The sequence below is a fragment of the Mangifera indica genome, chromosome 8, assembly GCF_011075055.1.
Source record: "Mangifera indica cultivar Alphonso chromosome 8, CATAS_Mindica_2.1, whole genome shotgun sequence".
Taxonomy (NCBI): Eukaryota; Viridiplantae; Streptophyta; class Magnoliopsida; order Sapindales; family Anacardiaceae; genus Mangifera; species Mangifera indica.
The window spans coordinates 10724067-10829556 of NC_058144.1; the positions used below are offsets into that span (position 1 = coordinate 10724067).

General features: G+C 32.5%; 9 protein-coding genes and 1 pseudogene across 19 annotated transcripts; 5 read left to right on the forward strand and 5 right to left on the reverse strand.

The window, feature by feature from the left end:
* Positions 1–15610: 15610 nt before the first annotated feature.
* On the reverse strand, positions 15611–21829 carry LOC123223915 (pentatricopeptide repeat-containing protein At4g19440, chloroplastic). Of its 8 annotated transcripts, none has more exons than XM_044647391.1 (7): positions 19129–21829; positions 18904–19000; positions 18689–18745; positions 17699–17795; positions 17333–17421; positions 16826–16989; positions 15611–16318 (listed from the first exon to the last, which is right to left on the reverse strand). In XM_044647391.1, the coding sequence occupies exon 1, from the start codon at positions 21658–21660 to the stop codon at positions 19147–19149; it is 2514 nt and encodes an 837-aa protein (XP_044503326.1). In that variant the 5' UTR covers positions 21661–21829; the 3' UTR covers positions 15611–16318; positions 16826–16989; positions 17333–17421; positions 17699–17795; positions 18689–18745; positions 18904–19000; positions 19129–19146. The 8 variants fall into 8 exon arrangements, with proteins under 8 accessions (XP_044503326.1, XP_044503327.1, XP_044503324.1 ...); XM_044647392.1 differs by having other exon boundaries at positions 17154–17421; XM_044647389.1 differs by having other exon boundaries at positions 17333–17583.
* Positions 21830–27298: 5469 nt separating this feature from the next.
* Positions 27299–32871, forward strand: LOC123224159 (protein NUCLEAR FUSION DEFECTIVE 4-like). Its single transcript, XM_044647726.1, has 3 exons — positions 27299–27768; positions 31235–32154; positions 32241–32871. Exons 1-3 carry the CDS (start codon positions 27460–27462, stop codon positions 32707–32709), a joined length of 1698 nt encoding a protein of 565 aa, XP_044503661.1. The 5' UTR covers positions 27299–27459; the 3' UTR covers positions 32710–32871.
* Positions 32688–34504, reverse strand: LOC123224161 (D-inositol 3-phosphate glycosyltransferase). Its single transcript, XM_044647727.1, has one exon. It carries the CDS (start codon positions 34292–34294, stop codon positions 32834–32836), a length of 1461 nt encoding a protein of 486 aa, XP_044503662.1. The 5' UTR covers positions 34295–34504; the 3' UTR covers positions 32688–32833.
* A 2282-nt stretch (positions 34505–36786) lies between these two features.
* Positions 36787–39277, reverse strand: LOC123224340 (probable serine/threonine-protein kinase PBL15). Its single transcript, XM_044647976.1, has 5 exons — positions 38822–39277; positions 38611–38746; positions 38391–38527; positions 38177–38300; positions 36787–37373 (listed from the first exon to the last, which is right to left on the reverse strand). Exons 1-5 carry the CDS (start codon positions 39236–39238, stop codon positions 36922–36924), a joined length of 1266 nt encoding a protein of 421 aa, XP_044503911.1. The 5' UTR covers positions 39239–39277; the 3' UTR covers positions 36787–36921.
* Positions 39278–42694: 3417 nt separating this feature from the next.
* LOC123222980 lies at positions 42695–43757 on the forward strand. Its single transcript, XM_044646013.1, has one exon. The coding sequence runs from the start codon at positions 42772–42774 to the stop codon at positions 43561–43563; it is 792 nt and encodes a 263-aa protein (XP_044501948.1). The 5' UTR covers positions 42695–42771; the 3' UTR covers positions 43564–43757.
* An 11365-nt stretch (positions 43758–55122) lies between these two features.
* Positions 55123–60206, forward strand: LOC123224095 (SH3 domain-containing protein 1-like). 2 transcript variants are annotated; one of them, XM_044647622.1, is made up of 10 exons: positions 55126–55377; positions 55498–55611; positions 55698–55767; positions 55875–56023; positions 56710–56811; positions 56889–57089; positions 58320–58382; positions 58492–58644; positions 59104–59178; positions 59976–60206. In XM_044647622.1, exons 1-10 carry the CDS (start codon positions 55318–55320, stop codon positions 60099–60101), a joined length of 1113 nt encoding a protein of 370 aa, XP_044503557.1. In that variant the 5' UTR covers positions 55126–55317; the 3' UTR covers positions 60102–60206. The 2 variants fall into 2 exon arrangements, with proteins under 2 accessions (XP_044503558.1, XP_044503557.1); XM_044647623.1 differs by lacking the exon at positions 58492–58644 and having other exon boundaries at positions 55123–55377.
* A 664-nt stretch (positions 60207–60870) lies between these two features.
* Positions 60871–64212, forward strand: LOC123222460. The gene is made up of 6 exons (XM_044645240.1): positions 60871–61294; positions 61405–61790; positions 62026–62160; positions 62383–62565; positions 63047–63208; positions 63318–64212. The coding sequence occupies exons 1-6, from the start codon at positions 60958–60960 to the stop codon at positions 63744–63746; spliced, it is 1632 nt and encodes a 543-aa protein (XP_044501175.1). The 5' UTR covers positions 60871–60957; the 3' UTR covers positions 63747–64212.
* Positions 64213–64732: 520 nt separating this feature from the next.
* LOC123224277 (LRR receptor-like serine/threonine-protein kinase FEI 1) lies at positions 64733–73437 on the reverse strand. 3 transcript variants are annotated; one of them, XM_044647893.1, is made up of 14 exons: positions 73159–73437; positions 71596–71758; positions 70865–71000; positions 70226–70297; positions 70054–70125; positions 69362–69433; positions 67983–68054; positions 67806–67877; positions 67501–67598; positions 67033–67197; positions 66581–66913; positions 66232–66477; positions 65619–65752; positions 64733–65393 (listed from the first exon to the last, which is right to left on the reverse strand). In XM_044647893.1, exons 2-14 carry the CDS (start codon positions 71690–71692, stop codon positions 65181–65183), a joined length of 1782 nt encoding a protein of 593 aa, XP_044503828.1. In that variant the 5' UTR covers positions 71693–71758; positions 73159–73437; the 3' UTR covers positions 64733–65180. The 3 variants fall into 3 exon arrangements, with proteins under 3 accessions (XP_044503828.1, XP_044503827.1, XP_044503829.1); XM_044647892.1 differs by having other exon boundaries at positions 71596–71825; XM_044647894.1 differs by lacking the exon at positions 71596–71758 and having other exon boundaries at positions 73159–73433.
* An 11667-nt stretch (positions 73438–85104) lies between these two features.
* On the forward strand, positions 85105–88893 carry LOC123222304 (zinc finger protein 706-like). Its single transcript, XM_044644988.1, has 3 exons — positions 85105–85210; positions 86095–86282; positions 88637–88893. Exons 1-3 carry the CDS (start codon positions 85120–85122, stop codon positions 88718–88720), a joined length of 363 nt encoding a protein of 120 aa, XP_044500923.1. The 5' UTR covers positions 85105–85119; the 3' UTR covers positions 88721–88893.
* A 120-nt stretch (positions 88894–89013) lies between these two features.
* On the reverse strand, positions 89014–89568 carry LOC123223970 (annotated as a pseudogene).
* Between the last annotated feature and the right edge of the window lie 15922 nt (positions 89569–105490).

The following is a 105490-nucleotide window of genomic DNA, read 5'->3' on the forward strand; positions in this document are numbered from 1 at the left end:
ATATGAAAAAATATTTAAACCTGAAGTTTCAATATTAACTCATATATATTGTTTACAAAATCAGAAGTTTTGTAAATATGACAATATTTGAATCTGAAGTTCATAAAATTTGATGGATAATATCAAATGGTTTTTTACACAACTCTCCACCTTGAATATATAAGCCTTGAAAACTTGATTAAATAAAATGTCTCAGAAGGACAAATATAAAACAATTATTTTTCTGTCATCACATCCTTAAAGGATTGTAAGCCGAATATATGGGTATAATAATAGATCCATTAAATTTGTGAAGAAATTTGAAAGATAAATTTGAACATCAGATTCAATAATACTTCTAATGGCTCTGTAATTTAGTATAACTTTACAATGTTCAAAATTTTTCCCTGATTGAGATAATGTGGAAGAGAAAATATTCTCCACCTTTTATTTATTTATTTTTTATAATAATATGCTCATATAGTAGCAATATCGAGAAAAGAAATTTTGAATTAATATTTTCTTATTAATGAAAAACCATCAAACTCTCCCTACAAGTATTGCATTGTTCTCTGAAGTGAACGCAACTACCAGAAGTAGTTATCATAGGTGTGAGTAAGATCATAGATGAAATAATTTTTGATCCAAAGATGGTTATAATAGAAAATCTCGATCATACCATCAAAAGTGGATTAAAACTGAAACAAAATAAAAAATAATGTAGAGTAAATCACAAAACAATAGAGATAATCATAAATGTCACTGGTTGTGTTCTTATAGTACACACAATATTGGGTGAATCTATATTAAGTATCCATAAGAATTAAATTTTTGATGATTTAAATCTAGTCGATCTAATGAAACTTGATGTTTCAAAACTTCTTTCAAGAATAAAATATGGGTCACTTGAATAATAACATGAATGCTCAAGATTTTTATAATTAAATTTCATCATATATAATTATTTTGGAGTTATGAATATTATTTTATGTTTTATTATTATCTTCTCCTTCATTTCAATATTTTGTGTACATTATAACAAACGTAATTTTTAAATGAAAGGAAATAGATTTCAAAATTGAAGCCTTAACTTCAAAAACTAATAATGGAGACATGTTTGGTGGATAGTGCAACAACACACACAATTTTCAAGGAAAAAAAATTTCTTAACTTTAACATCAATTGAAAGTAAAGTAAATACTATATCAAAATCAATAAATCTGATTGAAGGCTCTAAAAGAGCCACAACTTTGTTAAAAAATAAGACCAAATTAAATATCAATGATGCATTATATTCATGTAGTTTTAAAGATATAAGAAATAATGGTTATCGTATTGAAACCGTGAGTGAAAATGGTACAAAATTTATCTGTATAACTGGTGATGCCTCTGAAAGAAGGTTTATACTAGAAAAATTATCCACTTTATCATCTGAATTGTATTATACAATCATAAAGACAATTGAAACCTACACAGTATTGAACCAGAAGTTCTTTGATCTAGAAGTCTTTATGTTTTGACATGACCATCTAGGTTACCCAAAATCTACAATGATGTATAAAATTATTGAAAATTCACATGGACATACATTAAAGAATCACAACATTTTATTATCTAGTAAAAAATTCGGCACTACCTATTCTAAAAACAAATTAATAATAAAACCATTTCCCTCCAAAATTACAGTTGAATCTCTATCATTCCTACTTAAAATGTTATTTTCGCTAAACTGTTAATACAAATTATCAAATAGTCATTTCGTTATTTTATGGTCTTAAATTTACATACAAAATATTTGATGATTAATGCATGTCTATGGGGATTGATGTTGAACATCCAGTCCTGCATATCTACACTCAAAATGTATTCGAACTATGATTGATCAATCTATTGCACACCAGAAGCATGGTAGACCTTTTGGATCAAAGGACACTGTTCCTAAAAAAAAAAAAAAGGCAAATAATTAAACATATATAAATCATAATAATCCTAAAATAAATGAAAAATATACACTCTCTAATATTCCTCCAAAAGAGGTTATGATCCTTGAAGAGATTCAAACCCCTAAGGTGGCACAAACTCTTGAAGAATATGAAAATGAAAATAATGAAATATCTTTAAATTATACTTATATACGAAAGATGTGGAACCGTGAAATGATTAACATTAATGAGATATTCTCATTTGCAATAGCTACTGAAATTATGAATGATGATGATTTTGATTCATTTACTGTAGACAAGTGTAGATAAATATATGATTGGGCTAAATATGAAGAAGTCATTCAAACAAAATTAACTGTTTTAGCAAAACGTTAAGTTTTTGGGTATGCAGTTCCAACATCTCAGGACATACACCCCGTTGGATACAAATGAGTATTTGTGAGAAAAAAATGAGAAAAATAAGACTACTAGATATAAAGTCAGACTTGTAGCCCAAGACTTTCCCAAAGGCCAGGTACAGACTTTAATGAAACAAATGCACTTGTAATGGATATAATTGTATTCAAATATTTAGTCAGTTTAATAGTCTCTGAAGGATTGGATATACGTCTAATGGACGTAGCTATTGCTTATTTATATAGAAACTTAGATATTGAAATTTATTTGAAACTTCCCAAAGGATAGAAATTGTCTGAAGTAAAAAGGGTTAATTTAAGCGGCATGTACTCAATTAAATTATAAAGATTATTATACGGATTAAAACAATCCAAATGAATGTGGTACAATCACCTTAATGAATATTTAAAAAAAGAGGACTATGCAAATGCCCTATATGCCCATATGTTTTTATCAAAATGTTAGAATCAAGATTTGTTATTATAACAATTTATGTTAATAATATGAATTTAATTAGGACTCCTTAAAAGCTTTAAAAAACTACTAAATATCTGAAAAAAGAATTTGAAATGAAAGATTTGGAAAAAATAAAATATTGTCTCGACTTACAGATCGAGCACAATTCAAATGGAATACTTATCCATCAATTAGCATATATTGAAAAATTATTAAAATATTTTAATATGGATAAAGCTCATCTTTTGAGCACCCCAATAGTTGTTCTATTTCTCAATCCGAAAAATGACTCATTTCATCCTAAAGGAGAAGATGAAAAGATACTTGGCCTAAAGTACCGTATTTTAATATCATTGGAGTTTTATTATATTTGGTTCAATGTACTAGACTGGATATATCCTTCAGAGTCAATTTATTAGTCTGGTTAGCTCTGCACCAAACCGTCATCACTGGAATTGAATCAAATATATACTTCGTTATCTATGTGAGACTAGAGATTTAAGATTATTCTATTTCATTAACTCCCCTAAAAATCCTAATTTGGTTGGATATACAAATGTTGGTTATCTTTCTAACCCTCATAAAACTCGCTCACAGATGGATTATATTTTTACTTATAATGACACAGTAATATCCTAGAGCTCCACTAAACAAACTTTGGTTGTTATGTCTTCAAATCATTCAAAGATTCTAGCTCTCCATGAAGTTAACCAAAAATTCATATGGTTACGATTTGTCATCCATCATATCTAGAATACATGCAGTTTTTTTTCTATAATAGACATTCTTTTCATATTATATGAAGACAATATAACATGTTTTGCCCAAATTAGAGATGGATATATTAAAAAAAATAGAACCAAACATATCTCATCAAAGTTATTTTACACTCATGAGCTCCCACAGAGTAGAAAGTTTGATGTTAAACAAATATGATGTAACATCATTCTTGAGAAGTACTATCCTCAAGAGGAAAAATGTTACTAATTAATATCTAGGAGCGTAAGAAAAAAACTTTAAAATAAACTCGTCACTAAAAGAGTTCAGAAATTGTTCTGTGAAAACTGAAAATTCGAAAGTAAACAAAAAATGTATATATCACATATAAAAACTCATTTGAAAACATATGAACACATGGAGTAATCATGTACATACCCTAAGATGCAATTGTACAACTATCTAAAAATTATACTTGAAGAAGGCCAAAAATTAACAATATCATACGACCATATGAATGTAATATAAAACATAGATAGACTATTCCAGCCTAGATCTATCCTTACTGATTTGACTCTGCCTTATAGTTATCTCGATCACCTGTACCTGCAATCATGAAAGGAAAGGAAGTGGGGGATAAGAACACTTAGTAAAGAGAAAGAAATAAGTAAATTATCTTCTTTCCTGTTCTTGATCACATACGGGACTTAATCTCACGTAATAACCTCCTCAGGGAATCGAGAGAATAGTTTGGGTCATCTTTTATTATTTGGGTCACACTTTGTCTCATCTGGTGTCTATCTGATACTTTTTAGAAGTTGATTACAAGGATTTGATACTTGTCTAGGCTCGGGGTCTTTTTTTTTCTCACTATACTATCTCAGAATTTGAACTATGTTCTACTACAAGCATGCTCTACTGCGAATGGACCCTATTGCAGGTCTATGTCTTACTATAGATGTGTCTTTGTCTTACTATAGATGTGTCCTACTACGGATGTGTCTTACTGTAGACGGTGTAGCATAAAGTACCTCTTTATAATTTGTAGCATGCATGCATTATCTCTTATTAATCTTGCTTCTATCTAAAACTGAAACTCATGCTCGGGCCTTTTCTTTCTCTTTAGGCACGTGGGATACTATTGAGTATCTATAATCCATCAGACCATATTCTTAGGACGACCCTTGAATCATGAGCCTTAAATTTCCTTTCTTTCATTTTTTTTCTCTCCTTTCTTTAATTTCCTTTCCTTTCTTTATGTTCTTCCATTCCAAAAATTGTAATTATTGTTCATTTGACAAAATAGTCTTTTTGTTCAAGCAATTTAATGGTCCAAATGGTCTCCAAATCATACAAACTATATATCATTGAAAAGAAGATTTAAAGAGTTTTCCAATAAGTTATAACAACGCTCATGATTCATCAGATAAGACAATCAAAATGTAGGACAAAATCAATGGTAAAACTATAAATATTTTTTAACTCTCTGTTATGAACAAAATCACATACATAGATGCCCCAAATGGCAAAACAATATTTCTCAACTTCATAACTGCTTAACCACATCATTTAACTCAACTCAATCAAACATATATGCCTATTTATATATATATATATATCCTTACGTTCCTTGTCATGGCAACATATATATATATGTGTGTGTGTGTGTGTGTGTGTGTATGTATATTTATATCTTTCTTTTTTGCTTCCAGCCATGACCAATGCATCCATATAACACAATATCATCATTTATAACATAGAGTAAAGGAACTAAAAACATAAAACATGAAACATAGAGTCTATTTAACAACTTAGGGGAAACAAAAAATGATTCCACTTACCTTGCTTAAAGCCAACACTTGCCAAACTTGCGCCCTCCTATTTGCCTTACTTATTTTCTCACTAAGAACCACCTTAAATCACAACAAAACACACTAACATATTCATATAACATACTCTAATATATAAACATAGGTAAAGGAAAAAGAATGAGATCTTTTGGTTACTACGACCTCCAAAGTGTTTTCTCTCCTTTTCTTTCCTTAATTTTTCTTCCAAAACCCTTTCAAATCATCTACTTTTCTTCAAAAATAAAAAAGAAGCATGAAGAAGACTGCCTTCTCGCCAAGTTTCTAGAAGGGACAGGAGAAGGAGATGCAAAATGCATAAAAATCCTTTTTTTTATCTTTTATCCATTTATATATACGCATACACTTGAACATATATATTTAAGATTGGAAATGTATTGAAGTAGGGCCAAAAAACATAAATCCCTCTGTAACATATCTAGGAGTATTATATACGATCCACTGAGAATCTTGTAGATTTGTTCACCAAGATATTATCGATATCAACGTTTGAAAAATTAGTGTATAACATCGGTATGCGACAGCTTAACAAGCAACCGAATTAATCTCACTATAAAGAGGGGAAGCAAATTTTTTAAATTGATTATATTTTGGATAAAATATACACTGTACTTTTTTTTTTCACTAAAGTTTGTCTCATTGGGTTTTCCTAGTAAGGTTTTTAATGAGATAGTTTTAGCATATCTATTTTACAGGACATTAAATAATTATATTTCTTTACTTTAGTTTTTATCTCATTGGGTTTTTCTTTAATAAAATTAATGTAATTATCTGTAAGTAATAAAAATATAAGAAAAGGTGTTATGTAAGGTGGATTTTTCTACCACATGAAAGACAAATTGGAAACTTGTGTGGGAATACATTCAATAATTTGGTGGCTTCCCACATATGAATGTAATTTTCTCACCCAACAATGACTTGAGCCCTTTGGGTAGGCAATATTGACTTTGGGTCTTGGAAAATTGCTTTATCTCATGGACAAGAGGCGGCAAAACTGGCATAACTATCCCCTCCTATCTATATATTGTTTGTTAATTCGTCTTTAGCCTTTGATCTTTCCTTCGTTTTTCTTTCAATTCTCCTTTTAGTTATATAAATTTTATATTAGATACAAATTTTAATATATTTTTAAGTGAAGTTTGATAAAATATTAGAGATAAAATAATTATTTATTAAAAAAATTAAAATCTCCGTCAATTTAATTTTTCAAATTATCAACAATAATATATATATATACATATGTTATTGTTTTTATAATACTATCAGCTCAAATCATGATTATAATAGCAACAAACTTTTGAAGTATTACACATGGTGTATTTTTTCACCACGTGAGAACGACTCTGGCCAAAAAGATAATGTGATTAGATTAAATGCTTTTGGAAATTAGCTTTGGAAAATGGCCATCTCATTGACCAAAGGGACAAATTTTAATTCATGCCTCTCAAGTTCTATTTTCATTATTCTGCTTTCACTTTTATTCAACTTACATCTACTTCATTCATATTTTTCTTCTCCTTAAATTTTACTTTAATTATAAAATCTTTTATAATTACAAATCGAATATATAGATATAATGATAAATCTATTAAATTTATGAAAAAATTTAAAAGATAAAATTTAAACATCAGATTTATAATACTCCCAATGGGTTTATGATTTAATATAACTTTACAATATTCAGAATTTTTCCCTAATTAAAGTAATGTGGAATAGAAAATGTTTTTCACCTTTCATTTTTATAATATGCTTCTACAGTAGCAATATCAGAAAAAAATTTCTGAATTAATGTTATATTTTCTCATTAATAAAAAAACCATTAAACTCATCCCACAAACATTGCATCATTCCCTGAAAAGAACACAACTACTAGTAATAATTATCATAAGTCTGAGTAAAGTCATAGATGAAAAAATTTCGACCCAAAGATAGTTATAATAAAATAAAAAATAATGCAGAGTAAACCACAAAACAATAAGTGTGATTGTAAATGTCATCGGTTGCAACCTATACTACACACAAAAACATTTGGGGGATCTATATTAAACATTCATATAATATAATTAAATTTATTAATGATTTAGACCCTGTCGATCTAATGAATTTTGATATTTCAAAACTTCTTTCAAAAATAAAATTATAGATGACTTGACTAATGACATGAATGCGCAAGATTTGTATAATTAAAATCTATCATACATAATTATTTTGAAGTCATGAGTATTATTTTGTGTTTTGTTCTCATGTTTTCCTTCCTTTCACTATTTTGTTTATATTATGACTAACATAATTTTTAAAATGAAAAAAAATGGACTCCAAAAATTAAAATATTGACTTCAAAAGCTGACGATGGAGACATGTGTTTGGTAGATAATGCAACAAAAAACACAATTTTTGAGAAAAAAATTTTCTTAACTTTAGTACCGATTGAAACTAAAGTAAACATTATATCATGATTAATAAATTTGAATGAAGACTTCAGAAAAGCCATAATGTTGTTGAAAAATGAGACTAAATTAAGTATCAATGGTACATTATATTCAAGTAGATTCTGAAAAAATCTACTTATTTTTAAAGATATAAGAAATAATAGTTTTCACATTGAAACAATGAGTGAAAATGATGCAAAATTCATACGTATAACTGATATTGCCTCTAGAAAAAGCCTTATACGAGAAAAGTCATCTACTTTATCATCTAGAGTATATTATATAATCATAAATGCAATTAAAATCTATGAAGTATCGAGTAAAAACTTCTCTAATCCAAATGTATTTATGTTTTGGCATAACCGTTTAGGTCACCTAAGATCTACAGTGATGCATAGGATTATTAAAAATTCATATGGACATACATTAAAGAATCATAAGATTTTATTGTCTAATGAAAAATTCTGCATCACTTGTTCACAAGGCAAATTAGTAATCAAACCATCTCCCTCCAAAGTTAGAGTTGAATCTCTATCATTCCTACAAATAATTCAAACGGATATATTTGCACCCATTCATCCATCAAATGTGCATTTCGTTATTTTATGGTTTTAATTGATGCATCTGCATAATGGTCTCATGTGTATTTATTGCCAATTCGAAATGTTGGTTTTGCTAAACTGTTAATACAAATGATTAAATTAAAGACACATTTCTTATATTATTCGATCAAGTTAATATGGCTAAATAATGCAATTTACATTCAATATATTTGATAATTATTACATGTCTATGGGGATTGATGTTGAATATCCAATCTCATATGTCCACACTCAGAATAGATTAGTTGAGTCTCTTATCAAACGACTCTAGGTAATTATATTTATTTTATTACTAAGAACTCAATTATCAATTTCTATGTGGGAACATGTTATATTACATACTGCAGCGTTAATTCGCTTGTGACCTTCTTTTTATCATCAATATTCTCTTTTAAAATTGGTTCTTGGTCACCAACCTAATATATTTCATTTGATGATATTTGATTACGTTGTATATGTCTCTATTATGTCTTCTCAATACATAAGAATGAGATCCCAATGTCGTTTAAAAATTTATATTGGATATAATTCACTATTTAATATCAAGTATCTAGAACCATTAACATGTAATCTTTTTACTGCACGATTTATAGATTGTCACTTTGATAAGACAATATTCCCACTTTTGGAAAAAAAGAAAATGTTTCTTAAAGTTAGACATGAAGAGGCTATAATCCCTAAGGAAACTCAAGTCTTTAAAGTGGCACAAACCCTTGAAGAACAAGAAAATGAGAACGTTGAAATATCTTTAAACTATGCTTATACACACAAGATGTGAAATCGTGAAACAGTTAACATTGATGATGTATTATCATTTGCAATAGCTATTGAAATTATGAATGATGATGACTTTGGACCACATATTGTAGACAAGTACAAACAAAGACATGATTGACTTAAATAAGAAGAAGTAATTCAAACAAAATTAGTTTATTTAGCAAAACGCTAAGTGTTTGGGTATGTAATTGCAACACCTAAGGACGTACAACCTGTTAGATATAAATAGGTATTTATAAGAAAAAAAAAAAAGGAGAACAATGAGATCACTAAATATAAAGCAAGACTTGTAGCCAAAGGCCTTTCCCAAAGGTTAGGTATAGACTTTGATGAAACATATGCACCTGTGATGGATATAATCACATTTAAATATTTAATCAGCTTAACTGTCTTTGAAAGACTGGATATACATCTAATAGACATAGTTACTACTGATTTGTATAGAAATTTGAATACTGAAATTAATATGAAACTCCTTAAAGAATTTAAATTACCTAAAGCAAAATGGGCAATCCAAGAGACATGTACTCAATTAAATTACAAAGATCATTATACAGATTAAAACAATTTTGGTACAATCGTTTTAGTGAATATTTGAAAAAAAGGGTTATGTAAATGACTATATATGTCCATGTGTCTTTATCAAAAGGTCAAAATTAGGATTTACTATTATAACAGTTTATATTGATGACATAAATTTAATTGGGACTCTTAAATAACTCTAAAAAATTATTGAATATCTAAAAAAAGAATTTAAGATGAAGGATTTGGAAAAAACAAAACATTGTCTTGGCCTACAGATTGAGTACAATTCAAATGAAATACTTATTCATCAATCAATGTATATTGAAAAATTGTTAAAACGCTTTAATATGGATAAGTTTTATCCTTTGAGCACCCCAATGGTTGTTCAATCTTTTGATTTAAAAAAAGATTTATTTTGTCATAAAGAAAAAAATAAAAAGATACTCGTCTCGAAATATTGTATTTTAATACCATTAGAGCCCTATTATATTTGGCTCAACGCACTAGATCGAATATATCATTTGTAATCAATTTATTGGCCTAATTTAGCTCTGCACCAACCCATCACCACTAAAATGGAATCAAACATATACTCCGTTACCTATGTGAAACTAGAGATTTAATATTACTCTATTCTCTCAAATCCCTTAAAAATCCTAGTTTGGTTGAATATATAGATATTTGTTATCTTTCTAACCCACATAAAGCCTGTTTATAGACATGATATGTTTTTACTTATAATGACACAATAATATCATGATACTCCACCAAACAGATTTTAGTTGTAACATCTTCAAATCATTCAGAGATAATAGCTCAAGTTAGCTGAGAATGCATATGGTTACGATTTGTCATCTATCACATTTGAAATACATATAGTCTTCCTTTCACAATAGACAGTTCTTTCATATTATATGAAGATAATGCCAAATGTATTGCCCAAATTAGGGGAGAATATATTAAAGAGACAAAATCAAACATATCTCATCGAAGTTCTTTTAGACTCATGAGCTCCAACAGAGCCAAAAGATTTATATCAAACAAATACGATCCAGTAAGACTCTTGCAGATTTGTTTACCAAGACATTACCGATATCAATATTTGAAAAGTTAGTGTATAACATGGGTATGCAACAACTCAATAGGCAACCAAATTAATGTTACTACAAAGAGGGAGAACATTTATCAGGTGGAGCATTTATCAGGGGGAGAAAATTTTTGAAATTTATCACATATTGAACAAAATGTGTACTATACTCTTTTCTCTTAACTAGGTTTTATTCTACTGAATTTTCCTAATAAGATTTTTAATAAGGGAGTTTAAGTACGTCTAATCTCATTTTATAGGGCATTAAATAATTACGTCCCTCTGTTTTAGTTTTTATCCCATCGGGTTTTTTTAACAGAGTTAATATAATTATTTGTAAGTAGTGAAAATTTAAGAGAGAGTATTATGTATAGTGGATCCACGACATGAGAAAGACTTTGGCCAAAAAGATAAAGTGAAATACATTAAATACCCTTGGAAATTAGCTTTAGAAAATGACCTCTGATTGACTGGAAGGGCAACAAGAACTTCTATAAATATCCCCCCTCTCTTCCTTTGTAAGATGCACTTAATGAATAATTTTAATTCATGCCTCCCAAGTCCTCTTTTCATAAGTTTTACTTCAATTATAAAATCTATTACTTATAATTCTTTATCACATCTATTATATGAAGTTGCTGATTTGTGCAGAGTAAGAGAGTTTTTGAATCATCAAGGTAAGAAATTAAGCATGACAGTTTTCAGAGTGTAGTCCAACTTTTCTTTTCTTTTTATGATACGTGTTTGAAAATATTTTTTAAAAGAAAATTTTCATTTGATATATTTAGAAATCTTAAAACACATTTTGTCTCACATTCTTACCCAACTTCACAGTGGCACTTGCATAGAAGGATTTTTAGAAATGAGCATTTATTTTTGTATTTTAATTTTAATGCACGTAACCAAAAGTGTGAAAGAGAATAAGAAAGAGTGGCTTTCTGGAAAGACTCCTCTTTCATTTATTCTTGTTTAACTAATATTATATGTATTTATTTTTAATATATAATTTATATATAAAATAATAAATTATTATATAATTAAATAATTTTAAATTATATATTATTATATGATAAAATAATTCTCAATTATATACCTATATATTATATACTAAAAATAAATACATATAATTTTATTGCTTCGGATTCTCAAAAGTTGAACCTCAATTCTTAACAGTGGGCTCCCATACTGCACGAATATGCAAATCTATCTATATGGTATCTCATAATCTTATCCTCAGAAAAATATCTGTTTTTTATTAAATCAACTTCTCTTTATGCCATAAAAGGTAAAATAGCCCAAATCATTATTTCCCACCCAAGGTTTGTTGCAAAAAATTATCACTTCTAAGTTTAAACAGCTAATTTTTTGAGCTAATTTAAACAACTAATAGCCTAATAACATGATTATCATCGTCACCTACACTAATGTCGTCTTATGACATTCAACAGAAGTATTCAATATATCTACTATGTGATATAATTGTTCAAGTTATATTACGTCCGTAAAGAAAAATTTGATGGTTCAGTTTGTATTAAGTGAGTTATCTAGATAATTCATATACATACTTTATATTATTGTAAATATATTTTAAATATTTTTTGAATTATTGTTTCTTAGTTTGTATTAAGATGATCTTTTAAATAGGTGGGAAATTGTACCTTTCAAATATAACGGTAAGAAATAGCCAGTTTAGCGGCAAAACCTTAAACAAAGAAGAAGCATTATAGCAAAGAGTTGGTACGCAACAAGTTTCTACACCCTCTATGTTCATAGCCGCAGTGACAAGTCAAATAGGTGTATCATACTAAAGACTTCCCTCTTGCTTCCTTGACTGTCTGCTACCTGCTTCAAGAGGTTTCTCCTTCTTGCCGTCAAAATTTACATTCAAATTTCTATACAGTTCACATTTATTTTGTACTATAATTCAAAGTAATTGTAAATGATTCTTTATATGTTTTCATATTACATTTAGTTTGCGTTATAATCTTTTCCAGCTGGTGCAATATTTAGTGAGCAATGGAGAGATTTTGAAGAAAATATTTCTTTCGGTTTGTTTGTTGCCACTGGAGCGACGTTTGTATAAGAATGAGCTCAAAGCCGTCACTAGGAAGCCCAAAACTCATTCAAGTTGAAGTAGATGATATCCATTCGAGGACTAAGTGATTGTATGCAAGACTTTGATTTATCTGTTTTTCATTTGCAATCATGCACAATAGATGATTTATTAGTACCTTTTTACTTCATATTATTATTTTAGTTCTCATTACATCTAAACAATAACACTCTTGAATCTTTGAGTAATCTAACTCTTGCCTATTGGAACTCTCAAGAATTGATAATTTACAGGAGTTATAATTCTTAAAAAGCACATGGACCCTAATTTACTTCTATCTTGCGCCAAATATGAAAAAAGGCTAGCAAGTTGAGCCATTTTAATGGTTGTGAAGACTGAAAGGCACAGTTCGGAAGATGACGTTTGGCTTTCAAAAATTGCCTTATGCAGAAAAGCTTCCAATTCCCTTATGCAGTGTTCATGCTGTTACAAGAGGGGAACCAACATTTACAATGTACCCCTGATTTCACCGATACTCTTGATTATATTTTCTTCTCTCCATCTGACTGCTTAAAACCAATCAGTACCCTTGACCGTCCAAACACAGAATCACCGGAAGTCACTGGTTGTTACTACCACCCAAGTGATCATCTCCCAGTTGGTGCTGAATTTGAAATCACCAGGTAATAAATTCCATGAAAGGAACCCACTTTCATTAGCCACCCCTAGAGTTGAATGAGCTAAGCAAGGTTACATAGATTCATTGTCAAATACTTTTGTGCTTGTAACCTTCCAAACGTCATTAGAAATTATTTTTGCAATGACAAGCAGCATTACCGTTGGTGATGCAGGTTTTTATATGGGATAACATTTGACATTCATGGGCTTTGTGCCTTTCCTATACTTTGGGAATTGCCCCAATGAGGTAATAATATTTACATTTTTAGAATTATTAATTGAATTTGAGAATTTGATGATCAAGTGGCCTCCCCACTTTCCCGGAAAGTAGTCATAGCTGTATTGCCCAAACATCAATTCATTCTTCTTTCGTCACTCTGAAAGGGAAACTCTGCATTTTGGATCGTCAAGTTTGGCTGGCATTCCAGTTGTTGCTGACGAATTGAATGCACTAGATTAGTTTACTCACAATTAACATGTCTAAGACATGACGATTGCCCTCTCTTTTGTGAAAATAAGTAGGCCAAAAGACTTATTCCCACCCAAAGTTGAGTCCATTTCCAAACTCACATATGCGAGATCTCAAAAATCCAAATATCCAGTTATCATCAAATTTTTGTTAAATTTTTTTATTAGTTGTAAGATTAAAACCGTCATTTTTATCATTAATATTAAAATAAATAAAATTATATCTTACTTTTTCCTCTTTAATTTAAAAAACTAATAATTTCCTTCTCCTTAAAAGTTTGAAAAGTTACATTTTTCCCCTACTAAGGTTTACTTTTTTTTTCCCTTCTTTTTCCAACAATCAAACTCTTGCCGAGACCATCTTCATCCCATCCTTTTCCCTCTGTCACTACTAATGATGTTTGATGACAAGTGAAGAAGCCTCAATGTGACAAAGCCCAACGAATCGAAGACTAAGAGTCTTCATCGAATCAACTCTAGACGACAAGAATGAGTTTCATTTTCTGTTGATGCAATTTTGGGCGAAAACAAATCATACAACGGAAACTTTATATAGAGCTAATTCAACGAAAAAACACCAACAAATCTAGAAAAGCTAGTTGAGGCTTCTTCATCTTTAATTCTCGTTGTAGTTGGGTTTATGGGATTGCCAAAAGCATGCATCATGATTCTTTAGACAAATTACGCCCCTCAATTTTATTATTATTTTTTGAACTTATCATCTCAGCTCTCTTAAAATTACCTTCAGTCCATAAAATAAATTAGTAAAATATGGTGACATGAGGTATGTAATTTATAGTTTGAAGTAGGTTGAAGTACTTATTCCCACCCAAAGTATTGTTTATTCTCAAGTTTCTACTCTTTAACTTTGAAAATCTTATTTATCCACTCATGAATTGTTATATTTGTTAATTTTAAAGGTGAAATCATCATTTTATATGTAATATTAAAAATAAATTAAAATTTTATCTACTTTTCTCTCTCAAATTAAAAAAACTAACGTTTTCTCTCCTAAACCAAGTTTAGAAAAATCACATTTCCCCCTATAGGGTTTAGTTTCAATATCCGACGCCACCGTTGGTCATCTTTCCCTCCCAATGGCTCCCTTTCCTCTAGTAGTTTGCTTCAACGAAACCCCCACCACTTCGATACCACGCAACATCGTTTGGAAAGACAAATCATCTTTCCAAAAAACAAAGACGAGATTGATCATTGACCTTGTCTTTCTAGAGGAAGGTGAGTGGTCTCATCTTCTTCTAAGAAGACGAGATCGACAATCGATCTCTTCTTTGTCATCTAGGAAGACGATTTGCCTTTTTAAGACTACGTTGCGTGACCCCAAAGGGGTTAGGATCTCATTGAGGCAAATCGTCGAAAGAAGAAAAACCATCGAGAGAAAGAGACGACCAACGATGGTGCCAAAGAAAGTGATCAGATATTGAAACTAAACCCTACGAGGCAAATGTGATTTTGTAAAACTTAGCTTAGGAGAAAAATTGTTAATTTTTAAAATTTAGAAGGGAAAACGAGATAAAATTTTAAGAGGTTAAAATTTTATTAATTTTAATCATTTATAGATGGGTAAATGAAAATTTCAAAGTTAAGGAATAGAAACTTGAGAATGCAACATACTTTGAGTGGGAATAAGTTTTTTGGCCTTTGAAATAAACTTTTAATGCAACAAGTATTGTTGAAAGCTTTGGGTCCCTTTTCGAAACCTCACATCCTCGCGCTCTCAAACTTGGACTTACTTTTCCGCCGTTTCCCCAGTAACATACTTCTACTTCTACCGCAGCTCCCCGAACATTAATACCCCCAATAACTCTCTCGCAAGAACCTAAATTTCTTCCACCCTTTTGCTCGAAGAATCATTCAAAACCAAAGCACCAATGAGCCTGGCATCATCTGTTAAGTACCGGCGCTTCGGTTTTCTAGATTTATACAGCCCCGATCATTCTCTTCCAAGGAAACTAGTTTCTGTAGAATCAGAACTGGATTTCTGTTTGCATAACGTTCGGCCATGCACTAGGAGATGCAATTTCTCTGCCTGCATCTGGAAGCTCATGGCTACTGCCATTGATGAGTGCCATGAAACGTGCAAGATGGGTTGGTTAGTTGATGGACGCAGTAGACTTGGCAGTGGTCAATACCAAAACTCCATGGCAAATCTCATAGTTAATGTCTTGTCTTTTGGCCGTTGGTGAGGCTATGGTTGAAGAACTGAAGCAGGGTTCATTATCGGAAATTGCTAATAATGTTCAAGTGTGGTTAGAGGCAACAAATGAGGCTCATTTCTTGAATTTGATTGACTGGATCGAGTTCCACTGACCTGGATTGATGCTGTCAAGAATTGTGTTAGGGAGAGATAGCCCATCAGTGCTTCTGTCATCCGGGCAGAGGTTTCCAGTGGCAGAACTGGATTTTTGGCATGGGAAGCCTGTGCTCGGAACTAGGGCTGGATTCGAGCCGAGCCAGCTCGAGCTCGAGCTCGGCTCGGCTCGGTTCGAGCCCGAAACGAGCCGGGCCCTGCTCGGCTTGATCGAGCTCGAGCTGAGCTCGAGCTAGCTCGGGTTGGCTCGGTATTTTTTTTTTAATTTTTTATACAAAACGTCGTCGTTTTGATCTATATATATATACAAAACGGTGCCGTTTTGATATGAAAAACGAGCCGAGCCGAGCCATAAACGAGCTGAGCCAAAAACGAGCCGAACTCGAGCCGAGCCGAGTTCAGCTCGAGTCGAGCTCGAGCCGGCCATTGAAAAACCAAGCCGAGCCCGAGCCGGCTGCTCGAATCCAGCCCTACTCGGAACAACAAGTAGCACTGTAGAGAAAATCGAAGTTAATTACCTCAACCAAGGCAAAGTGCTTAATGTGATGGCTCCTGGACTGTTTCTGCTATATTGAAGGCAGAGCCTGTTGCTGCACTGGAGTCTGATCCAATTTTTCAACCCAATGTGTGCTACTCACCTTCCAACTTCAGAGAAATTACTTGTACAAACATATCGCGTTATCTGTAATATAATTATTCAATAAAAATGTCATACATCCATTAATTCTTAAAACTCAATTATGGGTTGTTTTTTTTTTAAACTTCTATAACTTTTATGGCCATCTCAGTAATTAACAGAGAGTAATGCAATAATAACTCAAGTACACAACAAGGAGATTCACCAACCTAATCATATCTTGAAAGAGACATGGAAGTAAGAGAAAAAAGACTAAAAGGAACCAATATTTGGAACTGCTGCATGAGAACTTTCGTATCTTTATATTAAATAGGTAAAGAATAAAAACATAGCATATCAAAGTTCATGGCTATGAATAATGGTGTAATATATAAAAGAAGCACTCCACCTTCATGATTGCAAGTTTCCGTTCCTTACATCTACAGATTGCGTAGATGTGAATTGCCATATCGATACATCCAACTGTGCTTTTGTTATCTACACTGACATGATACCCGTTAGTTGATGCTTGGCCTTGTAATTCAACCAATATTGTTAGTTGATGCTTGGCCTTGTCATTTACTGGTAATTCAATTCACAGGAATATCCAGATTGTGTCCCAATGTCTTTTCGAGTTTTCTATCATATGGCTTTATTGTTCTGTACAGTTACATCAACTCCTGGACTTAAATGTTTATCTGATTGGCATATTACCTTAAAACAATATAAAGAAAATTTTCTGGGCCATGTAAATGAATCTATCAATAAATCATACTTGCTTTTGATGTCATTGATCTCGACCAGCCAATGATGTAAAACTAGCCATGGCTAAAAAATGCACAGTAGCTCCCCCATGTGCAATCACAAGATCCCTGAAACCATAAAGATTTAAACAAAAAAAATTAAATATCTAACATTTGTTTTGACTTAAGGGAAATTTTCATTTATTAAAAAAGATATACATAACCTCCAGTTATTATTCCTAGATAAGCAAACCAAAATAAAACCATTTAAGCAACTATTTTGTGAGAGCTTCAACACAACGATGCCACAGCAATCACGTTGTACACAGAGGTTTAAGCTTTAGCCACGGAAGGAAAAAAAATCAACAGGGCAACAACTAAAAATGCACAGGCTTTTAAGTGAATAGCACCGATCAGAAGCAATAGCAGATGAGGCACATCTCAGGATTACCAAGTTATTTTAACTTGCACAATTAAGAATGGTGTGCTCAATTTTTCAGAGACTGGTACTGCTTTTGGACTGAACACAGTACAGCTAGCAACCTTGAACTCTCACATTGTTGTTCTGTCCATTTTTACCAGAATCAGAAGGACTAATTTTTATCTCCCCATTCTTCTCTTTTTTCTCTCTCTCCATGATTACTGGACCTACATCTCTTTTCTTTCTATAAAATAAGAATATGATTCATATTAAATGAGATAATAAGCTCTGAATCTAGATAAATTTTGATGACGAGGAAATCTGATACCTAACCTTGAGGGCATCAACTAACCAGAACCCATAATCCATATAAAACTCCAAATCAATGGACTTGTCAAACCTAACAGCTCTAGTTCTCCATTGATTCAATATAGCTATCTACTATGAATTCTGAAGCAACAATACCAACTATATTGTAAGAATATTCTCATAAGACCTAAACATGTGAAACACTTTTCTAATATTTTCATCAAAAGCTTCCAAGATCCTTGCAATTAATTTTTCACATGTGAAAAAATAAGCATTTCAGTTGCAGACTCACCTGTTTAGAGTATGAGTTGTATTGCTATCTTTATAAGTCCCACCTAGCATGAGGCACCTGTACATGTTGCAATTACAGAAATTTTAGCCCAAAATGAAAAAAGAAGACTTGTTTTAAAAGCTTGTAAGAAGGATCAAGCACAGTAAGTACCCAAAGAAATATTCTCATCACAAACCAGCAAAGCATGTCATTGTCTACATGTAAGAGCAAATTACCTAAAAGGAAGTGCGGCAACCATTTGACTTCCAAGGACTTATCTTGAATCTGTAAGGATATGAGTGAACGCTGTCATATCATCTACAACCAAATCTCCTGGGAAAGATAAGAAAGACATAAATTACTTACCTAAAAAAAAGAAAGACATAAATTACACACACTGAACTCAACCTCCAAAAACATGGATTAATAGTATATATTAGAAAGTGATCAAATAAGCTAACCTCATGCAAGTTCCATGATTATTCTTGATTTGTCAATGTTGACGATTGCCACCCATTAATCAACGTAGTATATGTAATTTCATCTAATGATAATCCTTTACTAAACATATCATCACATACTTTAAAAGCTTCTTCCATTTTTCCTTCCTTGCAATACCCATTCATGAAGACATTATAAGTGATGGCATCTGGTGTAATTCCCTTTTTTTCCATCAAATTTAGAAGTTTAGCTGCTTCCTTCATATCACCCAATTTGCAATACCCATCAATCATGATAGTGTAGGTAATTTTATTAGGATGTATATTAAATGAAGTCATTTCTTGCAAGACATTCCCAACTTTATCCGTCTGACCCAGCTTACAATAACCACCTATAAGTGCAGTGTAACAGACAACATTTGGCAACAAACCTTCCTCTCTCATTTTGCCAAAAAGACTTTTTGCATCTTCTACGAGGCCAATATTGCACATTCCATGTACTAGAGATGAATAAGTAGCCAAAGTAGGCGGGATGCCCCTGCTTCTCATGTCATTAAGAAGTCCAAAAGCTGCTGCCATATTCCCATTTTTACAGTATGCTCCAATCAGTGTATTATAAACAACAGAATTTAGTGATACTTTCCTAGAGATGAGTTCATTAAATAGATTTTCACCTTCCTCTGTTTTACCAGCTTTACAATATCCATCTATCATAACCCCATATGTATAGATGTCTGGGACAAAACCATTTCTTATGCACTCATCCCAAAGATTAATAGCTTCCTCCATTTTACCACCATTCCATAGTCCATGTAGTAGCAGATTGTAAGTACATATGTCAGGCCGAATTCCTCGACTAATCATATCTTCCTTAAGCTTAAAACTTTCCTCCAGTTTTCCCTCTTTGCAGCTGCCTAAGATAAGTGTGTTATATGTGTCCTTATCCAATACCAAACCCCTTGCTAGCATCTCCTTGAGGACTTTAACAGCTTCTTGCATGTTACCTGCTTCACTAATTCCATGAATTAATGCATTTGAGGTCATAGTGTTGGCTGGAAAACCTTTTTCAGAGAGCCTAAACCACAGATCAATTGCCTCTCCATGTTTTCCACTCTTACAGAGTCCAACAACCAATGAGGACAGCAACCCATCGCCAGGCCTTAAATTTCTCAACAACATCTCCTTAACCAAATGAAGTGCAGAATCAAACCTAGAACTTACACATAACCAGCGAATGACTGAAGTAAAAGCTCCCTGGTTTACAATTAAACCTCTGGATAGCATCTCTTCTAAAACATTCTCTGCATGATCCATTTGACCACTCTTACAAAACCCCTGTACAAGGGAGTTAAATGTCACTGAATTGGGGCTCATCCCCTTCGATACCATATCATCCCTTATATTCAGTGCCTCACCAATATTTCCATTTTTACAATAACCATCAATCAAAGTGTTATAAACAACTTCATTCGGAAAAAAACCCCTATCTGACATTTCCTTCAAAATGCAATTTGCATCATCAAATTTCTCCAACTTAATGAAACCATTAATTAGAATACTGTAAGTTATAAGACTGGGTTCCAATTCCCTTAGTACCATCTTCTCTTTGTACTGAAATGCCTCATCTAATCTACCATTCTTACATAACCCATGAATAATGTTATTGTAAGTTACAACATTTGGAGCAATACCCAACTGTTCCATTTTTGTAAACAACCCAATTGCATCCTCAATTCTTCCTCCCTTGCAAAATGCATTTATTGCTGTACTAAACAAGTAAACATCGGGACAGACACGACCACAAATAGTTTCAAACATTTCAATACTCTTTTGTACCTCGTTAGCTTTTACCAAAGAACTCAACAAAAAATTGCAAGTCTTCATAGAGGGAAATATACCTTTACTAGAAAATGTTGAAAGCACATCAATGGCATAACTAAAGCCTACATTTTTAAACTGTGTACAATAAACATGTACCAACAAATCAGCTACTTGAACACCAATGTTCTGCCCAGTAACCACATTTAAATCAACCATCTCAGCAGCTATCTCAATGTGCCTATCTCTGGGATTATTAAAATGCAAAACCGGCAACTTCCTATCAATCAAACGAATCAAAAGCAATCTCGCAGGCGATAAAAGGTTGGAAAAAAGAAGCAAACGAATCAAAAGACAATAAGACCGAACTGTGAAACGAAACTTACAGAACTCGGATGCAAAGTAAAAGAAATTCAAAGCCGTTTTCGGATTCACATTCAATCTTAATGCGAGAAATAGTCTATCAAATTCATGTGGGCACAAATTGGGCAAGAGAAGTTTGCATTTAGAATGATCCAAAGATGGCTTTAAAAGAATAGAAGATACCCCCTCCAGCAAAATCGTATTAGAACCATCTGAATTACTACGAGTATTCAATGGAGGCTGTTGAGACCGGCGGTCTTGTTGCGTCTGTTGAAAGGTGGATGTCACGTGAGTTAAGGGTCGCGTGACAGAGATGCAAAGAGCGTAAGGTTTCGTTACAGAAAGCCTTCTCAAATCCATTAAAGAAAGCATACATACAAAGAGATTTAACCGAGGTTTCGTATTGCGTTTAAAATGTCCGATGAAAAGTTAATGAAACGGAAGCCATGAAATTTTCTGGGGTTTAAGCGGATGCTAAAGAGCCACGCTTTGCGTATGAGACTGAATAGAAATGGCGTGCCTTTGTTGAAGTTAAAGCGTAGAATCGAGGCTTGTGAATCAGGGTTTATAGAAACTCCCATGTTTATTCAGAGCCTGGATGAACTTGAATGGGCCAAAAAGATGGATCCAGGCCTTTTATTTAGAATTACTAAACACATCACATCAACTTCTAAGAAACCGCCATTACAAAATTAGCCCAAGGACACAAATAAGACTCAGCCCGATCCAGTTAACCAGTACATCAAAATTGCCCAATACGAAATTGAGCTAAATTAACAGCTAAAACAACAAAAAAATTAAAAAGAAAAAAAAAGAAAATATGATTTTACTTTTCCTCTTAACAGAAAAATTTAACAATAATTAGATCATAAATAGGTATTTAAAATTTTAAATTGTCGTAAATATATTTTTGAGATTTAACTAAAACTTAAACGAAAAATAATCCTTTAATCTTAAAAAAAAAAAAAAAAAGCGAGTGAAAATGATTGACGTTAATGCAGGGGCAAATGCTTGGTCCATGCTTGAAGATGAAGTGGAGTGGCTTCAAGGTGACAATGAGACCTGGGTACTGGGGCATTGGAGGTTGAATTTCTTACAGAAGAAGAAAATTAAATACTGAAAAAGAAGGGAAAGGCTTGTTTGTGGAGAAAATTCCTCTACGTGTTTAGAATTTGACTATTCGTTTTCAGTGTTTGTTACAGGCTACACTACAATCTTAAACTACACTAAATTAACCACAATATAATAATTCCAATTTCTTAGTCGATTAATACCTACCCAGACAAGAAAAAGACATGTTTGACAATAACATGCACTGAAACTAGGTTTCTCTGGAGGCAAATTTTGGGCACATTATGATATTGTCAACACTTTTGCTTTTAATTATTAAATATGTGTGATCCCTTATTTTAGCTAGATTTCTTTAACTTTTGAATCATTTACTTGTAAAATAGTTAATGTTAAAAAAACCTATGGATTTTTCTAAAATTTATTTTTTAATGAAATATTAATTATTATTTAATATGTTATATATTTACACAGTAGATATACTTGGATTTTATGGGTTTTAACCTTTTTCACCCATACCCTTGTCCATAGTTTCAGGGGTTTTATTTTTTATGAGATAAAGACATTAGGGAGACATATGAGAGGGAGAGAGAAAAATGTTGACATCCAGAGGGAAACTTGCTGTTGGAGAGTTGCCATCAAAACCTTAAAAGAAAATAATAATTTTCCAAATTTTAGGTGGAGGGTGAGTGAAAATTGTTAGTTTTTAAATTTAAGAAAGAAAATGTGATTAAATTTTTTGTTTTTAAATATTTTTATTAAATAATAATTTTACTTCTTATGTTAACCGTAAAAATTAACAAATATGTAAGTATTTAAATTTTTTAAAATTAATGGATATAAACTTGAGAAAGTACTAACTTTTGAATGAGAATAAGTCATTTGGCCTTATCTTATTTTATTTCGGTTAAGATATATCTGAATTACACTAAATCTGAACAAAAATCAATTTAGTTTGATATCAAATTTAGAACATTCAACTCAAATTAGTGAACATTAAAATCAGAGATGTAAATTACAATAAACACTCAAACTCAAGCTAAACTTCAAATCAAATTTAACTTGATCAATCTAAACGTAAATTGGAGGCTTGGCTCCCCTAATTCCCTTGTAAAGCGTTTGAAAATTACGGAAAAGCACTCTCAACGACCGAAATCCGTTTATCAGCAAAACAACGCGTCAACTGCCACGTGAATAAATCAAGGCCATAAGTTTGGCCTTAGAAAAAAAGTGACAATTTAGATATACTAACATCAGTTTTGGAGCACAGCACATACGCCACTTGCTCTAAAATGGTTTTCCTTTTTCAAGTAAATTACAAAGTCCACAATTATTTTGTGGTTACACAAAAATGGTCAATCAAAACCAATATTTTTAAAATCAAATTAGTTATTTTGTTAATTCATAATTTGTTTAATTCAATCAGATAATTAATTTGTTCAATTCATTATTAAATTATTATATATTTTTATAATAATATCAAAATATTTATAATATTTTTTAAACATAAAATATATAAAATATAATTTCAAATATGTTAATTAAACAATTGACACTGCATTATATGGATAAAAAAAATCAATTATAAATTATTAATTTTAAATAATTTTTTTGATTTAATAAATTTATCAAATTTTAAATAAATAAATTAAATTAAATTATAAACTAATTTATAATTTAATTAATCGAATAAAATAATACCATCTAATTTTAAAATCACTGAGTCAAAACTAGCTTCTAAGAAAACTCAAAAGCGATTATGATGGCGACTCCAGAGCAGAATGCGGTATTCAATACGTCATGTTGTTCGTGTTCTTTCACACAAAAAAATAATGAAGCCGTGTGTTTTGTGGGCCTCTTCTACTTCCTTCCTTAAACTCGAAGTAAATTGTAATTTTTTCTCCATCACATAAAATAATTTGTTTTCAAACGTTAACGTCACTAACAGTTTAATTTTCTAGACTTCGACGAATATCGTCCTTTTTTCCTTGTACACAGGAAAATATCCAATTCATGCCTGGGAAAAAATCATCTGGGCCTTTATTCCTTGAACAGACAAGTTGGGCCCTCTAATTAATTACAATTTTTATCTCATAATTAATTATTGCCTCGATGGAGGATATTTACCCAATAAATCTTATGTAAATCGTAATCCAAGCTGTAATTTGAACCAAATAAAACACAAAATTGCATACTCTAAACTTAATTAATTAAGGGAAAAGGACTATTTTTCGCCTATTTTTTAGTTGAAATTCAAAAGTACATATAAAATTGTTGAAAATTTTAAATTTTTACTTATGATCTAACATTTATTAACTATTTTTGTTATACGTAAAGATAAAATAGTTATTTTATTGTTTATATTAAAAAAATATAAAATTATTACTTTTTTCCTCTAGGTTTAGAAACTAACGTTTTATTCTTGTTTAAAATTTTTAAACTTTGAAAAATAACTTTTTTACCCCTAAGCCTAGGGTTTCCATATTTTTCAACTGCAACTGTCTCCTAGAACTTTCAAAAAAAATAGTTTCATCCTCACTGTTCAACTTTAGTTTTTAGCATCCCTTTCGACATCCTTTTTAGCCTTCTCCTTCTCCTGAGTCGACGATTGATGGTGCAATGAAGAGATCTCCATCTCTTCATCGCACCATCGTGTGATGAAGAGGCAGATCGACGAATCGTGCAATGTCATCTCCTTTTCTTTCGCTCGATTCATCTCTCTGGAGTATTTTGAGCATTTCTCATAGTTGTTTGACATCATCTCGTCATCGTCGTTGCTGAATCAAGCATCCTGGTTAAGATCGACGAATCACGCAACGTCACTCGAGTGTTATATGAATGTGATAAATAGGTGGTCGTCCAAGCGTCAAATGAAAGATGGGTGTTTGCCCTTCCTTCTTCTTCGATCGTTGATGAAAGATGGGTGGGGAAAGCCGACTTCGGTCACCGGAGAAAAAAACCTTAAAAATTCCAAATCCTAGACAGGAAATGGTGACTTTTCTAACTTGTTGTATGAGGTAAAAGTTAATTTTCAAAACTTTGGGGGTGAGGAATGAAATAAAATAATATATTTTTTAATATTATTGTTAAAATAACAGTTTTACTTTTGCCTCTAACAAAAATTTTAATGGAAGTTAGTTCATATGTAGGTATTTGAGTTTTTCATCTGTTATAGGTTTGTTTTTGAATTTCGACTAAAACTTAGATGAGAAATTGTCCTTTGGCCATTAATTAATTACTCAGCTAATAATACTTGTAAAATATGATTAGAAATTGAAAAAAAAAGATATAGAAATTATACATGTATAATATGATAAATAATAAAAAACACATTTGAAAAAAAAGGTCATAAAATTCAGGTATGAAAAAAATACGAAATGTATATATATAGGTTTAATACGACGCATCATCAATAATACGTTTATAAAAATATAACAATATCAATAATAATTTTAACACTTTTCATAGATCTTCTGGTTAACAAATCAAATGCAAAGTATTTAATTAACTATTAAACTAACATCGAGATTCAATTATCACAAGAAATTATCAGGAGATATTAGGAATTTGAATGATAAAAAATTGAGTTTTTTATTTTATATAGTTATAACAGTACGATAATTAATTAAAAATGCATGAGACACTTTTGTACTTTAAAAATTTATAAAAAATAGAAAACATAAAAAATTAAAAAAATACAAGCTTAATACAAAAAATAGATAAAATACATGTTTAATATGTTTTGAATTTAAAAATTTAGAACGATGTATTTAAAACACAAATTAAATAAGAACACGAATAATAGTTATTTTTACTAATTAGGGTATTACTATTATAATCATATGCTGTCATGTTAAGACCGGTGATAGTTCCTAATTTTAACCTATAATTCGACTGTTCTCCTTTCGACATTGTGTGACATTATTGACTTGTCTTCGTTTAGAGATGAAGATGAGGTTTTTGTCAACGAAGAAGGTTCGTAATCATCAATGACAATGTTGTATAGCATCAAAAGTAGCATGGCTGGAAGGAGGACGTGCTGAAGAGGAAGAGATGTTCCCTGAAGATCGCTGGTCATCGTCGAAAAATTTAATCTAAAAAGTTTGAAAACTTTAGGGGAAAAATGTTATTTTTAAAAACTTGGGTTAGAAAAAAATTATTAGTTTTTAGGGTTTAGAGGGGAGAAATGATATAATTAATGAACTCAATTAATTTTAATTATTCATAGGTAAGTAAATGAGATTTTTCAAGTTAAAAGAGGAAAAATTAAAAAATCAATATATTTTGGGGGAGAATAAATCCTTTGGCCCAAAAATAAAATTCAAAAAAACATATTTCAACTTGAATAGACTAGAACAAGAAATTGCATCGTTTATATTGATCCAAAAAAAGTTTAATCGAGATTAGAAGGTTTAATGTTTTATATCTAATAATTATTTTAAAATATTTAAATAAAATAATATACTCATATTTATATATAAATAACAATAATAATAATAATTTATATATGATATTAATATACACATTCTATTTTATCTTTGTAACTTTTTATTTTAGTAATAAAATATGGGTAATTGGAACATAGATCAAACCAAAGACAAAATCTAAAGGCTAAAATCTTTGTAATTTCCAGAAAGGGAGAGATAAGATGACAAAAAGGATGATCAATGACAGATCGTCATTAGAGAAAACAGAAAAAAAAATTGTAGAAAGAAAATTGTTATTTTTTAAATTTAAAAAAAAAAATATAAGATTTTCAATTTAAGGGAAAAAATATGATAAAAGTTTTATTTTAAAATTTTTTATTAAATAATGATTTTATCTTTAACTCTAACTAAAATTTTTGATAAAAATTATCTCATAACAGGTATTTGGTTTTTGAAATTGGAAAAGTAATATATTGGGGTTTCCCTAAACCTTGTGTGGGAATAAGCTTTTGGCCAAATCTAAAATTTTACTGTAACTAGTGAACTCCGTTATAAATGAGGCTACGCAAGGAATTTCCTCACGACAAACAAAAGTCATCTTATACAGACACTCCCACCAAGGGAATTCCTCGCCGAGGAATCTCGCCGTCGAGGCTGCAGATAGAGGTCTCTGTTGATGGCGGGACAGTCAAGAAAATGGATGATATTAGTGGCCACAATTTGGATTCAAGCCTTCACGGGAACGAACTTTGATTTTTCAGCGTATTCATCGGATTTGAAATCCGTGTTGGGGATTTCGCAAGTGCAGTTAAATTACTTGGCGACGGCCTCTGATTTAGGAAAAGTTTTCGGGTGGTCTTCAGGATTGGCGCTCATGTATTTGCCCTTGTGGGTCGTTCTTTTCATGGCGGCTTTTATGGGATTCTTTAGTTACGGTCTTCAATGGCTTGTTATCAGAAACGCTATCTCTTTGCCTTATATTCTGGTAAGTTGTTTTATCTTTATCCTTATCCTCTGTTTTTTTGTAAATTTCATTTGTTTTTGACTGGTTTTCAGATTCATTTTCCTTTTGTTGATTTTCTGGTTTTATTTTGCCGGTTTCCGGAATTTGGAGTGTTAAACAGTGACTTCATAGTGGGAGGCATGAATCAGAATTTTATCTAAATAGGAAAAAGGGTAAAATTTCTGGTTTAAAAGAACACTTTGGTAAGGAAGGATCACATGTTTTTTACAGACTAAATTGAAACACGTAGTCTGGGCTGCTGCGTTTGGTATTATGTGGCTGAGAAAATTTTAAGTGAAAAGACAAACACACCCGCAAGAGTTTAAAAACTTAAATATCCACCCGTCTCTAAACTTTTGTTGAAATTACATTTAAATATAAAAATAAAATTATTATTTTAATAATAATATTAAAAAATATATAAATTATCTCATCCCTTGGCTTTTAAAAATTGATATTTCACCTTAGGCTTCAACTTTGAAAAATGGCTTCTCCCCTTCTCCCCCAACCCAAATCTCTAGGTTTTTTTCTCTTTGGCGATAGTCACCATCTTCATCCTCCCTTCACCCAATGCCACCGTCGACAACTCCAATGATATGAAAGAAGCTCTAGCTGATGATAAATGGAAGACAATTGCTTTTCCGTCAAATTTGTTGCAACCCACTGTTAGTTCATCACTTTCTGGTCTTCTTCTAGCCATGGCTCCAAACGTGGCTGTTGATTCCAGTTGACGAAGTCGAATTGATGACCTTGTCGATTCATTTTTGTCTAGATGGCTTATCCGGCTAAGATGAGGTCGAAAGAAGGGAGAGAGATAATCAAACAATGCCAATTGTCGAAAAGAGAGAGGTTTCATCAAAAGATTAAAACCATAGAGGGAAAAGTGAATTTTTAAAACTTAATATTAAAAAAAATTATTAGTTTTTCAAATAAAAAGAGAAAATGAGATATATTTTATTTATTTTAATATTATTAATAAAATAACAATTTTACTCTTTAATCCTAACAGAAAATTCGTAGACGTGTGACAATAGAGTAAACTTTAGATGAATTTTTAAATTTTTGATATCTCATAAACGTTTATTTATCTTTTCACCGAACCTGGTAAGAAATAGTCCTTTGGCAAGTGAGAAATGAGAAACATAATCAGTATTTAAATGGAGATAATGACGCTATGGGAATCCATGGCTGCTTTTTCCTCCTGCTGACCCAGCCTCTCCGGTCAGCAAAAATGGACTTTGTTTTCATATTCTATCTTAACCCTTTTCTTGGAGTTAATCGTTTTTTATTTTCAGTACACTTTTTAATTTTTCAACAGGAGTATGTATCATCTGATTTATTATGATTTAAAAACTTTTTCAACCGAAGAAAAAAAAGTTTAAAAAAATTTAAAGCAAATAAAACTGAAAAAAAAAAAAGTCCAATTTAGACTGCATATTAAACTTATTAAAAATTATTTATCTTTATATATTTTGTATTTAATAATAATAATAAAATTATAATTATTTAAAATATAAAATAAATATGAAATATATAGATATTATAAACATATAAAAAAATATTAGACCTAATTATTTATAATTTTTATCAAATATAATTTTTTTTTTATTTAAAAAAATATAATTTATAATTTAAAAATTATTTATCAACGCAGCTATACCAAAAATCAAACTAGAGGTTAGGTAGCCTCCTGCGAACTACAATTACTTACTGATTTGCATAGGACAAAATAAAAAATTCTTTAAGGTCACAACTTGAATAACACAAAGCCCCCTTATACTTAACGGACTATCTAAACTTCCCCAAGGTTTATTGTTAAAAGCAATACTAAGCTACGCCTTATTAATTTTAGCCTACGTGCCCTAATACTCTAGAATTAATTATATGGGTGCTTGTTTTGTCAGAACCTAATCTGAAAATAGAAAGAAAATTTTATTAATTGTTTATTTAAAATTCATAATTTTCTTTTTAAATTCATAAATTTAAATCGAATTTTGTGTAGTCTTTATATGAGTTCAAACTAGTTAACACTTATCTCATATTGAGTTAGATTTGATCTAGAAGGAACTAGATTTATCGGTTAAATTCAAAATTTTTATTAATTATTGCCCAACTTGTGAAATTTATAAGTTCAGAATCATTATAAGGCCAAAAGACTTATTCCCACCCAAAGTTTCCTGCAAACCCCAACTTACATATGTTAATTTTTTAAAATTTAAATACTCACCTATTTATTAATTTTGGTTGTTACTATAAAGGATAAATCATTATTTAGAAATTTTATTTAAAGAATTAAAAAAATTATCTCCTTTTTCTAACCTTAATTTGAAAACTAACCATTCCCTCTTTAGACTCAAATTCTCTAAGTTTAAAAATTAACTTTTTTCCCCAAGTCTAGGGTTTGCAACCTCCATATTTTTTTTTCTTTCATAGTTGCCCCACAACCTTTTGAAAAATCTTAGTTTCATCCCCCTTTCAACTTTAGTTTCCAGTTCGTCACTGGTGACCTTCTCACTCCATCTTCGACATCTCCTTTACCTAGACTAAGTCGTTGACATCTATCTCCCTCCCATTTCGCTCCCGACTAGTGTAAAATCTAACTAAAATTAAGTGAGAGATCTTGCTCGATTTTAGTCAGATTTTGTGCCAACTGGGAGAGAACAAGAAGGAAGGGTTTAGGATTTCGGTTTGTTCTGTTCTTGTCGCTAGCCTCCTTGGTGACGCACATTGACACAAATCCAACCGAAATAGAGATCTCTCGCTCAATTTCAGCCTAATTTTATGTTGGTCGAGAGAGAAATGGGAGGGAGATGGATGTCAACAATTTGGTCTAGGTAAAGGAGATGCTAGAGATAGAGAGAGAAGGTCACTAATTGGGATTTGGAGACCGAATCTGAAGTTGGGCTGAAAAAAGATTTTCCAGAAGGCTGGGGGTGGCTCAAATAGAAAAAATATGAGAGACTAAATTGAAACCTAGACTTTGGGGGGGATTAGTTTTTAAACCTTTGAAAAAAAAAAAATAGTGAGAGAGTTATTAATTTTCAAAATTAAAGTGAAAATGAGGGGATAATTTTTTTATTCTTTAAATAAAATTTCTAAATGACAATTTTACTCTAATAACCATTAAATTAATAAACAGATGAATATTTAGATTTTAAAAAATTAACAAATGTGAGTTTAAATTTGCATTAAACCTTTGGTAAGAATAAGTCTTTTGGCCTCATTTTAAATATTTAAAAATTCTTTGTTAACTTCTTTTTGGTCATCTCAAAGAAAATGTAAATTATGTTTTTCTTTGTGGTAAGATTTAATTTTCTCATATATTTTCTACAAAATGACTAGAAAATACTTAATTTTACATAAGTATAATATATATTAAAAATAATGAAATAACCTTTTTCTCTTTTAGCAAAATTTCTTTGAAGCCTTACAATGAAACTTCTTGCAGGTTTTTCTTCTATGTTTGTTAGCTGGATACAGCATCTGTTGGTTCAACACTGTGTGTTACGTTCTTTGCATCAGAAATTTCCCTGCCAATCGAACTCTAGCTCTCTCACTTACAGTCAGCTTCAATGGAGTGAGTGCAGCCTTATATTCTCTTGCTGGCAATGCAATCAACTCTTCATCAAGTTCAATATATCTCCTTTTAAACGCTTTTGTTCCTCTTATAATTTCTGTTGCAGCCCTCATTCCAATTCTTCGCCAGCCATCTTTAGACCCTCTTCCCCCAGATGGAGTTAAACGCGACTCTCTTATTTTTCTCATGTTGAATTTCGTCGCTGTTCTCACTGGAGTTTATCTCCTCCTCTCTGGCTCAACCTCATCAGGTGCAACAGCTCGTCTTCTCTTCGCTGGAGCCCTTTTTCTTCTTGCTTTTCCACTGTTTATCCCCGGTATAATATATGCTCGAGGCTGGTTTTGTCGTACCATCTACTCTCGCATCGAAGGCTCTGGCTTCATTCTTGTTGATGTTGATGATCTCGAGCTGCATAGAGAGCTCCTTGTTCAGGAGGCAAGTAGCCTTGGAAATGGTCTTCTTTTAAGCGACAACGGTGTATCTAATTATAGTATTACTGAACAGAAGAGCGCTGAGAGTGGTGGCTGCTGCCAAACAGTGCTGCAGAAGGATCAATTAGCAATGCTTGGAGAGGAGCACCCGGCTAAATTGCTTCTGCGAAGACTGGATTTTTGGCTGTATTATATTGCATATTTTTGTGGGGGAACCATTGGCCTTGTTTACAGTAACAATCTCGGACAAATTGCGGAATCTCGAGGACAAAGTTCCAGCACCACCACTCTTGTTACTCTCTATTCTTCCTTCTCCTTCTTTGGCCGTCTGCTTTCTGCTGCACCAGACTACATTAGAGCGTAAGTTTTTATTTAGCCCAGAAGCTAAGTAGGTACTTAATTATCAAGCCTAATGTGAAACATTAACCAAACTTTTGCCTATGCAGTAAGATGTATTTTGCAAGAACAGGATGGCTGGCGATTGCACTATTGCCAATGCCGGTGGCCTTCTGTTTGCTAGCGGTATCCGGGCAGTCAATGGCATTGCATGTAGGCACAGCTGTAATTGGGTTGAGTTCTGGGTTCATATTTGCCGCTGCAGTTTCAATTACATCAGAATTGTTTGGACCAAACAGCGTAGGAGTCAATCACAACATTCTGATCACCAACATCCCAGTTGGCTCACTTGTTTATGGACTTCTTGCTGCGATAGTTTATGATGCCAATGTGGAGTCTGGCCTTAAAGATTTCATCACAGACTCAATGGTGTGCATGGGGAGACTCTGTTATTTCTTCACATTTGTGCTGTGGGGATGCCTATCTCTTCTGGGTTTAGTCTCTAGTGTCCTTTTGTTTCTAAGGACTAGGTCTGCTTACGATCGTTTTGAAAGAAATCGTCTAACACAATTGTATTAACATAGATCAATCAAGTTAAATCATAGATTTGATCAGGGGGTAGTGGATTTGGAAGGGAGACTTTACATGTATAGATACATCCAACCCAAAATTAAACAAACTAAAAACAATCTTGTATAGCCTATTAAGGATAGTTACAAAAAGTTTCATTGTTGATACAAAGAAACAATCTCTCATATGCTAATGCCATCTTGCTTGCAGTAAACATGGAGGCTGCATATTTTTTACAAGCCTCGCCCCTTTGCGAAAGCCTCTTTGGACCTTCTCTAATTGCAGCCTTTAATGCCTTCAACAACGAGTCCACATTCGGCGCAAACATGAAACCAAACTCATCATCAACAACAATTGTACCTTTGATGCTGGGAAACCTTGAGGCCGTTACTGGTTTTCCGCTCATCATCGCTTCCATGAGGGTGAGATCAAGCCCTTGCGGCCGTAGCGTCGGATTCACAAAGATATCAATGGCATTGTAAAATGCCCTCAATTCGGCAGGACTCATTGAACCCAAAACTATAACTCTTGAGCCAAAATCTCTGTAACGATTCTCCCATGGCCCTGATCCTGCGACGATTAAGTACACATCTGGGTGATCGATCATCATCTTGGAGAAGGCCTCGTAAAGTAAAGGATGCCCTTTATCTTTCACCAATCTTCCGGCGACTCCAAGTACTAAACTTGCATTTTCCGGGACGCCGATTTTTGACCTGAAAATTTTCCCTATAGAAAGGTCCTTTACAAAGTCATCTTCATTGACGCCGTTGAGAATTACATGAACTCTTTCACTTGGAATTTGGTAAACATCTCGCAACATCTCCCCACAACTGTCGCTTATGGCAACATGATGAGCGTAGTTCTTGAAGAACCGAATTTCGTTTAGCACTTTCGGAACAACTCCCTGTAAGCTTCTGTTGAAAACCGGCGAAATGGGCTCTTGGGGTTTACGCGTTAAGTCTTGAAAAATATCAGACTGCAAACTTTCAAGCGCGATTCCGTGCCAAGAAACAGCAAGATTCTGAACGCTTCGCGCTAGCCAATGAGGCAGCGCCACGCTTTCCGAGTGAACCACATCGAACGGTTCCCGTTGGTTCTCTTCATCAAACTGTTCCCACGCTTTATTGTATCTCCACTTTCCGGGCTCCCCTTCGTGGCAGTGAATCCGCGGCGCCAAACTCTCCGTCTCTTGCGCCGTAGAGGGGCCGTTGGTCTGCACGGGAGAGGTAAAAATATGAACTTGATGGCCTCGACGAGCCAAAGCCGTGTGCAGAGTGTGCGCATGCCGCTCCATGCCACCTGGGGTCGTCCCAATCGGCCATTTTCTCGAAAAAACAGCAATTTTCAGAGCCTTCAGCGGCCGATCATTCCACTCAAACCCAAGACGATTCCATGCGAATTCAGCATTGCGAAGATCGCCGCTCCACGGCTTTATCACATGACTGCTAACAATACTCGTGCATATCGTTGTACTGGGTGTGTGAAGGAGAAACAGAGCTGGAATGGTAAAGAGAATGATGAAGAAGAGAGTGGTGCAAAGATTGGACTGGTACATGAAGTTCTGCTTCTTGGGTTTGTTGTTGAGGATGGCCATTAATTGGGGTGTGAATTATTGGAGAGATTTTTTATTGCTTTTGTTGGGTTTTGGGTTGAAGAAATTGCTCTGAAATTGCACATAAATTTAGTGATTTTGTGATGGAAAGTCGGGGCAGGTGGGATGGCAGGTACGCACGCACTTAAACAGTTGTGTTGGGTTTGGAGTTTTGTTTGAGTGCGTTTCTCACGCTTCTTTTTGGAAAAACAGAGCATTGTGAAATGTGATTCTTCGTTTTTGTGCTATTAAGTATCTTGTGATCACCACCACCACCGCCGCCTTGCTTCATGGGGCGGTCAAATATATTATGAATGTGCGTTTCTTCTCACATGACGCACATTCTTACCCTATTAAAATATTGTTTATGAGAATTCAATACTAATCAAATTAAGTTTAGATATTTTTAATTCAAATTCTATTTAAATTAAAAATATTTGATTCAAATTTATTAAATTAAAATTAAAAATAGTTAATAATCTAAATCAATGGTTTGATTTCATATTTTAAATTTATAACTTGAGTTTATAGTTCATTGATAAAATAAAAAAAAATTCAATTTTACTTTAAATATGAATCGAATCTTTTTATTTAAATTTAATTTTAATTTAAATTAAATAAATTTAAAACGAGTTAAAATAAATTGATTTTCAAAATTGAATTAAACCATTTGAATTTGGATCTTACCCTACTACTTATTTTATGCTTTCAGTATCAATATTATTAAAAATAATATTAGTATGTACTAAAATGAGAAATGATGAATTGAGTCAGAAGTCAGAAAGTCAACTTAGCTTCGGCAGCCAACAGGTCGTTGAGATCCAATCGACTAAAGTCAAACAATTTTGGTTAAGACGCATACATACATTAATTTGCACGTCAACTTTGACTATCCTCGTTTCGTTTGATCTGTGATACAGGAATTTGAATATAAATAATTATTAATGCGATCGGAGACTTTATTAGAACTAGACTCAACTAAATTATAAAAGCAATTGAGCAACTTTACTTGCTCTTTCTGCCACCACAAATTTATAAATTTGATCAAGATTTTCTAAGACCTTACCTTGACCCTATTGAATCATTGATGCCAATGTGTCATAATAAATAAAATTTTAAAATAAGTTCATAACAATTGAACAATTAAATTACATTTCTAACATTTTTTATAATATTTCAATCCCAAATAGAGATGTGATCTTAGGTGATTAGGTCTAATTTAATTCAGTTCATATTTAAATCAAAAGATTTGATTCATTTTTTAAACTAAATCAAACTTGAGTTAAGAGATGTTCGGTTTGAATTAGTAGTTCAAATCATGGTTTGATTTGATTTAAATTAGCTCAAATTTATAATTTAAATTACTGGCTCAAATTTGTAGTTCAGTTTAGTTCGAATCCCTAGCACGAATAAGAAATTTTAAATATTATTTAGGTAAAATAAACTCGTTTTTACAATGAATCACAAACTCAAATCATAAATTCAAACCGTATATTTGAACCATCAATTTGAATCGAATCAATTTATAAATTTGAACTATAAATTCGAACTATAAAATTGACTTAAACTTGAATCAAACCAAACTGAGTCATTTTTCATCCGAATTGAATTTGAATTAGACTTAATTTTGACTCAATGAATTTGAACTGAATTCAAACTGAACCATTTTCTATTCGAACCAAAAGGTGTTTGAGCTTGGCCTAGTCTGAATCCACTCTTGATCCCAAATCAATCTAGTTTAATGGGTAAAATGAGTTTTGATTATTCAATAAATTGGATTTAGGAAGAGCTCCTGATCAAACCCACCAGTCCAATTTGAGTGAGTTTTAAAACATTGACGTTCAATAGAATTAGCATGCATTATGCCGATGCATTGGCCTCACATGAAGGGGCTTTAATTTCAAGGCAGAATTTTTTAGAATATGGATCATGTGCTTCCCGGTTTCATATATAAAAATATTCAACTCATTCCAAGGAAGTAATCTAATACAAATGCCATTGCTATATATATATTTATATTTTTAAATTAATTTAAAATCACTTAATTATATAACAATATATATTAAATATATATTTATTTATATACTTAAAATTAATATACATAATTTTATTATTTTATCACAATATTTATTTCACTTAACCAAAGAAATAATTGTTTTTAAAATTGCGTAAAAGTGTCATTAAAGGAAAACAATTGTTGCACCTATATTAATATTATTAATAAAACTATATTTGGTGGATCGGCATGATCTGTTGCGGGTTTAGCATGACATGACCTAGGCCACACCGAACCTTGCCATTTTCAATTCAACCCGATTCAATACGATTCTTTATCAACTCTAGCAAGGACAAGGTAGATATTGTTAATCCATCATCCCACGTACGTAAAACAAAAGGCCTCTCGTTTATCTTCTTATAATTCTTAATAAAGTCCTGACTTTAAAAAACAAACAAATTGACCAAAAATGAAGTGAAAATGGAAGATCATTGTTACTGATCTCTTCACCATTCATTCAGTGATAATTTTATATATTGTCATTCACATTTTTACACATATATAAGTAACTAATTAAAAATTACCTTAATATACACACTATTACTCACAAATCTTAGTTTTAATAGCTTCATAATCATGATTTTCTGATTGGTGTTCCAAGAGATGACTTTCTAAAATTCCCATGTCTAGTCTCAGGCCTAGCTTTATGGGAAACTCCATTTTTTGTTGATTTTGGTGATGAAACCGGCCATTGCCCACAAGAAACCGCCATGTCCTTGAAATTTTGCAGGCTTTCTAGAGTTTCAACGACTGCCGGCATTCTTGGCCGGTCTTTGGGGTTTAAACTTATGCACTGCAGCGCCAAAATGGCCATTTCCTTGGCTCCTTTGACAGAATATTGGCCGGCAAGTCTTGGGTCCATTATATAGCGCAATTTCCTGCTGCCAGCAGTTAAGTAGGGTTTTGCCCAATCTACTAGATTTTGCTCACTCTTTGCTCTTGTTTTATCCATTGATCTTCTCCCTGTTAACAGTTCTAATAGAACCACTCCAAAACTATAAACATCACTTTTTGTTGTTAAGTGTCCTGAAAACAATTGATACATAATATAAAACATTAGTAAACATCAAATTATTATGACTTTTTTTTTACTTGATTGTTGACAAACTCTTATATACTGATAAGATTGTAAATTCGGTCGAATAAGTGTGAGACCTGATTGTTGGATCCAAAAAAATCATTTTTAGATTGAATAAAATTTGGGTCTTAGACAAGTTTGATAAAAAAAATTTATCCATTAAGTTATCGGGTTTGACGTTAAACAAAAGTTATTCAAACCCAAAAATAAAAATTTCATTGTGGGTAAAGATGTATTAGTTAGGTTTTAATACCTATTAGAAATTTGTATTGGTGTTTTTACAGGTTTTTTAAATTATAAACAGATCTTAATAAATTTGAAACCCAAAAAATTTTAATAAACCATGCCAGAACAAAAAATCTTAACCCTAAACAAGTAAGTTTAAATTTTTTTTACAAGTCTAGACTTAAACAAACGACACTCAATTTAGTGGACTCAAAACTTAGTGATTTCGTTATTGATAAAAAAATTTACCTATTAAGTTATTGAGTTTGAAGTTAAACAAAAGTTATTTAAATCTAAGGATGAAAAATTTTTGTGGATATAGATATCTTTGTTAGGTTTTCAAATCTATTAAGAAATTATACAAACGTTTTTACAAGTTTTTTAAGTTATAAGTAGAGTCTTAATATACTTGGAGTCTAAAATATTTTAATAAACTATGTCTGAACAAAAACTCTTATACCTGAATAAGAAAGTCTAAAATTTTGTGGACTCAAAACTTATTGATATCGTTATTGAATAATAGTACCTGTGGAGACATATTCAGGGGCAGCATATCCGTAGGTACCCATCACACGGGTGGTGACATGAGTGTTGGATCCTTCAGGACCCATCTTGGCAAGCCCAAAATCCGATAATTTTGCAGTGAAATCCTGTCGTAATGAACAAAAGGTAATTCATACTGAAGCCAAAGCCTTGTGTCAATAAATTGACTAAAGAGAGTTAATTAAGAAATAACACACAGAATCTAGTAAAATATTGGAAGTTTTGAAGTCTCTGTATATGACAGGCTGCTCAGCGCCGTGCAAGAAGGCTAAGCCTTTGGCTGCTCCGACTGCTATCTTCAATCTTGTTCCCCATGGCAATGATATTGAGATCCCTTCACAAACAAATTTAATTAATTGTAACTCAATTATCAATAGTAATTAAATGGCTAAAATGGAAATTAATGAAGAAACTCACTTTTGAATAAGTGATTTTCTAAGCTGCCCCGAGACATGAATTCATATACAAGGAGGCGTTCTTCTTCCTCGCAACAATATCCAATTAATCTTACCAGATGTGGATGCCGAAGCTGTCCCAGAAATATTACTTCTGCCTGGAAGAGAAAAAAAAGGTCTTATGATATCCCAAAATAATAATTAAAATTGAATAAATAGATTGAACATCTTACAAGCCATTCTCGGTGACCTTGGAGGCCTTCAATGTCCAAAAGTTTAACAGCAACAGCCTGAGCCTTCAACCCCTGCCTCAAATTGTCATCCACATAACCCTTATGCACAGTTCCAAAACCGCCTTCTCCAAGCAAAAAATTGCTCGAAAAATTCTGAGTTATCGAACGCAATTCACTCAGTTGAAAATCATACAAATCGGGTCCAAACGACTGTGCAAGATCCTCATTGATTCGAGTAGACGAAGAACGGCTTAAATCAGAGAAAGATAGTCGTCGAAATGACGGCAACGGCCCAATGTCCTTGGAAAAATCCGATTTCGATGTCTTACACCGGCTGAAGTTGCTGAAAATCGCTCGATTTTCAGCTGAACAACAGTTGGCTGTAAAGGGTTTCCATGGTTTTGATTTCTCCCTCATTCTTGTTTGTGTCAAAGGAAAGAAAAGATTGAAGTGTTTGTTGTTGATAATTGATACGTTTATGTTATAAAGAAACCATTCTTCTTATCTAAAAGCAAATTCAAGAGAATATAATACAGAAGATGAAAATCTTTCTTCAACTGCCCTAACCACTCTACTAATTTGGGCACCAGTGAAAATAATGTCTTCGTAATCAATTGGTCACCTACGTAATTGTCTTCATGCAAAAATGCCATTGCTATTTTTATTACTATATATTAATTTTGTTTAGAATTTTGAATAATAAATTATAAGACTTAGTACGACTAAGTAAGTGTCAAGCAATGAGAAGAGCAGTTTTGTTTCTTTCATGGAAAGTATGAAGGGGAGCAGTTAAAAATGAAGTGTGAATGATGTGTACAATATCCTTTTCCTACTCCACTTCAACGGGAAGTTAAAAATGATGCAAGCTTGCTCTGAAGTTGTCGTCTCCTTTAGTAAATATTGACCGTCTAGTTAACATATATCATTAGGTATATTTATTTTTTAGTATATAAATATAATATATTATTATATGATTAAATATTATTTTATTTTTAATTTAAAATTATTAAATTATTTGATAATATATATTATGTGTATATCTATTTATATACTTAAAATATATATAAATAGTTTTTTATAAATAAGAATTCAATCTGTGAAATCAAATCTTTGGCTGACTTTTCTTTCAATGAAGAGGGGATTTTTCAATAAAAAAGAGAGATAATGATAGCTAAAATTCCCTGTAAATGGAAATAGGGATAAATATATCTCTGACCAGTCTCTCCCCAATCTGTTCTTTTCCTATATATTTTCTTAACCCTTATAGAATTAACCGTAAAAATTTTGAATTAGTACATATACACTAACACCTAATAAATATTTCATTATTTTTTTAGCAAAGATTAAAGGAAAAAAGTATGGGAAATTTTTCTACAGAAAGAGAATACAGATTTTTCATTATCTTCGTATCAGATACAAGACTAGGCTGGGGATTAAGTTATCATCCGTACCCCACTGGTTGCCATATCTAATTTTGAGCCACTTTGCGATTGATTTTATTTTATGCTAAGTTTACAAATTGGACTCCCTTTTCCCCTGTGAGCAAGGGCTTCACAAATAGATGCGCTAGCATAGATAGAGAAGTTGGTGGATTTGTTAATTTCTTACATATAATTTCAATATTATATGTTTAATGGCGTTAACATGATGCTCAAATAGCTTTGGAAATTAAGTGAATAATTTTGTGCCTAATGAAAAAAATTCCTAATGATGAATTCTTTTAGGGGACGTTTGATTTAGTTAATGTTTTATTATTAAATAGATTATTTATAAAATTACTGGGTGTAAATAATTATTATATTTGATAAAATTTGATAAATATAAATAATTATTGTATTTGATTAAAGGTAATAAAAGAATATTAGTAAATTATTTTATTTAAACGCCTTAGATATAATTATTTTAAAAATTTTATATTATTTATTATATTAATTAAAAATAAATTTATTTTTGTATAAAAAATTAATAAATAATAATATAATTATAATAAAATCAAGATTACCTTGATAATTTTTTAATACTTAAAGTGAAACTGTTAATCAGATTACTACTTATATTACATGTCATATCATCATTAATAATAAAAAATTATCGTAATCTTTTATAAATCAAATAAGATAATATAAATAATAAAGGAGTCTTTCCTTGAAACTGTGTAAACTTCCCTTATTCTATAAAATAAATAAGGGAAAGCAGCTCCCTCGCCGAGGGCCTAAAACGGACCAATGCACTTTGCCCCAACTCTCCGATTCTGGGCATCCAATAAAGGCTCATTCTAAACCCCTCTGCCGAAGCAGCTTTCACTATGACCTTACCTACACCGACCGTTCCCTCGCGGCAACTAGACTGATTGATCATTCGATCCCTGTACTGTGCCTATTTACTCTTCCTAAGTAATCAAAGATGTCTTTTGACCCTCATCATGGTGGTTAATCTTAACTACCAGCGCTGGCATTTCGCCGTATGGCTAAAGGAAATTTGACCACTCCTTGTAGTACCGATGTTACTAAGCCCTAACCAAAGCTTTGATCGCTGTGCTTCCCCCTTATTGTTAGTCCTCTTACCATATACCACTTCGAATGGTTACTTCCCCCCTTACTTAACATAGGTCGATTCACATCGTTTTTATAGGCAAACTCCAAAGTTGGAAGAACTTATTCCCACTTGCTCGGTCTCCCTTGCACTAAGCTCCTCAGCAAGTCTTTTAGTAAACCGATAACTGGAGTCTCAAGATAATATTTAAATTTCTGAAACTAAACGACCTCTTAAATTATTACAGGAAACCTTGTAGTGTTCACATTTACCCTTTAGGATTGGAATTTGGAAGTAGAAGCCTCGTTTCCATGGCTCTTGTGAGTCACCTCCAACAATGCCGAAAGCTATTGGAGTTGGAGGTGTCGTGATAGTCACTTTCTGAGAGGTGGGGTTTTCTATAATTTCTTAGTCTAGTTTTCTTGTAATTTTGGAATTAATAAAATTACGTAGATTAATATATATTATTTTATTTATAAATAATAATATGTTATCATGTGATTTAATATTATTTTATTTTTAATTTAAAATTATTCAATCATACTTAAATATATTATTATTTACGTAGAAAGCTATGTACATGATTTATACATATAATACTATTATTTTAAAATATGTTTAAAAATAATAAAACTATATGTATATATTTTTAAGTACATAATTAAATATATAACTTATGTATTATTATGTGATAGAGTAATTTTAAATTATAAATAAAATAATATTTAATCATATTATAATAGATTATCTGTTTATCTAATTATGTACTAAAAAAATGATTTCAAAGATTAACAAATCTGGTAGAGTATTAGAATTTTTAAGATAAAGATTTAGATTCAAACTTCTGTTACATTTATAAAATTATAACTTATCTGATGTAATAATTATGAGTCTGATGATTCTATTTTTGATTTATCTGTCTAATAAATATAGATAGATGATTTGGCTTTAATTACTTTATTTCAAATTTATTTGTCTAATAAATACAAATGGAAATATTTATTGCTAAAAAAAATTAATGTACTAAAAAAGCGCATTGCTCGTTAAAATAAAGCCAAAAAAAACCATGTCACAATCTAATTGACTTTTAATGGCAGAATTCAACGAAATGGGGAAATACTGTTAATTCCAATATATTGGATGCTTTGAGATATTATGAAAATTGTGGGGGCTCATTTGGTGTAGCCAATTCTTGCTTCCGTTGATTGAGATCAGCGCCAAATCTCATCTGGTAAAAAGTCAATCGTACTGGGTCCCAATCGAATTACTGTAGGTCCCACAAAATAAGAAAAATTGGGAAAAAGGTCCAAAACCATGAGTTAGCCGTTGAAGCTTGTGAGATTACCAAAAATAACCAGAGCCTCGCTGTAACTCGCTCGCCTCACACTCTACTTTATTGTTCGTTTCTTTTCTCTTCAATGGCGGATTTTGGATACTTATCGGATACGGATGACTCGGCTGTGGAAGAACTCATCTCTCAAACGAAGGATCTCTCTGTTCTTGAACAGGTCTCTGCCATTAACTGTTCTGGCTTCACTGACTCGGTTCTTCCCTCTGAGTTGGAACAACGATTGCGCAAACTTAAGTCCTTTCCTTCCACTAGTGGGAAGCCTAAATTCTCCGCGGAGGAATCTTTTCAGCGTTCGAAGAGCGAGTTGAACAACTCGCGAGGAGAGTGTGAGCACGACCAGAGCCGAGATGTGAAGGTGGGTTTGGAGAAAAAATCTGTGCTTGATTACGATTCTTCTCCTCTTAATTCTTTGGATTTTTCCACGGAAAATGAGGTTTTCTCGGAGTCCAAACAGAACCCGTATGGGAAAACGGAGTTGAAAGAAAAATCCAAACGGGGGTTTGTTCCTGTTCATGATTCAGCTCCCTTTTCGTCGAAATCGTTTTCTTCCCCTTTGAGCTCTACGAATTCATCAAGGGGTTCACCTTCTCCGCCTCGAAAGAGCGGTTGTTTTTGGTGTTCACCGAAGAAGATTGTCAAGCCAACGAGCAAGGAAGATCGATCAGTGATTAGTAAAAACGACGAGTTGTTATCGGATTTGGGTACTTTTTCATTGAAAGAGCAGAAAAAGATACTGAAGAAGGCAATGAAGGAGCAAGAAAAGGTTAGCCGGGAGGCAGAGAGGATCGTGGACTGGGCAAAACAAGTGTCAATGAGAATGAGTCCTCATGACATTGAAGATGAGCTCAGCGATGAGTAGAACTGCAAATTAATCAGTACAGTTTAAGGGTTTTGATTTTTTTGGTTCAACTTCATACTTAATTACTGTCCTTTTTTTTTGGTTTTCTCTTCGATGCTATAAATATATAGTTGCCTTGTTGTAAAGGGTGATACTGTTTTCAATATGCTTTTGTACATTTTGAGAAATACATGGAATTACTTGTTATTTGGAAAGTTGCAGATTTTTGAGACTTTAAATTTGTTTTTGATGTAATTTTTGTTATAGCTTAAAATGTTGATGACTCAAATAAAAAAATGAGACCTGATTTCACTAATACTGAAAAGAGATCATACTTGTGAATGTGATCCTGAAACCAGAGAGGTCCACAACTATGCCAAAGTCGAGGTGTTCAAAATTATCTGATACTCTAATCAAATTGATTTTTAAATTGAAAATCGAATTGAAAAATACGCTCTTTAAAAAATTGATTTGGATGTCAATTCAAAAATATAAAAAAATCGGTTTTTGGTTCATTTATTGTGTGGTCTAATTTTCAAAACCAAACAGAACTAAACTGGTTTTTAAAAAGTTAAATGAAAAATTAATAAAATAATAAAAATATTTTCATAAAAATTTAAAAAATAGTAAAATATGATAATTTTTTAAAAATTCAGTTTAAAAATTGGTTAATTAGAAATTTGATTTAATTCAAAATCGATTAATCTTTAAATCAGTTTGGTTTTGGTTTATAATTTTTTTTCAAACCAAATACTTGATTAGATTAAAAAAATTGATAAATCGAATTGATTAACTAGTTTTGAATACCCCTATGCTAAACCAACATCTTCTCAAGATATTATGGATCGACCATCTTCATTATTATGAAACTGAAAAAAATTACAACTCGGGAGGAAGAAATTGAAGATGGTCTGCCACTTTATTGTAAATTATTACATATTACGAATAATTTTATTTTCATGAAATTGTGCTTATCAATTATTCTTGTTTTTCATACAAATTATATTATATTGTGATAATTTGAGGAAAAAATTTAAACATTAAAAACATTTAAAAAAATAAAAACAACCAACTATTTCAGGTAAATTCAAATTGTATCAGATTAATTCAAATATAATTTAGGTTAGATTAAAAATTTACGTATTTTGACACAATTCTAATTCAAATTTAGTTATAGTCGAAAATCTCTATTCGAAACTTGAATTGTCGCAACATAAACATGACATGATTCCACAAATTTTCAAGTCTAATTCTCCTTAATAATATCTTGTTGTAGAGTTATAATTTAAGCTTATTGATGAGACTTAAATTCTCTTTGTATTCTTTTATGTGAAAATTATAGCATAATTGATTTTGCAAATACTATGTAAGGTTCAATAAAACTATGTGAAAAAATAAGTATTATCATATAATTAGGCATTGTTTTATTTTTAATTTTTAATTATTCAATCATATAATGATATGTTATTATTTATGCGTAAAGTTATATAAAAAAATTGTGCGCATAACACTTCTTATGTAAGGTTATACTAAGTCATAGAATTCTTCACTTAGATATGTTTAATTTTGGTTTTGGTTTGAATGAATCTTGCTCTACAATTAAAAGTTCGTCATATCTTATTTAAATATGATAATTTCAATCCAAATTTGAGGTCTTTGACTCTCCTCAACTCTAATAGGGAAGAGATTTCTTGATAAAAATGCGAAAAGGGACAAGGACGAGAACAAAAAATGTCTTTATAAATTGGGAACGGACTAAAGACGGAGATACATGTATCTTTTCCCCGCCCCCATCCTTGTCCTTGTCCCTGTCCCTATCCTTGTCTCAACATATTTATATTAATATTTTTATTTAAAATGCTAACATATTTTTATAATTTTAAATTATTTGTATTTTTGTTATACATATTATGATAGTTTACATATATTATTTGTGAAATTTGAAATATATTAATTTTAATTTTAGTTAATTTTATCATTTAATATATTTATATTATGTTTAGATAGTAAAAAAAAAAATTTTCTTGCAACTACGAGGATAGAGAGAGTATTTGTTTCTGTAAAAAGAAGATAAAGAATCATTATCATCCCTCTAATAAGGATGGGCTGAGAATAGAGATTAAAATTCCTTGTGAGGATGAAGACGAGGAGTAGGATATTTAACCCTACCCCTCCTTGTTGTCATCCTAATCTTATCTCAATGAAATGCTTTTTGAAGTGTTCAACTTTCCTCACATTTCCTTTCGGAGAAACACTCAAGTCAAATTTGTAATATTTATGAAAATGATAGTTTTTCTTTTATCTGTTTGTGACCATTTTCAATGTAATATTAACCATAAGTGCTTTGATCATTTCCACATCTCGCAAATGATATTCTCTTAGAGAAATTAATTGGGAGAATAGAACTATTTGATTAAATAAATTATATAAATTTATTTATATAAGTTAATATATTAATTTATAATTGAGTGATATAATTATTTATTTTTTATTTTAAAATTATCTATTTAAATATTATTATATTATATTGTATAAATTAAATTATATAATTTGTTTATATATTTAGCCTTTTTTTTTCAGCTATGTGTATTTGCTTTTAGCTATGTTTGTGAGCTCTGAGCCTGTGACCAACTCCCCTACCTACAACAAGTTGGTATAATTAATAATTAGTATTTATTATCTTTATAGTCACTGGGGAAATCATTATGGTACATTAAATGCTATTTATCATTTCACCAATTTCATCATTAATAATATGTTATGACCCTAAATAAAATAACAATGATAAATAACACTCATAACATATTAGGTAACTCTTATTAATGATATGTATTTATTAATATAAAATGAGCTACTTATATTATTAAATACATAAACATAATATAAATAGGAAGAGTTAAAAGAATTGAATACCTTACTTTCGAAATTTTGAGCAAGTTTTAGAGAGATATATATATATTTACTCTTACAAATATTTAGCAAAATCTCTTCTATTTATAGAAGAGAAAAATGTCCGGATTTCAACTAATTTTGAATTCGTCATCAACATGGTAAAAGTATTAAATAATCGTCTTTGGCTGTCTCCAGCCGACGTAACAAGATAACTATATGTTCTGAGCATTGTGGTCTTAGTCTCCCATATGTCAGTCACGTTTTACATATTTTACAACAATAAAATCCAAGTGGCGTTTTATCAGTCTTTGATTTTTAAAGTGTCAGTAAAATCTTCTCAGTTGATCTTCTATCTTCACTTTCCACTTGTCTTCTGCATATTTGATACATATTGCATTTACATGTGCTGTTCTTTTTGCTTTTGGGTTAAGCAGATCTCCCTCTTCTTAGGCTCAGTCTATAGGCTAATCTAATGTGTCCATGAAGTCTCCAAAGGTTCCTTTTTCTTCTGGTTGGGTTTCTGTAATTTGGGCTTGAGTTTCAGCCTTTTGAGTAATAACAAGTCGAAGTATATATTTTGTATTTTCAATCAGAGTCTGGTTAGATATATTATGAGGTTTAAACCCTTCAATTATATCTTGGATTTGGGCTCAATTTTCCCTAAACAAAGTATCTGGAACTCTTGCATATTTTTTTGACAAGATAACTATTACTCTTTTGTCAATGTGAACTATTTCATTTTTCTTCAAGAGATCTTCTAACCTGGATTGAACCATTAGTAACTTTACTGTACATAGTCTCGTTCAGTATCCATCTACCTTGTTAAGTTCATGAAGTTGTTGTAGTGATGTCTGTCCCATTAAGACGTCTTTACGAACCATTATGTTATACCATGGTTCTCTTGTAACAAATTTCCGAATTTGTACAGGTTGCACGTTATCATCTTCTTGAACAGATAAAGTTATCACACAGATGAACGTATTAATTCTTCTATAAAATACACAAAGTGTTTGTTTAACAATATCTAGTATTCTGGGGTTCACCATCACTCTCTGTACATCAATCTCAATTACATCTATCCATCTTTTTTTCAGAAATGATTCGTAAAATCCTTTCTGAAAAAGCTTTTATGGAATATGTACTTTTATAAGCACATATGAGAACACTGAAAGTCCTTCTTGAAGATCTTTTCTGTCTTCTTCTTTTAGGGATGTTATTAATCCTTTTAAAGTGACTATTTCAAGACAAAAAATTTCGAAGTCTACTATATCTCTAAGTAGTCTAGACTTTAAAAGTAATTGTTTCCAAAGAATATATCCTCCTGACCGTTTTTCTTCTTCGTAATAAATGTTATTTACTTCAAGCTAAGCTAGTCTATTGGCTAGTTTTCGTAATATCTGCTCGAGTTCTACTTCGCCTTGTCCCACAACTAGGGCTATACGACATTAAATGTTTAGGTCTTTTAATATTGCTTTGCTAGTTTTAGTAGGCTTCAAGTTTTCAAGAATGTTGAATTTCTCTATATAGCTAAGCTTTTCTTGTAAATCTTTTATTCCTTTTTCTTGCCCTTAGCAGTCTCCTGCTTTTTGGGAGTATCCTATTTTACAACAGTTTCACATTTTCTTTGAAAACTCCTTTTGTTGGAATTCAAGGTAGAATCAGAATTTCCTTTACTAGTATTCCCAACTTTAAAGTTTTTCTTCCTCGGTGTCACCACACTTGCTACGATAGCCTTCTGATATTTGGGAGTTCACCTATCAGAGTGTTTGTATCCAAAGATTTTTGCGATCTAGAACATATCAAGCTAGGTAGAATGTCTAGAGATTATTGTGATTTATTCGTAGTAGTATGTTTAATGCTATGAAAACCTATTTGAACACAATATTTACCTCTTCTAAAAGAGTTTCTTTTGGCTTCTTTGAATTAACCATCATTGTCATAGATTTTTCACCTTTGGGGCTGTTAATCTTAGAGCCTGATTTTTTCGTCATTACCACATTTTTTCTGGAAGGGCAATTTCTTCTTAAATGAGTCATTGATCGACATTTGGAGCATGCAAATCTTCTTCTGGTTTGATCTTTTTTGTCCATTTTCTTACAATGGTCTAGAGAAAAAGTCAACAATAAAATTAGATTTTCCAAATATAAATTCAATCTTGAAGCGATATCAAATTTGTCATCTCATTAGTCTAGTTTTATCATCATTTAAGACTAATTTCATAAATGATGTCAAATATTTAGAATCAGTTTTTAAAATAAATTTTTGACTGATGACGAATAATCGAAATCTGTCAATACATTCTTTAGCTGCTAAAACTTTTTTTTCATAAACATGATAGTTTATTTCAGCATGTGAGAATTTTCCTGATGTATACCAAACTATTCTTTCGATATTATCAGTACCTTTGACTTTCAGAACTCCTCTCCAATAATAATTAGATGTATCACTCTTTATGATCAGAGAATCAGAGTCTATTGGGAGTGTTAATACTTGAAGGTTCTGAGTCAAGTTTTTAGTTTGGATAATGCAGTTGGTATCTTCCATGGACCATGACCATGACACTTTAGAATTAACTTTTTTTGTTAATCCAATTATGACCTTGGCCAAATTTGGGACATATTCCCTCATTTGATTCGTAAGTCCAAGAAATTGCTATAACATATGTTTATCTTCAAGCATATTAGGAAATTCCAACAATTTCTTTGTAATATGATTCTGGAGTTAGATTCCTCCAAATTTAACTCCCAAGAATTTAATCTTGGTTTGGAACTAGTCAATCTTTCTTTTGGATAAGACCATTCCATGTTCAAGAAATTTTTTGATTACCTATTCTAGTTGACTTTTATGTTTTTTTTCTAGTCCTACTAAAGACTAGTACATCATCTACATAAACAACACAGAAATCAGATAAGTCGAAAAAAACTTTATCCATTTTCCTTTAAAATATAACAGGTGCTTGTTTTAATCCAAATGACAACAACAGCCATTCAAACAGTCCTTTTGGGCACGTGAAGGTCATTGAAGGAATGTTTTGTTCCGCCATTCTGATTTGCTAAAATCCTGACTTTAAATTAAAGCATGAAAATATTTCTTCAAATCTAGTTTTATTTAGTAAAGCTGATTTGTTAAGGATTTTGTATACATCGTCTATAGTTTTACTATTTAATTGCCTATATTCGATTACCATTCTAGCCTTTCCTCTCATCTGCTCAGCTCTACTCCTCCTCATAAAAGCTGGAGAAGAGTGAAGGCTATTACTTTCTCGAATTAATCCCTTTGCTAATAATTCTAGGATTTGCTTTATAAATTCCTCCTTTGTATTAGGGGAGTATCTACGGGATTCTAATTTTATCCTATCATTGGGATTTTGTAATTTTATTTCAGCAAATACTTCATTCTTTTCCCATAATTTTAATGGTAAATCATCAAAACACAAGGAAAGTTCCTCTTTGAATTCTTTAATCTTTTTCAAGAATCTAAGAGTTTGCATGAGTCTCATCCTTTAAAATTTTATTCTTCTCTATTATCTTATCCGTATTCTCAAGGCATACATTAGAGACTCAAATTTTCTGTGTTTTACTTTGAGTGATCCGGTATATTTGATTTCGAGGGTCAGATTTTACTTGACATGTTATTTCATTCCTATTTGTTTCAAAAACATTAATCCACCATTTCTCTTTTGGTCTAACAGAGAAATGATGTGCTCTTTTTCACTCTGCAATCTCTTGGGCCTAAAGCCGTTTCGAACTTTAGAGAGATTCGGGCTTGCTAAAATAGGAATTGTATGTCCATTAAGCATAATATAATCATTATCTTATATGAAGGGCCTCACTTCTGCCTGTCCACGGAGAAATGAGTTTCCAAGAATGAAATCCACTTCTAAGTAATCTAACAAAAGGATTTCTCTTAGAACGAATTTTTTCTTGTTTAGTAATTCGGTCACTTTTTGGACAAATTTCGTGATCATATTTTGTCCTCCGTATGTAACAATGTTCATGATAGGTTTTTCAAGTTCTTTTCACATTTCTGGTGGAAAGCAAGACTTTCGTGTTATATATTTTGTTGCTCCTATGTCTACGAGAACATCTAATGTATAAGGTTCATATTCTAGAAAACAAAGTTTCGATGTGATACAAGTGTCGATTGTTCCTTGTACCAATGCATGACAACGAATTTTTTGATTCATTATCATTCGCATTGACGAAGTATCTTCTTCTTCATATACTGGAATTTGAACAGATTTATAGCCGATTATTCTTCTCGTAGAAGAATTCCTCGAAATATGGTTTTCCGCATTTGAGTTGTCTAATCTGTCATTTTCTAGTATGTTAATTCTTGGTGTGTTTGGTCCAACATACTCTTTTTTTTTCAGAAATTGAATTTCTTGGTAAAAATGTAGCATTCCTCGAAACTAAGTTTCTTGGAATAGGGAGAGTAATATCAACATTGTCACCAATCTCTTCAATTTTTATTCTTGGGTTTATTTTCATATCTACCATGTTTGACTGTGGTGTAAAGGTTAAAACCCAATTTCTTGGCCATATCAATTGATGAAGATTGACTATATTAGGATTTATTGGAATAATGAAGTTTGATCCAGGATCATGCACTTCAGTATTCAAATGAGAATGCATTGACATAGGATTTACATAATTTACCAATCGGTAAATCATCCTATATTAGATTACCACTCTGTTACTGGATTCTAGTAATTCTTTCAATCCAAAAGTATGAATTCGTAAGCCATAGTCCTCTTAAGATTAGGATCTGTAAGACTGACTATATATCCTGGTCGAATCATTCCATTAGAGTCTCCTAAAGCTAGGTTGACATGAAACCTTCCAACCAAAGCTTTAGTGAAGGTAGTCCATCTCCTATCTAGTAATGCAATTTGGATAGAAACATTCACACCACTACGAAATAGACCCTATACTCTTACTTGTATAACTTCTAATTATACATAGTGATACTTGTTGTTTGCCCGTTTCACAAGTTCACGCAGTTTTAATACCCATTCATCATTTGATAAAATGATTTTCCCTTCGTTTGATTGGGTTAAGGCTACCATAATGATTATGGTCACTCGTTCTATTCTATTCAAGAATAAATTTATGTTCATGGTGAGTATAATTTGATTTAAATTATAAAATTAAATTAAATCTTTTAAAAAAATTATAATTTAGTTTGATTTGATTTGAGTTAATTTTTTTTTAATTTAAATCAAATAGTAAAAATTGTGTATATATATATATATATATATATATATATATATATATATATATATATATAAAACTATGTTTTATAGAATTTTTTAGTAAATAATTAAATGTATAATTTGTTTTTTATATTTATTTTATTAATTTTTAAATTATATATATTATATATGTATTTTATATTTATTTTATATATTTATATTATATTTTTAGAAAACTACAATTCAATTGATTTTATTAAATTATAAGCAATGTTATGTGTACATATTATTGATATACAATTTGAGTATATAAATTATGTGTCATTATGTGATTAAGTATTACTTTATTTTTAATTCAAAATTCTTTAATCACATGATAATACATCATCGGTATACTCAAATTATATACCAAAAATATGTATGCATAGTTTTATGGTGTGTGTGTATATATATAAAAATGATTTTAAAAGCTTCAAACCATGATAGTCGAATAATGTATTATATCTATATCAAAAATTTAATTTTTCATATTGTGTGTCGTGTATCGTTACGTATAATGTGCCTTTCAAAAAATGAAATAACAAAATCTTAGTAAAATAATTAAAAATTATAATTAACATGTTATCATATTAAAAAATATCACAAACACCCTTAAAGTTTGAAAATTTTCATAAACACTGATATTGTACTATCATTTTCTCTAAAATAGTGTATCGATTCATATTAGTAATATGTATTATATTGTATGATATGTTTATTGTATTGTATTAGATTAATTTAATACACCTTATGATACATATGATTTTTCATTTATATTTTATCGTATCATAAGATAAATATCATGTATCGTAAAATATTAATAACTATAGTTCAAATTATATTTTTTTTAATTTAGTTTATTTTAATTTGAAACCTAAAATAGTTTTGGTTTAGGTTAAAAGTTTTTCAAACTATATATTTTTTTAATTTAGTTTGACAAACACTCAAATTAGCCCTAACTAGAGTTTGCACACCCGTACTGCTATCTGCTATTTTGTTTTTCATAGTACTGAAGGGCGCAAAAGCGGGTAGATTATAATCAAATCAATTTATTATAATTAATTTGTGCTTTAATTCATTTAAGACTGGTTATATGAATGTATTTTGAGTATACAAAATAGATATAAAAATAATATATTATTATCTGATTAGATATTATTTTAATCTTAATTTAAAATCATTCAATCACGTAATAATATATCATCTATATATCTATTTTGTATACTTAAAGTCTATATACATAGTATTGTAAACAATTTTAACATATCAAACATAACATTCTGTGAATATTGTAAATATAAATACGTGTACTCAGCTTCAAGTTTGTGACGAAATCTATTCGAATACGATACGAGGTGTTAACATGAGTCATTTCCACGACTCTATTTGCCCACATACTGCATTCTTTTTAGAGATATAATCTCTTTGTGTTTTTGGGTTCCAACAGAGAAAGAATTTTTCTTCTGTTATTAAAAATAAACTCATCTCATTTGGGGTGGTAGTTCGGATATTTAAATAAATACCCAATTTTCAATAACTTCCACACCAACTGCATTTGATAGTTAAAGTAAATTAGATCAGATCAATCCGTTATGGATAGATCTAGACCCAATATATAATTTTATTATTATTTATAACTGAGTAAAATTATGTATATATATTTTAAATACATAATTAGATACACTTTTATATATATTATCACATAATAAAATATTTAATTTAAAATTATTTTATTTAAATATATATCTATTTATGTGCATAAAATTAATACGCATAGTTTTTATGAGTTTCCACTGCATTCTCAGTTAACTTCCACTTTATAGTATGTTTTGATCTTCTCCGTCTTTACGTATTTATCAGACAGCCGACCAACCGTATGAATATCCTGTACAAATACTTTTTATAATCTCACCACGTTTCTTCGATTCTTTCAAAACAATGGCCGCTACTCTCACATTAAGTTTTTTAATCTGGTTTACTAATCTCAGCGTCTTTGCATATCTAGAGGTCAACAATGCTGGTGTCCAATGGCGGCGAATATTTCATGAACATCTCCATTGGAACCCCGCCTGTAGGGCTAATCAGAATCGCCAATGCCGCCAGCGACCTCACCTTTGAAAAGTCACCATTTTCTTCCTTAAATTTGAAATTTTTAGGGCTTTTTCTTGGACGCCAAAGCCAACTTTCCCAATCCATATTTCATTGGTGGCTGAAGAAGAAGGAAGGGCGACCACCATTCTTTTGTCCAAGGCTTGGATGACCACCCATTTATCTATTTGGACGATGCTCGGGTGATGTTGCATGATTCACCGATCTTAGTAATGATATTTGATTCGACCACAACGACAACAGGATGATGTGGGATGATTGCAAAAGATGTTGGAATGATGAGTATAGATGCTTAGATTATGCCAAAAAGACGAATCTTGCAAAAAAAGGGAGATGATTCTCGTAAAAGATAGGGAGACAATGGCCAAGATCCATCGCCCTTCAAGTGTCGGACGAAAGATGTGCAATCTAAAAGAAGGGAAAGAGATGGTCAAATAATATTAGTTGTCGAAGAGGGAGAGATTTTGCTAAAAAATCAAAACCCTAGAGAAAAAAATGAATATTTTAAAACTTAATTCTGAAAAGAAATTATTAATTTTCAAATTAAGAGGAGAAATAATATAATTTTTTAAGATTTAAAAAAAAAATTATTGTTATTTTTAACAAAAAAAATTTAATAAAAATTAAATTATAAATAGATATTTAAATTTTTTCTCTATATCATCTATGTTTGAATTAAAACTTGAGTGTGAAACAGTCCTTTGGCCTTATTAGAATTCTCAAATTAAAGAAACAACAGGCTGTAAAAGGCTGATCCAGCGAAGTTTCGCATTTCTTGTAAATGAATTCCAAATTGGCCGCGTCAATCGTTTCAACCATCGGTCGGTTTTCCTTGTCTTTATGTTTATCTTCTTCTTAGTGGCCACCTTTGCGTGGCATCATCTCAACAGGACAACAAATCCACACAAATGTATATCATTATTTATTATATTAATTAAAAATATAATATTTTTATCTTAAAAAATATAAAATTATAATAAAATAAAAAATGCTTTCAAAATTTTTAATACTAAATAAAAAATAATAATTAGATTATTGAGAAATAGTAACCAAATTATTTATTATATTAATTGTTATATCATTATTTATAATATAAAATTATTAAAATATTTCATTATTTTTATTATCAAATAATTTAAACAAAATAATATTAATAATTAAATCATAAACCCTTATTCATTTTGAAATTAATTATCCATACCTAGAAAATCCGGGGAAAATATACTTTTTTATAATTAAATTTATTTTTATTTTAATTTTAATCTAAATAGGTAATAACACAAAACTACTTCAGGGAGAATCAACGACAAGTCAAAACAAAGCATATAAAAATTCTGTATTAACCGACGGATTTCTCTTTCCTTCCAAACAAAAACTGTATCACGGACCTTACCTTACCTTTTTTTATTGTAGTTATTATTCGGTTTATTATTCTCCACGCGTTTCTCTGCTTCTCTTGGATTTTCGATTGCAACCTTTGCAATTAATTGAACCGTCACTTTCTTCGCTCTGGATGTAGTCAGTTTGGTGATTGCGTTTTTATGGAGGCTATAAAGAAGCAAGCAATCAAGCTCAGAGAGCAAGTGGCCAAACAGCAACAAGTCAGTTTTGCTGTCTTTATTAAATCATTTAATTTTTGACGATACGTGCTTTGGTGTCTGTTGAATTGTACTGGTTTGAGTTTTTGATTAATTTGATTGTGTTTAATTTTGATTTTGTAGGCGGTGTTGAAGCATTTGGGACATCTTAGCAATGAAGGTGTTGTGGTTGATGAAGCTGAACTTGAATGTCATAAACAGCTTCAAAATTTGTACAGTTCTACCAGGGCAGCTAAAGTAATTTTAATTAACTGATACTTTGAAGAGGCTTTAATTTGAGCGCTGTTGTTGATAAAGAAAAAAAAATATGTTATGTTGTACAGCATTTTCAGAGGAATATTGTTCGTGGTGTTGAAGGTTTTATTGCTGTAAGCTTGAAGCAAATGGAGATAGGTCGGAGATGAACTGGCTTTTTTATCGTTTGCCCTTTTGTTTTTCTTGATAAGCTTTATTTGCTGATACAGTACATGAAATTTGATTTTGATTTTTATATATTATAGTGAGGAGGTTGGCTGAAGATTGTTGCAAATATGGAGCTGAGAATCAAAACAATGATTCCCGGCTTGCAAGAGCTGCTCTTCACTTTGGTTCTTGTCATGATTTGATGGAAAGTGAGAGGGAAGCTTTACTTGGAATTCTTGGTGATCAGGTAAAGTCTGAAAGTGCAATCATCTGAAGTATTTTCTTTTATTGTATGTTTGTATGTGCATCTATCAATTTATTATTATTCTTATGAAGATTTTCAAAAGAATTAATGTTGTCTTCCTATGATTTTTCTTCTCTTTATAAAGCCCCCTTTTGTTGCTGAAAGCAGTGAAATTAGACTGGATTCGTTATTAAAAAGTAAGTTCACTATAAGCAAATGAAGCTTTAGGGACATGGCTATTCTGATTTTTACCAAGATTAAGGTGCTACATGCATCATATGGATGTTTGTGTTTGTGGTGTAATCATTCACACCCACATGTGCTTTTGCTTGCAGGCATATTTTAGAATATTGTGCTTAAAAGATTCTGAAACTTCAGATATAATTTGATTTAATTCCTCAGATAAGTCTTCAGATCCTTGCATACTGATGGGTAGTATTTTACTCAAAATTAAAGGTAAAGTACTAAAAGTCTGGGAAGAAACAATGAACAGATTATGTAGAACCCATGTGTATTTTTCTTTTTCTGATTGGTCAGGGAAGTTGATGTGATGTACCTATCTACTAGCCTGTGTTTTGCTGAGATAATATGATGGAAAACTTTGGCATTATGATCTTTCCTTTAGAGATATTAAGGTTTCAGTATATCTTTTTGTGTTTATAATTATGTTACAGGTTTTCGGTGTGTAGGTATCTGAGCCTCTTAAGGCATTAATAAATGGAGCACCTTTGGAGGATGCTCGACACTTGACTCATCATTATGAGAGACTCCGGCATGAGGTTGAATCCCAGGTAATCTTTGAGTTCGTATCTGGGTTTATAAGAAGCTGTAAGAATTATATTCCATTTATAGTGTTTATTCTCATTAGGCAGCAGAAGCAATGAGGCGTCGATCGAAGATCAGGGAATCTGATATATCTGCAGAGAGTGCTATGAAGCTTCGAAATGCACAAGCGAGATTGACAGAACTTAAATCTTCTGTGAAGGCCCTTGGTAGAGAAGCAACTGATGCCATGTTGTCAGTTGAAAATCAGCAGCAACAGATAACATTTCATCGACTTTTTGCTATGGTACTCACCTTAATCACTTTTGGTGTGGACAAATTGCTTGTGCATGCGCTGATTTTCTGCTTATTATAGCTTGATGTTATTGCTAACTTCAAATATGAATGCAATTATTTTTTACTCAGTATGTAAAACAATTAATGATTTCAACTCAATGAACATGCAACAGAGTTGATGTGATATCATATAATGAAAACTGAGCTTATCTTTCAAATCTCATGTTCTATCTCTTTTCTCTTGCTTATTTCTGTAATCTCTTCCCTCTTGTTCTTCTTCCTGTCAGTTAGTTTACATGTTAATTGGATAAAGATTTATCTGAATGCATACAGTTTGTTTGTATGTTGTTTAGCATTTTAAGCAATTGCTTATTTTATGTTGCACATTTACATAAAGTTTCTTTCGGTTGGAGGATTATGATTTATATTGTTAACCTGATTATTACAGCGAAATAATTCGGCATAGATGTTAAATTAATCAAGTAAATAGATCTGATGCATTAAGATTCATACTTTGAATGAAATACACTTGTGCTCATGAACAATTTAGACATGCATACTTGCTGAAAGTAGCAGTTACCTTTTACAGTTATTTGAAGGTAACACAAAAGTGTGAAAGGGTATGATAACAAATGGTAGCCTCTACTATACTGCAAACTTTTTTTTGTATTTCTTACAAGCCAACCATGTGTTTATACATTGGTTTTGAAATTAGGGAATATTGGAAGACCCCAAAACCTTATTGGTCTTGTGGGATATGATATCTTAAGTAGATAACCTGGCGAAATTACCGCTTAACCTAAAAGTTTAACTTGATTGATAATAGCCCAACCGTATATCTAAGCTGTAAGCCTGTAACTAGGAAATCTAACACCATGACAATCACATTGAAGAGCAAACAAAACAAATTATCATAATTTAATATTGTCAACTTGACTTTGATACTATATAAAAAAAAAAAAAAAACCTCATACTTCAAAGCGTATGCTAAATTGACAAGGGCCCAAAAAAATTGGTCAAGCTACGAGGATTTAAATTTTCTAATCCCATGGTTGGAAACTAAGGATTACACCATTCAACATAAGCCTTAGCAATTGTAGTAGTAATTCATGATTGAGGTTTGTTATGTTTATTGAGTGTGCTTTTGTAAAATTTTTGGCTTCGTACTTCTCTTCATTTATTATTTCTTTTTTTTTTCAAAAAAATGGTTTTAATTGTTTTTGATACTGGGCCTTTGTAGGTCGATGCCGAGAGAAATTATCATCAACATGCCATTGCTAGTTTGGAGAAGCTATATGCTGAGGTTTTTGTGTATATATATATTCCTGGTGCTAATAGGATTGCTCAATTATTTTTATGTTTATACTGGAAAGTTTATGGCTTGACATGGTTCTGCTTACCATTGGAATTAGATGATTGTAGAGGAGCAATCAGATGAGTCTTCATCACAATCTGTTACCATGCAAAAGGATGTAAATTCACAACTTGCAAATCAGAGTATTGATTCAGATGGATCTGATAGAAACTTGCATGTTAATCATAATAATGATAACTTCATTGCAAAAGTAAGACAATACTCTATTTGAACATCTTTTAGTATATTTTTTCAGGTTTCATGATGAGGAATGTTGGATTTTTTTTTTTTTTTGGGGTAATGAACACAATCATGTAATTCATTTCACCTAATTTTTTATTTAAAATTTTGTTCTCTTTTCTACTTTGGAGATGTAAATTGGCTTTTGACAAAGTTTGATTATAATTGGCCCAAGTTATTTGAATACTGCATTTACTACCAATATAATAGTGCCTGGTCTTGATTATTGAAGATAGAAACTGTTCTAGATGGTTCTGCAGTACAAATAGATTTCATTACCAAATTATCATGAATTGATTTTTATTGCTAATATATCCTTTCATGGGTGCTTAATCATTTTTGTTTGTAGTATTTCTAATTATTACTGATTTGTTTGTACTGTTGTCAAGTTTTCATCTACAGTGTGTTTACTTATGCTGTCCTCTTATAGGTTGTTCATCCATTTGATGCTCAAGCAGATGGGGAGCTGAGTCTATCAGTTGATGATTATGTTGTGGTTCGCCAGGTAGTTTCTCCTAGTCTAAATCAAATAGATGATTATAGATTATTTTCCTTCCTTTTAGCTTATTCATTAGCAACCGTTTGGGTGATGGATTTAAAATTAATGCACATACTCTTCTAATACTTTGGTATTTGGCCTTCTTCAAAGTATCAGATCTATATTGCAAAGCATGAAAATAAAACCGAGTAGCAACTATTGAAGAGTATTCGAAGTTTCAACTATGCCCCGTGCAAAATTTGATCATAATTTTGATATTTCCTAATTCTGAATACTTGCTTTTTCCTCAATTTATGGATCAGATTGTTTCTTCTCTGAAACCACAATTAAAAGCTAATTTTATTGGGTGCATTCTTAGTTGTTTTCTCTTGCTAAAAGATTGAAAGCTTGAGATCAAATTTAAAACCGAGTCAAATCACAAACCCAAACCATTTTTTTTACAAAGTCTATTGCTCTGTTGTTTCAGAGAGTTGGATTTTCTCTGTTAGGCGGTTTTCCTTTTGGCTATTAATGCTGTCTGAACCAACCAGCTGGATTTGGGTCATTACTTTAAATACCGGAATAAAACCAGCCTGTGCGTATTCCTGCTTTCTTTGCCTTAATCTCTTTCCTGAGAATAATATAAAGAAGCAAATGAAAATATCAATGATTTGCGAGGATTTTTTTTCTTTACTAATGGCCTTAATCTTGTGTATTTGGAAGGTTAATTTCTGTTAGTTGGGTGGTGATTTTAGTTTGTTAGTGACTGGATATGTCATCTCAACGTTCCATTGGCTAAGTATTTCTTATTATGATATCACAAGGTGGCGGCTACTGGATGGTCGGAAGGGGAGTGTAAGGGCAAGGCTGGATGGTTCCCCTCTGCTTATGTTGAACGGCAGGAGCAAGCACCCGTAGGCATGGTATCGGAGGCAGAGTCATCACCTTGATTGCAGTCTTCTCACAAATCTGCTCTTATAAAATATGTATAAATCCTTTTTCAAGCAATATATTTTGCTATTATAGGTAGTGCCCAGCTACCGCAATTGATTGCATCTGTAACATTTTCTTTTTGTCTCTGTGTGATAGCATGCATCTGCAATTGTTAGTGCCAATTTTCAATGACATCATTGGCTTTACTGTGTGCGTTTGAATGGTTTATCATGAAAATAAATTTTATATATAATGATATTTGATAAAATAAATTACAAATATAAATAATTATTTTATTTGATTAGATATAATAAAAAAATAAAAAAATATTATTTTAAAATATTTTTATGTTAATTATTATATTAATTATAAATAATGTATTTTTAAAAAATTAATAAATAAAATTATAATTATAATAAAATTAAGATTAATTTAATAATTTTTTAAATACAGAAGAGATGGTAATTAAAATTATTCTTACATCATCTGACATATAATTTTAAAAGGTGGAGGAGGATGTGATCAAAACTATCTTTATATTAGTTATCATACATGTTAGGAAAATCTTTTATTATCTCATAAATAATATTAATAATAAAAATATATTAATAATGGGAGATAAATTAAGTAATTTTGGATGCCCTTCCACCGAACGTAGTGTTTACTGTCACCAAGCTCTATTTCCAGGGCGAATGCAAAACTCAGTGTCTTAATGAATAATAATTTAAATTTAAATTTTTAAATATTTATTTTGTATTAATTAATTTGGCATTTGTCTTAAAGCTCCGTGGAGAGGGGAGGGTGGCCATTTTCCATTAGACTTGGGTTCTCTGGTATTTCACTCCCGCTTGGCTTGGCGCTGGCTTTCTCTGAATGGCAATGGCAACTACGTTCTTATCATCATTCCTGTCACCACCACCAAGGCCAAAATTAAACCTTCCACATTCTCTTTCCCGAATCCCCAACCCTAGCCCTCTTCTCCTCCGATTATCCGCCAAATTAAATTCCCCAATTCCCGCCATCAAATTCTCCTTCACCCAAATTTCTCCTCCGCCTCTTCATGAACGCCCTCCCCAAACGCAAATCCCTTCCACTCTCCTTGGCCTCGCCGTCTCTCTTTTATTCTTTCTCGGCTTCGGTCTCCGTGCTTGCTCAGCCGCTTCTTCGCTGCTCTCTCCCGTTGTTCACAACCAATACCAAATGATTCAAGGTAAAGCCTCGAATTGCCTCAAATTAAGTTGACATTGAAGCACAAAGTGCATTTCTTGATTGGTTTTAAATTTTGATTTTTCTCTCCGTTTGTTTCGTTTTTTGTTACAGATGAGAATAAGGATGTGGAATTTGAGGATGAAGAGATGAAGGCGGCATTCGAGAAGTGGAAGTCTAAAACTTATGCTTTGACTGTGCCTCTGAGAATAGTTTCTTTACAGGGTTCATTCCCTCAATCTTGGGTTAAAGATTTCATGACAGCTCAAGGAAAGAGATTGAAGTTGCAGGCTAACTTTTGTGGTAGCCTTGAGGATATATTTAATAATCTATCTATGCCATTTAGTAAAGTTAAAGTTAAGTCCAAGGCTTTTATGGCTGCTGATATTGTTGGTATTGGTGATTCTTGGCTTAGCTTTGCGATCAAAAAAGCAATAATTGAGCCAATACCAGGAGTAGAAGAGCAGGATTGGTTTAGAAGCTTAAATGATAAATGGAAGGTAACATCTTTAACTAATGCTTTTTAGTTTTCTAGCTGACCGTGTTCTCCCTTTCGCTAAACAAAAACTTTCAATGGTGAGAGTTTCATTCAGTGATAAAAGATGCAAAATTATTTATATTGACACAGACAAGGTTAAAGAAGAGTGTTATTGCATTCAATTTTGACTGCTTTATAATCTGATTGTTCTGTTGCCAAATGAATCATTTAAGCTATTTCCACTAACAAAGTCTCAGGTATATCTGCGCAGGAACTGTGCAGGTGAAATAGATCCTGAAGGTAAAATATGGGCTGCACCATATCGATGGGGGTGCATGGTAATTGCTTACAAGAAAAGTAAATTTCAAAAGCATAAATTGGCTCCAATAGAGGTAAAATTTCTTTTAACAAAACCAAGACATCTTTTTGCTTATCATCTACAAGAATAGCAAATTTATATGTAATGTAATGTACTGTGATGTGAATCTCCCAATTCAATTTCCTGTTTCTATTCTTCTGTTATATGTGCACTCTCCAATCTAACCCAGGAGAGTTGGAGTTAGTATTTACAATGCTTCTCTAAGTTGTATGTGGTTAATGACATGCTACTGCAGGACTGGGCAGATCTGTGGCGGCCTGAGCTTGCAGGCAGGATTTCAATGGTTAATTCTCCCCGAGAGGTTATTGGTGCAGTTTTGAAGTATATGGGGGCATCATACAACACGAGCAACATGAACTTGCAAGTTGCTGGTGGTCGGACTGCTGTTCAGCAGAGTTTGGCATTACTTGGAAAACAGGTACACAGAAATGATATCTTGAGTCATTGCATTTTATGCTTAGCTGACAGTTACTATGCAATTGGCTCTGACACACTATGGGTAAAGAGGACTTTAATGGTGAATATTGGGAGACAGGAAATTAATTTCTCATAGAAATGAGATGATTAAGTGCTTCTAACATTTGACATGGTTGGTAGGCAAAAATCTACGCACCGTTATAATAAAAAGGATACTTCTAAATTGCAATCTAACCTGCTTGCTCCAGGTTGAATTACATTATTTCTTATTGGTGCAATTTGTTAATTTTGTCTGCTATGTTAGCCTGCACCAAAGGGATTGGGCATCATTTGCTGAGTTCCACTAAAATTCTCTCTCTGAAAATTTTCACACAACTAGAGAGAGGGATAGAAAACTGACAGTCAATTGCACTTGCCCTAATAGTTTTATAGGTTAGCTTTCTGACATGATATGTGGTAACAATACTTTTCCTGTGATATAGGTAAGACTATTTGATAGCACGCACTATCTAAAAGCATTTGGAGTTGGAGATGTATGGGTCGCTGTTGGGTGGAGTAGTGACATTCTTCCAGCAGCCAAACGTTTGTCTAATGTTGCAGTGATTGTTCCCAAATCTGGTGCTAGCCTATGGGCTGATCTTTGGGTATATCTCTAAAAACTATTATTGTACTTTAACAGTTACTTAGTTATGTCAGTGATTAGTGATTACTTGATATGAAAACGTGAGTACTAAGGTTCCATCGTCCTTGTAGGCAATCCCTGCAGCCTCTAGACTTGAAACAGATCAAATTGGGGGCCGAGTCAGAGGTCCATCACCACTAATCCATCAATGGATAGAGTTCTGCTTGCAAGCAGCAAGAGCTCTGCCTTTCAAACAAGAGGTTATCCCAGGTGCAGCTCCCTCTGCCCTGGAAAGTACTCCAGTTGAAATGCCGAAAGATCTTCTTAAAGGAAAGCCAAAGTTGGATACAAACTTAATCGTTGGAGTGCCCCCACCTGAAATTCTGGCTAGATGTGAGTTTTTGGAGCCATTATCTGATGATGCATTGTCAGACTATGAGTGGCTGATCAATGGTATGCAAAAACCAAGACCTGCTTGGACGAGTAGGATACAGCAATACATTTCATCATTAATTGGTGACTTTCAAACAAAAACTGCGCTCAAAAGTGATGTGAAATAATATGACTCCCTCTAATTGCATTGCAGAGTACAAAAGTCATTACGATCAATAGAACAACTCCAAATGCACTATGACAAGCTATAAAAATATAACTGGGTATTAGCCCTATGTTGATAGGTAATGAAATTTTGAAAGATTACTGATTAAGATGTTGATTTAACTTATGATTCGGGGAGAATAGGTTTCTATATTGTGTTCCTTGGAGAACAGAAGAAATAACTTTGTATGATTCAGTCTGTTCACAAGTGAATTCTGTTGTGGTAGCTTTGATAGAAAGTTCTGAATATTGTAATTGGTGCTAGTGTAGTGCATGCTATTTAGAATAAACATGCACAGTTGCAGAGTTGCAGTGATGGTAGGATGTCGACTTTCTGCTTGTTCAAAGGATCAGGATGCAAGGGAAAGACAGGATCCTTTTCTAAAATCCATAGATTTCGACTTCAATATTATTGATTTGTTGTTGCAACCTATGTTATTTATTTGCTAGTAGTACCTGTATAAATTTCATTTACATTTGAGATATATAAAAGATTTAATGGTAAAATTAGTAGAGTTGTATCGGTTCGAGCAGCAATTAAAGATTTTATACGAAAATATTAAAGTTAATTTTGATTTGTAAAAGTGTTTGGTGAAGAACCTAACATTCTATTTTACAACAGAGTTTTTCAAGTACTAGTTCTAAATCAATCACTAATAATGATGTATTATTGTATAATTAAATATTATTTTATTTTTAATTTTTAATAATTCAATAACATAATAATATATTATTATTTATATACAAAAATTACATAATACTATTCTTATAAAACTATTACAAAATGAATTTTATTAAAGCAATCAAAAAATTTAATCTGTTTTCTTGGATGATTATATGACGCATGACAGTTTTTTTATTTTGGAAATTATATTCCATAATTCATCAAATTAGTGTTAAGTCGGAAACTGCAAAACAATAACCACAGCTGGCTAATATAAGGTACTGATTATGTAAATAAACAGATTATACAAAAATGGCACGAATCGGAGAGGGTCAAATTTTGGTTTTATACAAATGCCATATACACTTAATTAGAGAGATCAATTGCAAAAATAACTACAATTTTTTTTTTTTTATGAAAATAGAAAAATAAAAAGATAAAAAAAGGAATATGAAAAAGAAACGACTCAGACCAGTATTGGGACTTCCAATCACGTGGAGAAATAACTGTCTGCATGCTGCCATGCAAAATGGAAAACACCATAAGTATAAAATTAACCCAAGTGGACGGCACTGCAAATCTCAATGGCATAAATCTGCACAAAGAATGATCGAATGGAAATGGCGAGGTTAAAATGTTGCAGACTCTTGGCTACTCTTCGATGCCGGTAGACTCCTCTAATAACTGGAAACCACATTGACTTCGTTGCAAACTTGGTGTGTCCATGAGGCTTTCAATCAGAATCATAAAAGTCGCTTGGGCATGGGGTCATTACCTCAGATTCAAGTAATTGGATCACCCTGTGCATGGTGGGTCGATCATCAGGGCTAGAAGAAACACACTGTGTAGCTACTGAGAGTAGGGCATCAAGACTTTCAGCCTGCACCCCTTCACAGTTTGTATCAACGATCTCCCGTTGCCTATCTTCTGATATCAGAAAATTCAACTGCAAAAAGAAACAGATTAGTTGGGGAAAAAAAAAAAACAATGTAGCAACAACTTTTTTATTTAAATTATAAAAGAAGGAAGCGTTACATTAAACTAGTTGCAGTATTTTTTTAAATTCCTTTGTCAAATAATCAAAATTTCATCTAGTCACCGAAAATGATCTCCGATTACAGTCAATGAATCAGAGCATAAGCTACATTCAAAACAAGTGAAAAAAGCATACCCAGCCAACAATGTTGAGGCCCTTCTCGATGAATGAAGCATCAGTCGGGCGCTTTCCACTTAGGACTTCAAGCACCAGGACACCAAAACTGTAAACATCAGTCTTTTCAGTAGCTCTACCACTTTGCATATATTCTGCCATTGGAGTTACAATCAAACTCAGAACAAATGACTTCAGAAAGATAAAATGAAAGTACATTAATACACATTTTCACTTTAAAAGACACAAACTAACCAGCAAAGTACACCGAGAAACCCCACCCTTGGTGCAGGTTATAAGTTAAAAAAATGCAGCACAGTTATTTTCCTAAGCTAATTTGGGCACCTTTATGTTTACATCCCTTCAATGATAGGAATGATGTGTCAAAAATTAAGCTGATTCAATTTATGTAACCTTCTAATATGTAAATGCTGTGCAGAAATATACTTTCTTTTTTTGAAAAACCATTTGCTGCAACATTGCTGCTAACATGTGCCACTATTATATTCAATGCCCTTTCAAACAAATTTGGGGCAAGTCAAAAGGATGTTCTTACACAATTCAAGTAATGAAGAGCCAACATCTCTGAAATGGTAAACAAACACAGTACAGTACTATATTTCACTATGCCTACCTGGCGCCAAGTAGCCAAATGTTCCTGCAACGATGGTTGTTATGTGTGATTCTTCATCCTCTAACAGTTTGGCAAGTCCAAAATCAGATACCCGAGCCTCCAAATTGCCATCAAGCAAGATGTTGCTGGACTTTATGTCACGATGTATGATCCTAGGAGAACAGTCATGATGCAAGTAGGCCAACCCTTTCGCTGCACCCATTATAATATTCAAGCGTGCATCCCAGTCTAACTGTTCAGATCTTTCTGTACATCAATTGTAAGATATCATTGCTTTCAGAATATTTAACAAATAAACAACACAAGCGACTAACAAATAAACAACAAGTGTAATCAAATAATATCTCACCGTGAAGAGCTTCATCAAGACTGCCACCGGGAAGGTAGTCATAAATCAATAACTTTGATGTAGGTGAATTGCAGTATCCTCGCAAATTCACCAAGTAACGATGCTTTATGCTTCCAAGAATTCCAAGCTCCCTTTCAAAAAATCGATCAAAGCCTTCATTCAACTTTACAATTCTTTTCAAAGCAAATACATTGCCATCATCCATTGCGAACTTGTAAACTGTTCCAAAGCCCCCAACCCCTATTATGTGTTCATCATTCAAAGTTTCCAATTTCTTGATAATGTCTTTTGAAGAATATGGCAAGTCTCCATGAAACATAACAATTGATGCACCTACAGCAAGAATATATAAATAGAATTAGCGAATTCTAGTTCTTCAAGGATGCAAACAACTGAAAACAGCCCAAACAAAGATTTCAAATAATAGTCCAGAAAATAGTTAAGACCACCACCTCCACCAACATCCCTTGCAAGACTTTTGCCTTCATTTTTACCAAACTTCTTATAAAGAAAGCAACCCCAAAAACACATTAGTGCCACCAGAAGTAGTGCACCCACTGTAGCTGATGCACTAATAAGCAGCCTGCCTGAGTTCTTCTTTCCACCTTGATTTTGACCTGTAAAAGTTAACATTTGAAATAACACAGGTTGAATTCAAGCATAAGACACTAGGAGAAGAAAATAAGAATGTCATCAAAATAATGGATTTTTGTGGCAGAAATTATTGTGTTGCCAACAAACTTTCTCATCTTCTCAGAGCCATATCATTACAATGCAAAAAGTAGTGACTACATCGGGAGAATAATCATGGTAGCTGAGCCCATTTTATCACAAAGTTGCAAAGATGACATTCAACATGTTGCCCAGTAAATATAAGCATCAAACTTAAATTATGTAATCAGGTATTAATGCCGATTTACCAGAATTAGGAGATTGAGCATTTGTTCCAGAGTCAGTATCATCATCTTTGCAAGTCACTTGAATTTGCTTCCCACACAAACCACGATTTCCAAAGAAGCTGCAAGGAAAGAACACATCTCAGTTTTGTAAAGAGATAATAATTTCCCCTTGGCTTTTTGGGGTTATATATCAATCAAAAGTTTAATTTAAAGGCAAGGTGCTTGTGTCAAATTGCAGAACTATCATAAAATTCAGTAGCATTTCCAAGAGCCATGAGATAATTTTAGGAAAAATATATAAACATAAAAGGGCTGGTTATACTTACGAGCTTTCAGAAAATTTGGAAAGAACTCCATCTAATGGTATCGGTCCAACCAAAAAATTGTTTGATACATTCCTTCAGACATTCAGTAAAATCCACTTATTAAAATTACATTCAAAATTTTCATTCAATAAAATGCAATTACCAAGTGCGGCTATGATCTGAAGTAAGGATACTCACAGGGTTTCAAGTGTCTCTAATTTACCAAGTGAAGGAGGAATAGAACCACTGAGCGAATTGCCTGAGATATCCCTGCAATTTAGTGTAACACCAATTAACTACATTTTAAGTATAGATAATTAACACAGATGTTGTATCAAGTATTTAGTTCCAATCTCTCTCTCTCTCTCTCTCAAAAAGGCACCATAATGATATGGGTAATACCTTATGAAATAAAAAATTGTTATATCCAGCCAGTAACAATTTTAAGCTCATCATTACCCTAGAAGATCTCTATTTTGATTAACATGGTGAACTGACTTGACTTCATACCATAAAAAAAAAAAAAAATTGGCTTTGGTCAATTGGCAATAGAGTTATGACTATCAGCATTATCAAAGCTCTTTGTTCATTTCCGACCTACAGGCATCCTTAATTTCAAGAATTTATAACTTTATCACAAACTTATCTCATATACAAGAATTCTTAATTCACTTGTTGTTGCCCCAACAAACTTTAAGGAGCTTGATTCAAGATATAGCGTAGAGCCTTTGATGTCACCAGTGAGGTAAGGTGTTAAAGGATTATTTCTTCTCATTTTCACTTCCTTTGTTTTCCCCTCATCAGGATCAGGCTGTGGGATGTGTTGGGAATTGAGATTGTTAGGGGGATACAACAATTTACATAAACACCAGAACAGAAAACAGGTAATGGAAAATGTTAATTCCACTTGTGATAAGCATTACACTTGACACTACTTGAGATAAGAGAAGTGAAAGAATTTTACTAGAATGGAGTGACATGTGTGTAACTCAAATAATCAGCGAGATAGGCCACAATACCTTCAGAGGCTAGTTTTTGTTAACATAAATACTTGATACAAAGCCACTTAATATGAGAGATAACTAGGGTAAATTGCACCACATTGAAGAATTAAGGATTTTTCAATAATGACAATATAAAACAGTATGAACCACTATAAGTTCAAAGTATGCTTAGAATCTGTTTACCCTATAAAGCAAAGTAATTAATTTCCAAAAAAAATGCAAATTCTGTCCATTGCAAACAGGGTATACTAAGTTAACAAGAAGGGAAACAAGCATCACTTGTAGAAGAATAACATTTTTAATATAAAATAGTAAAAACAGCTTCTACAAAGAATTTTGTTTGTGTACAATGTAAAATCTATAACTTAGACTATGACTATATGATGATTTGCACATAGAAAAAAGTCATCAAGATTATGCACAACACCATTCAATTGGAGAAGTAGTCCAGCAAACCATATTTTCAAACTCAAAACAGCCTTCTGCATTCAAGGGGCTGAAACTATGGGTTGATTTTGATATTTAACTGATTTAAGATAATTAACAATGATTAGCTTGAGACAATAAACTCACAGAGTTTGAAGCTTCGATAGGTTGCCTAATTCATCTGGGATTAATCCACTTAAATAGTTACTCTGCAACAATCTGTAAAGAAAGTAATATCAGCAATTTACTATTGATTAAAAGAAATGAGCTGATAAGGTGATAACAACAAAGTATTTGAAGAATCAAACTTAGTTGCTTTCATCACACCAACATGGTGTATTTAACACTTATACAATCAAGAAACTTATTAAACTGTAAGTATTCAACTTCAGAATATTTTCAGTTCTCAAGAAGTTTAATGTACGATAAGAAAAGTGACATTCAGAAGGAAAAAAACTAAAAATCTCTCAACTTTCCCCACATGTTTAATTGAGTTATATCATGGAGGCCTCTTTCAAGGCCCACAACCCTGGAAACCGACAAAATTGTGAAATTTATTATCCCATGCAGGTAACCCAATAGAATTCAAGCCCTGAATTCTTTAATCGAACCAAGAGCCTCTAACACTCAGCCCAACCCTTTGGGATCACTAAACTCAAATTAGAATATATATACATACATACATATATATATATATATATAAAAATCAATTTCGAAGAACTGATTGTATGATGTCACTTCAGTTGCTTCCTCGTATTGTACAGTATATAATCAAAAAATATTACAGCATATTATTTAGTGACAACTACAAGGATAAATTGATTACCCAAGGCACTTACATGGCCTGCAACTGTGTGCAATTTCCCAATTCTGAAGGCATTTCCCCATAAAAGTTGTTGTTATGAAGAGTTCTACAACAGAAGATATTGTAAAAAGCATCAGCTGCAGCAGCCTAATTCTAAAACAATAATCATGCATCAAGATAAAATGAAAGTCCCTTCCAAAACCTACAGGAACTTTAGCTGGTCTAGCTTCCCAAGGTCAGTTGCTATTGGTCCACTCAATTTGTGATTGGTAAGACTCCTGGAAAACAAGTGAAACACAAGGAAACATAATAAGCAATAAAATCCAATTGAAAAATTATTGCAAACACACAGTTGTTTGGGAAGACATCATATCAAAGTAACCTTTTCCTTTCCTTTTTTCCCATGTTATACATCATACTTGAACATAAAACAAGATACAAGTCATATAAATGCCAAAACAATTAAAAGAAAAGGGCTTATAAAATAATTAGCTACCAATAGTTTGCTTTAACTCATCAACACGAATAAGAAAAAAAATAAAAAGTAATATAGAAGTGTTGCATCTATCATCCCATTGGACAACATTGAAAAAATTAGAAAACAAAACAAATGAGAAACTCGGTTCTCCACCAAAACTTCATTTCTTGAATGCATCTTGAGAAATTAATATGAGAAATTATATACTATCACTTATCATCCTTCATTACACACTCATGCATTTTAAATATGTTTAAAATCCACATGAAACTATTTTTCCATGTAGTATAAAACTTAAAAGTAACTATTCATATATTAGGTTAATTAATTAAGTATATGAAATATAGATTGGCTTTTGAAAACTCACAGAGTTATTACTCTCTTGGTATTTTTATCACATTCCACTCCTTTCCAGTTACAAGGATCAGGGTCCTCTGGTCTCCAATGAGTAAGGATACCATCTGAATTAACCACTGCCGTCCTGAAGTTTAAAAGAGCCTGACCTGCACATCAGAAAAAGGGTTTTACATTCCTAAACTATTAATAGTGGAGAGAGAGGAACTATGAAAATTTAAAAATGGACTTCCATCCTGCAAGCACAAACCAAAGGTCATGACAATTGACAGATTGAAAACTAGCATCAAATCCACCTGAACTACAAAAGTGCTCTCTGACCAAACTAGTAAAATTTCTTGCTAGTTTCTTCACTTGGTATATAACCCCGAGCAACAGAAAGATCAAAATGCAACAACACCCTCAACCTAACTTATGGGGAGAAAAGTCATTCGTGAAACTGCCTTTTTTATGTTATAATATGAGAGAAAGAATTAAGGAAGATGAAATATGGGTTAAGCTCCAGCATTCAGGACTCCTTCCAAATTTGAAAAGTGAAAAGTATGATAACTAGTAAAAATGCTAAAGAATCAAATTTTGAAAATTTACTAGATTTTTTTTGGAATAATTGCTACAGTTTTGTACTACTCTTAAGTGATGAAAGCATAAACCATTCATCAGGAACTCAGTCATATTGACATGACTGATAATTAAAACCCAAATAAAATATACACAATAAATGAAAACATGTCACCATCATCATACCATCAGCATTGATGGCTCTGGATTTCCTTAATAAGATAAAAAGCAGTGTAATGTAAAGAAGCCATAGTCCTCTACATTCTACTGGAATCATGCCCATAGTGGCACTCAACAAGCATAAAATAGGTGTTATAAATCATCTGATACGCCAAACTCCAAATGATTCCTGTGTAACATATGGTTATTTAGTCGATGATGGCAATCAGCAACCATGAAAGAAACGAATTTGCATTCTGCAGAGAATAAGAGTCATTGTAATGATTATAGCAACAAGAAAAATGTAAACAGAAAAATGAACTCAAACAACTTAAAGAGTAATACTTTAACTGTACCTTGTTGACACAAATAAAATTAAGATTTAATACAGACAAAAATCTAACTGACCTTCAGGAAACCAAGAAAACATCTTTCTACCCAGAAGAAACTAAAACAAAATGACATTAATTCTTATCTTACTTCAAGTGTTCCAGTGAACCAAAGGAAACAAGAAACCCAATATACAATATGTATTAATCTGATTTTACATGATCAATTAGGCAAACATGTATATCATGATAGAAAAAATTACAGACAAGCTCAAGGCAGGAGTTTGTCCTATGTATGAGAATCATCTCCTTATAGTGTAAACTATGTAGCAGTTATCTCTGAAAACGAACCTAATACAACCATAAGGTGAAGTATCTAGATGAAACAAACAAAGAAGAGGAAGTATATAGTCCTCCTGCAGTCATGGGCATTTGTTTTTTATTCAAAATTTGCAAGACATAACTGAACAGCTCTTATGCAAGTTAATAAAATTTCATAACTCTGAAAAAAAAAGTGACACTTTTAAATCCATACACTAAAGGAAACATCACTCATAATAGACAGAACATTATAATGTGCCTGTTCGCTCATTGTGTTTTGTTTTGAGTCTTCTGTGACTTTGCTTGGGGTATGCCCCTCGCATTTTGTACTTTACTTTTCTTATTTATAAAATTTTTTAACTTCTCCAAAAAACCAAAAAACATTATAATGCCAATTTTCCCGGTAATTACTTTTTTGAAGTAAGCATGGACTAACATTCCACGCAATACAGACACTGCATGGTAAAGCATTCTCCTTCTACGAATCTAACTTTCAATAACAAAATTCTAATTTTAGGATCAAGCTAAAAGACCAAGCAATCCCTTCAAAATTTAGTTCTTCAGACCAATCTCAGTCATTCTGTTAGAGTTCAACTATCACATCAGCATTTTCAGTACTTGCTACTCTTCTCACTCAATTAAAACACAGTACACTACTTAGAATCCACTAGTGAGCAAGAAATTACCACCAAATTCATAACAGTTGCAGCTGAAACTAAGTGAATTGCCCCTACAAGTTCAATTATTTACATTTCTACGCAGCTGACAAAAATCCTCTCCACAAAGAAAAAAAAATCTACAGTCGTTAAAGTACATCTAAGCTACGACATTTCACAGCAATGACTGATCTGAAACAAAATTTAAAAACAATTACACTAAAAAGAGAAAAAAAAAAAGGTCGATGAAGGAAAAATTAACATGCGCACAAAGAGAAACATACCTTAAGATTCTGATCTCTGATCTGTGAAGAAGAATGCGGAGCTTGAGCTGTAAAGTGAAATAAACAAATAATACAAGAATAAAAACAGAAAGATAAAAAAGGAAAAACGGTTTTTTTTTGGTGAGATTTGTGTTGAGTGGTGGTTAGGAGAGGGTGTGTGGAATTGATGCTGGGAATTGAAATGGGACACGAGCAGAGGCAAAGCCAATTACAGTGCAGTGGTATAAGCACGTGCCAACCGACAGACGCTTCCTTCTTTCTAGAACTACGGCTACTTATTATCGTTCACATTTCCACAATTCTACAACTCTACAGTATTCAACCGGTGCTCATCTTTGCTGTACCTTTTTTTTTTTTCCCGTCAAACACTCAATTATTTTTAACCGTTAAGCGGATTGTGTTGACTTTGGGGTAATCTGAAGTTATTTTGGTAATTTCTCTTTCATTTTTAATACCAAGGTCATGTTTGTTCTCTAGCTAATGAAAATCTTTTAGGCCAAAAGACATATTCCCACCCAAGGTTTGGTACAAATTTGATTTTTCATCTGCTAATTATTAAAAATTTAAACTTTCACCTATAAGTTGTTAAAATTAACAAAATTAATTAATTTTAAGAGTAAAATTGTTATTATACCAATAAAATATTAATAATAATAAAATATTATTCATTTTTTCCATAGGTTTAAAAAACTATTCTCCAACTGCTTCTCTCCAACCACCTTCTCTGTTGATAACTTTCTTTGCCAATGACCTCTCCGTCTGTTTTCTCTCCCAATAATAGACAACCCAATGGACTTTTCGGTTATGGACTCTTTATTTGACTTATAAAGAGCATCGATATGAAAGAATCATCACTGAAAATAAAAGAAGATGAATCTATTACGATTGGATTCAATGAATGAATGCTTTGTCTCTAACGAGGACAAACACAAGAGGGAAGACGTCACCCATTGACAACTCTTAGGGGGAAGATGTGATTCGTCACCAGAGAGAAGTTGGCCGTCGTCGACCAGAGAAAAGAAAGACTAAAAATGAAACCCTAGTAGAGGAATCATGTGATTTTTAAAAGTTTAATCATAAAAAGAAGTTGTTAATTTTCTAAACTTAGGGAGAAATGAATAATGTTTTATTATTTTTAATATATTACTAGTTAAATAATGATTTTACCCCTGGAGTTAACTATTTCTATTAATTTTAACAGTCCATGGGTGAAAATTTGAATTTTTGATAATTAACGGATAAAAGGTCATGTTTGCTTCTAATCTTGGGTGGGAAATAGTCATTTGACCAAGATTTTATTACCAAACATACGTAACATGGCCAAAGGACTATTTCCTATTCAAGTTTTAGCCCAATCTCAAAAGTATGTCCGCGATAGTTTAAAAACTTAAACACTTAACAATAGACTAACTTTTATTAAAATTTTCAGTTAGAGACAAAGGTAAAATTGTTATTTTGTTACTGAACTTTAAAACTCGAAAATGTTATAGCATTTTCCCCCTAGATTTTAAAAACTAACACTTTACCCACATTTTTAAAGTTTGAAAAGTTAACATTTCACCCCTAAGGTGTGTTTCTCTTCCCTGATGACCATCATTCTGGTCGATGGCTAATACTTTCCACCCATCTTTTACATCCAACCACAAAGGATGACCACCCACCACCATGAAGGATGACAAAGCATTGTCCTTCGTCGTTTGAAAGATCCAACAAATGACGACGCTTCATCATCCTTCATTGTTTGGATGACATGACGAAGGTGACAAAGCTTTGTCTTTCATCATCTTTTGTAGTGGTAAGTGGGTGACCGTCCTTCATGATAAGATCTAGAAGATAAGTGGAAAGCATTAAACTTTCCGTTGGAATGGTGGTCGCCGAAGAAATGAAACAAACCATAGGGGTGAAATGTTAACTTTTCAAACTTTGAGAATAAGGGTAAAGTGTTAGTTTTTAAAACATAGGAGGACATATTATAAATTTTTAAGATTTAACGGTAAAATAGTGATTTTACCTTTATCTTTAATTGAAAATTTTAACAGCAGTTAACTCATAGATGAGTGTTTGAGTTTTTAAACTGTCGCAAATGTTGTTAATCATTAATTATTATCACAAGAAACTTAAAAGATTAATAATGAAATAAATATCATCGAAAGTCAAAGGATTAATTTAATAATGTATTAATATAATAAGGAATGTAAATGTATTACCTAAAAATAATTTAACAATAAAAAATGTAAATTAATATTATTGGAACTAAGAAGACACATAGAGTTAATTAATATCATGGAAAATAAAAAATCTAACCCAAAAAATAATTAAAAATTTGAAAAAATATATAACTTAGTAAGTCAACCCATAAAAACATGCAGACGATCAAGGGCTCGTGAAGGCACGACTTAGGGGGCCCAGGGTTGTGTTGCAAGCCTAGTTGTGTTGCAGGCCTAGTCGTGTTGGTCCCACCATAACCCAACCCGACCCCTAGACATAGTTGGCCACATTGAACCCGATTTGGCATGACCTATGGTCATATCTAACTAGGTGAAATTTATGGATGGTGTTTGTAGGACAATTGTGTTAGATAGAGACATAAGATTAGACATAAGATTTGTTAAAGTATTTTGATAAAGTTTGTAGAGATCATTGAGTATCGAGTTTAGCTTTTAATATTATTTATCATCCCTAGTCCAATGGATAGTGTTATGGTCTTGATTGGATTGATGTGCTAAATCGTGACATTGAATTTGAGTAGACTGCTTATGAGCTATGGTAATCAAGAATCGAGAACAAAAAAAAATTGTAAAAAATAATTTGTAATTTGAAAATGAAAACTACTATTTTTATTGACAAAATGTTAGCTTTTATATAAACTTCATCTTCAACGAGTATAAACCATTTTTTTGCTACTCTTTAAGAAAATACCAAGTCTAATTTTGATCAAGAAAACAGGGGATAAACCCCTTTATTTTATCAACAAACAACCTACTTTTAGACTAAGTCTCCATTGCTATGTGGATATTTTATTTTATTTACATATGGCTTCATAACAAACCCATCCCCACTAATTTTGATCCTTGTCCCCAAGGATGTTGAAGTTTGGAAAATCTTAACGAGACTTATCCTGTTGGATCCATGCGGATTTTGTCTCATCTACTTCATCTCATTTGACTAAGAGTTCTTGTCCACATCCACGCCCTTGACTTGCCAAACTAGTTTCAAGTTTTCTTTATTCTTCTAAGGATGATTCATCAAACTTCGGAGGTATCATCATCACTAAAGTATTATTTCCAATCTTTTTCTTTAGTAATGACACATGAAATATTGGTCAACATGACTTGTGCTAGAAGCTTTAACCGATAGACTACTTTTCTAATTTGTTCCAACACATTGAATGGTCCATAAAATCATGTTGCTAATTTTTGAAATACTTGTTTGGACACTATTACTTGGTGATGAGGCTGGAGGTTTACATATACTCAATTGCCTTCAACAAATTGTCATTTATTATTATCATAAACTTGTTTCATTTAGTTCTGAGTTATTTGAAGCTAACCTTGGAGTTTTTTCAAAAGTGCATCTCTTTTCAATTGTGTTTCTTTAACTACCTAAATTTTGATTGTTCCTAGAACAAATAAAAGAAAAGTCGATGTAATACACAACTTCAAAGAGAATGGTATATGTGGAAGAGTGAAAGTTAGTGTTGTAACAGTATTCAACCCCTGTAATCTATGAAGTTTATTCCTTTGGTTTAGAACTTGTAAAACACCATAGATACATCTCAATAGTACAGTTGACAACTTCAACTTGACCATCCATTTATGGGTGATAAGCGAAGCTAAAGTTAAAGTGAGTTCCTTGTAGTTGGAAAAGTTCTTTTGAGAACAAGCTTATGAAAATGGGATCTCAATCACAAACGATGGACTGTGACGTATATAAAACTTGAATATATTGTAAAAGAAGACTTGGGTTATTCCAAGCACTATATATAGATGGGAATCAGTATGAAATAAGTGTACTTTAAAAGGTGATCGACCACCACAAAAATAGTTTACTTCCTTTTTGGAAAAGGTAAACCTTCAATAAAGCCCATGGATATGTCTACCTAAACTTAGGTGGGAACTAGAAGAGGTTGTAATAATTCTTTTGGTTTTTATAAGTCAGATTTTTGGCATTGGCAAGTATCACATTCTCATATGAATTCACAAACCCTATCCTTTATATTCTTCCAAAAGAAAACTTCTCTAAAGCAGTGGAAAGTTTTGCAATATCTGTCATAGTTTCCTCCATAGATTTTTTTCAAGCAATACTGAAATAAAGGAGGAGTCATGGGGAAGGTAAATCTCACCTTTGAAAATTAAAATACCTTGTTGGATTTTTCAAGGTTCGACTGCTTCCCTTGTTTGGACTAATCTATAGAGCCTTTAAAGGTCAGGATGATTATTATTCTATTCTTGAATAGGTTCTAGCCATTGAGGTGTAGGAGTTGAGAGAGCCATTACTTTTGCCATTTGTCCTTGTTATGAGAAGGCAGCAACAGTTGCATTTAATTTCCCTTATTAGTATTTTACTGTAAAGTCATAGTCGATAAGCTTGATAAACCACCATTGTTGTGTTGTAATAGCTATTTTTTTATCCCATAGGTACTTAAGACTTTTTTTGTTTGTTCAAAAGATAAATTGTCTTCCTAATAAATAAAAATACCATTTCTGTATTGTCAAAACTAAAGTCATCAATTCCTTTTCATAGGTGAAGAGGAAAAGATTTTTTCTTGAAGACTTGTGCTAAAATAAGCAATTAATTGTTGTGGTTTTGTGTAAGAACTACTCCAATACCTATTCCAGAAGCATCACATTCTATTACAAAGGGAAGTGAGAAATCGGGAAATGCTATGGTCGGGGTTTTGGTCATAGTGTCTTTGAGTTGCAAGAATGCTTGACCCATGGCTTCATTCCATTTAAAGACATTCTTCTTGAGTAAGTTTGTAAGAGGTCGAGCAATGATGTTATAAGAATTTTTGGTAGTAGCGTATTAAACCAAAAAATCCTTGTAGCTTTTTAATTGTAATAGATGTGGGCTAGATAGTCATTACCTTGATTTTATATGGATTTTCCATGACTCCATTTTGACTGATGACATATACCAGGTATAGCAGAAGATTTATGCGACTTTGACATCCGTAAGCTCCGATAACGGATTACTAGCTAGAGCAATGGTTTGGAACAAGTTTTGAAACAACTTTTGAAGTTATCACATGCCAAAAAAAAGGAGTCCAGTAATCAATCATGCCCTATTCATAGACATACAAAAAGGGAAACAACTAATGGAAGTATCACTCTTAAGATAGGAAAGCTTGATTTCTGAACATATAATGGCTTTGACAATCTAACTTCTTGGATTTGTCATGATTAGCAACTCTTTGAGTTCTAAGAGATGACACCTTAAGATCAAATATGTTTAACCACATATCATATGAAGAGCAACGTCTAAATGTGTTTCAAAGGCAGAGACAATCTCATTGAAATCTAACTTGGGAGGATTTGAAAGATAGGCTACTTTGAAGATATAGGACGGCCAGCTTTGAAAATGCATTCACTGATCTATGTAAGCTAAAACAGATAGGAACTCTTCACAAATATCAACAACAATTCAATTGACTATTGGCTAAAGTTGGCACCTTGACGGATGCTTAAAAAACGGGAGTTTTTATTAGTGGCCTGAAGGAAAACTTAAGGGTGGATACACAAGCTTAGAAGCCTTTGAATTTGAATGAGGCAATCAGGTTGGCAAGAGTGTTTGATAGTCGAAGTTGCACAGCCACGGATTCAAGGACTCTAGGTATGAATCAAGCCTCTTAGAGGTTTCCTCTTGAGCCCAACTAAAATAGTGCAACTCCCTACAGGTGACCAATAAGTTCTAGCAACCCCACTACACTAGCATTAGTTGGCGTTGTAGAAAGGTTCACAATAATTGAATTATAAGACCCTCAACGAAGAAGACTTTGCTTCTATTGTAATGAAAAGTTCTTCGCCAACCATGTCTACAAGAAGTTGTTTCTAATAGAATTGAAGCAAAAGATTGATGATGATGACAACGCTACTTCAGACGTCCAACTTGTAGAAACTGAAGACGTGGATCTACAGCCACCCAAAATCTTTTTGCATGCCCTTTCTAATGTTCCTACACCTCAAACAATGAAGGTAAATGCCAAGATTTTAGACACATCTATCACGATTCGCGATGATTCATGATCAACACACAATTTCTTGCATAACATATCGCACGAGCTGTCAAAATTCCCATTGAGACATGACCATCACCGTGGCTTATGGTGGCCAACAGAGAAAAACTTCATAGCTTAAGACTATGTTGACAGATCCAAATACTCCTCGATGACTCCCATTTTTTCTGTAGATTTCTTCTTGTTATCATCGGAAATGTGCAATGTCGTACTCGGAACAAAATGATTACAAACTCTTAGGCCTGTCTTATGGAATTTCAAAGACATGGAGGTGAAATTCAAAGCCAACAAGAAGGTCATCACTTTACATGGCATTGGGACGTTAACAATTCAATTAGTTCGTGAAAAAACCCTTTAACAAGGTTGTACGAGAGAATAATATGTGTGACATGCTTCTACAAATATCTCTGATACGAAGTTGTTATGGTCTTGGTTGGATCAAAGTGCCAAACTGTGACCTTATATTCAAGCAGACTGCCCGTGAGCTATGGTGACCAAGAATCAAGAACAAAAAAACTATAAAAAATAATTAGTAATTTGAGAATGAAAGTTGTTTTTATTGATAGAACGGTGGCCTTCAGATAGGCTTCAACTTCATCAAACACAAGCCATTTTTCCGTTACTCTTAGTAGAAATAGCAAGTCTAATTTTGACCAAGAAAGCAGAGAATAAACTCCTTTATTTTATCAACAAAAAACTTACTTTTAGACTAAGTCTCCACTACTATGTGAATGTTTTATTTTATTTACATGCGGCTTCGTAATAGATAGAGTGAGTAGATTAATCAAATGTTAAGAATATGATAAGGATATATTGTCTAAATCATAGAGCAAATTAGATTGATTTGTTAGCACTGATAGAGTTGGATTGATTTGAAGATGAATTTGAGTGAAAATGGTTAAAAAATTGAAGAATTACAGGTTCGAGTTTTAGTAGACATAAAAGGTAATTTTTGGCAAATATTATTTTGTTGATGGTATAGATATAATCTCCAAAAGTTATTAAGATTATATAATCTCACACTAGCTAGACTATTTTAATTAATTACAGGAAAGAATCATATATTTCAACTGAGTTTCAGATAGGAATAATGATTGGGCTTTTTTTCTTTTTATCCTTCTAAATTTGTAACACATCATAATTTTTGACAACCCAAATCCTTTACTATTTAAGCCATCAACAACCAGACAGGGTGGTCTTCGAATAATTTATGAAAGGCCAAAGGACTATTTCCCATCTAAGGTATGGTGTTTTTTTAAGTTTTCCCCGTTAATTTTGAAAATCTTATTTACTCATCTGTGAATAGTTAAAATTAACGGTTTTAAGGGTAAAATTGTTATTTTGTCTATATTATTAAAAATAAACTTAAATTTGATTTTATTTTCTCCCTAAACCCTAAAACTAACAATTTCTCTCAACCCAAGTTTTCAAAAACAACATTTTTCTTCCTAGAGTTTTCAATTTTTTGTATTCAATTTTTCAACATCGTTTCTTCCTCTTTGGCGACCTCCAGACAAAGCCTTTTCCTCTTCGGCACGGCCTTCTTCTGACGGCTCTCTTGGGAGTAGTCATCGACGAAGACGAGTCATCTTTGTCTTTGACAAAGACAAATCGTCTTCGTCCAAAGACAAAGACGAGGTTTTCATCGACTATGACGAAGACGATTTTTCTTCGTCTCGATGAAGACGACTCATCTTCATTGACAACCACGCCCAGGAGAGCCGTCAAAAGGAGGTCGTGCCGAAGAGAAAGATGCATCGCCTAGAGGTCATCGGAGAAAAAGAAATGATGTTGAAATTTGAATCTGAAAATTGAAAACCTTAGAGTAAAAAATGATGTTTTTTAAAACTTGAGTTGAAAGAAAATTATTAGTTTTTAGGGTTTAGAAAAAAAATGATATAACTAACGAACTTAGTTAATTTAATAGCTTATAGGTATATAAATAAGATTTTTAAAGTTAATAAGGAGAAACTTGTAAAATGCACATACTTTGGGTAGGAACAGTGCTTTGGCCTTTATGAAATATTAGAAACAACGGTAAGTTTGACCTTTTCAAAACAGTGAACCACACCCCTGCTGTCAAAGAAATATTATATCAAAGGCTAAATGAGTGTCCCCCACCGAAAGATTGGTTCAAACCTCTAGATCAAACCAAAATGTCTTTTACTATTTCATAAGAGTAAAATTATTATTTATTAAAATATTTAAAAATTAAAAAATTAGTTTAAAAATTTAATAAAGTTTTTCTCATTAGAAATTTAAAAAACTAATATTTTTTCTTAAGATTTTTTAGTCATCATTGTTGCTAATCAGAGAAGCTAGCCACGGAGTTCTCTCTCTCCAACTTCTCTTTTAGTTGTGCTCCATTTTCGATTATCATTCATCGACGAAAAAGAATCATTTGTTTTCAATCATTTTTTTTTGTTGGTGATGACCGAAAATAGAGTGAGACTAAAAGAGAAGTCAAGAGAGAGAGAAAATGTTGTTATTGTCTCTAACTACTGACAGCAAGCTAGAAAAATCCTAGGAGAAAATATAAATTTTTTAAACTTCAGATAAAAAATGTGTTAGTTTTAAATCTAAAAATAAAAATATGATAAATTTTTAATTTTTTAAATATTTGTATAAAATAATAATTTTATTTTTAAAAACAATAATAAAATTTAATATATAAGGAAATATCTGGGATATTAATTAAAATAGGTAGTCGTTTTCTCGCTTAAATATTTTTTGGCAGCAATTTATATGTTTTACCTTTTTAAGCAAATTGAGTTTTTCATTCCAAAAATACCCTCATTTAATTTCTCAATGTTTACCGTAGTATTTCACCAATTAATTACTTACGTTTCACTATACGCATTAAGATTAAATTGAATAAAATCTACAGATTGAAAATGTAAATCTATGAATAAAATTGAAAAACATATTGAAAATCAAAATAAAATCTATAAATTTATAAAATAATTAAATTTATAATTGATTGATACATATGGAAAATAATAGATATAAATAGTGCGTTTTCTAAAAAGGGGTGTGGAAAGGGAATGGGTGTGGGAATTCTGAAAGGGCTACAAAAATCTGGAAAGGGGTGTGGGTGCTGAAATGGGTGCGGGAATTCTAAAAGGGGTGTGGGAATTTCTGAAAGGGTGCTGCAAGTATTTCGGGTGCGTGGAAGGGTGCGACCATTTCTGAAAGGGTGCAGCAAGCATTGTGGGTGCGTGGAAGAGTGTGACAATTTCTGAAAGGGTGCGAGAATTATAAAAGGAATGCAAGAATTATAAAAGTGTACGTGAAAATAATGAATACAAAAAAGGTGAGTAAAAATATAAACGGGTACATGAAAATGTGAATGGGTGCCTAAAATATAAAAAAGATGCAGGAATTATAAAAATGGTGCGGGAGTTATAATATATATTATATATAATATATTTATAAAATATTATATATTAATATAATATATTTATTAATGTAGGATCGAATGGCCTAAGAGGGGGGGTGAATTAGGCAATTTTAAAACTATCTTTACCAAATTTGAGAATTAAAGCAATTTATTCAAATCAAATAATGTTGCCTATTTTTAATCCAATGTATGAAAATAACTAAAATATCTCAAACAATCAATACAATCAAAATAACATAACATAAAATATAAGTTTAAGGGAAGAGAAAATCAAACACGCGATGTATAGTGGTTCGGCTCAACCCGGCCTACGTCCACTCCTCCAAGCTTTCTCCCTTGGAGTATTCCACTAATCCTTGGTTGACTAAACCTCAACCAAGCTTTTCTTCACAACCAAAATAGCTTCCAAGGTGCTATTAACCTTTACAAATGTTGAAACACAATTTCTCTCACAAGAAATTTTCTAATCTCTCCAAGAGTGAACCTCACTCTTTTATAACACGAATTTTAGTATGAATATTGAAATATGATCTCTCTCAAAGTGTATATGAAAGTTAAAGCTTAGTACAACCCAAAGCAAATGAAATTACAAAGTGTAAAAGCAAGGGTTTTGATTAAAGAGAATAATTTGCAAGTCAATAGCTCAAAACTAATTTGCTCTCAAATATATGAAAGTTCTTGGTGGCAAAAGTTCTTTTCAAACGAAATTCATTGGGTTTATATAGGGGAAAATAAGGAAAGTTACCGTTGTGCACAAAGATAGCCGTTTTAATTTTCCAGAAAACGCACAATTCGGTCGACCGGATGGAATTCGGTCAACCGGATGTGACATGGCACTTCCATGGAGCTTACGTGGCACTAGCCGTTGGAAAAATTCAAACCAAAATTCGGTCGACCGAATTTAATTCGGTTGACCGAATTTTTGAAGCCAAAATACATGGCTTCTGGATAATTCGGAAGCTGATTCGGTCGGTCAAATTCGGTCGACCGAATTTTATTGCATTTTACCCCCTGAATTTTTAAAAATCGCAATTTGACCCCTAAAACTTTGAAAAGTGACAATTTAACCCATTTTTGAAAATTCTTTCAAAACCAACTTTAAGATATGAAAATATAGTTCACAAAACTTCATCACTTTAAAAGAATTAATAAACTTTAGTGACAAACTTGGCTTAACCCAATAAGTTTGAAAAATGACATTTTAACCCAAAATGTGAAAGATATGAAAATGAGTTTTCAAGTGAGCTATCTTATGCAAATAAATATTCTAATCAAAACGAATGCTCTAAATTACAAATAGATCTACCTAACACTTGAGTTTTTCTTCAAGTCTTCAATAATTCTTCAATTGACTCTTCTCTTTCATTTCCATCTTGAAACTCCTTCAAGTGCATTAGATAAATCCTTGCAATTCAAGCTCACACTCAAGTAAAATCATTAGTCAATATGTTTAGGGACATATTAGTTGTTATCATCAAAATAAGAGTATAATGACTCATTGAGTTAACAATTAAAAGAGGTGCGGGAGATCCCCCGCCCCCCGCACCCATTTTGTATCTCCTGCACCCTTTCACATTTTCACACACTCGTTTGTATTTTTATGTATCATTTTACATTTTCACGTACCGGTTTATATTTTCACACACTCTTTCATATTTTCACACACTTATTTGTATTTTTATGCACCGGTTTTGTATTTTCACGCACCCCTTCACATTTTCATGCACCCGTTTGTATTTTCACACACCCCTTCATATTTTCACGCACTCGTTTGTATTTTTACACACCCGTTTTGTATTTTCACGCACCCCTTCATATTTTCACATACCCGTTTGTATTTTTACGCACCCCTTCACATTTTCACTCCCCCGTTTTGTATTTTCACGCACCCCTTTACATTTTCACACACCCGTTTGTATTTTCATTCACTCATTCCTGTACCCATTTATATTTTCTTATAAAAGTATATAAGAATCAATTATTTTATAAAAAATTAATCTGTTTTTCATCTGTAAATTTTATTTATTACAGAAAACTTAATCTTAATACGTATTGTCTGAAATGTAAGCAATTAATCGGTGAAAAACTACGATAAATACTGAGAAATTAAATTAGGGGTATTTTTGGAATAAAAATATAATTTGCTTAAAAAGATAAAAAATAAGAATTGCTGCCGAAAAAAGTTTACGCGACAAACCGACTGCCTATTTTAATTAATTTTTCAAAATATCTAAACTTTTAATAATTAATTTAAAAAAAGAAAAAAGTGGGACACAGCCGATCGGCCTATATCAAATCAAACAAAAGCGTTCGATGGCACAACGAGATGTCGTGGCCCACGTGTCAACAAGTGAAAAGGACATTGATGCTCGTTGTGATAGCAAGCCGTTTCAAACGCCCACGAATGCAAATTATTATTAATAATAGGCCAAACCACTATTTCCCACCCAAGGTTTGATGATTTCTCAAGTTTCCACCCTTTAACTATGGAAACACCAAACACCCACCCATGACCGATTAGATTTAACAAAATCCTAACGGTGGTAAATTTAATCTCATTTTCCCCCCTAAAAGTTTAAAAACTAACATTTTTTCCTTAAGCTAAGTTTGAAAATATCGCATTCCCCCCTAGGGTTTGAAAATATCGCATTTCCCCCCTAGAGTTTATCTCTCCGGCGCCATCACCGACCGTCTTCCCCTCCCGACGGTTTCTCTTCCACCGACGGCCGCCCTAAACTCTTGCACTACTCATCCGACGCAGGGATAAGTCGTCTGGGAAGAGAAATCATCTTCCCAGACGACTTATCTGACGACGCCGACACAGTTTTCTTCATCGTAGTTGGAAGATGAAGACGAAGATTAAGCTCGATCGCAGTTGGAAGATGAAGACGACGACGACGACTGGGAAGGCAAAGGACGAAGTTCTTCGTCTTCCACAGCTTCTCTGACTCCGATGGGGGGTCCAAATGGGAGGAAAGAGATCACCGAAAGGAGAGGATGCTTCGGGAGGGAGAGACCGTCGGCAATGTCGCCGGAGATTTCAAAAAGAAACCCTAGGGTGAAACTACGATTTTTTAAAACTTAGGCTGGGGAAAGTTTTAGTTTTTAAAGTTTAGGGGGGCAAAATAAATTCTATTTAAGTTTATTTTTAATATTATAGAGAAAATGATGATTTTACCCTTGCCACCATTAGGGTTTTGTTAAATCTAACCGGCCATGGGTGGGTGTTTGGTGTTTCCATAGTTAAAGGGTGGAAACTTGAAACAACATGAAACCTTAGGTGGGAAATAGTCATTTGACCTTAATAATAATAATAACGCGAATTTTAGAGGACCACATTCGCCGTTAGGTCTCAATTCGAGAGAGATGACGAGAGGAAAGCAGAAGATTGAGGCGCAGAGACGAAATGCAGAGAGGAATCAGAAGTCAAAAGGATCGCAACTTGAGGCCCGAGCGGTTGCCCTCAAAGTTAGTTGCCCTATCTGTAAGGTACATCTATCGAAGTCTTCCATTTTTTTCTTAACTATAAATCGATAGATCTGATTGTGATATTTACTATTATTCCTCTTTGATTGATTATTAGATGAAAGTATTACGATCGGTTGACTCGATCACGGTCACATGACGTTAATAGTTTATCTTTTCAAAGGTCTACTATATATGTAATATATGCAGAAACAAAAACAGACTAAGACAATGCATCGCCATGAGTCGCTAGTATCTTACTAGGAATTTTAGTGAATGAAGAGTGCGTTGATTTTCTTGAACCAATAATTGAACAACGCGTCTCTCATTGTTGGATGGGATAACTGGTAGTGAATGTGAAATCTGAGAGGTGAGAAGTTTGTCGGTGACTGTAATTAAAGATTGTTTTAGACATATCAACACAATGTTGTGTTGGAATCAAATAACCTTGCGTTTGTGGACTCTTGCACGAGGATGTGATAATCCGCATCCAGTGATTGATAACTTTGTTGTACAGATATAGCCCATATTGTAAATGAATTACTTAGATCTTAGCACTAAGAGGCGTACAACATATCCAATATAGCAATAAATCGGATAATTAGTTCACCATAGTGAATATTTACTTTGGGAATACAGGCTGCCATTTGATGTTTGTATATTTGAGGTTTCCTCTCCACCCGTAGCACAAAAAAAGCTTCCACCAAAATGGTAGCTAGATGTCTCTCACTTTTGGCTCACCTACATAATAACTAAAAGAACATCATAACTCCAATCTCAAATCTTGATCAGCATATACAAAATCTCTATTCACCAAAATCCCTGGGTTAATTATATCATATTCTATCAATTTTCAAATTTTAACATGGTGTCAAAGTCATTGTGGATTCAATCATAAGATTTTAGATTTCTCCAAAATTCTGAGTAATACATGGAAGGGAGATACATGACAAAAGCAATTTACAAGCCAAATCTGAAGTTACCAGGGTAACTAAATTTCAATCCCAGGTATGTTTATGATGTTATGATAATGAGCTGGCCTCGTTGCTAAATGAAATTGGAAAATGAAAAAAGCAAGACAGCTAAAAGAAGATTGTCAAAATTAATTTCTCCCTTTTTCTTTGTTTCTAATGCATAAGTTTGCCAGATTTGATAATTACTTATTAAGATTGTATTGAAAATTATTTTAAGAGTCTCTTCAAAAAATTTTTATCATAGGTCTAAAAATTTTTTAGAAGGTTTTTGGTTGCTAGTGAAAAATGTTTCTTAAATGCATATGAAGACTTGTTCTGGAGTATATACAGACAATTCAAATGTTACAAGTGATTGGTATAATGAAATAATTCAACTATGCCAAAATGATCAAATGAAGAATGAGAATTAATAAAAGGAACACACTGGAGGTGGATGCTGATTCAGGTTTTATCTGAATTATTTGTAATTTTGTATATAGTCCAAATCAAGTATTGCTGCTGCATTTAAATATTCAACCAGTTTTCTGGAAACTTTTGGGAATCTTTTGAAGCCGATGATAAATTTCATCTTTTCTGAAACTCCCTTGACATAAATTTGACAGGAATGTCAGTGGTTATTTTTTTATCAAGAAACTCTACTGATTTTTTTTTTTTAATTTTAAATTAGAGATTTTAATACACATAAGTGAAGAGTATTTTGACAACTCTTTTTCTGGTTCTCTTTTCTCTTTTTTCAACTAGAAGAACCATACCTGGCTCTGAAATATACTTATTGTTGGTTTTGCTTTTAAATTTTTGTATCTCTCAATCTTTGTTTGTGCTTTGGGTTTGGAGAAATCTTGAATTTGCAATGGCTCTGATACCATGTTGAAGTTAAGATAGATTTGATATTGTTGGCAGGAGGATCTTTGGTGGATAGTGATATTTGTTTATGCTGATCAGGACTTAGATTATGGAACAATGATATACTTTATTAGGGAGGGCGCATTATGAGTGAGTGATTTTTAAATAACACTTAAGCTAGCATTGAATTTTTAATCCTTAATGAACCAGGAGATGTCTAATTATAAGAAACCAAAAAAAAATCCTTACCCTATCCTCTTTTAACCATGGGCTACTGGATCATTAGTTGAAAAGCCTGAAGTTGTTGTTTCCCTTATGTGCCAACCTGGCCTACCGCACCGCGTTCTTCAGAGTATATTTGCAGGTATGCAAAGAATCGCACCATTTTTGTTATCAAAGTATGTTTATTTCATTTATATGTTCCCTCTGCTTGCAGTGGTATTTTTTGATCCACAATCCCTCTTCTTTTATTGCATCTCCATTATTACATTGTATGTAACATGGCTGACACATTTTGGTGGTTTCTATGGATTCTGAACATGTAGCAACTTTCTATTTCAGACGCAACTGGCAAATCACAATCAGCTTGGTGATCATTATTCTTCCAAACATCCGAAGGAAAAACCTCCTTCTCAAGCAAGTTGATTGATTTCCCCTTAAATAAATATGCAAAGAAAAAGAAAATTTGGTCTGCGGAAGTTGTAATATGTGCTAACTTTGTTATCTGAACAGAGGAGTTTGCTTTTCCATCTAGCTTTCTGTAGAATGGGACTTTGAATGACTGAAGGATGATAAAGGCTGGCTGTTTACTTTCCAAATGTTTCTTGTACATAATTCTTGCCCTTTGCAAAGCATTTTATCATTGAAAATAAAATATTTTCTCACCTTTTAAACAGTCACTTCATTTGCAAGCAACAACCAAACTAAAATCCTCCACTCTAGAGACTGTTCTCATTGATAAGTTTCTTCAAGAGTAGAAGGCATCCCTCCTCTCAGCTCGTCTTTCTTCTTTCATCCATCTTTGTGCCTCTTTCTCCCTCAAAGCCTGTTCAACCATTAACATCTTCCTCTCATGTGTCTCCATTCTTGCTCAAGCAATACCCGCTCTTGTGCACGCTCCTCCATTGTCCTGCTCCACTCCATTTCCATCCTTTGTTGCTTCTCTAAGAATTCCTTAAGCAATTCCTCAATTATTCCACCATTACTCCCAGCTCTGGAGGACTTGTCCAAAACATCTCTTTCAATCTTCCTCTTCTGAGAATTACCTCTAGCAGGGGCCTCACCCTCAGTCTCATCTTCCTCATTGACATCATCCTCTTCATCAGACAATTCATCTATATACCTAATGCCACTCAATCTCTTACCCCTTTTCTCTGGTAGAGTAAGTAATCTCTGCATGTTCTTTGCTCAGTTCAGTAAACACTGCATGCATTTCGTCAAAGAATGGACATTGTTTGCCCACTCTCCGGATCAGATGTCTCCTTGCCCTGCATAAATTGAACTTCATTGACTCCTTGTTCAATATCAATTTCCCATTAGCATAAATGAGAAAAGTTTCACTGAGTCTGATCTAAATTCTAATTCTGAGATCCATACTCATTATTTACATAAAATTACATATGAAAAGCATTTTAACAACCAGAAACTTCCCATTTTTCCAGCACTCTTATATGAATACATTGAAACTATTTAAAATTCATCGAACCCTGAAATGGGGTGACGGCTGTGATTTCCTTGTAGCGATTGAGGAGATTTTTCCACTTGCATTTACATTGATCGGGATTCCCGGAACCGCCTTTCTCTTTCAATTTAAAACTAACAAATCTCCATACTGTTTTGCTCCTTTTGATTCCACTGAATTCTTTTTCAACTTTTCCCCCAGTCAAAATCAAATCCGTGTCTCCTCGTCACCCACCCGGGACTGCATTCTGATGCCCTGCTCCCCAACCCCCGAAACTAGAAGGAAGAGAGTGTTTTTTCAGCTGAAGAATTGAACGCACTTTGACGTCGTCGTTTTAAACCATGTTTTAACCTCTCTGCCATTGTGCTGTATTTAGTTAATTTAATGGCAATTCCCGTGAATGGCAACGTCTGATCCAATAACTTGGACATAATAACCAAATTTACGAGTGAAATATCACAGTTAATCCTCGGAAAGCAAACATATCAAATTCCCAAAAGCATTTGATCTAGAGTTTAGGTGTATTTAATGAGGTAAGAGCTGCCTTCATTTGTGAAAACACTCCATGAGGAGGCGTCCCTTGGGGGTATGGTCATTAATGAAAAGCATCGACTTGGTTTGAAGGAAAAAATATGGGTTATGGTCAGAGGTGCCAAAAGAGCCAGGTCACGGACAGGTTCAGGCATTTTGAGAGGGCCCATCTTGGGCTGCCACAAGAAAAGGGAAAAGGACTATTTTCCATCTAAATTTTAGTTCAATTTAAAACCCAGATCTATGGGAGATGAAAAACTTAAACTCTCACGTATAGTTAAACTTCTGTTAATTTTTTTTTGTTAAAAGAAAGAGTAAAATAGTCATTTTACTGTTTATATTAAAAGTTATAAAGTTTATTACTTTTCATCTCCCCAGGTTTTAGAAACTACTATTTCACCTTTACTTAAAATTTTTAAACTTTGAAAAGTAACATTTTTACCCTCAAACCTAAGTTTCCATATTTTTCAAAGCTCAGCCACCCCTCATAACTTTCAAAAACAGCAGTTTCACCCACACTCTTCAACTTTATCTTCCGACATCGTCTCCAGCTCTTTCTTCTCCTAATGCGACGAGGAGATGGAGACCAATTCGTCAAAAAATTGGTCCATCTATTTGCTAGCCAAAAAATTTTAAATAAACTAATTTTACATAATTAAAAAAATATAAAAATTATTTTATGGTAAAGGTCTATTGTAACCTAGGAAAATTAAAGGTCTATGAAGGCATGAATCAAAAAAATTTTAAAAAAAATTTTAATTTTTTAATTAAAGGTCTATAAAGGCATGATTCAAAGATTTCTCCTAACTTGAGTTTTTATTGGTATGAAACTCGATCAAGTTAGGAGCCTTGAAAGGACTTAACATATGGGGAAATTGAAATTTTCAGCCTTATTTTAATCTGTGTATACATATATGTCATTCATTTCAAAATTTAAACAAATATACCACAACAGTAAACTACTTTTCCAAAATACCCCTCTTGAAATAACCCATGCAGAGATTCTCTTTTTTTTTTTTCTGTTACTTTTTTTCTCTTTTTCCTCAGCTTTTAAGTGAGGAAGGAATCCTTGCAACATGAAAAAAATAAATTATTAATGAAAGAAAATATGTGATTGAACAATAAAACCCGTATGAAAACCATTATAAAATAGGCCAAAGGACTATTTTCCACCCAAACTATGCTAAATTGTCAAAGTTCCCCCCGTTAACTATGAAAATACCGTTTACCCACTCATGGCCGATTAAATTTAACGGAACTCTAACCCCTGAAAATTTAATCTCATTTTCCCCCCTAAAAGTTTAAAAACTAACCTTTTATGTTCTAAGCTAAGTTTGAAATATCGCATTTCCCCCCTAGGGTTTTGTTTCCAAACTCGTTCACTTTCTCCGACGCCATCGCTAGCCGTCTCTCCCTCCCGACGGTTTCTCTTCCACCGATGGGCCCCTTCAACTCTACCCCAACCCATCCGACGCTGAGAAACGTCATCTGGGAAGAGAAATCGTCTTCTCAAACGACGAAGACGAGATATCATCTGGGAAGACGAGATCAATCAATCATGTCTTCGTCATCTGGGAAGATGATTTCTCTTCCCAAAAGACGTTTCTCGGCTCCGAATGGGTTGGGGTGGAGTTGAGACAGGTCGTCGGTGGAAGAGAAACCATCGGGAGGGAGAGATGACCGATGATGGCATCGGAGAAAGTGAATGCGTTTGGAAACTAAAACCTAGGGGGGAAATGTGATCTTTTCAAACTTGGCGTAGGGGAGAAAAGTTATTTTTTTAAATTTAAGCGGGGAAATGAAATCATATTTAAGTTTATTTTTAAAATGAAATATAAAATGACGATTTTACCCTTATTACCGTTAATTTTAACTGCTCATGGGTGGGTAAACGGTATTTCCATAGTTAACGGGGGGAACTTTGAGAATTCAGCATAGCTTGGGTGGGAAATAGTCGTTTGGCCTATAAAATATTCAACTTGGACATAAGGGAGGGAGAGACGAAAATTGCTAAATTTATTAAGAGAATTAACATTTATTGCAAAGACTTTATAGTAAAATCATTCACATTTAAGTCAGTCTTGACTTAAGCCCGTATGTTATGTATTTTCTTTATGAACAATTGAAAATGAAATAAGTATGGTAGATTCATGTTCGTAACTTCATGTAAAATTTAATTTTATTGTGATTTCATGTTGTTAGATTATTTAATGCTATTGTTTAAAGTTGTTATAATATTGTTTAATGTTGTAGTGATAGTTATAAAATATTAAAATGCAAGATAGAAAAAATTCCAAACGAAAAGCAGATTGGTGTTAATGGTAACCCTTGGTGTTAACGCCAACCCCCCGGACCCCAATGAATTTATTTAACTTTTTCTGTTTTTTTTTTTTCTATTACACTCAATTCCTTTATTTTTTTATGTTTGTTTATTCTAATTTGGTGTTTATGTATGTATTGTTTTCCTTATCTTGGTAGAGAGTTTCATAAATAATTACAAAATTACCACTATCATTTTCTTCTGTTTTTTATTGTCTTGTCTTGATCAATTTTTATATATCACTTGATGATATGATAGTTTAATATGTTGTAAATATGTATGTATAAAGCTTGGTTGTATTGGTATTGCATTTAGGGCTTAATTTGAAAAAAAATGTAAAGTAGTGTAATTTAGAATTTTTATGTTTTTTAGGTTTATTTTTAGTTAGGATAGAAAAACTGCATTTAAGATTCGTTATGGAGGCCAATGGGTTGAAGGTGATGATAATGTGGCAAGATATGTTGGTAGGAATGAAAGGGGAATGTGTATTGACACAAATGTTGATTTTGAAGGGCTTATTGTAAGAATCAACTATCGTCTAAGACTCCATTTAAGTCAGTCAAATGTGCACATTAGGGATGGCAATTTGAACCCGACTTTAGGGACCCTGACCCTAATGGGGAGGAGATTTCCCGATAAAAATGGGAAAAAGGGCGGGGATGGAGACGAAAAAAATCTCTGTAATCGGGGACGGGGATACATGTATCCCCGCCCCACCCCCTAAACCTAATATATTAATATAATAATTTCTAAACTATTAAGTTTTAGAAATTTTTATATTATGATTTATTAAAACTATAACTTTAATTTTACTAATTTTTGAATTATCAATTATTAGCTTTTACTAATTTCTAAACTATTAATCTAATATATTAAAAAAACCTCAGAATCTCATTATCATAAAATGCAAATGCACCAAATTAATTTTATTTCAACTTCAAAACTTAGTTAGTCAATCCACCAGGTTTTACACAAAAAAAATAATAAACTATAAGCTTGATAAAATCAATTGAAGCGAATGAAAAGTGTTAAATTTAATGTTATTATAAAATTACCCTAAATCACATACATGAAGAGCTACTAATGAAGAGATTGATTATTGCATATTGTTAGATTTTATGAAAACTTTATATTTGAACTAAAATAACAAAGAATATTTTGTAGCTCTTGTAGCAAGTGATATTTTGAGAAAATATGATTTATTTTATTTATTGAAATATATAAAAGAATTAAAATTTATATTTATGGGTATGGGGATGGGGATGGGGAGGAGATTTTTTCCCATGGGGATGGGGCGGGAATGGGGAGGGGATTTTCCTTCGCGGGGAGGGGACGGGGATTACTTTTTATCCCTGCAACGGGGACAGGACAGGGACGGGGATTGATATCCCCTCTCCGCCCCTCCCCATTGCCATCCCTAGTGCGCGTATTTACACTAGGTTTTATGGGATCGATAGAGATTGTAAACAATGATGATGTGGAGTTTTTGATAATTGTAGCAAGAAGTTTACAAGGATACACAAAACTTTTTGTTATCGAGAGTCAAATTGACAGAAGGGGCAATCAACAGGGTGAAGATGTTTATGAGGAAGAAAGGGAAAATCATCTGACAGATGAGTGGACACATCCACAAAGTTTTCAAGAGTTTGATGGGAATTATGATATTGATGATGATAATGACGACGACATGGACGAGGATTATGAAGTAGAAAGTCATAAGGAAGAGGAGGATGATGATGATGACGATGAAGAATTCTCAGGGTTTGATGAGGAAATGTACGGTGTTCTGAGCCAAAACATTGGCAAAAGTCAAAGTCATGCTTATAACGAGGGGTTGAATGTAGCACAAGACGTCATGGGTTTATGAATATTAGAGTATATCTAAGTCATATCCAAAATTCAAATCTATTTCAATGGGTTCTTGAGCCTATTTTGATGTTGAGAATGCAGACATTACTAATCGGGCAACACAAAGGGGTAACCATTTACAAGTGATGGGTTTTTATAACTCTAAGGCAGAATTGAGAGCATTATTTTGAACATATGCCTTAGAGACATGAATTCAATGGAAGGTTGGTCACTCCGATAACATACGATATGCGCTTAAGTGCATACACCCATAATGTAAATGATAGGCACAAGTAATGAGAGAGCAAGATGGAGACTATCGAGTCTTACGACATATGGACGAGACCCACACTTGTCATCCAGTTACCATTTGAAAAAGATTTACGGAGTATTCCTATGAAAGCTTTGATATGTTGTGTACACAGATAAATTACATCATAAATTAAAAGTGATAACTAATATGAACAATACAAAGGAAGGGTACATACCATGTTTTCCAATTATTACCCTGATGTTACAATTTGGGTCCACCATAGGTTGTGTATATTGGTGGTAATTTCGGTTGGTCCCCTGAGGAAGACACGTCGAGTGTCAACGACGGTACCATAATAAAAACTCTGAGTAGGCCTCAACCAATCACAGGTCCAGATGACGATCCTCAGGTATGGGTTGTTTGTTCTTTTTGCCTTTGTTGGATCTGTGAATAGACTTACCAACTGTTTCCCTTTTCATAGCACACGTTTGAATGCTAACACTTTTTTAGTTATCGTTGGCTTCTGAACAGTTGTTGGTTAGTCCTACACTTGTTGTTGGACATCATCGTCCGATAAGTCATCCAACTGGAAAAAGTTCAAAAATTGATTCTTATCATTATTTTATAACATAACTAATTGAAATAAAAATTAAGTATGGTGGATAATAACTTGTACTAATCCTAATGCTTGAACATAAGAATCTTTAAATTGTGTAATTCGATTATTTAATGATGTTTGGAGTTCCTACATCTCCTCCTGAAGCATTGATGTTTGTTATTACCATTGGTTTTGTATCTCCCTATGAAACATCGATGTTTTTTGTTGCCAATACGATTGTATCTCCTTATGAAACACTGATGACTGTTACTCCCACTCCACGCACGTCATTACTGCGTACTGGTCCAATTGTTGTTACATTTGAGAGCTGATGCCTCTTCCATATTCCATTAAGATCTGTTGAAGATGGTTGTATGATACACCATTGTACGACGTCTTATGGATCGAGTATCTTACAGGCTCGTCCATCTGGTGCTCTCGAGGATGGGAAGCACAAGAAGTAGACATCCGTGAAGGGGAAACAAGTACATTATCAGAGGCCTTATATGACTCTCGACGGTGTGCAGTGCGAAAGGATGACACTTGTGGAGGGATGTCTGTCCAATACGAGATGTCCTAGGAACAACGGGTTTGGCACCTCGTGATGAAGATATTTGTATGAAAATAGTGGATGACTAGGAAGACCCTTTGAGGGCTATCTGAAAGGCAATAGGACGATTTGACTGGATGTCATCATCATCATCTGAATCTATAAACTCGTCATTTGATGATGTCAATGGTGCCTATTCTCTCTTAAACTTCAGAGCTCGAATATACCACTCAAAGTAATGCTCAGTCTCGATCGGATATAATGCAATTGTAATCCTCTCCTAGAATATGAAGGAAATTTATAAAAATTAATGAAATACCAAATAGGATAATAAAATATAGGCCAAAGGACTATTTCCTACCCAAAGTATGTGTTTTTGTCAAGTTTCCCCTCATTAACTTTGAAATTACTATTTACCCATCCGTGACTAATTAAAATTAATGGTTTTAAAGGTAAAATTGTTATTTTGTCTGTATTATTAAAAATAAACTTAAATTTGATTTTATTTTTCCCCTTTAAACCCTAAAAACTAACAATTTCCCCCAACCCAAGTTTTAAAAAACTATATTTTTCCCCCTATGGTTTTCAATTTTCTGAGTTTGTTTTTCGATGTCGTTTCTTTCTCTTTGAGGACCTCTAGGCGACTCCTCTTCCTCTCTGGCATGGCCTCCTTCCAACGATTGTCTTGGAAACTGTTGTCAATGAAGACGAATCGTCTTCATCGAGACAAAGACGAGTCGTCTTCGTCTCTGACGAAGACAAATCGTCTTCGTCTTTGGACGAAGACGAGGTCTTCGTTGACGATGAAGACTCCTCGTCGATGAATACCTCATCTTCATCTTGACGAAGACTAGTTGACGATCGTGCCTAGCATAATCATTGGAAGGAGGCCACGTCAGAGAGGAAGAGGAGTCGTCTGGAGGTCGTCGGAGAGAAAGAAACGACGTCAAAAAACTAACTCTGAAAAATTGAAAACCCTAAGGGGGAAAACGCTGTTTTTTAAAACTTAGGTTGAAAAAAATTGTTAGTTTTTAAAATTTTAGGGGGAAAATGAGATAAATTTTTCAAGGGTTAGGATTCCGTTAAATTTAACAGCCCATAGATAAGTAAATGATATTTTCAAAGTTAATGGGGGGACACTTGACAAAAGCGCATACTTTGGGTGGGAAATAGTCCTTTGGCCTAAAATATAAATGCGCAACTTATCAGAGAAGTGTCTCAAAGTATCGATATGTCATCTCATGTAGGTAGTACAATTGTTTTCTATTTCAGGATACGAGGGATTCGATCATTTGCTTCCAAACGAATATAAGGCGATAGATTTTAAATCGTCTCATAAATCAAATACTATACAATGTACAACATTTATGGTTAGTATTTACAATAGTTAGTATAAATGTAAACTTTATCTATTATATGATATTTACTTGAAAAGTAATCAGGTATCCCAAAACACTGTAACTGAGAAGTGGGAACGGACTTGTGCATGACGGATAATGTTCAACACAATACTGATACTTGTTATGGATACTTTTCTGCATTGAGTCAATTGTTTTATTCAATGTTAGTGTCCCCCATGGGTATCGACTAAATGCATCTAAATTGTCCATTAAATGTAAAAAACAATTACGTATTTTGGTTATGTTGTCCGCCCCTAATAATCCTATAAACGTATAATACAAGAGCGCGAACTTCACTATATTGTCATCATTGTCTCCCCAAATTTCATTGTCAAATACTTGCTCGATCTCCCCATGGGATAACAACCTGTGAATATTTGGAAAATATTCCTTTCTCAATCGAGGCGTCTCTGTGCACTCAACGTAATTGGACACGTCCATGTCCTCCCCAAAAATCAGACCAATGACTAGTACAAACTTAACAGGGCTAAATCGGAATTCAACACCATTTATTCTGAACCACATTTCTTTGTTTGGGTTCCTATGGTTGATCATACCAAATAACATCGCTTGAATAAATATGACACTGAACCGTGACTTCACCAAATCTAATAAGTGTTCAAAATAGGTTATCCGAAAAATGACTCTTTGAGTAAATGTTAGTTTATACCTAATTATAGTCACAGTATCCATCTTTGTCTGAAGTGACATATGCACTTGGAATTTGTACGCCCTCTCTTGGTAGTTGATTGCAAATGCCTGAAAATATATATTAATTCGTTAAAATACATTAATGAAAGACAATCATTTTAATCACAGATTAATCAAACAAACTGGATTATCATTATTAAATTAACATAATTAGCATCAGTTAATGTAACATTAGAATAAAAAAATTAGATTATCAGTAAATTAATATGCATGACGTCATTTTTCATAAAAAGATAAAAAAATTAGAGTATTCATAATATTTGATGTAAGATTATCATTTTTGAGTTTTAAATGTCATTTAAGCTATATTTTAGATTTGAATCACCAGCAAACAAAAATAAAGTTTCAATTTCCCATAATAAAATATACTGAACTACAAACTATAATAAAATGCATGTGGTGCTTTCAATCTAATTTTTTAATATTTTTTTTTCTTATCATGTATTATTCTTTTGGAAGAGTTGGTTCTCTTCATCTTTATTTCTTGTGGAAGTTTTGCTTGCTTTCATAATAATTTTAGTGAAATATTTTGCCTCGGCATTTCTACCAACCACGGTACGCCACTCACCCAATTTCAGATTAATTTCAATTTCAATTTCCAAATTAATTTGAACAATTTCATTATTAATTTTAATTTTAATTTCAAATTAATCCAATTTTTTCAAATTAATTTAAATTTAGACCAAATTTCAAATTAATCCAATCAAATCAAATTAATTTAAATTCAGACTAAATTTAAATTTAATTTACATTGAATTTGGATCAAAATTAAATTTGATATGATATATTTCTACTTTCATTTAACATAACGAAACCTAACATTTCTTACTGCCATTACGTTGATAGTATCGATGATCGATGAAGCTGTTTGTTGAATTTTCTTCGTAACCGAGAAAATAATCCAATGATCTATGCGAAAGCAAATACTTTTAGAGAAAATATGGAAGCAAGCAACCAAACACTTTCGGCAAAAAATATTTGCCAAAACTTGCACATATATAAGAAAGCAAGCAAGCAAAACTTCCACGTGAAAGATAAGAAGGCGCAAACAAGAGCGTGAGGAATATATTCTCCTCTGGTTGTCAGTGAATTATTAAAGCAAATGCACTATTCATGTCAATGAATTATTTATATATATTCATTATAATATTTCATATTGATGTATTCATTATTCATATATATTCATTGTACTTGCTGAAAGTATGGAAGTGCATTATTTCATCTTGATGCATTATTCATATTCATGTTAGTACATTATTTCATCTTGAAGCACTTGAAATTTTTAAAAAGGGTTGGTGATGAGACTTTAAAAAAAAATGAATTTTTAAAAAATTCATAGCATTTAAGACTTTAAAAAAAAATTTAAAAAGGGTTGGCGTTGAGACTTTTAAAAAAAAAATTATTTTAAAAAGGGTTGGCATCTGCGTTGAGACGCCAACCCATTTTAAAATGCAAAGGACTGGCGTGACGTGTCAATGCCAACCCTTTTTATTTACAAAGGGTTGCCAACCCTTTTTATTTGGAAAGGGTTGGCGACCCTTCTCGTCAACAACGCCAACCCTTTTTATTTACAAAAGGTTGCCAACCCTTTTTATTTGCAAAGGGTTGGCACGTCAACCCAAGGGTTGGCGTCACACCAACCCTTTTTATTTACAAAGGGTTGCCAACCCTTTTTATTTGGAAAGGGTTGGCGACCCTTCTCGTCAACGCCAAGGGTTGGTGTCACGCCAACCCTTTTTATTTGCGAAGGGTTGCCAACCCTTTTTATTTGCAAAGGGTTGGTGCGTCAACCCACGCCAACCCTTTTTATTTACAAAGGGTTGCCAACCCTTTTTATTTACAAAGGGTTGCTAACCCTTTTTATTTGCGAAGGGTTGCCAACCTTTGGCATTAACGTCAAGCAAACCCTTTTTAAAACCTTTGTTTTTTTAACAATTAGTAACTTTTTTTTTAGTTAAACGTCAACCCTTCATTTCTTTTAGTTAAACCCTACTAAATTATCTTCTTTGATCATTCTAGTAGTTGAGATCTAATATAAGGTATGAAGTGGATGTGATCGATTTTTGGTGGGTTACTCTTTTTGTTTTATATCCTTACTTCGAAAAATTTTTAATCTGAAATTCGTTTCACTTTTCAGTTTTTCTCTTTTTTCTTTTATTTTTGAAGCACTGACTCTATTCTAGAGTACTTATTCTATTTTTCACAGTACAATTCCAAAATTATAGAGAAAAAGAAAGAGGATTTCTTTGATTTCTTCCTCACTTGAAAGTTGAGAAAGAAGAGAGAAAAAGTTACAGAGAAAAAAAGAGAATCTCTGAATGAGTTATTTCAAGAGGGGTATTTTGGAGAAGTAGATTATTGTTGTGGTATATTTATTTAAGTTTTGAAATGAATGGTATATATATATATATACACAGATTAAAATAAGGTTAAAAATTTCAATTTCCCTAACATATGGCCACGCCAAAAATGCCTTGACAGACCCGCCACCACCTTTGTATGTGGTCATGGCCTTTGAAGGACTAAAGAGTTTTGAAGTTGGCCTTTCCAAAAAGCTTGTAGTTGTCATCAGCCTTTATGTCCTCATCCTCATTTCCCACGCTAGTATCGAGGTTTCATATTTCTGTTCATTTCCTCTTCGTGCCCATCATTCGCACCTTTATGTAAATAATAATATTTTGGAATTATAAGAACCGTATATACTAATTCAAGCAAAACAAACTCATAAACGCTAGATCAAAGTAACATTATCCAGTTATAAAAGTTTTCCCACATCCCAAACCTTTTTGTTTTTCATAAACTATCATATATCGCCCTTCAATTTTGTAATAGCATGTTTCATTTTATAGTAATGTCAAGACAAAGTCTTTGTTGGTGGATTAGTTATGGTTAGGTTCAATCCTTATAATATATATATGGGTAGTTAATCTACCCCCCTTGTTTTCATATTTAAAATTTGTTACTTTTTGTAACTATATATATTTTTTTAAATAAAGACTTAATATAGAAAATTATTTAAGTAATTTTTATAATAAATATTAGAAATTACAATGAAAATTATAAAAAAAAAGAACAAAGATAAACAATATGTTGTGGTATAACCACAGTTTCTAAAAAACAAGTGGGAGTAGATTGTTTAAAAGTAAATCCTAGTGGGTGTACGGTGATTTAGGTATAACAAATAAATAAATAGTTGGCGTCAGTGGAAGCGCAAGTGAATATGATGGACCGCGCGTGACGGAAGGAGAGAAGGCATCTAATCTCGTCCCAGCCTTTTTCAGTCACGACAAAATTGCCTCTTGCGAATCATACGCTAGCCCACGTGTCTTTGTATGTCTGGTTAGGTTCTATTAATTATATCATGCGCGATACGATACGATAATTTTGGTGCGAGATTCTCAATACATATTTACTTCTGTATTTTGTGTATAATTTTTTATATAAATAACAAAATATTATAATATAATTAAAAATTAAATATAATATAATATTTTAATTATATAATAATAATAATAATTATAATAATTATTATTATTATTTATAGATAAAATTATACATATAATATTATTGTTTATCCAATTGGCTAAAGAAAATATAAATAAAAATTCCAAAATTATTGTGTGGTTATCAACAGAAAATAGAGAAAAAAAAATCGTTGCAGCCATGGAACCGTTGCTTTTACCTTGAAAACAAGTCCACTGCAATGCGACAATTTGAATATTTAAGGAATTAAAATCAATTTTAAAATTATATTTTAAATAATATAATCTAAACTCAATAATTATGATAATATTTCAGAAAACATAAAAATATAATATTTATTTTGATGAAAAATTAAAAATTGTAATGGATCAGTGATTGAAAATTTGTGATAAATTTTTAATTAAAACAATTCAAACTTTTTTAATTACTGTGTGTAAATTTTAAATTTTATATATATATACAGACACATTCATTTACTAACTTTCTACCCCAATAATAAATTAAAATGATAATTTTGATGCCACCCAAGGTTAGGTGCAATCTGTATGTTAACTTTAAAAATCTATAGTCTCACTCATAAATTAAATTATAGTAAAATTTTTTATTAAAGTTACAAATAAAATCATCATTTAATTAAAAAAATTAAAATTTTATCATATTTTTTCTTTTTAATTTAAAAATCTAATAATTTCTACACACCTAAAGTTTGAAAAGTAATAATTTTTTCTTCTTCTCTCAAATGACTTCCTTCTTGATTGTTAGTTGGTCTCCCTCTTTCTTCTCTGTTGGTGACTCATTTCCCACCCTCACCCCTTTTGTCTTTGTTAGAGATGAGGGTCTCCAATGAAGACAAAAAGGGAAGGGGGGAATAACTCGCCAATGGAGAAGAAGGGAAGGTCAATTGACAATTAAAAAGAAAGTCATTAAAAAGAAAGAGAAAAAACTCTAAGAGAAAATTGTCATTTTTTAAATTTTAAATAAAAAATTATTAAAATTTTAAATTAAGAAAAAAAATTTGATAAAATTTTAATTTTTAAATTTTTATTAAATAATAATTTTATTTTTAATTTTAATTAAAATTTTTAATAAAATTTTACTTATGATAAGGTTTTAAATTTTAAAAAATTAGTGTGTGTGAGATAAGATTACATCTAACCTTGCGTGGGACCAATTAATTTGGCCTAAATTAAACTCTTTCATCGACGACTTAACTCCGCGTATTGAAATCTTAAGAATTACACATTTATTCCTGAGTCCCTGACCTTTTCCTCGGTTTGTCCTATGTATGCCACCTGTCCCTAACACAAAACTTTTAGCTCTGTCAATCATATTTATTTATTTTTCTTTCTAATGCCCTTCTCTGCCCCAAAATGTGTAAACGCGTTGACAACCTAATTATTAGTGTACTATAATATATTAAATAAATTTTAGGGAGAAGGACTATCTCCCACCCAACTTTTGATGCGTTTTCAAGATGCCACCCATATCAGATGAAAATCCAGTTTTCTCACCCATGACCAAACTGCCATCCATTTTTTCAATTAGGAACAGGGGCAAAATCATCATTTACTATTTAAAACATTAAAACTTTAAAATTTAACCGTTTCCCCCTTTAGGTTTCAAAAAGTAATTAACCCATCCTCAAAGTTTGAAAACTTTAATTTCACCCCCTAGGGTTTTGCTTTCTTCTCCGGCCACCACCGACGGCCGCTACAATCGATCAATGGGAGATCTCCGACTACAAAGGACGACGAAGGACGACCCTTCGTCGCCCAGATCTGGACGACGAAGCGTCATCCAGATCTGGAAGAACAGACGAAGGACGACGCTTCGTCGTAGTGTCTGGACGACGCGACGAGCGACGAAGGACGACGAAGAGTCGTCCTTCGTTGTCTGGGTGGAGCGACGAAGAGAGACCTCTTCGTCGCACGGTGGTGCGACGAAGAGATCTCTGTCTCTTCGTCGCATTGTGCGACAAAGTCGCACCGTGCACCAGGAGAAGGAGATCTCCGTCTCTTCCTTCTTCGGTAGACCTGGCCATGGGCCGGTTTGGCCCGTGAATCGGATCGAAACCAGCCTGGATAAACCCAGAACCGGAATCAGAAGACCCAGAACCGGACTGAACCGAAACCGAAATCGTGGCTCTATGGTTCGGTTTTGATTCACATAAATTGAAACCGTTGAACCACCGGTTTATGAACCGGCGGTTTACTGTACTGAACCGAAAAAAATTTGAAAATTTTTTGATTTTGTTTTGAATTTTATTTAAAAAGGCAATGGTTCCCTGCGCAGGGAACCGTTGCCTTTTGAAGAAAAATTTGCAGGGGACCAATTTTCAGAGAATATACAAAGTTTGCAGGTGAATAATAGTTAATTTTAATCTTTTTATTATTTCTGATTGAAATTAATATATAAATATATTTAATATAATTTTGGGAGTAAAGTTTTATTTATTTGAGAATATATTTTTTGTACTTTCAATCATTTCATAATAAATTTGACTTTTTTATATAAAATAGTTTTATCAAATTTAAATAGTGAAAATATATAGTGAAATAGTCATTGCTCTTTGTCTTATTTTACGTACATTTCTTATATTATTCATATAGGGCAATATCATGTGTATATGTTTTAAGAATATAAATAGATATATATTTATATGTGTTATTGTATAATTAGTTATTATTTTGTATTTAATTTAAAATTATTTAATTATATGATAATATATATTAAATATAAACTTATTTATGTATTTAAAGTATATGTCTATAGTTTTATAATAAAACTCTGTATATCTATTTTGGATACATAAATATATATACACTTATATATATCATCATATAATTAAGTGATTTTGAATTGAAAATAAAACAATACCTAATCATATAATAATATATATAAATATATATATATTTATATATCTAAAATAGATACATATAAAATTATTCATAGTTTTATTATTATTAATAAGGATAACCGTTGGCCTCCATATAATCTTCATGTTAAGATTTCCATGTGAGCAGCGCTTCAGAAATAGAAATTTGAGATACAATGCATTGAGCACGTGTCCGAATCAGGTCTCTCCTTCTCGCCATTAATTATTTAATTAGTAATACTAATAACTACAGAAATTTGATCATTCATATGGAAATAAGCATATCTATTTGGGTTTGGAAATAATCTATTGAAGCTCAAGTATGCGTGGACGATTGGACAAGAGCCGAATTACGACAACAAGAAATAAAAGTGGACTTCAATGAAGAATCGCTTTATTTAACTACGGATAGTTCGATGACGACGGGAAATAATACTCAAGATAGTGGAGGCGAATGATAAGGTAAGGGGGTACTGCCAGCTATTAGATATGCAAAGGTAAGAGAACTACGTAGACTTTAATTCTTCTAAACCCCAAGAAGATACGTAGGAAGCTTAATTGAAAAATTAAGTCCAAGCCTTTCTTTTAAATTTCAATTATTGTAATTAATAATTTAAAAATTAAATCAAGATTATATATTAGAATTGACGGTTCAATATCGGTTCCGAACCGGGGCCATGAACCGGAACCGACGGTTCCGAACCGTGGACGAACCGTCCTGTTACGATTTCGGTTCAGGGTCCTTATATTTGCGAACCGTGAACCGGCGGTTCTGAACCGAAATCGGCGGTTCATGAACCGTGGCCAGGTCTATTCTTCGGCCACCACCGCCGTCGCACCAGGAGAAGGAGGAGGCAGGTGACTACGCCGGAGACGACGTCGGGAGATGAAGTTGAAGAATGGGGGTGAAACTGCTAGTTTTGAAAGTTATGGGGGGCGACTGTTTTTTTGAAAAATTTGGAAACCCTAGGTTTGGGGGTGAAAATATTAGTTTTCAAAGTTTAAAAACTTTAGGTAAAGTGAAATGTTAGTTTCTAAAACCTAAAGGGGGTGAAGGAAAACCCTCACATCAATTTTGGGATGAATTTTGCAGAGGGGTATTTTTGTCATTTCATCTAACAAGGGTAAAATGGATATTTTACCCTTATGCAAACAGAAACCATCC

Excerpts from the sequence above, each read along its gene's own strand:
- LOC123222460 (XM_044645240.1), top strand. The coding sequence starts at position 60,958 with ATGGCAATGGCAACTACGTTCTTATCATCATTCCTGTCACCACCACCA. Across the intron at positions 61,791-62,025 it reads GCTTAAATGATAAATGGAAG|GTATATCTGCGCAGGAACTG; the intron begins GTAACATCTTTA and ends ACAAAGTCTCAG. Across the intron at positions 63,209-63,317 it reads GCCTATGGGCTGATCTTTGG|GCAATCCCTGCAGCCTCTAG; the intron begins GTATATCTCTAA and ends TCGTCCTTGTAG.
- LOC123224159 (XM_044647726.1), top strand. The coding sequence starts at position 27,460 with ATGGCGGGACAGTCAAGAAAATGGATGATATTAGTGGCCACAATTTGG. Across the intron at positions 27,769-31,234 it reads TCTCTTTGCCTTATATTCTG|GTTTTTCTTCTATGTTTGTT; the intron begins GTAAGTTGTTTT and ends AACTTCTTGCAG. Across the intron at positions 32,155-32,240 it reads GCACCAGACTACATTAGAGC|TAAGATGTATTTTGCAAGAA; the intron begins GTAAGTTTTTAT and ends TTGCCTATGCAG.
- LOC123222980 (XM_044646013.1), top strand. The coding sequence starts at position 42,772 with ATGGCGGATTTTGGATACTTATCGGATACGGATGACTCGGCTGTGGAA.
- LOC123224161 (XM_044647727.1), bottom strand. The coding sequence starts at position 34,294 with ATGGCCATCCTCAACAACAAACCCAAGAAGCAGAACTTCATGTACCAG.
- LOC123224277 (XM_044647893.1), bottom strand. The coding sequence starts at position 71,692 with ATGGGCATGATTCCAGTAGAATGTAGAGGACTATGGCTTCTTTACATT. Across the intron at positions 67,198-67,500 it reads TGCTCAATCTCCTAATTCTG|GTCAAAATCAAGGTGGAAAG; the intron begins GTAAATCGGCAT and ends TAACTTTTACAG. Across the intron at positions 65,394-65,618 it reads GCCTCAACATTGTTGGCTGG|TTGAATTTTCTGATATCAGA; the intron begins GTATGCTTTTTT and ends TTCTTTTTGCAG.
- LOC123224095 (XM_044647622.1), top strand. The coding sequence starts at position 55,318 with ATGGAGGCTATAAAGAAGCAAGCAATCAAGCTCAGAGAGCAAGTGGCC. Across the intron at positions 55,612-55,697 it reads GTTCTACCAGGGCAGCTAAA|CATTTTCAGAGGAATATTGT; the intron begins GTAATTTTAATT and ends TATGTTGTACAG. Across the intron at positions 59,179-59,975 it reads ATTATGTTGTGGTTCGCCAG|GTGGCGGCTACTGGATGGTC; the intron begins GTAGTTTCTCCT and ends TGATATCACAAG.
- LOC123223915 (XM_044647391.1), bottom strand. The coding sequence starts at position 21,660 with ATGCTTTCTTTAATGGATTTGAGAAGGCTTTCTGTAACGAAACCTTAC.
- LOC123224340 (XM_044647976.1), bottom strand. The coding sequence starts at position 39,238 with ATGAGGGAGAAATCAAAACCATGGAAACCCTTTACAGCCAACTGTTGT. Across the intron at positions 38,747-38,821 it reads AAGGTCACCGAGAATGGCTT|GCAGAAGTAATATTTCTGGG; the intron begins GTAAGATGTTCA and ends TTTCTCTTCCAG. Across the intron at positions 37,374-38,176 it reads CCCTGAATATGTCTCCACAG|GACACTTAACAACAAAAAGT; the intron begins GTACTATTATTC and ends AATTGTTTTCAG.
- LOC123222304 (XM_044644988.1), top strand. The coding sequence starts at position 85,120 with ATGTCGTGGCCCACGTGTCAACAAGTGAAAAGGACATTGATGCTCGTT. Across the intron at positions 85,211-86,094 it reads CCCACGAATGCAAATTATTA|TTAATAATAATAATAACGCG; the intron begins TTAATAATAGGC and ends AGTCATTTGACC. Across the intron at positions 86,283-88,636 it reads TTAGTTGCCCTATCTGTAAG|ACGCAACTGGCAAATCACAA; the intron begins GTACATCTATCG and ends TTTCTATTTCAG.